The sequence below is a fragment of the Setaria italica genome, chromosome III, assembly GCF_000263155.2.
Source record: "Setaria italica strain Yugu1 chromosome III, Setaria_italica_v2.0, whole genome shotgun sequence".
Lineage (NCBI taxonomy): Eukaryota > Viridiplantae > Streptophyta > Magnoliopsida > Poales > Poaceae > Setaria > Setaria italica.
The window spans coordinates 7,603,487-7,740,640 of NC_028452.1; the positions used below are offsets into that span (position 1 = coordinate 7,603,487).

The window sequence follows — 137,154 nt, forward strand, 5'->3', positions numbered from 1 at the left end:
TCCAGACTTTAAATACTCTGATATTTTATCGAGCACGCAGATCAATCCACCAGAATTCGAAGAATACAGGGACATACACCATAGGAAGTGGAGGGCTGCTGCAAGTCTTCAAGGTGACAAGGTTGTTTAAGAGATAGCTTAGGCTAGACCCTAGCCGCCATGGTCATCCCTACGCGATGAAGTCATGGTGGAGTTCTGGAGCCAAGCCTTGTGATCATCAAGGCTTGTGTACACACGATGGTGATATCAATCTAATTTTGTGCTTACTTTGATCTACTATGATGTGTGTTTATTCTCATATGTTTAGCTAGTATATGTTCTTAGTAGGAATAGATATAATCGTGGTGATTAGTCTATATCTTGCAGATACATCTTAGTAGTGTGTAGGAAGTCGGTGTGATTATCCTTGTGTGGTGACAGCATGTGGGAGGGAAAAACCCGAACGATTGCGTAGTGTTGAGTAGGATCGATGGTGAGTATTGTGGGAGTCATTTGAGGTAAAGCTTTAGGAAACCAGAGGCGTCAACACGCACCTCGCAGTGGTGACCATAAGAAAGTAGGCCGCTTGCGATCCGCCTTTCTGAGAGATGACTCGTGCTACATAGATTGGTTACTACTTTGGCTGGAACTACAACACGAAGACAATAGGCTCATGCTACCTTTGGTTGTATTCCCTTGTATATATGAATGCGATCTATTTACCCTGTCTATAATACTTATCTCACGATTGGGTTTATCTCTATATGCAATTCGTACTTCTTGATAGGATTAGATCCATTTAGCTAGATAGAGAACTCTAGTCAGTTCACTGCCGATCCATGGATTGATAAATCTTAGATGGAATACTCTAAGGGAAAATCTACGATGATCCGTGCGCTTGCGGTTCACAACTTGGCGTGCTAACTGTTGTCAATAGTCTCTCCGCTTCCGGCTGGAACGCAACGTGACGAGGGTGGCGGCGGACACTGATGGACTAGCAGCTCGACGAGTGTCGAGCCGGCCGAAATATTTCAAAAATATCTGATCCAATATTTTACAAATATACCCTAATTTGGATCGCGATTAATCGCGACCCAAACCATGAACATTTTGCAAATATATAATTTATATTTTACAAAACGACTCCTAAATCGGATCACAATCAATAATTGCGATCCAAATTAATGAGCTTTTTGAAAATATTTGATGTGCAGGTTTACAAAAGAACCCCTATTAATCGTGATCCAAATATTCCGGGACTTCGCCGGAGCAACTCACGGGGCCGCGCCGCCGCCGGCGATCTACGATAGCCCCCTGCCGCGGTGCGTCCGCGCGAGTCTCCGTCGAGATTCAATCGCCAAATCCTAGCCGTTCCTCCAGCTGCGCCTGCGCGCGCCCCGCTCACGGCCAAGCTCCTTCGGAGATGCTGCCGGCGCGGTGGTGGCAGCGCCGCCTCGGAAACTGAGTGCCCTGAGATGGTGACTGAGCTTCTGTATTCAGGTCGGCGAGGCGGCGCGGCCTCACGGATGAGATTTCTAAAAAAAGAGCAACTACTGCCGCGCCTACTCACCCCAATGGCCGGCTCCGACGACCGCCTGTGCCAGCTCAAGGCCTTCGATGACACCAATGCCGGCGTCGAGCCGTCGAGGGCCTAGTCGACGCGGGCGTCGCCGCCGTCCCGCCCATCTTCCACCACCCGCCCGACCCCCACGCCGCCCCTGCCCCTGCAATCCCTGTCGTGGACCTCGCTGTCGCTGCGGCTACTACAGCAGGGACCCGGCGAGGCGCGTCAGGTACCGGAGCAACTTCGACCTCTTCCAGACGCCCGCGGCCAGCTGGCGCGACACGCTCTTGTTGGAGATGCCGGCGCGGGAGGAGGACATCCTACCGGCGGCCGGCGTGCAGGGGCGCCGTCACGGAGTACACGAGGCAGGTGCCGTGGCCTGGGCGCCCACCTCCTGGAGCTGCTGTCCGAGGCCCTGGACCTCGATGCGGGGTACCTGGAGCACGACGCCGTCAACCTGGACGGGGACGGCATGGCGCCAGGGCGGTGGCCTGCCTCTTCAGGACGACCGCGCACCGCCGCCTCGACCAGGGCGTACGGGCCCACCGTCACTCCGCTGCCGGAGGTACAGCAGCGTCACGGCGGCGGAGTTCCTCGGCTACTACAACTCTACAAGGACAAGGCCACAAGGGCATCGACGCCGATCTGCGCTGGCCCGCTTCAGGCTGCTCTCATCTGATCCACATCCACGATAGAGGCACGCTGTTCGCGCCACCAAATACAAGTATATCCCTTTCACGCTGTTGAGTATTCTCGCAGACAGGGCTTCCAGACTTCAGAGTATGGCCAATTGGCCATGCATCTTTCAGGACGTAACCACGCATGTAGCCGGTCACCGTTTTTTTCCTCAGTTTACTTGGGCAGGGCGTGCTCTGCTATCTGCGTATCTCTATGCCCATCGTATGTGTACGGGTAGAGATGTGCGGTTTCTCTTGGCGAATATACGTGCGTGGAATTTCTGTCTGTCTGCGGTTCATTTTTCTCTTGTCAGAGAACAAGCAGTAGCTGCAAGCATGCAAAGCTCAATCATATGCGGCCGGCCGTATTCCATGGGCCGAATTTAGGAACAACACATAACGTAGGTGGGCCTGTGGGTTAATAGTTCAAATTCATGGCCCATTCACGAAGATTGGGCTGGTACTAGCATGACACGAAACTGAAGAAATGAGGAAAGGAAAAGATACAAAATGAAAAAAAAAAAACTCACGACATAAACAGAAACGCAGAGAACTGCATGCATGCTTGGTGTTATTAGCAATTCCGGGTATTAATCACCGTGTTGCCTTCAATCAAATGTAAGAGCCTATGGCTTCATTCATTCTCGATCTTTTCTTGTTGCGCCCGATGAGAGCTGCATGCTTTCATTCATTCGCTTATACATTTATAATCCTGTATAAGGAGAAGCAGTCGCATAATCTCGTCTAAATGTTTAGTACTACACCGGACTGTATATTTTTTCTTATACGAACTCTCAATTTAGACATTTGTTCACTTCATCTTGATCGAGTTGAGTACTAGCATTTTCATTTCCTGCTAAAATCGTGTTCAAAAAATCAAAGAAGAAAGGTAAATTCACTAATCGTATGTTCCACGTTCAAGCATCAAAGGGTTGGATGGAGTCATTTCAACAAAATTCATAGGATGAACTTGTAACGGATCGCTTCATTTAAGATTGAACAAACCACCTCATTAATGATTTTCATGTTTCCCATCACTCCCATCTAATCCGGTAAGACGTAGTACGGGTCTGGTTTTAAACTTTTGAGTCATGTTGGAATCAAAATGAAAAGGAGTGTGGTTTCAGTTACAAGCTTTTTCTCTGAATCTGAAAGCAACCATCTCATTACTTCTCGTACTGCCCTTTTCTCCCACCTAAAATCTGTTCATTGCACGGCAACATAACATTTGCAGATATACTGCAACAATAGAAATCCAAGTGCTGGTCATTTATGTACACCAAACAGGGAGGTCAGAGTACTGGCTACTTTTTCTAAAAAAAATGATAAATATCCGGCGTATGTGACCGCACCTAGTTAAGTTTTATGATATTCAATTATCAGCACATCAACTGACCACATAAATAAGTGAAATAAGTGAAATAGGACGTAAACGATCGTAAGAAATCAAAAGTAAAATCTATTATTACTCCTCCATTTATTTTTTTGCAAAGATATTCAGGACGACAATCTTCAACGCCTTACTCGCCAAATAGATGGTCTCTCCTGTTTCCTCACGCTGACCAATATCACAGCTAATATGCTCCCTAAAAAATAGCCTACATAAAAGAAGTGAATCATTTTTAGACCTACATGTGAATCATTTTGTTTCAAAAACAATGTCGTTTGCCTGCATCAGAGTTGCAACCTAACGAAGAGGGTGTTTGGTTCCTTAGGACCTCCTAAAATTCCTGTCACATCGAATGTTTGGATACTAATTAGGAGTATTAAATATAGATTAATTATAAAACTAATTGCACAGATGGAGACTAATTTGCGAGACGAATCTATTAAGCCTAATTAGTCCATGATTTGACAATATGGTGCTACGGTAAACATGTGCTAATGATGGATTAATTAGGCTTAATAGATTCGTATCGTGAATTAACCTTCATCTATGTAATTAGTTTTATAATTAGCTCATATTTAATCCTCCTAATTAACATTTGAATATTCGATGTGACATAAATTTTAGTCCGGACTAAAGAACCAAACACCCCGAAAATCAAATTTTTATATCTTTTAGAGTACCTGGTTACTGCTAACCCCAAACAACCCCCAAAAGCTTCAGAAAAGCACGGCCCCACCAGTCAGCCACTGTCCAAACACACCGGTCACTACAGTACCATTCCGGCCTGCCTCATCGCAAGAGTACAAGCCGGCTTGCGCACTCGTCTCATCCTATCCTACACGAGCACGCAGCTACTTGCTGCCGCACTGTCCCTCGACCGCGGGCCCATCAGTCAGGAGCTGCGCGATCCACTCGTCAGCGGCATCATCGTCATCCTCCTCCTCGTTCCTCGCCGCGGGCTCGGGAAATGGCCACGGCCACGGCCACGGCACCGCCGGGGGCGGCGGCGCGCCCGCCCGCCCGTCCACGGACGCCATCACCGTGGACGCCGGCTTTGACATCGACGGCCCGCAGCTCTCCCAGCTGCCCCCGCCCACCGTGGCGTGCAGCGCGACCGGCAGCGGCGGGGAGGCGGCCCCGGCGGCGAGCTTGATCTCGAGCTCGAGCCACCTCATGACCTCGGCGACGGACTCTTCCGCGATGTCCTCGTGCTCGTCGTAGTCCTCCGCGTACAGGCGCTCCGCCACCTTCCCGACCACCGCCGCAACCTCCGCCGCCTGCATCCCCTCTCCTCTCCGCCACCTCTCGCCCTACGCACCTAGAGCAAGCACTAGTGATCGAGTCGAGTGGGGACAGGGGCACAGGGCCGGGTCTTTGCTTGCGTGGCGGTGTCCGGCGGGGGGCAGGACGCTCGCCTTTTATAATGCCACGCGGGCGACGACGAGGGCCAGCGGCATCGGCACGCCAGTAGGAGCCGTCGGATCACGAACGGGCAATCCCGCGGCCGTCCGATCTCGTTCGGGGAGAGCGACAGGGAGGGCAAGTGACGGTTCTGCCCCTGTCGCAGTAGGCTGTACCTGAGCCTAGGCTCTTTCCCAGGAGTTTTTTTTGGATCGGTGTGCGCTTCGGGAAACTGCGCTTTTTTCCAGGACACCGTGCAGTGCAGAGCTGCAGGAAGCATTGACGATTCGACCTGACCGGACCTGACCTGACCTGACCCGCCCTCAGTGCAGTGTAGTGGTCTGGTTCCGGTTGGGTGGCAGGTGGCACAACGAAATGCACGTACAGCCCTGCTCCGCACTATGATCGTGATTCCTGACGATAGTATGCTACCGGAGGTCTCGCATTTAAAGAAGGGCCCATGCGCGCGGAGAGGGACGGCAATTGCTTCGTCCCTGACAGCCTGCCGGTGCATTCATAGGTCGGCGGGATCACCGGTCAGGAACGGATCCCTCGCATTGATCGACAGGAACGCGCGGGAGGCTTTTGCGTGCGTATCCGCGCGCGCGCGGCAGCATGCATGCATGCATGGTGAAGCGACTCCTACCGCACATCATTGCATAATGCACTCTCACTGTCGTGCATTATTCGCAGTCCACCCACCGGCCACCGCTGCTTCGATATGAATGGATATGGCAGGGCAGCAGCCGGCAAGCCAAAGCAAGCGACCGAAGCGACCCTGTGTTGCGTTGCTGCGCCTGCACAGGCTCTTGCAGCTGCTTGCCGGGCCGGCAGAGGCCATCAGGCTACGCATGACAATTGACTGGGTATCGGGTCGGCTGGGTCAGCTCAGGGTTAGGTCTTGTCCGGAGCACTGCGCGTGCCACGGCCGGCGTGCGTATCCACGGGGTCAGAACTGGGACCCGGCCTGGCCTCAACTGGCTAGGGCTAGGGTCATCACTCATCTTCGGTGCTCTGAGGCTCCGAGCCTCTCTGACCTCGGTCGTTCTCTGACCTCTCACCCTGGTACGTACTGGCCGTGGTGGACTGGTGGTGGCCAGTGGCCACTGGCTAGGAGGACGCGTATCTGGCAGAGAAGATACTAGGGCAATAGGGCCAGGCCGGCCAGCTGATGCCCCGTATCTTCGAGGCTGTCGTGTCATGCTGCCCCGTATCAACTGGGGCCGAGGAGGAACTCACCCGATGCGGGATCCCTTCCCTATTTCCCTGGCGCAGCAGCCCAACACAGGTCGCTCCCAACTTGCGACGACTGCAAAGGAGCTCGCCGACGCATGCAGCGCCCCTGCCACCTTTCCACCCCACCAACGGGTCCGAAGCGGCTGCGGATTTGAGATGGGCCCAATTCAAGCGTTCGCGTTTCTGGTCGGGCCCATCTCGGACTGGTGGCTGGATATTCGCCGTGTGCTACGTACATAATCCACCACACATACACAACGCAATAGCGTCCTCTGATGGTTTCCCTCGCAAAAGATACGGTAACAGCCAACAGGCGATTTAGCTGGCTTCTTCTAAAGTGCGCCCTGTGCTGCATAAAACCGATCGACCCCCAGATCTTCCCATGCTGTTTCTTTTCCCTAAATTGCTGATGGTTCGCAATTGGTACGCGCATTGAACTGGGAGATCTTCTTACAACTCATACCGTCCTTTAAATATCACGACTCAACCGGAAAGTAATTACTTAATGAAACACATATAGAGGATTGGACTGAGGAGAGACAGGCTATCCTTATCCCCTCAACCGATTTTCCCTTTGCTCGAGTGCTCAGCGGCGACTCAGGGCGATTCGCGTTTTCACCGCCGATTCGTCATCATCCTCGCCTCCGCCGCCCTTGTCGGCGCTGGAGGAGGAGAGGGATCGATCGAATCGGCGGTGGATCTACTTTTTTTCTGCTTTTCTCTGTAGTTAGGTAGGGTAGGGTTGGCTGGGTGGCATCAGCTCGATGTCCGTTGGCGCTTTTGTTCCTCTAGGCGGTGGTCGCAGTTGATGCTGCAGGCAAAGCCGGTGCAGGCGTTTACGGTGACAAGGTTGTGTCGTCTTCTTGGGTGCAGTCCATGGAGGGCAGGATGTTCTTGGGCGGTGAGGATTTGTCATCCAAGTTCCTTGTCTCTCCCAGGTGGTGAGGTGGATGACGTTGTCGAGGTTGTCGACGTTCTCTCATCGATCCATCTCGGAGGTTTGTATCATTCTTCTCTTTTGCAAAAAGGAGGAAGGCCTTGCTACCCCCAGGGTTGTGCTCTCTGGGCCATCGACTTCGTCGCCGGTGCCGGTTTTATGCCTTGGCGGGGAGCAAAGGACGACGGCCGATTTGCGCCAGAGGGGGGACGTATTGCGGCTAAAAGTTTGTCTCCTTTGTTTCCTCGACAGTGGCCTCTACTTCTTGGGTTGCGCTCTTCTTCCTCTTCTCGAACGAGGCGGTGGGCGACGAGCAGGTAGGGAGATCTGCAGCTGGCCCTTAACGACCTCGGAGTTGAATTCATTATTTCTTAGGGTCTTGTCTGCAAAATTCTTCGCTAGAAGAGGAGTGCGTCCGAACCTACTTGTAATTTTTTCCTTTTCCAGGGTGTTTTCTGTAAACCCAGAGGGGTAAAAAAAAGGATTAGGCTGAGGAGGCCACGCCACATGGCCTGCGCACTCGCTTCGTAGCGTCGATCAGCCCACCTCTCAGGGTGTTGCTTGGTGGCGTTGTGCTGCCGACAGCCCAACGACACACGTGCTTCCCACCACGAGAGAAGAGGGAGACCAGACAGAGAGAGCGACCGTGGAGGCTATACGTCGCATATGCGACACATAGTAGTACAATTCAACAAAAAGCAACGACACACGTGCTTCCCACCACGAGAGAAGAGGGAGACCAGACAGAGAGAGCGACCGTGGAGGCTATACGTCGCATATGCGACACATAGTAGTACAATTCAACAAAAACAGTGCATGCCAGTGGGGTTCGAACCGTAGACCTGATACTCGGGGACAGTAGGATTCAAACCGTAGACCTGATACTTGGGGACTAAGTGCGTTACCATTGCACCAATCAATCACTTGCAACTATTTGTTGATTACGGGTCTATTTAAATTTCTTCTATAACTATGATTTTGATCTTTTTCTCTATCATTTCTTTACTATATTAAATTCTCGATTGAGTTATTTTAATTCTTCTCCTGCTAACCCTCCTCGCACGTTCTACTTTATGTAGTTTATAATTACTCCTTTTTATTTTTTTAAGTTTCTATATTTTCTTTTCTTTTCTCTTTGTTTTATTTCCTTCTCATTTTTTTTCCTTTTTCAGCAATACAAATTTTTATTTCATTTTGACCCATTTTTATTCGTTTTTCATTTCTCATTTATTTTTATTTTAATAGTATTTCTTATTTTCCCTTTATATTTTTATTTTATATTTTTATACTAATACATTCATCATATGTAATAATTGTTTTTTCATGATGTGGTCCAATTTATACATATAAAATTATTTGTTCGCGTGTTGAGGCCTTTGTTTGCAACGCATGCTCATTTGTTCACAACATTTAATACTTTATTCATTATATACAATTATTTGTTCATACATATAATATTGTTTCTATGGTACCAATATCTATTATTTTATCTACACAACGGTTCATTATCTGCCCACAAATTTATATAATTTATTTAGATATATACTCCTTCGTTCTTGAACATAATGTATTTGTCCATTAAACTGGTTAAGTATGTAGACTCATGGATTAAAATACCGTTATATGTCCATAATATATTTATCTCAAGTATAGTTCATATAATTTGTTCTAGTGTATAAATACTTGTTCTATAAGTTCCTGCAATTTATTCAAGGTATATAAATCTTTTATTCTGTGAATTCATATAACATGCTCGATGTGTACTACTATTTTATTCTATGACTTCGTATAATTTGTTTCAGGTGTATTTATTTTTGTTACGTAAGTTTATATAACTTGTTCGACTAGTATAATATTTTTTCTACTATTTTATCTTACACAATCAAAATTTCAATCTTTTATTTACAATACACTATTATACGTCTATTTTATTTGCATCATGCAATCGTCCCGATGTTTAGTATTTCATTCGCTGTTTATAATCATTTGTTCATCCTATTGTTTTTTCGTATTACAATTATTTGTTCTATTGTTTGTTCGCTGTAATCAAATTTAATATTTCATATTTTAAAAATTCATCCAAACACAATCGAGTGTGATCTCGTTTTAAAGCTCCTACCGTAGAAACACAGTGGTGCAATCGGAATTTAATTTGAATGCTCAATTTATGATTTATGACTTTTTTAATTTCAAAAGTGCATGCATATGGATGATATCATTAATATTATTGTCTTTTGCTTGCATGCATACAGAACCTTTTATTCTTTCGTATGGTTTTCTCCTGCTAGGTGCATGCGTTCCATTCTTTAGATGATAAATAGCGAATTTGTCACCGGTGATAACTAGTCGCACCCGAGAGGACGCCCAAGTCGCCTCCCGTGTGCTAGCGTGTCAGTGAGTCCGTGCTGGATCCTGGGCTGGCCGGGGCCAGAGACGAGCGGGCCCCGCACCACCCGCGCTTTAATCATTTCGTGTTGACCTTTTAATCGCGTCACTTTACTAATTAACCCCTCCAGCACTCGATCAATCAATTAATAAGCAAACCGGGCCATCACTTCCGCGCCAGTACTACAAAGCCCCTACAATTACTGTAGTACAGAGTGCAGACAGCTGTGCGTGAGGGGGCACTGCCCCGCACGTCACGGCGCGCCGGCGACGGCGAGGCGGGATTAGAGAAAACAAACAAATCCCCCGCCTCCTTCCCTCGCTTGCTCGCTAGCTGTCCGTCACATGGCCTGGCCGACGTGCCCTCCCTAATTCCGTCGCCGGCAGGGCGGCAGGGCGCATCTCACGGCTGGATTAATCATGCGCTGCCACCAAAGTGCCGCCTTCTTTAGCGCTTGATGATCACATAACGAGTGAGCGACACGAGTGTTCAAACGGGCTCGCTTTTACCGACACCTCCTCGGCCCTTTCCCTGCCTTTGCCCCCGTGATGAGTATATACAGTTCATCACTGGCTATTCTAATAGGTACTGTAATGGTATACATACATATTGTGAAGTATTCAGACGGTCCCATAAAAAATGATTAGACAGGAAAAATGTATTACTAAAGTTTCAAAATACATGTGGTTCCCACCTACCGTTAAAAAGCCGCGGGAGGTTGGTGCAGCTTCTACTCAATAAAGTAGGGACTTCGAGTAGAGTTATAGGGACTTCGAATTCGAATAGAGTTATTGCTGGAGTTGATCGTTCTTAGAATTAGAACTCAACGTTTCCACAATCGTGATAATAAATAAAGTAAATACTGTCCCTCTGGAATCCCTACAATTTCAGATCCCGCCGGAGCCGGGACGTAAATGGTGCGCGTATCTGGTACCATTGCTACCGCAACTACAGCTCAACAAGTACCGCCCACTTGCAAACTTAAAATAAATTCATTCGAATTATACAGTGTACAATATCAGATCTCCAATTATACACCCACTACTCAATGGCAGAAAAAATATGTTTCAAGAAAAGAAAAAGGAAAGGATGCCTGGGGGAATTTACACCGACGCGACGCACGCATGGATGGGTTCCTACTGGGTACTGACTGCTCGTCTGCTCCAATATAATAATGATAAATAAATTATCGCAGTACGTATATTAAAGCGAAAAAAAACCTTTACTGAAAATTTCTTGCGCTCCGGCCCCTAACGTTTCCCCTGTCCGTACCTAGAAAGTCCACTTCCAGATCTTGACGCGGACTCTGACCTTGCACGAGTGCGCCGCGGTGCTCACCGTCGTCGCGCCCGTCGTCGTCGCGTCGGCGTCGGACGGGGCCGGCGCCGGCGCGAGGGCGACGGTGCTGTTCTTGCTGCCCTTGGCCTTCTTCGGCGCCGGCGGGGGCGGGGGCGGCGGGGTCACCTTGATGCCCTCGCAGTGCACCTGGATGCCGATCTTCTTCGTCTTGATGCTGCCCACCCGGGCGCCGGCGGTCGTGTCGGCGTCCAGGACCACCGAGAACCCGCCCGACTTCTTCACGTCGCCGGCGGCGGTGGGGTCCACGGTCGCCGCGGTGGAGGCGATGGTGGCGGTGAGCACCGTGGTGTTGCCGGCGGCGTGCGTGAACCCGGGCACCGTGCCGCTGCCCAGCGGGAGGGCGTTGGCGGAGGTGGCCGCGGAGAGGGTGAAGTCGCCGTAGACGTAGACGATCTTCTTGTTGGGGTTCCTGGCGGTGACGGTGAGCGTGATGGCGTCGCTGAGCACGGGCGCGGTGGCGGAGGAGGTGAGGTTGAGCGCGGTGAGGCGGACGGAGGAGACGGTGAAGGAAGGGTGCTGCGGGCGGTACAGGAGGTAGAAGGCGCCGCCCGCCGCGGCGGCGACGAGCGCCAGGAGGATCACCACCAGCAGCGCCCAGCAGAAGCAGCAGCAGAAGCTGCACCGGCAGGACCGCCCGCGCCGGCGCTTGGCCGGGGCCTGCGGCCGGTAGATGGGCCGCTGGTACATCTGCGGCTTGGGCGCCGGGAACGACGCCGGCGCGCCGCCGCCGTTGGCAGCCGCGGCCGCCGCCGGGGGCGGGTTGGGCTTGGCGGCGGGGTAGACGCGGTCGGCCATTGGCGCCGCCGTGGCAGACAGCACTGAAGGCGCGGTGGCTGGCTTTGGAAATTGGATCGACGGCCCCGGCTGGTGGTGGTGCTGCTGCGGGCTGCGGCTTGGTGGTGGTCCTGTGGAGTTCTTGAATGGACGCGGCGAGATCTAATAAGGGGGGGAGAGGAGGAGAGAGAAGGAGAGCGACGCGTCACCACCCACCCTTACGCGCGATCGATAGCTCGACCTCACCTAATGATTTACTGTTCCTTTGCTAACTGGCCCCATTGCCCCCTAATCCTTTACTTAATTTGCTGGGTTATTAGTGGGCCAATTACTGGTGACTTTTGCACCTTCTTTTGTGTGTACTCTGCTGCATTGCCTGGGCGAATGTGTTGCCGTGACATTGCACTTCTCTATCTGGCATTGGATTAACTTTTTCTTAAAAAAAAGAAAACACTTCAATATGCAACTTATTTTCTCCACCCTATTAATGCTAGGTGTTTTTAACCCTCCCATTAGGTCAGAATTCAGAAATGAATTGGCACCCAAGAAACTTTGTGTCTCCTGCCTGTAAAAGGTTGTGCAGATAGAAATTGTTGAAAAAAAAATGCATGCAGCAGCAGCTGAAGAACAACGACGTGCAGCATTGCAAATATAGTTTTTAGCACTAGCAAAGCACCCACCGTCTCTACAATTCCTAGTCGTCGTGCAGGGTTCATGTGACCGTTCCCACTTATACCCTACTGACGCAACTTCCTCTGCACCCCATGTGTTCCTCATTTGCAGCTTATTAATCACCAGAGCAGAGTGACTGAGATTAGTTAAATACCCGATGGCCTTTTGACTCCGGCGTCCTGCGCCGCTTTCGGGAAGTTAATTTTGGGCTGTCGTTACGCTCAAGGTTTCTTCTTATCCCTCAGCATCTGGCAGAGACATGTAACAGCAATCAAAACACGCAAATCATTAACCCCGTCTGTTCCATTGTCCCATTAGCTCCAAATCAGGCCATACACTGTCTGTTGGCGCATTAACGATCCTGTTTTCCTCTTCATGTTTACTCTCAACATATACTAGCTTCCAAAATTCATGTACGAGACGGCACGGCAACAGCTGGGCTGGGCGGTTGCAGATTTTGTGGGTGAGGGCTGAGGAGCCTCGCGATTTCCAACCTGTGATTAGCAGGAGTGGAGTATTAGCAGGAGGAGCGTGCATGCTGAGCCGGGCGGGCAGCAAATAATTGGCACGACGGCGCGTCCCCGCTGGCGGTGTCGTGCGGCTCCGGCCACCGCCGCCGCCTCGGCGAGCTCCCCCCGCCTGGAAACAGGCCGAATCCAACCCAACCAACCTTTATCTTGCTTATTTTGCTTTATGATAGTCCTGAAACAATCTGTTACGCTGCTTATTTTGCTTAGAGTGAGGAATAGAGTGGGTTGGCTAAAGTCTTAGTTGTCTGTCCGTTTATCTGTAATGGCTCTGAACATTGCAAACTGGTATCCCCGTAAAACTATGCTTTCTAGTAAAGCCGGACCAGCAATGGTCTCTTATCTAAAAAGAAACAGCTTAGCTATAGCCAGGTCGTAGTGGGCGCCCACCCTGGCAGCGGCCGTGTCCGGCGATAGCATTAGGGAGGGATTGCAACATCACATGATCGATCGATCGAGATCGATAATCTTCCTCTGGCTTCCAAAAGTGGTCAAGTGCCGCCAAGCAGAAGTTAATGATTGGGCTCAAATTCTACTAGCTCGTAGACACACGAAGCTAGGCCATGTTTAGTTACTTCCCAACTTCCAACTTTGACACTATGCAAAAAGAAGATTCCCCATCACATCAAACTTGCGGTACATGCATGGAGTACTAAATGTAGATGAAATTAAAAAGTAATTGCACAGTTTTGTTGTACTTTACGAGACGAATCTTTTGAGCCTAATTAGTCAATATTTGGACAATAATTCACAAATACAAACGAAACGCTACAGTGTGCTACAGTGCTGTAACAGTAATTTGGCACCTCCCAAATTGGCCAACTAAACAAGGCCCTAGTAATTTTTGTGAAATTCACACGAGCTTGGAACGCGCGCAAAATGGTTGCGGGAGGCCCCGTCAAGGCGCCAACTGCCATGCCCTACAGCTCCCGGGCTCCAGGAAGAACATGCTCGACACATGCGTGCCTGCATCATCGTTCATCCTATCGTTTTAGCATATAACCCGTCAGGATCGGATTTCGGAAGCCTTGTTCTGCTTCCGTCCCGGCCCGTCAGCATCGCTCTCGTCGGTGGGTCGGTCAAAACTTATGGGAGAATGCACATGCCATATGGGAGAATGCAGCTGATGACCAAGCCGGCTGCCGGTGACCTTGCTTGCATTGCCTCCGGAGCCCAGTCTGGAGGAACACCGCGCGGGAACCGCGGGCCTGACACTGAAAGGCTTCTGACCACGCGCCGTGAGAAACTGGACGAGGAATGTTGCATGTGCGGCGCATGTGAGGTGAGACGGCAGGGCAGGGCTGGTCATCCGGCGTGCTGCCGGCCGGCACGCGTGGCAATATGCTCAGTTTCACTAGCGGCTCAACAGAGAACGAGGGGGTGACATGGCCTAGTTTACTTGAGCTACACAACCAGCGAGCAGAAGGTATAGCTGTGTTGACTTGGCCCTTGTTTAGTTCACCCTAACTTCCAACTTTGGCACTATGCAAAAAGAAGATTTCCTATCACATCAAACTTGCGATACATGTATGGAGTACTAAATGTAGATGAAATTAAAAACTAATTGCACAGTTTTGTTGTACTTTGCGAGACGAATCTTTTAAGCCTAATTAGTCAATGTTTGGACAATAATTCACAAATACAAACGAAACGCTACAGTATGCTACAGTGCTGTAACAGTAATTTGGCACCTTCAAACTTTGGCAACTAAACAAGACCTTGTATTGTACCGGTACAGGGGTAGAAATCAAATTCGCCTATTAGGCTATTTTAGGGAGCCTGGACAAAAACAGAGGTTGTGTCACTAGTAAGCTTCTCTAATTATCCCCGAATCCAATTGCTGGCTGATCATGTAGCAGTTAAGTTTCGGCTGATAAACAAGCGCGTATCCATGTCCATGTTCGCAACCAAATAAGCTGAGCGCATCAATAATTCTCAGAGAAGAATACAGAATTACAGAGTACGTGTACATGTGCTTGCCGTATACCACTGGTGGCTTCATTCCAATTCCGTCCTTGTCCCTTGCACCTGGAGCCGGAACTGATCATCGAGGCAGAATTTGTTGCCTTGCGATGCACCGCATGTGGTGTTCACTGTAGACATGGTATATCCAATCATCCAAACTCCATGGCCTGCTGTCTGCTGATCCACCTCGACTCGTACACCTGGCCACCTGGGCTGTGTAAGGTTTTCAGACGGTGAACTGCTTATGCAAACATCGACATCACTCTGGACGCTGTGGATTGATTACTCGGGCAGTTAATTTTTCTTTTGACGTAATCAAGTTCCGGGGTTACATCAGTGAACCTTTCTTTTTCTGAACCACAATTTTCTTCAAATATCAATAATCACGATCGTAGCAACAACAACTTGCAATTAGGGGCCTGTTCGCTTCAGCTTATAAGCCGGCTGAAAAGCTGAAACGGCTGATTTGTTGTGAGAGGAAAACACTGTTTGATGGCTGATAAGCCAGCTGAATAAGCTGAAGCGAACAGGCCGTAGACCACCAATTCTCCAGATATTGTAAATATATGTCTTCAAATAAGTATTGCCTGCCCGTGGTTATTGGCATTCATTTGTCAGGCAGTCTTTTTGACCCTCATTATTTGTTTGATTTTGTTGGAACCTGAACACGACTACCAGTTTGGCACCGTTGGTACAGCACAGCACGTATATTCCGATCAAGTACAAATTAGTGAGTCAAAATATAAACCTTCCCCATTGTGGAGGAATAATACGGCATACATGTACCCCACACCCACATGTATTATATACTGGTGCCCTCCAACTAACACCTTGCACCGACACATACGAGCTGACGATGCGCATGAATCGGTTAAGCAGCACTTCATGCGTATTTTTTTTTAAAAAAAAACGAGCAAATAGCTAGCATCAGACGCACACATGCACGGATACTCCTATAGTCCTATATAGTACCAGAGGTTGCTCAATTCAGTCTAATCTATGAGAGTCAGTGTGTCATGGCGTGGAATGCTCCTTACCAGATAAATAATAATGCGCCTAATTGCAGGCGACAGCCAGCAGGGCATCGTGTTACCTAGAGCTGCTAGCTAGGTATACCTCACGAGGTAGCTAAGAGCTTTATTATTAATAATACGTAAAATGGTTACTGACCACTACCACGAAACTAACTAACTAACTAACTGACCAACTTGATGACGCGCCAATCATGCATTGAGCACGATTCTGGTTTCCTCAACATACATATCGTTAGCAAGCGAGGTCGATCAGCGTGAGAAGGACGTGGTACCCGAACTGCGGTGGACGTGCGGAACCCCCTGCGCCACACCGATGTTAGAGTAGGCACACGGTTACGTTACGCGCTTGAGATTTGAGAAAAGGTGTTAGCTAGCCAGCTAGGTGATGGCAAGCTCCGGGTCTGTTCACCCACTAGATGAAAAACGACCTTCGATCGATTTGAGAAGAGGACTTTAATCCCATGTCTAAATTTTATACTCCGTGAAGACACATTTAGTCCCGGTTAAGGGTGATTCTTTAGTCACAGTTGGTGTTACGAACCCGGACTAAAACCTCTGAAGACTTTAGTCCTAGTTGGTAATATCAATCGGGATTATGAGTTACTATCAAGTGATTGTATCCCCTACTCAATCAGATATGCTGCGTAGGAGAGATGGTAAGAAAGTTTCGCGCGATGTTTGAGGAATGGCCGGCCCTACACGGTGTGCGAGCTGCCGCGGATGAGTTGGTTAACTAGGATGGCAGTAGCTCGTAGTAGCCCCCCATGCCTTTGCCTGGAGCTCCGGTCCGACAAGCGATCTCGAATTAAAGGGGCGCGGCGCGGAGCCAAGCCGTGCGTGCGATCGATGGGGGCCGACCGAGACCGTACGCGTCAGGTGGTGATGGGCCGATGAATCCGCGTTCGTTCGTTCGTTTGCCCTGTACGTGCGGCACAGCAGCAGCATGCTAGCAGCAGCGGCGCGGCACCACGGCGGCCGGACACGGACGGGCCCCCGCGCCACGCGCTTGCTTTTGCTCTGCTCCCCTCCGTCTCCGTGCTCCGGCTTCCGGAGCCGTGCGTTGGCGTACCGAACCGGCCGGGCGGCGGTTGGTGTGGGCGCAGGCGCACCGACACCGACAGATCTCACGCGGCGGCAGCCCGCACACGGCTCCTCCTCGTCCTGCTGCCCGTTCACGCGCGCGTTGACTCCGGCAGGGGCGCCCACCCAGGCCCCCAGGGTGCCCGTCCCGTGTGCCGTGCTGTGCAGGCGTGCACAGGGAGTTGAGGTCACGTTTTGTTTTCGTTGGCGTGCAACCATTTCTGGCCCATATTGTCTTTTCCCCAGAGGAACAGGCGTTATTTCAAGTCACGGGCTCACGGCAAAGTGATTTACCTGCTGAGAGCTGCGGGGCGAGTGCAAAAGCGTGAGGCGCCCGATCGTCATTGCATAAAATCCCTGGGGCCTGGACTTGTCTGTTGTCTCACTCCCGCAGCGCGATGCGGCTGCCAGCTTTTGGACCGACCGCGAAGCCGCGCTACTACCTCGTCGGTGGGAACTCTCTACGGCTACGTCCCCCGCACACGCATCGTTTCATCTTGTTCTCTGGAGCAGGGCCAGATGGATACTGGATAACAACCCCGTAGCGACTAGCAAGTGGCAACAATGAGTATTCCAAACTTTGAACCCCATCGTCTCCTCGTAGATCGGAATTAAGCTTTAGTATACTCAAGCTGCAGGCCCAACCGTCAAAGAGAATGACGCACCAGGGTCATCACGTCAAGAAATCGACGCCCGGTTGTTGAGCCGTCCAAGCCGACACGTAACACTAGCCCCTAGGATATGGCAAACGCAGGAGTCCACCAAATTATACTACTGTCTACTGTCCTAGTAGCACACAAAAGCACAGCACCAATAACATTACGGATTTCTCTACATTGTCGACGTGAGAACTTTAGGAATACACAAATGACATAGGTTTCACGTTGACGTGCTTAGAGTAGGCCGTGGGAGAGGAAGAATCAACTTTGTGCTCAGTTGCAGCGATGAGCAATTGTATACAGCGAAGTATAAGCGTGCTGCCATCACCATCAACTCGGATTTTATTTTATTTTCATGTAGTAGTAGACAAATGGATGGTACAACAGGGTATACATCAGGAATCAAGTGATATTAACCGTCTGATCAGTAACGCACATAACGGGAATCACAGAGGCATGGCATGTGTGCTCTTATCTATACATTGACAACACGAAATTGATGTCAGCCTGCAGCCCGCTCCCTCGCTGCGACAGGACGGGGAGAAATGCCGCCCCAGCAATTGGTGTGAAGTACATCACTGAATCTACATCCATCAATCAGGGGGTATACACTCAAAAACACTACGGTGTTGTGTGATGCCTATATATGCTTCTTCAGGAGCTCTCCGGCAAAAAAAGGTTGCTGTTGGATCAAAGCCACTAACGGAACAGCAGAATCCGATTGTTCCAATTAGCAAGCTTTCAGCACCACATATAAGCATCAGTCCTTTCCAAGTTTTAAGGGCCGGAAATCCATGCAGTTCTACTCTTCCTCCTCGACCTCAGGCGGCAATGTTGGGCTTTTTGAGCACAAAGTGGTGTTGTGAAGCTGCTGTATTTTGTCAGTGATGTTACACGAACCTGGAATTGAATAATGAACACCTTTTAACATATGTTGAAATTTCCATGCATGTGCTTGAGGCGAAAGAAATGGCATCAGGTTAATACTTCAATAGCAATCGATACCTTCATGTTTACTAAGGCATTTTGCAGGTACTACAAACAGTAATATTCCATAGAAAAATCAATCCAGCTTTTGACATGCATTTACCCCCAGAGTATCACTAAGATTCCGAGACAGGTGGTTTGTGCAGATATACCTGAACATTTCTTATCCCACACAGCAATGGAGGTGGGTGTGCATGTTGGATCACACATTGCACGGTTGTCTTCATGCTTTACATTCATGGTAAGCATCCATGCGCCAATGGTAACGTCTTCATAATCAAACATCCTTAAGCTGGGATAGCACAAAGGGGATAATGACTTTTTGGAAAATACAAGAAATAAAAAGCAAGGGAAAATGTAATATACAAAAAAAGATGGGACAAATCAATATTCTGTGCACGCCTTATTTTCGTGATCCTACAGTTCATTTGGTGCTCATAACATGAAGCAACTCCCCTACTATTGTGAAGTATGGAAATTCGGGTATACTCTGCATATCTTAAACTTACATGCGCACTAGAATGTTTCACGAGAAAAGACAGATCAATCGAATTATTTCAAGAAGACATGCAAAAAGTAAAAGTCAGGTGTACCTTTGCATTGTCTAAGTGCAGTTCATGCATACAAATCATCGACATGAGTTTCTTGGTTGCATGCAATGTGTGGATAATGATTTTCCATGTTTGGGTTGAAAAGAAAGGCCAACAAAATTATAACTGACAAACCTTTCACTCTTTGCAGTCGCTACAGCTTCAACCACCTCAGAAGAAAGAGCATACAGCGAACCAGATGCGTGCACAAAGTACTCATTACCTAACAACTCCCATGAACTTTCATACCTGCAATTTCAGGCAGAAGCTTTTGCATCAAGAAACAACTATAAAGTTAATTTGGAAAAACTACTGATGAATTGATGTTCTAAGCCAACAGGCAAGGATACTGAACACAAAAGGACTCCAACTGTAGACTAAAACCAGTACAGTACTAAAATCTACAAATTATTAACAGACATGATCACTGAATAGAGTCGTCAAAGACGTCATGGCCAAGATGGTATCCATACATGCCATGGGTATTGGCATAATTTGGCGATAGCGAATTCAGTATTTCATAACAGTTGCATTTACAAAAAGAGATGTATGTCAATTAATTTAGAAGCAACATATGTCCTAGAACTTGAACTGACCGGTTCATTTGTAAAGAGAAGTATCTCAATAAATTTAGAAGAAACATGTCTCATAATTTGAACTGACCATTTCATATTCGGATCATTGACCACTGGTCCCTTCTTCATGCAACCAACGTAAGTCCGGTGCTGAGGTCTTTCTTTTGCAAGAAGAGCAGCAAGTCTATCTGTCTCAGAAGTATGAAAAGGAGTCATGTAATGGATCAAAGAAACAGACAAACAGTAACTGTAGAACATATACACTGACTTCACCTGCGCGCAGATAGATATCATCATCAGCTTTAACATAGAATTCTGCGTCAAACATATGATAAGCTGCTTTGAAAAATGCTAACCTGTCACATGGGTAATCAAAATCAGGATAGATGAAATTAATCACATGTTAGTTTTATGTACAGTTGTACAAATACAATGGTCAAGAGCTTATACAAGCTTACATCTTCTGTGGCGGCTTTGTATCCTCATCAGCATCAATAAACAAGAAGTCATGATGCATGTCTGCCTCTTTCTGAAGATCTTCCATTTTTTGTTTGTCCTTGGGCCGCCCAGTCACAAACCTAAAAGTTAAACCAGTTCCATGTTCCAAACTGCAACATAGCAGAGAAAAGGGGCAAAGTAAGCCCAAACAAGGTTCAACATGTTACTGGCATCTTAAAAGGTTGAAAATTGAAAGAATATTTTTCCTATTAAACCGTTTAGCCAATGAATGGCCTTAACAAGAGAGAGTAGCGGGTCGACATGGTTGGGTTATAGATCTTCGCAGCATTAAATGGACATAAGATGAGTGTCGGAATCTGACTCAGATCTGAGAGTCTGATTTGGCAACGGAAAAAAAGAAAAACCTCCACATGGGCACAAGTCTGGAATCCGACTCGGATTTGGCATCTGATTTAAAAAACTAAATAAAGAGAATTCAGGACATGGATGTCCAGGTAAATTATTTGAGAGGAGGATTGTAGTCACAGTGGGAGCTACATGCATGTGTAACTATATAATCAAATACTCCCTCCTCAAAATGTAAGGCGAAGTTTGACCCAGTCAGTCTCGAAGGCCACACTTTGACCGTTGATATCTCATACATTACAATATTCATGACCATAAAATTGACATAGTATGAAAGTGCTTTCAAATGAATCCAATGATATCGAATTTTATAATCTAGAAATTCAAATACTAAGTTTCAGACAAAGATAAAAAAAATTGAATCTTGGGTTGCCTGTGCACCTTACAAAAGGAGGAGGGAGTATATCATTACAAAGTTGATGTAGAAAACATTACAGATCTTTAATTGTTTTGCACCTCCAATCCTCAATTTCTAGATCACTTTGTAATATCAACTTCAAGATCCGTCGACATGAAAATTTAAATGAAACTAATAGCTGTAAGGAACTCTGCCCCACTTCAACCATATTACAATAATGGGTCACATATGATGAGGTCCAAATAGATTTAGGGGTTCATTTAATTGAGGGCATACTGAGACCTAATTACAACTTTTCTTTTATGAGCAAAAATTTGTACACCAGCGTCTTAATCTGGTTCTGGTAATGTGATACATAGAATACAATAATTTGGTAATGTTCTTTCATAGTAGTTCAAGTACAGTTTATCCATGAGAAATGAATGAACAGTTAATGAAGCTTATCATAGATTCTAATTTTATGTCTCATCCAAGAGGCCTCTCTGCTTGTGCATGGAAAAGCATATACTGTATCATAACACTTCATTATGTATGCATTATTGTGCAAGAAACACAGGATGCATCTGAATGCAACTTGGACAAAACGATAAAAATGTTCATTTTAAACCAAACGGGTACAAAACATAAAACAGAGAACATTATAAAATTTCGAAGAGGCCAATCTATTTGGTTCCGTATCCCCGCCCTACACAAACAGTCTCCTAGTCCACAACAAGCAAAATAACCATGCAACTTGTGTACATTACCAGCTTCATAGCGAATCACCTTGCCTTTTTGTGTCTACATTGCAAAGCCTCAAAACAGTGAATTACATTCGTGCTTACTATGTTGACACTAGACTGTAAAATGTAAACAAGCTGCGTCAAGAAATCGTCTTATAATCGGCATAATAAAGAATGTGAGCCTCCTTTTCTCTTGCCCGATTTCATTCCATTATACACACTGCACCACTTAAAGGTCCAAAGAACTAAAGTAGCTAGTGTATCTTCCCTACAAACAAGCTACCAATCTAATGAAAAAGAAAATTCTCATATGTGATCTGCTTTGAATGAGAAATGATCATTTGCTCAGTGGACCAATAGAGATATCAAATCTACTTCAGTGAGTGAGTCTTGATGTATACTCTCTGCTATGCATCCATGACACTTGGTATGCAACAATCTGCACTCCTCTTCCTTCAGAAACGGCTAACATTTCATTGCAAACTAATTCCAGTTCTAATATGTGAATATTAATTTATTAGTGTGAGCCACATGATGGAAACAAATTTGTATTGCTATCTGAAGTTGTCATGCTGATTTGCTCATTTCTGCTATATTTGATAGGATGCCATAACCGCTTGCAGTGGATGTCATGTTAGCGATCATTCGCGACCCGCAAGAAGTAAGATTATACGAGTGGCCGCCACCGAATTTCCCCAATTAGTAAGACTCAGCGACTTGCCCTGAACTGCTCTATCGAAAAGTACATGTCCTGCGTTTGCAGCAGCTACAATCCTAGAATCATCCGTTTTTCAGGTTCCAGAGAGTGAGCATTCGCAATTGGAACTGAATGCAGTGATCTAGGCTACTAGAAACCTGCAGAGGAGAAATACAAGTAATAGCCCGGAAGCAACGTTTTATCAGATCCCATCGTGGTATCAGCTCGACACGCACACGCAGCTAAAAGCTTCTAGTACAAGCATGGCACGAGCAGCATCGACATAGATCATGAATCTACCCAGATCCAAGCAGCAAGGAATGGAGAAGGTAGCTAGCTTATGGGAGTGTGCGGAACCTTACGATGCCTTCGGGGTTGGGCGGGAACCAGGTGGCCCGCAGCGCGGCGCGGCGTGCGGCGGATCCGTGCTCGGTGTGGACGCCCACGACGGCGAGCACCTTCTCCCTGTCGCCAGCGGAGTAGTTGCGGCCAGACGAGGAGGACGCTAGGAAGGATCGGAGCGAGTCCTCGGCGGGGCCGCAGCGGAAGGCGACGGCGGGAGGCGGCTGCGGCGGGGGCGGGCGGCCACGGCTGGCGGAGACGGCGAAGGCGAAGGAGGCGGCGGCGAGGATGAGGCAGGTCGCGGCGAAGAGGACGAGCAGGCGGTTGGCGGAGCCCGGGGAGGAGGAGGGGAAAGTGGGGGTGTAGGGGCGGCGCGGCTTGGCCTCGTCGTCGGAGCGGCGGTAGGGGAGGAGGTCGTCGTCGTGGTGGCGGTGCTTGGGGTGGTGGAGCGGCATTGCTGCGGTCGCTTCTAGAAGGTTCTAGAAGGAGGGAGACGGAGCGGGGAGGGAGAGGTCGGAAGCAGAGGAGGTTGAGGTTGGTTTGATCTGATCTGACTGTCCGAGCGACATTGCTTTGGGTTTAAGCTTTGCTTAATATGATAGCCACACTTTACTTCTACTGTGCTAAGCCTTTTGACTGAGCAGTGATTTGACCTCATTTGACTGTCTTTGTGTCAAGGTTGCAGCATTAGGCCCATTTCTCATTTGAAACCAATGCAGAACTCCTTTAAAACTCATGATTTCCCCCCCAAAAAAATCACTTTGCAAAAAAGTCACCTACGCATTTAGACCGTACTTTGGTTTGGAAGAGAGGTTGTTTTAATTTTATCACAAGTCAAATGTCTTTATCTTCGATCAGAAAAATATATTTATAATTTATTTTGAAAACTAAATATATTTATAACTACAATATCAAATATCAAACACCAAATGCTCACTAGAAATACATATTAAATGGTGGATATAATGAAACTAATTTGTGTTGTAGAGGCTACTGTAGTTCTCTATAAACTTGATCAAAGGAAAAGAAGTTCAGCAGCAGAGGGAGTAATGTGCTATTCACTGCATCTATATATGTTAAACTACACTTCCTCTTATTATTTAGGTTTGTTCTAAGTTATTTTTTCAATTTGACCATCAACATCTAAATTTTTTAAACTTTTACTAGCAAATATTCATAGATAAACTTATATTTATGATAGTGGGAAGTATGCTAGTCCAAATTAAGTTTTATTTTCATGTAGAGAGTAAGTGTATGAAAGTTTGGATGCTAGAAATGCTTGGAATACAATGACATGTTGATTGATTGCAATATTAACGGTAAAACGATATGCGACTTCACCTGGGAAGGTTCAAATCCTCCTGTCCATATTTTACAAGATACAATCACTCAATCAGAGTATATCCTTAATTGGCGCGAGATTGAAGTCAAGCTCCTTACAAGTTACAACCAGCCTAAACCCTAACTGCTCAATTTGGTGGAAATTCACGTGCAATTTGCATGCAAATATTGACGCTCAAGTTAAAATTTTATAATTTCCTATTCATATTAAAGTTTCAATTTACTCGAGTTATGTATCTAAAATTTGTTGTATTCAATCAGGATGATTCTGGGTTCAAAGTTTCAATTGATGTTCTGAATTCACCCCTCACTCTCTTAGTTTACGAGCACCGATTCCTTATGGTGCAAAACTCCTAAAAGCCAACTAATCCTTTAGTCTAGGGGCGAGGATGTTTTTAGTCAGGCTGAGTGGGTTTTGGGGCGACGGAGAATTTATTAGGCTTACATGCATGTGTTGGATCATGTTTATCTCTAACATTGACCTTAAGCAGCCGGCTCATGTTTAGCTGTAAACCCCAGCAAGTCATCAATAGTTCACTGTGACAAAATACCATTGAAGGTGTATTAATAGATAGTGACATGTGAAAGAATGGCTAACGGTAGTACCATTCATTTATAATGGCTAACGGTAATACGCCACTTGCAGACTCCAGCGTCATGGAAAAGTCATTATTCCCACCATGTATCGGTCTACAATGGGCAAGGAGGCCATAGGACGAAAATAAAGATGCGTCAACTGGAGGAAAAAAAACCGGATACCAGACGACGACAATATTCTTGTGATACCTGTCCTTCCACCGCCTTTACACTCCCTAGCCTCCTGCTTGGATAGGATGTTCTAAGTCCAAGTCTACTTATCTGATTAATGTTGTTGAAGCAATTTTCTCATCAGATTAATCTCATGCAACTGAATATCAGTAGTACTCTCATTCTGCCGTCCGAAATTGAGCTCTGTACCTGATACTATGAGGTTCATTAAGTTTTCTCATAGACGTGTGAGGCATCATGAAGAAAAAATAATAGACAAACAATCATCTTCAACACCATCTCCCTATCTCTCCCGGGAAAGTCGTAGAGATGGACTAGGGGCCGGGGGCGAGGGCGAGGGCGAGGGCGAGGACAAGTTTGTGGGCGAGCGAGAGGGCCCACTTTGAGAACGGTGCAAGAGCTCGGTGCGTCGGCAAAAGTGATTCGTTACAACTGCAGCAGCACGTACTGGTCGATCACTGTAGTACAAGATTGTACATTTGTACTAGAGGGTTGTTTCATCTTATAGTTAGAGATGTATTGAGCTTGAAGATGACCATCGTAATGCTCTTGCCTGGCTCTCTTGCATGCAGGTAGCGGTCCACTAGGCTGACATCTCTCTATATGTCCTGGCACAACTTGGACCATCTGGTTTTCAAAAAAAAAAAGAAAAGAAAATTGAACATCTGAACAGTGTTGAACTTGGCATCGCTCTGAGTTTGCTGACCAGACGCGACAAAGTCGCACATCATCAACCGCGCCGAACGGGCCGGAGATCGGCCAGTAATCTTCGTAGCCCGTATAGCAAGATCACTATCTCGCCATGCTGGCCGTCGGCTAGCAGATATAGCAAGAGGACAGCGCGGGCGCCGGCGGTCAACACGCCACCTCCAGAGCTAAGCTAGCCGGCCTTCTTAGCAGTAGACCGGCCGGCTGCGTGCGCGAACAAGAGCAACGCAATGCAGCGGCGTGCTCACGTCGCTCCACCGAGTTAATTCTCCGGCCTGAAGCTTCCACGTAATAGCTAGCCTGCGCCCTGCGGAGCGGCGCGCGCGGCCTATTTGTAGGCGACTTTTCTGTGCGAGGATCTCTCACCACTAGTCATCTCAGTATCTTTTCCTCGCCGCGCGCAGGGCCAATAGTATAGGTGGATCGATCGATAAGGTACCGGTGGCCGCCCGGCCGGCCGGCGATCGAACTCGCCATGGACGGTTGCGGCAGCTGGCCCGCGTTGCAGGGCGGCGGAATTGGCCATGGCGACGCAGCTAGGTACGAACGACTGGCGAGTACAGTATTGTTTATCTGACTGTCAAGGCCATATATATACACCATGATCACTCTTTTCCGGTGATTCTGCTTCTTCAGTGAGCTCAGCTGCGGATCGAAGCTGCAGGACCTGCCGATCAGCTACCAAGTGGAGGAGCAGCTTCAACAGGCAATGATCGCGCTCCTAGTCGCATCAGCTGATAACTTTCTACTGCATGAAATTAATCGCGCTTGCATGCTGCATGTGTTGCTGCCACGGTGGGTGCGCAGATCTACTTGCTGATGGGCATGGAGGAGCACGGACGACACGCCGAGGCGCCGTCGTCGGCGTTCCGCTCGTTCTCCGGGAGTCCCGACGAGGCCTCGTCGCTCATGCCGGGGAGCAGCACCATCTCTCGCCGCCACACGCCGGAGGTCTCCTCCCTGAAGGACATACCGCTCTCCCCAGTCACCTTCGGCGACCACCACCACTATGGCCACAGCTACGGCAACCTTGACGACACGATCCAGAATATGGAACAATTCAGGTGCCAAGAATCTCATCAGGAACACGCGCAGCGCAAGAACAGCCATTGCGGCGGCGCCGGCGCGTTCATGCCGTACAGCCGCCACCTCACCACGAAGAAGCAGCCCAAGCCGCCGGGCTCCGGCGGGCAGAGGGCGATCAAGGCGTCCATGTCAGCCTTGGCACGGATGCACATGGTCAGGCTTGCCCAATGGCGGCACTGCCGCCAGATGGAGATGGCAGTTGCGCCGCCCGCTCGAAGCAACAACTGCAGCCAGCTGCAGCACGTATTGTCGGAGCGCAAGCGGCGCGAGAAGCTCAACGACAGCTTCAAGGCCCTCACGACAGTGCTGCCCCCTTCACCCAAGGTACTTAAGCACTCAGATCAATTCATCATCTTCCCCGTTCATCAACTAGCTGATCAAACCATTTCTGAAAGAAACGGTTGCATTGTTTTGACATGGCAGAAAGATAAGGCATCAATACTGATCAGAGCAAGGGACTACTTGAACACCCTCAAGTCTAGAGTGTCTGAGCTGGAGGAGAGGAACAGAATGCTAGTAGAATTGCAGCGCCACTGCAACAATGGAGTTGATCGAGACTTTGTTTCCGGTGAAGAGATTGAAGTCAATATTGATAGAGCAACAACAGAGGAAATATCACAAGAACTTCACCTGAAGATAGTGGTAAGGTCAGGGTGCAATTCCATGGATGCTGTAGTTGGTATACTTGAGTGCCTTAAGGAGATAGGGGACGTCAGGATTACAGCCATGGACACGGGCAACAGAGCCAGTGAGCCACCACCTTAACGTTACAAATTAAGGTATAGATATACTTTTCATGCATGATTTATGAATAAAACGGAGCTAAAAATAAACACACCATGCATGATTTATGAGTAAATTATGTTTACGCTAATGTAGTGATAGATTTGACATGCTTTTGAGTTAATTTTGTGCTACTTATATTAAAAACGAATTGAGCATTATTTAACAAGGCATATTATTTCTGAAAGACAATAGATGTGATCTCTCTGATATTAATACTGCAGACTAGCAGATGTGATGATAATTTCCTGAAGGAATCTGTTATCAAGAGTGTCAAGGGTGTGATGCAGTCAAGGATAGAGACATCCTAAGCTTCTTTGATCCTTCGGTTGAAATGGGTATCAGGTTGAATTTTGTGGTTTTTAAGAAGACCAAAATATGGACATGTTCAAGGAGATTGAGTTGCTACCATTGATTCTTGAGCTGAATGTGGAGGTCAATGGAGTAACGAAGAAAAAACTTGTGAGGATCTTCAATTTTGAATGGTATCCTGACGAGACTCTACTGGTAACAGTACAGTCACTTTACATAAGAGACCTGTAAGAAAAAAATATGAACATGCAAAAGAATTATGCATGGATGTAAAGAAAATTGAAAATGACCTTGTTGTCTGTGAAGACTTATGACAACGTTAACGAGTAGATCCCACTGAGCAATCTGAAGAGTTTGAAAATATAAGTACATTACAGCAATGAATGATCACTTGGAAGATTCTATGTTCCTCTCTGACTAGCATGCCATCTTATCCTACATCACTATCGAATATGACGAAGATGCTGAACACTGTGTTCATTCAAATAATAATGGCATTCTAGAAGGTGCATACATAAGACATGAAGAGTATAAACTATTGGGGGTGTGTCATATGGTGAACCATTTAATTCGGATTATTTACCAAATTTTCAATGTTTTTTTTCAGAGCTACATGCGCAATATGAAGCTTTTTTTTAGAAAAAAATGAAGCAACTCACATGTGGACTTTTGAATACCGAGTACAAATAATCTAACTATATTTGAATTAAACAGTAAACCCACTGGAAATTCACACGTGAAACTAGTTTTCTTCATTTCTCAAATAAATTAGGTACAACAACAAATACTTTGCATCATAGAGTACATATTAATAACATGAAAAAAAATATATAGCTCAATAACAAATATATGCTAAAGTCAATGAAAATAAAAAGAAGCAAAATACCTTTTAGAGAAAAAGAAAGAAACTCAGCGTTGGAAATCAGGACGTTTTCCGATCCTATACGTGGTTTCATTTGCATCAGGTAAAAAGAACATTTTCAGTGATGAGGTATGTTATTTTCACCGTTATTTAGGCATACTACTTTCATTGCCGTATACCCGTATCTTGGCATCCAACTATCCAAGTATATGAACCCACATGTCAGCCAATAATTAGAAAACGATTCGGCGTAGGTCAATTTTAACAGGCACTGCACCGATCAACATTAAAGCCGATGATTAATTCAAAGCAAATTTTCCTAGCAGCTTCGCTCAGTTGACATTGGTGGCCTAGATGAATCCATGACTTGTGCCACAAATATGACTGAACCATTCATGGCAATGGCAGTAGCAGCACCAGGGGGTCGTAGCGGTGTATTCATTTCTGATTCTATCGGCCGCACTCATGGCTTACATGCATGTACCTAGCGGCTACAGCAGCCGGTTCATGCTAGACTGTGTAACAGTAGGTCATCAATGGCTCACGGAAACTAGCACCCAGCCGTCTCCTGAGGGAGTTGATAATGACATGTGAATCAGCATCATCAGACGACTAACGGGATCAGCAGATTCCAGGTCCCTTGGAGAAGTCGCTAGGGTATTATCTTCAGTTCAGGCAAGCCATTGCTGTTTGCCTTTGGCCAAGAACTTGATGTCATGTGAATGTGATAGACTGATAGCACTCAAACCAGAAGAACATTCAGGAATACAGTAAAGTACAATATGTTAAGGGTGGAGACATGCCCAAAAGCAATGAATTGGCTACAGAAAACAGCCCGCATTGGCGCTTAATTCTTCGTGGCATCTTCCCCTAAAATGATGTACAACTCTATGGTTCTTCTGTCCAAGAAAGGGAAAAGTTTCGCATGCTATAATACACATTTTCCCTTTCAAGAGTGCGAAACAATAATCCATACAACATCTGATTCGTGAACCGGGGAATCCAAAGATTCTCCTGAGCTGATTAGGGTAAGAACAATAGTGGGGGTAAATGAGCAGGACGATATAGAAGTGATGGATGGTGGGGAACCCATGTTGTAGAATCTACCGTGGGCTAGCTTCCGCAGGTTTCTCCTGTTGGCTCGCACTATCCAACAAATCAACATACCCAACGCCAACGGGTGGGCCAATGCTGCAACGAGCAGTGTTGTGAATTGCAATGGCATCCTTCAGCTTTTGAAACTGCAAATGTAATATGGGGTTAGGTGTAAACATCCACACAAGTAATACAATCAGAATGATTTCCAACTAAACTGTTGCAATGTGGAGAGGGCTTGTTCAGAAATTCGAAATAAAGTGCAGTTCATGTTCTTGCACAGCTTTCGAGATGGAAAAGATCGTAGGGGATTGTATCTACTAAATCACAAAACATGAAAAGTCACATTAACAAAAGCCACCGAAATGTGTGAGGAAACCTCTTATCTCAAACAATATCATGCAGCAACAGGTGAGGTGCTCATACCTTAGCTAAGGAACAGGAGAAAGCCTCCAGTAGCCCATCAGCTCCACGGTAAAAATGGAAGAAAGGAAGGACTTTGACATTCAGTCGTTTGCACATAGGTTTGTTTTCATCAAAATTTACTTTTAGAAACAATATATCAGGATTCTCCAAAGCTGACCGGCAGAGCTGGTTTGATTGCAAGAGCATCAAAATTAGAACAGATTTGATAAAGTATAAAAACTACAAGATGATCAGATGGCATTGTAAATGAATATACACTGTTAGAATAACAAGTAGGTAAAGAAAAAAACATTCAAGAAATTAAAACATCTCCAATATCGATTTACTAAAAGTGCACAAATATATAGCACGATCAAACACTGTAAGTGGCTATCACTTGGTGTATGTTCTTTGCTAACAATGTGGTACTAGCTGATGGGAATCGGACAGGGTTGATAGGAGACTGGAGTTGTGGAGACAAACTTTGGAGCTGAAGGTTTTTAGCCATATAATCAAAGGCATCCTGACAGGGTGGATGGAATGGCATGAAGCCTCTGGCATCCTCTGCGACAAACAAGGTGCAGAAGCTAAAGGGTGAGTTCTAAGACAGCAACCGGACCTGTGATGTGATACGGCGCAAAATGCTGCCCTACCAAACAGTGGCATGTGTATTAGTAGCAGAGATACACATGGGATATACCCAAAGAACAATCTTTGGGAGGGCACTTGGAAATCAGCAATCTGTGTGCCCAAAACACGACCTAAGGTATGGACTATGGATCACCTTTTGCTATTATTGTTACTACTGCACTACTGCTACCTCTTTTTTTATGCACTTCCTGAGGCTCTTGCTGGGTTTCATCTCAAGCCTACATCAACTGACTTGAGAATAAAAGGCTTTGTTGTTGTTGTTGTAAACACTGTCAGTTGTTAGTAATCCTCCAAACTCCAAAGGCATCTAATCAACTCAGAGTTACAGCCATAGACTACAAAAGTACAGAATTCTCGAGTGCAAAGTAGTTAGGTGCTGAAGAGTTGATAGCCAGACCATAGGTCAATGCAGAGGTCAAACCAGTTGCATGGACACAAATCCACAGTACACCTAATTAGGTTAGATGGCCAATGATGATGTGCTGGAAATAGGGGTTGTAGCAAAGACAAAAGGTCTTAAATATCTTTCAGTTCCATTGGATTTTTCAGGCAGCTTCTCAAGTGTTAATTCCTTCATAAAACTTGAGAGAGCATATTAAATGTCCAGTGTTGTCCAAAAAATAAATGGCTCCAATCTCCACGGGATGATGGGACCATGCAAACTTCTGACAATTAGTGCTTTCCTAATCTTATCACACCAAATTAATGCTTTCACATGCTTTAAACGAGCTACATTATTTTAAAAATAATATTTAACTGTGTACTCCCTCCGTTCCTGTTTATAAGGCGTGGTGTGACATGGCACGGTCTCCTAAAATAGACTTTGACCATTTATTTATCTTATATTATATTGTTTATGGTTATAAACTTATAGTCATTGGAGAGTACATTTGATTACAAATCCAACCATGTCAAATTTACATTACAAAATAAAAAAAATGTTGGCTAAATTATTGGTCAAAGATTGGAAACTTTGAATCTTGATATGTGTGTGCGCCTTATAAACAGGAACGGAGGGAGTACATCCTAAATGAGATGAGCAGTGTAACGGCTTAAAGTCAGAATTAACTATGTGAGGAACACATTAGGAATAAGAAATACTTTCAGGCAAGACAAATTAAACATCCAGTAGTTACATTCACGATTAATGACATTACCCTTGGAAAGAGTGCCCGGCATGAACCACACCAGGTTCCGTAGAACTCAACAATAACAAGCCTGTCTCCAGCATCTCTCAGTGCATCTAAGAACTCCACTGTGGAGTGGATGTCAATCATGTTTGGCCCAACATTTTTCTCCCACCATTGTGGTTGCTCACCGGCGCCACTCTCTGGGTCTGCTGCATAAACCTGGAATAGCCAACATGACAAAACCATCAAACACCCTGCAACATAAACCAAGACAACATCCCTCATGGCTAAACACAGCAGGCAAGCCTTTTTTAAGAAATATACAGGTTCAACCAAGCAATAATTGCACAATGCAAATAAAATATAGCACAATTGACAACTTGAAAATCTGAATAATCACACACATCTTGCTGGACTACTTAGACAAACTGTGGCGAGGGAAAAAACAAAAAAGGCATCACATAATGCACTGGTTAAAACCAAAATCAAGCAAGCACCAATTCACCATGGAATTCGCATAGTACAAGGCTTGTAATTAGGCACTGCTACACATTTCCATTTCACATACCATAGCATTAGAAACATAGTAAATTCAGACCTAAACACCAGGCACTCCAAATCCAAAACAAAGACAACGAGCAGGTGTAATTTGACAATTTAGTGAATTTGCCTCATGAACAAGTTCTCAATGAGCACCGAAACCTTGATGGAACAGAACAAGCCGTGAAATTCACCTAGGATTTTGCTCGTTCATTCTAAATGGCACAGAGTCGCATGATGCACCAAAGTCGATGCATGTATACCCTCTAATCCAGAGCCGAAATTCAAAGCACTTCAGCAACCACGAGCCTCGCAACCAACCAATAAATCTAAAACGAAGCAACCGCCCTCCGCATCGTTAGCACAGGAAGTCGCCCCCAACCACAGCGCGAGGAAAAACCCGCCGAGAAACCCTAAGGAGCGCCACAGCTCCACAGGGCCGACGAGCAACCAGGCCAGTTCCTGCTGAAACGAGAGGGGCGCGCACCTTGTGCCGAGCGAGCCGGCGGGGCCGCGGGTGCGGGTGAGCGGCCGCCAGGCGCGCCCGCCGCGGCGAGCCGGGCGACGAGAGCGCCCAGCGAGACGGCGCGGACGAGGAGGCGGACGACGAGGAGGCGGGGGCGGCGGAGGACGGCGGGGTGAGGAAGCGGCGCGGGAGGAGGAGAGCGTCGGCCATCGGGGGGTGGTGCCCCGCTCCGGGCCCCCGCTAGACCGCCGCCGCTCTATGCGCCGGCGCCGGGGGAAATCCGGGTGCGGGGAGGGCGCGGGGAGGCGGTGCCGCGTGAGCGATCACCGGAGAAGCTAGCGGTGAGGCGTCAGCGCTGGCCTGGCCGCTGCTGCGCTCCCCGCTGCTTTGTCGAGGGCGGGCGGGGAGGGTGTGGTGGAGATGGGGCTTGGCTGACGGATGGCGTCGCCGTGGATGGGGATTTTTTTTTCCCCGAATCAAACGGTAGGTACAGACGCAACGCTTACTCACAATGACACGCACGCACTCACTTCTACGAACACAAACAATCCTACGCCTACTACCGCATCGCCTACCGGTTAAATTTTGAAATAAATTCAAAAAAAATACAAGTACCAACGATGATAAGTTGAGAATTTAAACCCTAGTGCTAAGTTGAAAACTTCAACTTTTAAATTTTGATGAGCAGATTGCACTGTAGAAAATCTGTACGTCCGGTTCATGTGGACGTAGATGGAGAGATATGGAAATAATTATTAACTAGTGTTAGGTTGGGCTATTCCATCCTTCATCATGCCACGAAACTTCTTTGCTTAAAATATGCGGTGACCACCTCTGTTATCTAACAATACGGAGCACCACCGTTTGACAATGACAACTAGTAGCAGCTTTGGAGCTGTTGAAACACAAAAGTTGCAAACATTGTACTACTCTTACACAAATTCATCTTCAACGCAAACGGGTTAAGCGAACACGAGCGCGTCTTGCGCCACAAACCCATAGTACTCTGTGGACCGGGTCTCATACAAATTCAGCTTCTTCAGCTTTGAGGAAATGCTGGATTTTTCACTAACAGTGAAGCTTGATGTAATCTTTCTTATTGGTTGTGAGCAACTTATTTGGAGAATGTAGAATGTACAAGCTGGAGAAGAATCTGCGAAGATTCTCATCCGAGCAAGCTATTTCATCACCATTGGACCACAAAATGCTTCCCGTCGTGGCGTCGTCCAGTCCCCAGGCTAGGAAGAAGATCAGAACAAGGATTTCATGGAAACTGCAATAAAACACAATTGCACCAGATTTGGTAAACGAGATAAAGCCTTGAAGGCTTCCTCAAATCAGAATTTCAATAATCAATTGCATGCTTTGCTACTAGAAACTTTCTTATTTTTCATCTGAGTGAAAACCATACTCCGAGGTTAAGTTCACCTTCGATATCCCTGCTGTTTGGAACTGCCTGGTTAAGATATCCATGGATTGATTTTTTTTTTGGTTATGAACAGATATTGACGTGGGAGAAAATGAAGAGGGTGTCACGAACTAGCTTTGAGGTTGCTCCACGTTACTCATGAACAAACAAAACCGTTCCCATGAAAATAAAGAGTAAACATTTTTTTATATAGTTACCATAGATTATAGATTTTGTTACGAGTGAAATGCACCACGGGCCCTTAAACTTGTCGCCCTGTGCCAAATAGGTACATCAACTCTAAAAACACATTTTTTGGATCCCAAACTTGCTAATCGTGCCAAATAGGTTCAAATCTACTCTAAGACGCATCTCTCTCCTCTAATCCCTCTCCTCATCCCTAATAACGCTGACGTGGACCTCCCTTCCTCCCATTCTCTCTCTCTTTCTCTCTCTCCTCCCCACCGGCCTCTGCTCGCTCCCCGCGCGCGGCTACCGATGCTCCCTCTCCCGCGCCGCCGGCCACCCTAGCGCGGCCCCTCCGCGCTGCCCCTCCCCACCGCGGCTCCACCCTGCCGATCCTCACTGCGCCGCCACCTTCCTCCCCATCTGGCGGCGCCGGCGGAGCTCCGCGACAAGCCCTGCTTCGTCCGCCCCTGCGACCTCCCCAACTCCGGCTCCGGCGTGGGGCTTAGCACATGAGAAGCACCGGGCACCAGCGAGCAGATGTAGTTGTCGGAGAGGCAATGGCAGAGGCAACGGGAACGGCTATGGCAATGGCAGTGGCAACGACAACGGCAGGGGGAACCTAAAGCCATGGGAGTGCTCATCCAAGCAACAAGGGCGCCTGCCCCTGCTACAACAACTGGAAGACCAAGGAAGGAGGGCCCAAGTGCCCCTAGATCAGGATGAGATCATTCAGATCCCAGCCGGCATTGCTACTCGCAGCTGGCTGGCTTACTGACCCGCAGCAGGAGCATGAGTATCAGGAAGGAGAGCGAGCAGATGTAGCATCAGGAGCTCATCGGCACCGACCAGGGAGCCATTGGAGTAGGACCCGCGGTGCCGGTTGGCGAGCTTGAAGGCCTGCATCGCGGCGTGGAGGAGGCGGCAACGTCAGAGCCAGGGGTGTCCTTGGTGACGGCTTAGACGCTGCGCGGGGTGTCCCTTGCGTTCAGGCCATGAGCGCCCCTGCCGCCATCCGTCCACCAGCATATGAAGCCCGAGCTGCGGTCCGGCCGGCGCAGGGGACAACGGCAGCCAGCGCAGGTGAGACTGCCTCCTCTTCACCGGCCATCGCGTCCCCTCCTTCGGCGTCGCATCGGACAAGGAGGCCACCGCGTCCCTCGCCGGCGGGGCGAACGAAGCAGGGGCACATCGCCGACCGGCGCCGCCAGATGGGGAGGAAGGTGGCGGCGCGACAAGGACCGGCGGGGTGGAACCGCGGCGGGGAGGGGCATCACGGAGGGGTGGCACTAGGGAGGCCGACGCCACGTGTGGAGGCCTAGGGGCGCTAGAGGGCGACGGCGAAGGGAGCTCCTCTTCGGCCTCGCGCAGGTGGCAGTGGCTAGGGGAGGCAGAGGGAGGGGCAGGGAGAGAGCAGAGGGCAGAGGGCGGTGGGGAGGAGAGAGAGAAAGAGAAAGAGAGAGAGAATGGGAGGGAGGAAGGTCCACGTCAGCGTTATTAGGGATGAGGAGAGGGATTAGAGGAGAGAGATGCATCTTAGAGTAGATTTGGACCTATTTAGCACGATTAGCAAGTTTGGGGACCCAAAAATATGTTTTCAGAGTTGATGTACTTATTTGGCATAGCGCGACAAGTTTAAGGGTCCGTGGTGCATTTCACTCTTTTGTTATTCTATGTGCTACCGACTGCAAGTGTGGCGGCAGGACAGTCGTCAAAATCAAAATGAAGGTAGGCGGCGAATTAAATATCGTTGCCATGTTTCAAGGAAGATTTGTTGCTGAGCTGAATATTGAATACCGTATTCTGCTGTCTGCATCTCGTATTCTGCTGTTCGTACACTCAACTACGATACCCGTGCAATCCCCTCCATTCTGATTCTGAGAACCCATCCTATTCACTACATTCTGTAGAGTTATGCTGCAATGAACACCAGCAGAATGCATCCTACAATGCATTTGTACAGACAAAGAACTCAGCCTTGTGTTAAAGGCAAAGGAACAGAACAAATGAAAAGATTACCACCACGTACCAGCACCATCAACCCCTACCTATCTACTCGCATGTTAACACAACTTGGTGGTCTTGGCAGCTTTTTCAACCACGATCAATCAGCTGCGCTGCGCAAAACCTAGTCGCTCTGTCCATGGGGCAGCAGCTTCAGCGCCTCCATGAACGTATTCTTGAGCCTGCCCAAGTGAGGCTTCACGTTCTGCTTGTCCAGATACACCGTCTTGAGCGCGTTCCATCCCTGCTTGTGGATGGAGTTGGGGTCCTTGAGCACCGGGTCATCCTTGGGGTACTGCTCGCTCAGGCTCGTCTCGTCCAGCTGGATCATGTACTCCAGGTAATGGATCTGCATGTCCGCCGACGGCTCCTTGAACGTGCCGCGCGCGAGCCACTCCAGCCCGCCGTAGGGCACCACCTGGATGAGCACGGCGCCCGCGGGGAGGAACACCATGTTGGTGAGGCCGGCGCCGTGCGCGCCCACCATCACGTCCGCCGAGTTCACCAGCCGCGCGAACTTGGACACGTCCGTGCTCACGTCCGGGTCGCCCACGCGCACGTCGAACCCCAGGCTCATGGCCATGTCCGCCATGGCGCGCTCGTTCAGGAACCGGCGCGAGCTCCGGCGCGAGATGATCAGCAGCCGGGGCCGGCGCCGGATGTCCCACCGGTCGCTGCTGGGCGTGGCCGTCGCGCGCTCCAGCCCGAACGCGCCGCGCAGCATCGCGCGGAACTCCACCATGGAGGAGGATCCCGGCGTCCTGGACGCGTCAATGCCGAGCTCCTTGTGGAACGTCGGCCCGACCACCACGCTCGGGTAGCACCGGACCTCATCATCGTTGTCGATGTCGACGACCTCGTGCTTGCTCAGCTGCTGGAAGATCTGCAGGTACTTGTTGGTCCACCACGACTTGAAGCTGCTCACCAGGAACTGCACCTCCCCGGCGTAGCGGTGCGCGGTGATGAACGCCGGGATGAGCACGTCCGTGTAGTCGTGGAACAGGTTGCCCGTGAAGCCGCCGGTGGAGAGCACGAACGCGGTGGCCGAGCTGTTGATCGTGCATTGCGGCGCGTCGCCGGGGAGGGGCCGGAGCGCCCATTCCTTGACGTGGGAAAGCGCGAACGCGTCGTGCTTCCGGCAGTACGGCTTCACCTTCCACTCCTGCTCCAGCGGGCCGACGTGGATGGTCTGGATGCGCCCCTGCACGCGGACGTCGCCGGCGGCCTCGCAAGTGTCCGAGCGGCGGCTCGACTCGTAGCACACCGGCTTGCTCAGACTGAGATGCTCGTCCCCAGCGGCAAGGGCTGTGCTGCTTACGCTGCCAACGCCGCCCCCGCTGCTGCCTGAGTTATCGGTGGGCTTGGGCTGAGTCTCCTCCTCTGCTGCAGATCAAAAGTCAGCTCGAATTGATCAGATCTGCTTAGTTTTAATAGCTTAGCTGGACACCTACGCATTCTTGTCGCCAAATTTCAATCACAAATTTCAAGCAAGTGCCGATAAATCTTGAGATCAAACTGTATATATAGCAGTAACGGGAAAGGATTTTGCAGCAATCTCACGAGTTAATGAGCAAATTTGCTCGATATTCGGACAGGGTGTTGCCTACTCCAACCTCCGTACATGCTAAATTCAGATAAAAATGCGGAAGAAACAACTAGGAATTACCAGCTGAAGCTGCAGTCTCATCAAGGGTCTCCATCTTGATGCTCTCTTTCCTCATTTCCTGCTGCTCCTCTGCTTTGATGGCCTCCCCTGTTTTGCCTGCGTCGCCCACGAATCACCACCCAAGAAACGAGAATCTGATAAACGCCATGCCAAAATCTCACAAATTAAGGAAACACAAAGGTGATTACCAATCGGGGAGAACCTGACCCTGATGAGGGACAGCAGCAGGAGGGATCCCAGCATGAAGGCTATGAGTGCCACGTTCCCCAGCCTCCTCCCCTCCCCCCTCGACAGGTTCCGGTTGGACTTCATGGCCTCCCTCAGCTCACCCTGCCCTGCCTTCCCCTCTATCTCTGTACCTCTCTCCTGAGCTTTCGTGCCTCGAGGTGCTTGTCTTCACCCGGAAGGTTCTCAAGGTTCTCTGTACCGCCAGCAAATGGAGGAGGTGTGCGGCAGCACTAGCGTTGTTGTTGAACGGGGCAAGCACTAGTTGGTTGTTGTTGACCGGGGCAAAGGGGTTGAAATGGTAGTGTGGTTGACCGGGCGTGGCGACAAGCACCGCTCAACACGGTCGCCAAAAAAATCAGAATGAAAGGCAGCCGGCAAGCTAAAGGTCCCGTTTGGCGTGGTTTCTAGCTCGCGAAAAAAATTCTAGTCGATCCGGAAAAGCAGTTTTTATAGCTATGGCTTATCTTGTAGAAAAATATTTGGCAAAACAGTTTCTTCTAATTTTTTAGAATGTATAGAAGAAGTCAATTGTCCATTGTACCCTTGCATATGTGTATTGCTTGGAGATATGAGCTTTATGTGTTGCCTCTATTAATAAATGTTGTGTGAAATAAAAACATAATAAATATAAAATATAGGTAAGCTAATAATTAGGTGCTCGTTACAAAGTGTTGTTAATAAAATAATACATTCAGGGATACACATAGCATCTAACCATACAGACAACAATACAATATCACGATAATCTAGAAAGAAATATTGCCCTTCAATATCATCACGGAATCTATCCATGCTTGGATCATTAGAATGTCGAGTTGAATTATCTGAAGCACTCCGAGGAGGAGGATGTGCTGCATATCTCTTAGGTATAACAGGCACATAATCAGGATTCCCATCGCACTTCCGAAAATGTTTATCTAGTGCATGATTCTCACAAATATAGTTACGAAGATACATAGTAGCTGCAACAATCATCATTTGCTTTTCCAAAGGGTAACTCGGCATTTTGAGAAGGATTCCCCATTTCATTTTCCACACACCAAAACTACGCTCTACCACATTACGAATACTCGAGTGCAAATGGTTAAAAAGCTCTTGCTCACCACTTGGAGCGGGACCCCTTTGCCAATCAGGTACATGGTATCTTTCACCCTTGTATGGCGCCAAGTATCCAAACCAATTTGGGTATTGACAACATAATATTTCCCTGGACACATGTACAAAGACAAATAAGGAAGTAATTACAAGATGTACTAATGTTTGTACTAATGTTAGCGTTCTACATAGAAATAGGTTAACATACCTACAGAAGGGTGGGGAATGTGTCATGATCATGTTCCAATGCACGAAAGAGCACACTAGTGTCATGCATAGAGCCAGGCTGCCCTATAGAAGCATATGTAAATCGCATATCAAAGTCAACAGTAGCAAGAACATTCTGGGTTCCTTTGCCAGTTCGACCAATGTATCTAATAAGATCATGCTAAGATGGTGCGGCTGAAATGTGAGTACCATCTTATGCTCCAATGCAATCCTTAAAATGTGGCATCATCCTGCGATCTCCAGTAATTCTAGTGTGTATTGTAGATAAATTAGGATCAATTGGCCGTATGTAATCCTCACACATAGCCACCACACAAGTCAGGACCTCATCAAATTTTATGCTTATTGTCTCCCCTGAACGCTTGAATACACCATGTAGACCACTATTAGACCAACCATAACCACACACAACTAGAAAGATGGCAAGTGATTCCATAGAGTTCATATGAGGGATGACTTGAGGCCATAAGTACTCACTAATAGATCATGCGGGCTGTAAAAGAGAGATGCAGTTATCCTAAACATCTTATGACTTTGACCTGGAGTGTTGGAGTGTTCAGTTTTTCCAAAGTCCAACCATATCCACTTTGACCTAGTATAGCAGTTTCATGGTTGTCATGATATGTCATAAAGTATTTCCCTGCAACAACAGCAATTGCAAAAAGGTTGTTCTGCATAGACCGAATCAACTCAATAGTCTTTGAAGCCCACTCATCAACATCAGAAGAACCACTGTGATTTAAACAGGACACATGAATAAGCAACAGCCAATACCATGAATAATAGAAATAACAAGACAACAAACTAGCACAAATTATTGGAACTCATACAAACTAGCACAAATTATTAGAAGTTATACACGAACAAATGTACTACAAAGGTTTATGCAAATTAAAAGGATACAAGGGTTCATGCAAATTCGAACTGTTCTACTTAGGCACATCATTTCCAGTCATCCACTCATACTCCCTCCTTGAAATAGACTCACAAGATGCGGTCGTTCTCTTATTCATCTCCACAATTTTTTCCATCTGTTCCTGAAACCATTGACTAGCAGCGGTCTTTGGTTTCCTTCCCCTTGTGTTCTCAGTCACTCTGCCTCTCTTTCCTCTCACACTTGTATGTGTCACTTCTTCTACCTCACTATCATCATCATCATCGGGTGCATCATCATCATCAACAACAGGGACCGGTGAATCCTCATGAGCTAGGTTTGCTTTAGATGGCCGTACACCACTAGAAGCACACCAATGATCATCACCAATGTTGCGAAGATGAAAAGAGGAGCCATAGCCTTCTCCCGCCTTGCTTGACATGCTTGCCGGCTTCGTGTCGACTCCGGCGTGGTTGTCGGCCTTGTTGCGATGGTGGACGAAGGAGTTTGTTGATGACGGTCATGGAGGCGTCGGCTGGTTGATGCAAGCCCCAGTCTTGTGGGCGTTCGATGGATGAAGGGGCTGGGGCTCCTTGTTCCCTCTCTTGGCGGCACCTCCAGTGGATGGGAAAAGATTTCCTTTTCCTTACGTGAAGGAGCAGGCCTGGTCGATGGATAAAAAGGAAAGATCCCATGGCATGAAGGGGTAGGGCTTTATATAGGCAGGAGCTAGGGCAGGTAACTTCCTCCGGACTCCATCAAGGCGCCTCCAGGAGTTTGTTTGATGTAGCAAAATATCTGCTAGTCAGTTTCATTTGCTTGCCATCCAAGTTGATCGTACGCGTATATGTGTAGCTGCTTGTATTTCTCCCGGCCGTTCGTGGCACGAGCTTTCTAGACTCGTCTATCTGGGCCGTACCAGTCGTCTTGTAGGCCCGGCTCTAGTCTCAATTGTGTACGTAAACGCCTAGGATAATACTGTAGCAATTGTACTGGTTCCATGTGTGTACATGAAACTAACACATACAAAGCTTGTTTTCTCTTTGTTTCTTATCTTATCGCCTAGACTTTGTACAAAATCTCATGAAACAAATGCCCCCCACCAAATAGAGCTCGAATGCGGAGCAAATTCGAACTTGACTTGGTGAAGAAACGATCTCAATGTTCTCCGGCGCATCTACGAAGTGCAACCGGGTGCGATTAAGATTTCTCGAACCATCATGAATAACCATTGTGGATAAATTCAATGTCAAGGTTGTCGTGGCCACCAGGTCATCATCATGAAGAAGGTCGCTAGCTTGCCGGGCTGCCGTGCATGCTGCCCGTAGGTCGTCGTTGCTATGGCTGCCGGTGTGCACCCTCCATGCATGCTGTTGTTGGCTGCCATGCATTTTGTTGCTCTTTGTTGCTGGACATGAAAGCAAAGACACCAAGCAAGATGCATCTACGTGCACCCTAGCCATGCAACTCCATGCAACATAGGATCACCTAAGAAAAATAAAGAATATCACCGTAGGCGTCCGCGGGCATGTCGTCAGTGGCGCTGTGGTTGATGGCGGCGAGGTGCTTGATGACGAAGTGCTCAACGAGGTCACTGGCGGTGTAGTTGCTGCCCCCATCGATTCCTTCTTAGTATAACGTGCGTGTAATCCTTTGCTGAGCGAATAGCTGCAGAGCACCGCGTCGTGGGTCACCCATGAGTTGTCTTCATCTTGGCGCAGTTCTCGTCGTCTTGGTAGCCTCAGTGGTGATGGCACCTCCGGTAGCTCCACTGAAGTTGTCGAGCCATTGCTGCAGTTGCCGCGGATTCGCTAGTGCCGTGTACATCCTAACTATTGCCTACGCATACACTGGAGTATGGCTGCATAGCTATGTCGAGTCGGGCTGCTGTCGAGGTAGCTGGCGCAGATGCGGTCATTGTATTGAGCATGTCATGTTGCGAAGGCTCTGCAAACATTTGCATGCCAACAGAGACCGAGAGGGAAGAAAAGAGGGAAAAATAAACACAGAGGATAAATCAACACGAGACATAATTTAGTGACAAAAGGGTACTTAGCGGACATCCTTGCTAACTCCTGAGTGTGTGCGTTGAAGCCATGTAGCCATCGTAGCATGATCAACAACACATCCTCCGATCGTGGTGTAGGGACCGTACCACTTGGCGGAGAAATCTTTATCAATTCAGCCTCGACCACCTTTCTGCCGTGGTGCCAGCCGACCGAACTGAAGGGGTTTACATCTTGGCTCCATCCCGTGTTGGTGCGTCGCACTGCTCCCATGAAGAGAAGCGAAAGTCCTGCAATGCTTAATAACAATAGGTGCCTTGTTTGCACATGTTAGTATAAAAGAGCAACCAAGGGAAAGAAACAATAAAAACACGTTTTTGTGTTGGGTTTTGGAACAATGTTGGCTTTCCCATTGTTTGTTAGCTATATGAGCAGCTTAGGATGGGACTGCCAAAAGACTGAGCTGTCAGGTACTGTTGAATAACCATAGCGATGGCGGATTAACCTTGCCTCCTTAAGTGTATGTGAGTGTGTACACAACATGCTTCCGCGACTCCATTGGGCGGCAATGGGCATTATCTCCCGAGGCTCCTTCGAATTGAGTAGTAGGATAACGGCTGAGTTGGTATGTGTGGTTTTAGGATAACGGCTAAAGAAATTGTGCCATTACTTTTGCCGAGGATGGTGAACGCCTACCCTCCGCCTTCTTCTTGGGATTGGACTTGCATGATACTTGAATTTGGTCGTCTTCTTTGAGACCTTTTGAACTTGAGTTTGAACTTTTCTTCTTGGGGTTTGGTCATCTTCTTTGGAGACCTCTTGAAACTTGGATCTTGATTCTTCCCAGAACTTGGTGGGTAGCCATTCACCTTTGTGTATCTAGGTGAATCCTCACTGGCATTGTTTTCTTGGACCCTTGTTGTCACCTCCCAGGGATGGCAAGTGGCTGCACACCGAATGGAACTTGTGTTGGACCAGGTAGCCGTTTTCTTGCCCTTCTCCTATAGTCTTCCCTAGGGTGGGTTGTCCAACAACAAAGAGCACGAGGGGCATGGTCGCCTCACTGCTTAGGAGTCATCAAGCAGTCTTCCCACTGCCCCCAATGGAGCACACTTGGCACGCGTCGTGCGCAGTGCATGAACGGGAGTTGGCTGAAAGCTCCACCAGGCAAGTTAATGCTCAAGGCCTTCCAAGCGCAGTTTTGAGGCAACCCTTCCCCTGTACCGCAGCTGAACACTCCATAGGGAAAGCCATTTTTTGTAGGACTCATGTGGTTCAAAAAAAAAGAAATAGGGCAACCAAGTAGTGCAATGGAGAATGCACACTGGCCACATAAGAGGCAAAAGAACGGCCTAAGAAAGAAAAAAAAAGACAAACCTCCACCTGATGGAGGGATGTAAGGAGTGCACCCAGAATGCCATCAATGGTGCAGATGACTGAGGAAGTACATTGTTGCCCCTAGTGTTGAAGGTTATGTTGGAACGTCATCGACGTCGTCGGATATGGTGGGGGAAATGCACTGTTGCCCCTAGTGATGTCGATGTAGAATGTCACACCGGAATGCCATTGGCGGTGAAGTAGGTTGAGTAGGCACACTATTGCCCCTAGTGTTGTTGATGTAGAACGTCACGCCAGAACTCCATCGGTGGTGAAGTAGGTTGAGGAAGCATGCCATTGCCCCCAGTGTTGTTGATGTAGAACATCATGCCGAAACGCCATTGGTGGTGAAGTAGTTTGAGGAGGCACACTATTGCCCCCAGTGTTGTTGATGTAGAATGTCACGCTGGAACGCCATCGGCGGTGAAGTAGTTTGAGGAGGCACATTGTTGCCCCCAATGTTGTTGATGTAGGAGATGACGTTGGGATATCATGGGTGGTGTAGACGACCGAGGAGGTTAGGTGCCATTCCTAGTGTTGTCGATGTAGAGGAAGACGTTGTGATGCCATCGATGGTGTAGACGACCAAGGAGGTGCGGTGTAGCTTCTAGTGTTGAGGAAGACGCCGAGATGTCGTTGGCGGTGCAGACAACCAAGGAGGTGCAGGTGATGCTCCCCATGTTGTTGATGTAGAGGAAGATGCCGAGATGCTGTCAGCGGTGTAGACGACTAGGAAGGTGCATGCTGCTCCTTATGCAACCATTGCTTCATCTCCGTTGTGGTTCGGATTCATCATCGAACTGAAGCGCTTGACTAGCGAGACGCATGTAGCTATTGCGGAAGCGAATGACGTAGTCGTCAATAGCTTCATCACGTCGTTGCTTTACCTGTGATAGCTCGACGATGGAGAAGTCCTTCTTTATGGCAATGAAGTGCTTTCTGAAGATGTCCTTCATGGCTCCCCAACTGCTAATTGATCGGATTGGCAAGCAGCTATACCAATGAAAAGCCGCGATAGTTAGGGATCCTAAGAACTGGCGCAATAGTAGCGATGAGCTATTAGCCGTGTCGCCACATGCTGCCTCGAAGTAGGCTAAGTGCTCCCTTGCATCACTAGTCCCGTCAAACTGACGGAACTTGGGCGGATGCCACCCTGAGGGAAAGGGCACAAGGTCATGCCACGCCTCGTATGGCTTCTCAAGCTCGATCTTCGTTGATCAGGGAGTTTGGTCGTTCATCATCCTTGTGAACTTCCTGTTCACCATGTCTTCAACTAGGTTGTGGTAGTCCTTCAGCGTCGCCGGCAGCGGTGGTGTGTTGGTCGATGGGGAAGTGAAGTTCAACGGGCGAGGACAAGCGCCTGTTGCACCATCGAAGTCTTCAAATTGCGGGTCTTCGGTAGCTCGGTACACACCAGCTGGCGGTGCAGTCTGGACTGACACCGTGACTATCTCAACCAGGCAATCAAACTTGAAGGATAGCGGCTCCATCATTCATCTTTGCTCTTGTACTTGCTCCTCCAGAGTTGTAGGTTGAGGTCTTCTAGGTGACTCGGCGCCGCGTCCGTGGCTAACTTCAGGGCGCCCGTCGACTGTCATGTGTGCTGGTGCGACATTGGCGACGTCGAGATGCTTGTATCCATTGGAAGGGATAGATGCGGCGAGCTCATCGTAGTGTGGTGAGTGGTCGTGTATCTCCAGTGACAAGGAGGAGTCAGAGTCGCTTGCTGTCTCACCATCCTGCGGGTCTCCAACCTTCCCATCTTTTTCAACTACTAGCCCTTGCAGCTTCTGGGTGGCGATGGACTTGAGCTGCATGCTAGCTCCTTCGCGATCCGCCATGTACTAGAGGTCCTCAGGATCTTGGGGAAATCGGGACGTGATGTCGATGTAGCACCGTGGGGATGTATCCAAAGCCAACACCTTGTCACCGTCCAATAGGGACCCCTTCCCGACAGTGATGGGAAGGCAAGGTGCTGAAGTTCTTGCCTCATCTTGTGTCTTGGCTACACCCGAGTCTTCTATCTCCTCGGCACCTTTGAATGACGAGCGCATGTGGCCTAGTCGGGGCATGAATGCTTTCTTGAAGTTTGCCTTTGGGTTTGGCTTGATTTCCTCATCGGAGGGGTAGCTGAAATCGTGAGTCACCTTAGGAGGGACCCACTCTGTCTTAGACTTGTCCCCTGAGCGTGCTACCAAGTTGGTGCACATGACTACGCTCCTCGAGTCTTCTCCCGACTTCTTCTTCTCCCCACGATGAGAAGCTCTGACAGTTTGCTCCACTCTGAGGGGCCCAACAGTAGTAGGTGCTTGCGGCGGCGCCACATCTTGTACAAGGATGGTGTCGGCCATTTCTCGGGGAAGCGCCTCTTTTCCTGGCAGGGACGATGACTGCTTGACTTCCTCCATGGGCATACGTGAGAGAGACTGTTCCCATGAACTTCCTGAGGAAGTCACGCTTGGTGTAGCTCATCCTTCTCCCTCTCCACGCCTAAGGATGATCGATGGGTGTTCCACAAACGGGGGTCGCCTTCCTTGCCTTGGCATCTCCAGTCTTGGTCCGTTGCAGCTTCGGGGTGAGTCAGTTGAGGAGGTAGTTGTACCTCTCATCAGCTTCAAGGTCGGGGGAGATGCGGAACCGGATGCGGTTGTTCTCTTGGTGGAGCTCCCCGTCGGGCTAGATATGAACTTGAGTGTGCCTAAGCACCAAGTCCTCGAGCTCATGGTATAGCGTGTAGCAGTTCCTCTGGCATCTCTCGCACTTACGCTAGTTCTCAGTGGGCGCATGTCGGACCAGTGATGGAGCTTGACGTTCTGGCGCAACCTGTTGTGCTGCCGAAGTAGGTACATTATCTTCACGCTGCCTTTGGTCTTGGACTTCACGTCTTAGGGAGACGATGCTTAGGGAGGCCTCCATCCTTGCGAAGAGTCATGAACTCGCCGTTGTTGCGTCGGGTGAGGACGCGCGGCGTGATCTTCACGTCTTGACTACTGGTTCCAACGTGGAGGCAAGGTTGTTTGCCTCCTTTGGGCGATGTGCAGCGGTGGAGATCGACAATGCGGTGCCAAGGTCTTACGCTCGTGTTGAGGATGATGACTTAGGTCGCGGTGCCAAGGTCATTCCATGCGGCTTCTTGATCGAGCCGCCGAAGATTTCGGCATCTCTTGATCTCGAAGCCTCATCCCGAGTTGGGCCATTTGGTCTTGGAGTCGATGTAGCTCTTGTCGTACAGCTCCATCTTGGGTTGCGCTCTCTTCATTAGGTTGCAAAATAGCAAACCTCTTGGTGGTCATTATAGAGGGATCTTTACTCGCCGTCACGTGGAGGCAGGACACCCATCCGATTGGGAGAATCAGCACGTCGTTGCTGAAAGAGACAGTGGGTCCCGAAAGCTGGGACTGCTTGCTTGAGCGCCTCCTTTTCCAATACTCGCACATGATTGCACGTCGCACCAGGTACTTGATCTTGGCTGGCTCGTGTGCCCACTTGTTGGGGAAGATTTCATATGGCACCTCTAGTATGCTGGGGTAGGTGAACACCTTGTCGAGGAGAACGTCAGTGTCGAGTGACCAGTCCTCTTTTGGGACTGTGCTATGGGCCATACGTGAGGCGACTTGTTGGTGAAGTCATTGCACCTTGCGGTACCTCCTCCAGTAGTTGTGAAGAGGGTGAGGACTAGAGGCATGATGAGCGAAAGACATGTGTCTTTGCAAGTTGCTAGACACAGCCTCCAAAGCTTCTAGTAGCTCAACCTATGTGTGTTCCACGGTTGGGGCAGCCACTTATTTAGCGCATGATGCCGTAGGGGTGCGGATGATCGCGGCTCCCACACTCTTGTTTGTCACCTTGGCGCGCAGTCGTTGCGCAGCCTGGGCATCTCCCTTGAGATCAGCCACCCCAAACTTCTTTAGGAGAGCCCGTGCTTCAAGCATCAAGCTTCGACGCTCTCGCTTGGCCTTGGTGGTAGCTCACTTCTGAGCTTTCTTGGACTGCAGCTTTTGGAACTGCGTCAGGTCCTACGTTGAGTGGACGTAGGTCTTGTTGCCGTGCTTGAAGATGGCCACCGGGAACTAGCCGAAGTTGAGCAGGAGCGGAGCTTGAGTGTTGATGGCGATAGAGGGTCCTCCAACTTGGTTGGCTGTCATCGTAGCAGGAAGCTGCCCGAACTGAATCGCGGGCAGCGCTTGGGTCTTCGTGACCAGTCCTCCAGTTTGCTCGGGGATTGGCACTGGCACGTTCATCCCGAACTGGATCATGCGCACCTCCTGGGTCTTGACAGCTTTAGATGGTCTTCTTGTAAGAATATGGCCTCTTGTCAGGGCTGCTCCATGTCAAAGAACACCATGCAGCATGTTGTATTGATTGGAGAATGGCGAAGATGAATCTGACGACCACAGTGCAGCGGAGATGGAAGGAGAACCATGTCTCACCGGGCGTGCCAATTTATTTGAGGAGAAAAATCACAGGAAGATTTTTCTGCCCTTTGGAATAGTGCGGGCGTGCCAGTGTACTAAGTACACAAAGAAAGATAGGAACAGATACTTTATAAACACAAGTCCCTATGCGCTCCATAGCCTGCTGACAGCGATCTTGTCTTGGGTGATGTGGTCTTCTGGTTCCTAGAGCCTCAGAAAGCTCCTAGTTAATCACCTGCGCAAGTCTCGCTTGCTGGAGCACCTCTGATTCCGCTGCCGTTGTCGTTGTCTTCGGTCTTCGCTTCACGTTCTCCATGCATGTGTGGTGTTGATGTGAGTGTGGCATCGGCGTCATCCATGGCCTCGTCGGTCCATGAGCTAGTGTACAGTAGCTGGGACATCAGCTCCCCCCGCCCGTGTCATCCGTCCACGTCGGCATCGTACGTCGTGTTGTAGTCGTAGTAGTGGTGGGTTGGGTATTCACGGTCGTGTCGTTGAAGCCGAGTAGACATCCTGGCAGAGTTGGTCATCGAGGTCACAATGATCTTCAGGCGATGTCCAGGCGGAGCCGCAAGAAACTATGAAGATGGTCATCTTCCTTCCTTGCCTTCTGATTGGCTCATTGGTGCAGATGCATGCACACACACACATACATGGTTGCATGCCCCAATGAGACATGTCTTCTTGCTTGCATCTCGGTGAACGTCAGTCCTCGTGGCTGCGCATATGAGCACCTTCGGATGTCGGTACGGCGTCGTCTTCGTCTTCCGCGGCATCTTCGTCATCTCCGGGGCACATGGTATGGTGTTGTCTTCTGGCGCCGCCTCTTGCGTCCGGCAACCTTGTATCGCCATGGCCCGGCTCTGTCAGCTTTCGACCATGTGCTGCGTCGCTATCAGCTGTGGATGTCACATCTTCATCTCCAGGATCTGGCTTCTCACATTCCTCCACTGCTCCCCCGGTGCGGCTGGCGTCAGGATGAGCGAGCGGCGGGACAAGCGGACAACCTCACCGTGTGTATGCATCTAATCTGTAACAAAGACAGAGATGGAACCCGGGATCAACCTTCACCGCCGAAGATGAAGAAAGGAGCCATGGCTGAAATGAACCGGGTTTTCGTATCCGGAAAACCCGACTCTGTGTATCCTAGTGATAGTCCCTGGATTAGTAGCTATCATATACAGAACTCATCTTAGCATAATATCACATCCATACCACAAAATAGTACATATTTAATTATTACATCCCATAGTATGAGGGTACGATCTGATACAAGCCCCGAGGGCTAAACAACATGAAGAAAAACTACGCAGCAGAATCTAGCTTCTGGCAACGCCTCCATCTTCACGATCTCCTCCACAGGCTTCCTTGAGCGTAGTACTCAGCCCTCAATCATACCATCCATCAAAGTTGTTGTCAAAGTCGGACTCATAACCTGCAAACTCACGAGCTGTCCCTAAGGAACGGGACAGGTCCACGTCACCATCCATATGCAAGCTTTAAGTAGCCTGTTGCTAAGGGTCAAAAAGTAGTCAAGGAGTAGGCTCGGGTTTCCTATGCAGCAACAAGCTTAAAGATAAACTCCATATCCCTCATCCCCATTCTCTCAACTCATCGGGCCCACCTACCTCGATAGGGTCCCTATCACCAACATCCTATCTCCAACTAGGTTCGAGGCGAATACTCCCTCTCTTCGCCTCTCAACAACAACAGCCGGATCCACGAGGCAGAAGGAGCTACTTCTCCTCTCCCCGACTTCAGTTGCGGCTCACATCACACTCATGTAGCTAAAAGGAAAGGTAGAGAATCCCAAAAAAAATGGAGAGTCATCACGACACAGGGTTGTCCATGACCGAGGACGTGTCTATACATATAGTTTTTAACTCTGCAGAGTATGTAATCCCTGGACCCATCTTGGGGTGAGTGCAGCCGATAGTTAGTCGACTGAACCATACCCTACCGAGCGAAGAACCTAGGAGTTATGATAGGTCCCTCGCAGTGGAACACCCCGGTATTATGAAGCTCTCCCACCGGGGCCAGTCGGGGGCCATAGCTAATTGGGGGAGGCCATAGGTCCACACCTCTCCCCCCTAACACTGTAACTCTTAATCTACAACAAGTATGGTACGCACTTGCTAGTCTCGACCCGAGCCTAAACCCACAATTCGGCGAGTGGTGTGCACGTTTAACATATTCCCATGAAGCATGGCGACCTACTCGGTTTCAGACCGGGGCGAGCTCCTATTCTCCCACAAAAGCGTCTCACCGCAGCGGACGCAAGATCACCCATAACAGGTACCACCTCCAACTCCTATGCTCCTTGACCATGTACTCGCAACAAGTACCAAACAGGGAACATCCGAGAACGAACCCCAAGCCCCCAATCCAACGATTGGGTTGTGTAAAGCTCACCCCCATCAAATATTCCAAAAACTCCTTCTCCTACCAGTTTTATCCCCACTCACGCCAAGAATCCTAGTCACAATATCCCGCACGCATGCAAGCATCGCACATAGAGTATATAAGCAGCATGGTAATAGGATACACAATGAATCAAGGCAAGAAAATAGGCTATGCAGGGTTCATCATCATAATGCGAAGTAATAAAGCGTTAGCATACTAGTAGCAATGCCTAATAGGTGTTCAGATCGAATGGGCGTGAACCTGAATGGTCTTCCTCCTTGTAGTGGTCCTCGTACAGCTCCGGATCCTGGCTCATCTCCGTGTCTTCAACATTTCCTAATTACGCAATTAATATAAATACTGAGGTCCTATTTGCAAAGAAGAACCAAAATAGATCCAAATAATACCCAAACAAGAACAAGAGCTATCCTATCGTGTTCTTCATGATTTTAGAAAAATTATGAAATTGGTTTCATAATTTTTGGAGTTAATAGTTATGCATTTTTGAAGTTTTAAAACAATTTTTAGGATTTTAAATAGTTCTTGAAAATAAGAAAATCAGGGGTGTGACACATGGCATCACCAGGGCATGCCACACATCTTACTGACATCATCAGTGGGCCCTGATGACATCAGCGTTGACCCGATCAAGGGGTTAACGGTCGGTAGTCCTATGTGGCAGCTATAGTTAGCTATAGCGCCGGCTGCGTCAGCGCTTTCGTGGCAGCTATAGGCTGGCTTTAGGTGGCTACAAGCCGGCTATAGGCTGATGTGGCGCGACAGGTGGCGGTCTACATGGCTACCTCCTCTCCGGTCGTTCCTCAGGATCTTCTACGAATTGTGTGGCATCTTCTCTGTGTGGACCGCCTGCGGCTGAAACCTATTGGCTGGCTTCTTACGCTCGCAAGGTGTTTGGCACTAAGCCTCTACGGCTGTTCGCGGCGACGCTCGGCCGGCGATGGCCCCTCCGGCGAGGAAATGGTGGTGGGGCTCGGCTACGTCCTCCCTACGGCCTAAAGGCCTGACCTTTTGGCCCTAACAAGGTTGCACGCGAGCTCGCGGGCCCAAGATTTAGACTTGGCCGCGGCGGCGGCGGCGGTAACCGGCGGTGGACGGCGACGGCCACCTGCATCCCGCGGCTCAAAGGCTGGGTTCTCAGCACGAACGAGCAAAAGCGGGAAGGCGCGCGGGCGCAGGATCGTGTCTCGGCCGCGGCGTGGCGTACGCGTCCGCGGGCGACGTCGCGCGCACGTGCGCGGTGACCACGCCCGCGGCACGCGGCATTCCCCGGTGGCAGCGGCGTCCTACGGCCTCCTACGACCTCGGTGAGGACACAACTCAGACGAGATGAAGCAATGGCGCAAGGGGCGGTGGTGCAGCTTACCAGTGGCGTGGAAGGAAGACGACGTAGCATGGCGGCGACGTCGTGGCGGGGTCCTGGGCGCGGCGCTCCCCCTCCAGTTCGCGGCGGCCTTCTCCTCATGGCTCCCCCCCTCCTTCTCCTTCCCTGGAGCTTTCTCCCTCTCTCTCCCTCCCCGGTTCCAGCTAAGGATAGGGGGAAACCCCAAAGCAACGGCTAGGTTAGGGACAGTCGGGAATGGGGGATTTATAGCCCTGGGGCTAGGGTTTGGCGCGGCTTGGACGGCGAGGATGGAGCGTGGCAGCGTGGAGGAGATCCGAGCGTGGCAGCACAAAAGCTCCCGTGGCCGGTAGCGGAGGTGGAGAACAGGGGCGGACGCTGTCGGGCGTTACGCGTCGCGTGTGTGCGGAGCAAGCGAAGAAGAACAGGTTCGGGGCTGTCAAGTGGGGCCTGCAGGTCAGCGGCAGCAGCGAGCGGATGGGGCAGGCCAGCGAAGCAGGCTGGTTTGGCGCGAGGCGGCCCAGGTGGCCTGGTGGGGTCATGTGGGGTAGGCTAGTGCCTTGGGCCGTGGCAGGGCCTGTGCGGAGCGGGGCAGTGCAGGCCAGTGGGGTGCGAGGCAAGTTGGGCCAGGGGTTTGGTTCCGGCTCATGGTAGGTTAAGTTAGTTTAAGTTCAAATTTGAATTCCAAATTCAAATTTGAACCCACCCAATTTAAAATCCAAATAAAATCCAATTAAACCCCAAATGGCACACTAGCATTTATCCAACCCCTAATTTTCAAGTTAATTCAAATTATTCTTAAGATTTAGGTGAGATCAAAGAAGACACTCTTATTATTGTGGAAAAATTCACACCATTACAATAAAAATTTTAGAATTCAATTTTTCACTCAATACAATGTCGCATAAAAATATGGGATGTTACAATGGCCTTCTCCCGCCTTGCTTGACGTGCTCATCGGCTTCGTGTCGACTTCGGCGTTGTTGTCGGCCTTCCTGCGATGGTGGATGAAGGAGTTTGTCGATGACGGTCACGGAGGCGTCGGCTGGTTGATGCAAGCCCCAGTCTTGTGGGCGTTCGATGGATGAAGGGGCTGCAGCTCCTTGTTCCTCTCCTGGCGGCACCTCCGGTGGATGGAAAAAGATTTCCTTTTTCTTACATGAAGGAGCAGGCCTGGTCGATGGATAAAAAAGAAAGATCCCCTGGCGTGAAGGGGCAGGGCTTTATATAGGTAGGACTAGGGCAGGTAACTGCCTCCGGACTCCACCAGGGCGCCGCCAGGAGTTTGTTTGACGCAGCGAAACATCTACAAGTCAGTTTCATTTGCTTACCATCCAAGTTGATCGTACGCGTATACGTGTAGCTGCTTGTATTTCTCCCGACCGTTTGTGGCACGGGCTTTCCAGACTCGTCTATCTGGGCTGTACCAATCGTCTCGTAGGCCCGGCTCGAGTCTCAATTGTGTACGTAAACGCTTAGGATAATACTGTAGCAATTGTACTAGTTCCATGTGCATACATGAAACTAACGGATACAAAGCTTGCTCTCTTTGTTTCTTATCTTATCGCCTGGACTTTGTACAAAATCTCATCAAACAAGGGGGAATGTAAAATATTTAGAATATCTAAGTTGGAGTTGTTGAAGGTGTATATCTTGTAGTTCTTATTTTGATGTCTAACTTGCGTGTAGATAAACGCGTAGTAACAAACTCAATATCTGTAACCTGGCTGGTTGATAGCTACATATAAATACATGACATAACCTGGTTGATTGATAGCTACATATAAATACATGACACGATCAAGGGTGACAACGCTTGCACAATTTGTACAACGCGAGGGTCGCCACCGGCAAAAGCGGATGGCAGGAAAAGCTTGCCGCCGCCTTCAAGCGTTGCTGCCCTCCCACTCTTCACACAGATCCCGTCACCAGAATTGAACAGCGCCGAAGAAAGGGATCCGGACTTCCAGAGGGGAGATGGATATGAGATCGACTTGGGCTGGCAGGGGCTGGGCTTGGGGAGCCGGGCCCATTCAGAAACAGGTGGAAATAATTAGGCAAATATATAATTAATTGATGGGCTGCTTTGAGATTCGTGCAATTTTCTAAAAAAGCTGTACTGTAGCAGATCTCGAAAGTGAGAACCCAAAGAAACAAAATAGGGAAGGGGAAACAGCCAGCATCCTTCAGGGAAGAAGAGCCAATAAGTGAGAAATTTGTATTTTTGACACTCCAAACACGTAGCTTCACATATTTGACACTTTAAAGATTGGTTTCGCAAATTTAACACCCACAACATTAATACATTGATTTACTTGACTTATAAAAGAAAGATTTTATTTCCTCCTTTTCCATTTGCTGGATTGTGAAAGGACTAAATTAGTCCTTGCTGTACCTTCGACCGTGCAGTAAAATTGCTAGCAGAACTAAGCAAGGTATGATTATTGCGCAGGCCCCGCCCCACCATCACCGGCACCTCCACCCTCGCCGTGATTCTCCGCTGCGGCAAGCTCTGTCGCCTCCACCTTGGTTTCTGGGAGTTTCCGAACACCACCAACCTTGCTTGGGTACATGGATACAAGAGTCCACCAGCTCTGATTTGGGGACAACGACAAAGGTCTTGTTTGTTAAGAGGTGGATATAAACAAGAATCCGCCAAACGCTTTACTTATTTCCACCGATTCTCGTTTATGTGGTAAGCTGCTTCAGAGATTTGAACTATAAGAAGCGAAAAATGAGAAGTGAGAAAATCTTCGCTTAGGGCCAAAGTCAACAAGGTGGCGTTTAATGATATGATGTTCCTGTGTATGATGATCACGAGACTGCGTGTGTTCTTTTTTTAGATAGAGTTCCGAGACTTCATGTTCTTTGTATCTGATGATATATGATTTATGGTTTGCATTGCACTGCACCTGCAGGCTGGCACGAATGCAAGCCCAATGTGCAGGGTCTTCAGAATCGAAACCTTAGCAATAAAGGTTCTTTGCAGAAGTCCAGATGCTGCCCAGTTTGCTCACATGCTTTCCCAGAACCAAGGTTCTACTTGATCAAGAATGGGCGCGCAGTGGCCTTGACGATCGGTGGCGCGCAGCGGATGCGGATGGCGAGCGGGCAGTTGATCGATCGGTGGCGCGTAGCGGATGCGGACAGCGAGCGGGCAGTCCGGGGAGATGCGGAGCGCGAAGTTGGTGCGGACTTCGTTGCCGCGGAGGAGGCAGGTGGCCTCGTCGTAGGCCTTGGTGGCGGCCTCGGCGGTCTCGCGACGATCCGAGCGAGGCAATCGGACAGCAATTGATTTGATCAAAGGGGTAGTAGAGTCCTTTCACAATCCAGTAAATGGAACAGAATGAAATAAAATTATTAAAGAGGTATAATATCAAGTAAATCAATGTGTCAATATTGTGGGTGTCAAATTTACGAAACTAATCGTTGGAGTGTTAAATATGTGAAGCTACGTGTTTGAGTGTCAAAAATACAAATTTCTCTAAGGGAACACGGGGAAGCTGAAAGAGAGGAGCCCCGCGGCCGGCAGTGTTCTTACATAAACCCTACCATCATGGAAAAGAATAGCTACGAATTGGACGAGGGGAGCACAAAGGCGTGGAATCACAAGTAGGGGGAGGGGAACTTGGGCAGACGCCCGAGCTGCGTGAGACGGTGGGAAGGAGAGGAGCACGTGGACGACGACTGTGCGGAGAAAGTTTTTTTTTTTTTTTTTTTTTTTTTTTTTTTTACGCGAGGAGCGCCGCACGCTGCCGATGTCTTGCGGGGTAGTTCGAGGAGTTCGAGAAGCTTCTAGCTAGCACCGAGCCGCGTATGTGCTCACAACCGACAGGAGGCAAAGAGTAAGAAAGAGCCACACGATGAGAATCCAACAGACCACGTGAATTTTGCTAATAACGTGGAAGGCCGCCGAGGGCGCCGCGGTGAGCAGCTTCCGACACAGCCAATTGGTTGATAAATGGTTTGAGGGAACAGCTGCGAATGATTTTGACCTGAATCCTACCTAGTACTACAAGTTAAGCATATTTCTAGGCGTTTGATTTGGAACTATGCTAATCTAAAAGTGCCATTCTAACTTCTAAGGGCTATTTGGGCCATCCTGGCCGCGTGCTATTTTAAGCCTGAACTCAAAGTACCTTTTACGCTTGTGTATGAAATGAGATCAATTCCTGATGCCGCCCATGTTTAGTTAAGTAATGTGTTGAGGTAACGAGGATCATGACCATTTCAATAGCATGGGCAAACCGATCTGCACCGTCACAGCCATGAGATATAATACAAGCAAAAGTTGATCAGACTTTCAGCGAAAGCAACTCACCATATCACGTCCCATCTTCAGCTCTATAGCCATATGGTTACATGCGTCAAACAAAACAAAGGCACAGTGGCACGCCCATAGTGTCGAATAACTTAATTAAAACAAACAGGCCCTGTTTTCTTCATCGATTGTAACCATAAGACATGTGGTGAACTTGCTCACATCCATTCATGTTCCTGGGACACACGGTCCATGAGATACCTTAATTTCCCAAAAAGAACAGAAGCTACATGCAATCAACAAAAGAAACATCTTCAGCTGATATGGCATTTAATATTGTGGCACTTTGCCTGACGATAGGACTGCGTCCATCACCAACAATTGGAGATAGAAACATACAATTTTAGAATCCAGTTTATCTCAGTCTAGAATTAAAATGAACTAAAAAAATCCAGTTGCACATATTTATACTATATCAGCAAGAATATCAGTACAATCTCAAAAGGAAAATAAAAGATAATTGGAGCAGACACATTTTGCAGTTGAATATAGATGATAATAGAAGCAACTTCATGTAACTGAACCTCATCCTGCAACTGCAATGCTAATCGACTGGTCTGGATGTTTTATAAGCATGCTCAAACATGTAACCTTGGAGATTGGAAGTATTTTTGGGTGAGTGGGTTGGGTTGGGGACCAGGGGGTTTTAACTTACATCTTCACCATAGCTAGAGATTGTCTGAACTCACTGGGACTTCGTTGCTGCTGGTTCAACCTCCCTTGCGTCTTATTGGGACTTCGTTGCTGCTTGTTTGGCCTCCCTTGCATCTTGTTGGGACTTCGCTGCTGCTTGTTCAGCCTCCCTTGCGTCTTGTTTAGCCTTCCTTGCTGTTAGTTCCTTAAACCTCTGATTTCACCCAAAATGCTAGAAGTTACAAAACATTTTCCAAATAGAAAAGGAAGAAAATTTGTAGCTGAGTGGGAAATTAGGGAGACAGCCAGTGACAAATTGTGAAGACAGTGAGGATTGAGCTTTTAGCAGCTTCTCAAATAGCAAATACAGAAAGTAATCACTAATTCGAAATTGAACAAATCTTTCGCATACACATGCTTGAATGTTTGAATGAAGAAAAGGGCATTCGTGTTCACGTTAGCAGTGACCAGCAGGACTAAGATCAAGAAAAGGGCATTATTGATCAGTGCTCCTATGGTACGGTTGCTACTTAGCTACCACTTCAATAGCCACTTCAGGGATGTCCAATTCAGTGACTATCAATCATTGGAAATTAAAAGACTACTTCACCAATACTAAACCAGAATCATGGGAATTACAAGATCTAATTACCAGCACCCTAAACATGCCATAGAAAATAAAACTGATTGTGGCTAGCAGTGCACATTTCTGTTTAAGGAACAACGATACTTGTACGGATAATTAGGGATATATACCTGCTTCACAGCCTCGGTGCACTGCACCTCCTCATCATGTGCATCCACGATTCCTGGAACGCCATCCACCCTACCCTCAGCATACGCCTTGCTCAGTCTACGAAAGTAGGACTCCGAGGGAAAGTCACCCTGACGGCTGCGCAGACTATAGAGCTCTTCCTCTGTCCAGTCTCCAAGATTGTTAGGTGCATGGTGGGGACCATTTGGGAATGCTGCATTAACCTTGTCAGAAGCGATGGCATTCTTCTTAAATATTTCATACCTCCTAACCTTCTCTTCCTCACTCTGATAAGTTTTGTCATACTCCTTCATCCAGTCCTCAAATCTTTCCTTCATCGCTTCGTCGTCCACCCTCATGCTCTCCTGCTCCCTGATCTTCACGTTATCCTGATTTATGGCCTCATCATCATCAACCGTATATCTTCTCCGAAGCATCTTATCCAGCACCTCTGGATCAGTCACCTCAGGATTACTTCTTCTCCAGTTCATGTAATCAATGTACTCAAGCCAGGCGAACTTGCCGTCTTCATCCATGAACTTTGCCCTGATGGTTTCATCAAGGATAATGTCCCCTTTCCTGTCGGGCACCTCTGGAGCCAGGAACAGGTACGTGGTGTTTCATGACTAGGTCATATGAAATAGATCAAACAACGAGGAATCTAAATGCAAGTTCAATTCATACCTGATTCATCTTTCTTGAAGTACAGAATTCCGACCAACGTAGCCAAACCACCGGCAACTAATCCACCAATAGCCCCACTGCTAGCCTCGAGATCTCTCTGTATCGGGAGGAGAAACATGAGCCACTGCGATTGAAGAAGAAATTTTCGATCTGAGATCAGGGAGATACGGTGACTCACCAAGGTGTGGAGAGAGCGTGCTAAGCTCCCCGACACCGACCTTAGGGTCTCCCCCTGCGCCTGCTCGCGGCAGATCCCGCGCGGCGATAACCTCCTGATGAGGAGGTAACCGAGGGACCGGAGGGACATGATCTCCCACTTCCTTCGCCGCCCGCGCCTCCACCTTCGCCGAGCCGCCTGCCGCTTCGCCGCGATTGTAGGGTTTGAGGACGGGACTTCTTTTAAAAAAAATTTGATGAAGGAACGGACGGGACCTATGCAGACCCTATATGACAGGAGGCACAGCAGATCATACAGATGCTTGATGGACATGGACTCACCGGTTTGTAGAATGATGCAGCGGTGCAGCCCCTGGGCGAACGCCGGACGGCAACGGGCAACTAGCAGCGGCGGCGCTACTGCGTCCGCATTGCCGGCGTTGGCCTCGCCTCAGTGCATAGATGCCAATTGATGGAATGTGAGGCGTCTCAGATTCTCTTGATGGACCTGACGTGGAAAACGAAAGACAATTTGCTTGCTTAGTGGGCTAATGAAGTAATGATGACAGCTTTGGGCGGCCCTCGAATTCTGGCGGCCCGGCGCTGTCGCGCCGTGTGCTCCGCGTGATGTACGGCGCTGGACCTATGCTGTCGCTCAGGAAGCTAGATAGATATAAAGCCCATCAGACCCAAATACTAAGAGCCCGCACCATCTATCCGGTCCAGTCGCTGTTCGCTTGACTTTTTGAGTGTTTTCTGACTTCAGCCCACGACTGCTTTGCCCACAAACAGCAGCAAAGCAGCAGGCTAGCAAAGTCAGCAGCCAACACGCGAATGTGAACTGCATATAGACGAATTGCGTGTAGCAACAACAGAGGAGCTGGTGGGTATGTTTTTCTTTCCACATATGCGAATGTTATTGCTAAAAAGTTTATGACACGGTATATTTGAAATATCACATTAATATAGTCAATATTTTGAAATACTATATTCAACATTTGTTGAAATTTAGTTCAACAAATCCAATGAACTAGTTCAACATTTTATGTTAAATGTTGAAACCGTATATAAAAAGTGTTGAACTAGTTTGTTGGAAATGTCGATTTTTTTAAAAAGATGGAAGAATAAAATATATTCATATTGGATTTTATTTTGTTGCATAAATTCTAACTAACATCATGGTTCAAACTGATTTCAAAAATAATTTATAGTTTAAATGATAAGTGAATTCAAAGATCAAAGTCCAAGATAGAATTCCTCCGACCAACTCATCCCTGTGACCGGCCAACTTATTTATCTAACTAGCCACATGAGGACAGTTGTCCAGCAGCACCTAGCCGCTACTGCCTACTCCCGTGCCGACTTCAATCGTGTTCGTTAATTTCTATTCGCATGATCTCAGTCAGTGGAAGTCATCTATTAAAAAAAACTTCCGGAAGTCACGTAGGATTACCGATCGCAAGCTCAAAAACAGCCCAACAAATAGCATGTGCATCAGAAACGGCCCATCAACAAAGAGGCAATAGCCCACGTCGCGAACCTTTTTTTCATTTTCCCTGTTGTGTGATATAATATGGGTGTGGTGGGTCCTCATGACAGGCGCAGCCCAATAAAAATCCCATAATCTATCTCACCAAAATCGGGGTCAGTGTATCCCTCAAATCGGACCCACCTGTCATATATTCCTAAGGAGAGGATAGTCTATATTATAAAAATCGAAAACAATTGAAAATCTTTCTTACCAAAATCGGGGCCATAGTACCATTCACATCGGACCCACCTGTCATATATTTGAAGGAGGATAGCGTGCAGACCCATAAAAATTGCAAGTTAGAGCAATCCCAATCCAATGACTAGGATGGTGTCCATAGAATTAAATGAGCTGCCATCTAAGATAAAAGATGATGTGGCAAGGGAGTAAATGAAAGAAAGAGAAGGAATCCAGGTCTTGCATGAGACCTAGTTTCTACACCATCCAAGACATAATGAGAGGGAAAAAATTCCGTGTAGGAGTCCTGTAAAGCTTAGCCTGTGCAACCCTGCCCCCCCTCCCCCCGATGCTAGCCATATGTGTTGATGTTTAGACCCGGCAACCTACCGAGGAGGTGCCCGAGGTAGTGTTTTATGCGTGAGGCTTGCCGAGATTACGAACTCGAAAGTGAACTCGAACACACGATTTAGATAGGTTTGGGTAGATCGCGTAATATCCTATGTCCTGTGTGTTGATTGTGTTGTATTGATTGAACTTGTTTGCAGGGGGTCCCTACCTCGCCTTATATTGCCAAGGCAGGGTTACAGGTCGATTGTTTACAAGAATACTAGTCGGATTTGACTCGTAAGTCCTACTCTGATTGCTATGAGTACTTCTTGTCCTCCATGTAGACCACGCCATCCTGCACCGTAGTCTCCATATCTGACACATCTCGATGTACAGCCCCATATCTAGGATTGTCTAAACTTTCCGATGGGCCATAGATGTATGGATGACAAGCCCCCGAGTACTTTTTAGTCAAATGTAGCAGTTCCGAGTACTTTTTAGGCATCTCCGACTAGTTTGTGGTGCTCTTCGAGGGACCCGTCAGATTGAGCCTTCGAACGTACTCGAGTACTGCCATGTGGCTAGAATGTGCTCAAGCCTCATTTAACTTGGTCTTGAATCTTCAATCTTGAATTTTATATGGAAGTGCGATGAAAATCGCACTCCATATGGAGTAGCCCCCGAGCCTTAGGTTGAATCAAAGAATCAAGCTGAGGGTCAATCTTGCAATTTCACATCTCTTTTCTTTAAAACCCAAAGAAAAAACTTTTTAGCCGATGGGCATGTGGCACACAGCCCTCAAGCCATTATACAACTAGTTTGGGTATAAGGATTAACCACGGGTCGACGTGACCGTTCTCCAACAGTAACCTTATCTCTTTCTAAAAAAATTAGAAACTGTCAAGCAATAAGTGTGGGCTTTTAAAAATAGAATATTCTCGTTAATCTTGCCTCCGTTTTAACTGTGCCGCTGTTATAAATAATGGAGGAAATCATACCTTTCATTTCATGCGAGCCATCTGCTCTTTCAACTTCCACACTGTAGCCATAGCGTCACTGCTTGCCCGATCCTTGAGCTCGAGCGCCACCGTCCCCCACCGCTTAGCCTCCGAGCGCATGCGCAAGAAGACCCTTGTGGCAACACGAATGGGAAAAAGGCGACATCCAGCAAGGTGACGGGGAGCAAGAAGAGGAAGGCAAATAAAAAGAAGGAGATCCAGTTGCCGGCTCCAAAGTACGGCAAGATGGACCAGACAGCCCCGCCAAGTCAAGCTTGCACCTGGAAGAAATCCGTGCTGAAGGAGGCGGACATCCAGGCATTGGCTGATGTCAATCTTCTCCAAGATCAAGAATTCATCAATTGGAGGGCAGCCTGTGGCAACCCATGACCAATGGAGAACTAAACCCATAAGATAGTAATCTTCACGCACTTCATCGAGCGTGGTTTGGCTTTGCCTACGTCTGATTTCTTACGCGAGTTGTTGGAGTACTATAAGTTGGAATTAGTTCATCTCAATCCTAACTCCATTATGCACATAGCTATTTTTGTGCATCTTTGCGAAACGTTCCTTGGAATCCAGCCACACTTATAGCTCTTTCGAAAGTTCTTCAAAGTCAAGCCCCAGGATGGATCATACCAAAGTAGTCGGGGGGGGCAGGCATTCAATTGCGGGAGAAAGTCAAAGGCTTGTACTTGGATTATGAGCTAATTGACTCCCATTCTACATGGAAAGAGAAATGGTGTTATATTGGAATCATGAGCCCAGACTACCCAAGGTGATAGGCCACCGTCCAGTTTGGAACAACCGGTGGTTGGACGAGCCTACCCATGGAGATAGCCTTCAGTTACCCGAGCTTCTGGAGAAAATCATCGTACTCAAGCAGCAGGGCTGACCGGAGTCGGGGTAGCCTTCAGTTTTATGAAGAGGTGAGTCCAACCCCTACAACTGTGCTGCACTTGGGGATATGACTACTCGGGCCCTAATGATCCATCCTGGATGACATCAGACAACTTATCTGTGGATGAAGTTATGGCGTGATTGAGGCGCCTATTTAAGCATGTGAGCGCGATCCCGACTATTGTGCGGGAGTTCTACGCCGCGAACCCACCTAGTAGTGTAAGTACCGTGGCTGCAGCCCCCGAGTACTAATTTTTATACTTGTTTCTTCTCAGACTTATTTTCTTTTGCCGAAAGAAGTTCACTTGTTTTGCTCTACTCCTCCTCCACCCGGATCGGATGGCTCTGACGCCGCTCCATGTGTACATACAACCGCGGATCTATAGAGGGTAGTCGAGGAGGAGGAGTTGGAAGGTTTCTCTTCCTTTAGCAGCCCTGACTTAGAGGCTGCCGAGGAGTTTGTGATCAAGGCCTGGCCATCAAAGAAGAGGTGCACTGTCGCCGTCAAGCGTGTGGTGAAGAAGCCACTTACCGCCAATGACATCCCTCCTCCAGTAATCACACTTGAAGAAGGACAAGATCCTAAGGATCAAGTACTTGTAAGTAGTTTCCTTACCGCCATGTCTACTCGGTATGACATTGGAGGATTGCAGGTAGTCGAGGAGGATACAGAGGTGGAGAAGATGACTACGGAAGTTGTGCAGCAGGAGCTGCTAGTGATTAAGGAGGTCATTGAGCTTCATGATGACGAAGAGCCTCCTGTCGCTAGGGCCAACCCCATCAGTGCACAAACATCCCAGGAGGTGGAGACAATAGCTAAGGCTGGCATGGATCCAACTGTGATCCAACAAGTCGCGCCGAAGAAGCCGTCGCCCGCAGTCAAGCCCATGCGCCTAGCGGGAGAGCCCTCTTTGAAAATAAAGAGGTCCACCAAGTAAGTACTAAAAAGTTATCCGAGTTCTGATTGTGTCTTGATATTGCCTTGCAGTGTGTCTTGACACTTACCTTTTCCAGGAAATCCGCCAGCGTGGACATTGGAGGCCCGAGCCCGAAGCCTGCAACCAATGGTAGCAGCTGCTCAGCCCAAAACCTCATCCCGGTGCCTACAATTCCACCACCGGAAGAGCAGTATGCGCCAAAAGTAGCTCCATGTGTTGTATCCCTTGTTGCTACGCTTATGCATGATGTTATTGCGTCACTGAATGTCGCTATAGTGCCAGCCCCCGAGCTACCGATAGCCGAGCCAATGGCAATGACTACTTCCGGCGTTGTGGCTACATTCATAGCCCCTGAGCCAGAGGTGGAGACCAAGACGGTGGAGGCGACTACCTCTAGAGTCGTGGCTACCCATGTAGCCCCTGAGCTAGAAGTAGAAACTAAAGTCATTGGAGCCCTCCAAGTTTTGACGTCCATCAATGCCTTCTGAGGCAACTAGCCACGCGTTGGTTCCTCTTGGTGCGCTAATCGCCGAAAAGCACGGGGAACCTTGGGTAGCTGGGGGGTGAACCTGGAGGATATCCAGCTCTTCACTGACCCTCTGACCATCTTAGAGATAGAGGCCATAATTAAGGAGATGCACCATCGTGTAGGTGAATACAGAGTGGCAAGTTTCTCCGCTGCGTTTTGTCTTCAACTTGAAATCAGTACTCGTTCCTTGTATGAGTACTTGCTCTGTCTTGCATGATTTGATCAATCGCTCCCGCTGGAAGTCGGAAATGCTCCAAGGCTATGGAGACACTATAATGCGAGCTAAGGCGCTTGAACGCGTGTTGACCAAGGAGAGGTGGTACTCCTCCCAACTACTCATGAAGTACGACGGCCAAGCCGCCGAGTACTGCAAGCTCGTCCAGCAAATCACGGAGGAAAAGGACTGCCTTCGGAAGCGCAACAAGATGTTGAAGCATCAGCTGAAAGGTAACTTGTCATCCCCCTCTGATCTTCGAGTACTAATTGGCACTTGATGATTCTAAATTGCTCCTTGTTTGTTATTGTAGACGTTTAGAAGGTCAAAGAAGATCTCCAAGGTCGAGTGACAGACTGGCAAAAGTTGTACTATAGAGTGACGGAGCAACACGACAAGTTGTCAACTCTGTATGAGAATCTGGAGCACCGCCTGGAGAAGGAGCGGAAGATGCACATTGACGGAGAAGTCGATCTGGTGACTGCCATGATGACCTTCTGAGAGCACGAGGATGAGCTAGAGGTGACCAAGCTTGCTCTGAAGGAGCTGATAGAAGCCGCTCAGCCCATCGTTGATATGGTGGAGCCCCTGACGGAAGGTGTGGAGCCCCGCCCTCTAGCAAAGTACTCAAGGAAGTGCCTGCGAAGATAACCGGCCACGTTCAGAAGATTACAGAGTTCGTCTTGAAGCAGCTGTTGGCAATGGTGAAGTCATTCTACGCGCAAGCTGACTTGGCTCTAATTGCGGAGGGGATTGCACAAGGCTACTCTGATGAGCAGTTTCAACAGTACCTGCAAGAGGTGGCTCCTATTGCCAAGGAGGTAGCCGGTCAGATAGACCTTGAGTAGTTGTATGTAAAGAAGTAGATATCAGGATCAGTGTAATATAAACATGATATGAATGAAATGTAAATTATTTTGAAGGTTTGTCACAAATTTTATTGCTATCGACTTGTGTGTATTCTTTATTTTAGTGCCTCTCCTGAACTACCCTGATATTTGCTCGTACGGTAGTCGTGAGTGTCTGCGCACAAGGCTACTCTTGTGAGCCTCTTCAGATACACAGTGTAGAGTACTACTTCTAGGATGCGACACCTTTTTGTGGAGTGCAGGTACTCGGGTATCTGGGTAGTTGTGCTCTTTAGGCGAGTAAACTCTTTAGGACTTCATCACCTGGAGCCTATCTTTGCAACCTCTCTGGGTTGTTCGGATATTTGTGCTCCCGAAGATCTGAAACTACAGAGTTGTTATTACAAGCTGCGACTAGACAAACTTGTCTAGTTTAAGAGCTTGGGTAGTTATAAATAACTCCCAGATTACTGACAGCTTCTTTTTTGAAAGCTATCGATGGACAGATTTGCCCAAGGAACTGACTAGCTTACATTTTTTGTGTGCAGGCTTGTCTTTGCAAGTCACTGCTGGACAATTTCGTCCAACGAGTTAAATAACTCAAAAATATGTGTGCAGACTTGTTATTACAAGTTCCATGTGGATAATTTTATCCAATGAGTTGAATAACTCAAAAATATCCTTTGCAGGCTTGTGACTACAAGTTGCGAGTTGGTCAATAGTGCCCGAGGGAGCTGAATAGCTCGACGAACTTAGTTTTGCAAGTCGCAATCAGACTGAAATAGATAGTCATTTTACAACAAAAATAAATCTGCTTTATTAAATTGTAATTATATAACTGAGGTCGATGGTCAATTTACATGAATATGCAAACTATGGGTAGAATCAATACAGGTGCTCGATGTTCCACGAGTTGTCAGTTTCTTCACTAGAGAGAGTTTGTAGCCTATATGACCCAGGTCTAGTGGCCTTGGAGACGATGAAAGGACCCTCCCATGGCGAATTCAGCTTGTGCAACCCCTTGGTGTCTTTAATACGCTTGAGGACCATGTCACCTATGTTGAACGAGCGTTCTTTGACGTTGTGATCATGATAGCGGCAAATCCCTTCAAGATACTTTGCAGACTAAACGAGTGCTACACAATGAGCTTCTTCGAGGTCGTCTAAGTCTAGACACCTTGTTTATTCTGCTGTTCCATCCTCGTACTGCTCGACTACTGGAGATCTCCACATGACATTGGTAGGGAGGATGACTTCTGATCCGTAGACCATGAAGTAAGGTGAGTACCATGTAGGCTTGCATGGCTGGGTGCGAAGCCCCCAAAGTACATTGGGTAGCTCTTTGAGCCACTTGCCCCCTTTGGTGTTTCCAATGTCGTGTAGTCTTTTCTTGAGAGCCTCTAGTAACATCTCGTTGGCGCTCAACCTGGCCGTTGCCCCACGGATGAGTGACAGAGACGTACCGGACATCGATCCCGTTGTTCTCACAGTACTCCTAGAACTCGTGATTGTTGAAAATTAAGCCCAGGTTTGTGATGATGTGATTTGGTAAGCTGTAGCGATGGACAATTTCATTGAGAAAATTGAGTACTCTGTCTGCCTTGGGGTAGGTTACCAGCTTCACCTCGATCCACTTGGTGAACTTGTCGATCGCCACGAGTACTCGGTTGAACCCTCCAGGCACTGTAGGTAGTGGGCCAATCATGTCTAGCCCCGAGCATGCGATAGGTCAAGAGGGTGGTATGGTGATCAGATGACAGTTGGGGATCAGTGTGTACAGGCGGTGGTTGTAGGGGGGCCAGATTGAAGACACATTTGAGTATGTGTAGCGGTGTGGGATCGAAACTGAGAAGGAGTATCCTAGATGATGGCTTTGGGGCCATGGTGAGTGTGTTCATGTAGGAAAGGATTGCGCCACACTAATCCATGGCTATGGATATACTCGGAGCCATAGCGAGGAATCTTTGATGAGAGCTGTGGCTAGGCAGCCTGTGGTAGTTCCTGTTGACCACTTCCTAGGGGAGAGTCAATATAAAGGTTGGCTAATTGAAATTGAAGAGTGGCCTCCTGCTAAAAACCTGAAAAAGCTCACTGCCATGCGGTTCTTGTTGTTGCTTATGCCACCGACAGCAAGGGTAGGAAGTTTTGAAAGATAAAAAATAGTCGTGGAAAAAAGTGGGAGGACAGAGGTTTCGCGTATCTCTGGCGAGATGGTGCTAACAAAGATGGTGTTGGTGGGATAACTAGGTACAATGGAGTCTATCTAGGAAACGTATCTGGTGGAAAGCATCTACCCTGTGCAACCTTGGAAACTATAAATCAAGGCCACAAGATGCTAATCCAATGGATAGGGCCAGAGGTAGATTATTTTGAAGTTAAGCCCCCCACCCGTTGGCCACTTTTCTGAATCCCCCCTGAAGCCAGGCGTCCGTTTCCCCCTGCCCTTCTGCCCTTCCATTACGAGTTTGTGTCCCGCCGCCACCACACCCATGCGCCCCTAGCGATTTGCTCGGCGCCAATGTCCCACCGTCACCCGTGGCCCTCCGCCGCCCGTGCTCCGCCACTACCACCGCAGTCTGCACTCCGCAACCATATTGTAGTTGTAGCAGTAGCACGCATGCCACGCACGGACTAGACATCCAACAATGGCCACAGTGGCGATGACCACCATAGCGGCGTGGACCAGGAAGGAGGACAAGGCTTTCGAGAACGCAGTCGCGGCTACCGTGGCGCCTCCCGCCAACAGGCCGCCCGACGAGGGCTGGTTCACGGCGCTCGCAGTGAGCGTGCCAGCGTGAATGGTGGAGGAGGTGTGGCAGCACTACGAGGCGCTTGTGGAGGACGTGGCCGCCATCGAGGTCGACCGCGTCCCGCACCCGTGCTACACCGGCGAGGAGCCATCCACTGTGACGCCCGACAGCGCCGGCGGTGCTTCATCCGCGCCCAAGGATGGCGGCGGCGCAGGAGGAGGCAGGCACCGGCGCGAGGAGCGGAAGAGCGGCATTGACGTGGGGAAGAGCTGCTCCAAGGTAGAGCAGGAGCGGCGCAAGGGCATCTCGTGGACAGAGGAAGAGCACAGGTTAATCCCGAATCTCCTCCTGGAGTTCTTGATTTCAAAGCTTGCATCGTTCATGTCATCCATTGATTCCAATCATAATAAGCACACGCTAATGGTGGTGACGTTCTTGCGTTCATGGCCGCTAATCTAGTGATGGTGCCGTAGGTTGTTCTTGCTGGGTCTAGATAAGTTTGGTAAGGGCGACTGGCGAAGCATCTAGCGCAACTTCGTCATCTCGCAGACGCCAACGCAGGTGGCGAGCAACGCGCAGAAGTACTTCATCCGCCTCAACTCCATGAATCGTAACCGGCGCCGCTCCAGCATCCACGACATCACCAACGTCACCACGGGGGAGGTCGCGGCGGCCGGTGCCCCGATCACCGGTGGGCCCGCCATCGCGAGAACGATGTTGATGGGACCCGCGAGCATGAAGCACCACCACCCAAGCCCGCCGATGAGCATGTACGAGCACGTGCCCATGGGCCACCCCGTCGCTGGGCACATGGTGGCAGGCCACGGGCGGCGGCAGGACACTAGCGACTGGTGAATCGCTAGGGGCGCAAGGGTGTGGCGGCGGCGGGACACGGACTCACGATGGAAGGGTAGAAGGGTAGGGGAAACAGACGCCTGACTTCAGGGAGGATTAAGAAGCGTGGCCAGCAGGTGGGGGGCTTAACTGTAAAATAATTGCACCTCTAACTCTATCCATTGGATTAGCATCTTGTGACCTTGATTCATATTTTCCAAAGTTACATGGGGTAGATGGTTTCCACCAGATACATTCCCAACAAAGATGGTGTTGGTGGGATAACTAGGTACAATGGAGTCTATCCAGTGATAAATCGGGTTCGCTAGTATGTGAAAACAAAATATCCAGTATCAAGTAGCAGCAGTTTATCTGTCTGTATCTATCTGCCTATATTCGCATACTACTATGATTTGTAGTTCCAGCAGTGCTAGTTGCCATGAAGTTTCTGGCCTGAACTGTAAGTTATTTTGTTGCCGTCAAGTTTCTAGCATGAACTGGATGGTTATAGCTTATTTAAATCTCAATGGTTACGGTGGTTATGGTACCTACCTAATGAATGAGTAGTTAACCTTTTGAAGTAGCTTTGTTGGTTAAATTGATTGTGTGCCATCAATTCTTTGCTATGTTTGAATCTTTCCAGATTCTGATAGGTTTTGAAAGTTTCTTGTCAGTTACGCAATAGTCAATGTGCATGTTCGCCTCATCAACTCAACAAGGGGAAAGGTAGCTGGATATTTATATCGACAGATTGCAAATATCCAGGATATGTCCAAAGGCAGGAAGATCGAGTGAGCAGAGAGCTCGCTTGGCTTGCATGAACAGAAGCAATATAGAACCTAAATTCCTTAGCCAACCTTGATATGCAACGATGGCGCCCATAGATCTTCTCTAGATATATCTACTCATAAAAATGAATATTTGCCATATGTGCAGAACTGCAGATGTGTAGGGGTTCTTGATTTGGGGCGAGATTCTTATAGCACTTGATTTCCTGGTATAATTGAATTGAGGCTATTGCATTCTTACCCCTATTTTGAATTGCAATTGTGATTTTAACCTTATTTTTCCTATCTTTGTGATTTTACTCCTACTTATTGAAAATGAAGAGTAAGCTCCACGAGCAACACTTAATGGTACTCCGTATCAAATAAGTTAGAAAACGACAACTTTGCCCATGCGATTCTGCCCCTTTTTAAAAATACTTGAACATATATTTGCGTAAAACACCTTGGTCCGGTCGGCTCTGCCTCCGGCACTGACGGCCGCCGTCGCCGCAAGCCCACCACCGCCCGCCCTAGGTTCTGTTCCAGCCGGAACCGCAAGATTGCTCTGAGCCGCGCGGGCATCGGACCACAACGGCAGAGGAGATTAGAGTACCCCGACGTGGCGGCGGTTCACGGTGAGAGTCCGAGCGCATTATCTATTGGCAATGTTGGCCACAATCATCTTCGGCTGTGATTAACCTTGCTGCTGCTACCCGTTTCAAAATTCCGGAATTTTGAAGGAGGATCGCGCAGCCCAGAGGCTACAGCCCACAGCAGATTCAAGGAGGACCAATCGAGGAGGTAATGACCCTATCACCATTGATCTTGGGATCACGGGAAAGGGCCAGGCTTGGGTGAATGGGCATCTCATTGGGCGCGGACCATCCTTGTGCAACTACGCAGGAGCATACAGTGTCGATCCAACTGTGGAATGGCTACACAAGAGTCGGGTGCTCTTTTGAAGGTGGAAGCTGCAGCCGCCGCATGTTCGACTTGTTTCGGCGCTCAAAGCTCCCATACCTTTATCCCGCACACACTGACAACTGATTCATTAGCACATCTGGTCCATGAGGAGAGGCGACGCCTGCGGCGGTGTCCACGATGCAGCCATCGCGGTGGCCGTCCTCACCGGCCACAAGCACGAGCAGCAGCCGGTGGTGGACGTCTATCATGAGGAGGTGGTGGACCTCGTCACGGTACTGGCAGACCTCCTCACCCATGTAAAATATCTAAGAATGTCTAGAGTTTGAGTTGTTGACCTCACGCATGTAAAATATCTAAGAATGTCTAGAGTTTGAGCTGTTGAAGGTGTATATCTTGTAGTTCTTGTTTTGATCTCTAACTTGCGTGTAGATAAACACATTGTAACAAACTCAATATATCTGTAACCTGGCCGGTTAATGGCTCCATATAAATACATGACGCCGCCCTGACCAAGGGTGACAACGCTTACACAATTTCCACATGGTACCAAGAGCGACCCTCTAAAAATACATCTACATGGGAGACTCTGGCTCATCTTTCGCTAGAGCAGCGCTTCCATCATTGCTCAGCCTTCCAATCACGGAGAAGCTTTCCAAGAACAATATTGTTCTATGGAAGGCACAGGTCCTACCAACCATTCACGGTGCACAGCTTGAAGGGTGCCTCGATGGCAAGGATCCTGCTCCGCCGAAGGAGATCGACACCAAGATCGACGACAAGATTGTCAAGAGTGCCAACCCTGGCTATGTCCGATGGGTGGCACTAGATCAACAAGTGCTGAGCTATCTGCTCACCACTATGACGCGTGAAGTAATGGCGCAAGTCGCTACGGCAACAACCGCGGCGAAATTGTGGTCCGCTGTGGAGGAGATCTATTCATCCCAGTCAAGAGCGCGACCAGTGAACACGCGCATCTTACTGGCAACATTGAAGAAGGGCAACATGCCTACCGCTGAATACATGAGCAAGAAGAAAGCACTTGCCAACAAGATGGCGGATGCATGAAAGCCCCTTAGTGAGGAGGAGCTCATTGGCTATGTGCTGACAGGGCTCGACGCCGACTATATCCCACTACAGATGGCCATCATCGCCAGGTCGACTCCAATCTACTACAGCGAGCTCCTGGCCCAAGTTCTAAGCTTTGAGAACAGCCTTGATCTGATGCACGACGGTGGCTCAAGCTTGTCATATTCCTCGGTGAATTCTGCGACTCGTGGAGGGCATGGGTTCAATCGAGGAGGCCGTGGCCATGGAAGCTCAGGAGGATGTGGTCGTGGAGGACGCAACGGTGTGCCCAATGGGCGCAATGGAGGAGGACAGAAGCCTTGGTGCCAAGTATGCCTCAAAGAAGGCCATAGTGCAGATCGGTGCTGGCACCGCTTTGAGGAAGATTTTGTTCTGGATGAAAGAAACATCAACAAAGTTGTACAATCCTATGGAGTGGACACAAATTGGTAGATCAACACATGCGCAACCGACCACGTGACCGGTGACCTTGACAAGCTAGTCATCCACGACAAATACAACGGCAACGATCAAATTTGCATAGCCAGCGGTGCAGGTATGAGCACTACTCATATTGGTCATGCAATTGTTCGTACCCCTAATCGCAATCTACACCTTAATAATGTTCTTCACATCCCAAAAGCAAAGAAAAATTTAGTTCCTGTTCATTGTCTCGCTTCTAATAACAATGCCTTTCTAGAATTTCATCCGAATTTTTCTCTATCAAGGATCAAGCAACCAAGAGGACTCTTTTGGAAGGAACGTGTAGAGGAGGTCTATACCCCCTTCCTGATATGCAACAAGAAGTTTTGAGCACCGCTACACCATCCTCTACTAGATGGCACAATAGATTAGGGCATCCTGCTTTTCCAATTGTTCATCGAGTCATGAGTGAGAATAATCTTCCTTGTCTTAGAGAAGTCAATAAAAAATCTATGTGCCACGCTTGCCAACAAGCCAAAAGTCATCAACTTCCCTATCCTAAGTCTACAAGTGTGTCCAAATTTCCTTTAGAGTTGGTGTTTTCGGATGTACGGGGGCTTGCTCCTGATTCTATTGGGCAAAACAAATACTATGTGAGTTTTATAGATGATTTCAGCAAGTTCATGTGGATTTATTTGCTTTGCAATCTGAAGTTTTCTCAAATTCCATGAATTTCAGTGCCTTGTTGAGCATCTGATCGATCGAAAGATCATTGCTATGCAGACGGATTGGGGTGGAGAGTATGTCACACTCAATTCGTTTTTCAATAATGTCAGCATTACACACCTTGTATCCTGCCCTCATGAACATCAACAAAATGGGGCTGCTGAATGTAAACATAGGCACATTGCACAGGTAGGTCTCTCTCTACTCTCACATGCTTCTATGCCCCTCAAATTTTGGAATGAAGTTTTCCTTGCCGCTGCCTATCTCATCAATCGCACTCCAAGCAAAGTCATTGACAACACCACACCCTTCTTCTGACAATGTTGGTGATACAGCAGGGACAGATTTTGGTGAAAATCCTAATTTAAATCCTGTTTTGGAAGATGATTTTATGCAGGAAGGAGGGCGCACGGATCCCGGCGTTGATCCACCTGCGGCTCCAACGGCTTGTGCAGGCGCATTCGCCTTGCCCTCTCCCCGCACGAGCAGCGTGAATCCGTGCGTGACACGTGTCCGACAGCGGCAGCTGTGCGCGAGGAGGAATCACCCGACGAACCATCGTGTGCCACGCGCCAGCCCCCAGCAGATTCAACGAGCGAACCCGTGTGCGCCATGCGCTAGCCTCTGATGCACCAACTCCCGGCAGATGACGCCGCCCGAGCGCACTCGCCTGCTTTGCTCCGGGATCCGCTCCTAATTGGATCCGCTGCGGCGCCATCTAGATCCGCTGTGGCACCTGCGGCTGTGCACCCGGTAGCTCCACCTGATGATCAAGGCATTTCTCAAGCTACTGAGCAACCTGAACGCCCAAGGACGTGTGGGTCTCATGGTATTCGAAGACCCAAGCAATATACAAATGGAACTGTAAGGTACGGTGTTATTGTTTTGTCTGAGCCAAATAATTTAGGTGAAGCCTTTGGAAATTCAAATTGGAAGCAATCTATGGATAGTGAATATATGGTGCTCATGAGGAATAAAATATGGCATCTAGTTCCACCTAAAGCTGATCAGAATATTATTGATTGTAAAAGGGTATATAAAATCAAGCAAAAGCCAGATGGTTCGATTGATAGATATAAAGCTCGTCTGGTTGCAAAGGATTTTAAGCAACGGTATGGTATTAACTATGAGGATACCTTTAGTCCTGTAGTGAAGGCCACCACTATTAGACTTGTGTTATCTATTGCAGTATCAAGAGGTTGGAGTCTTCGACAGCTAGATGTTCAGAACGCATTTCTTCATGGTATCCTTGAAGAAGGAGTGTTCATGAGGCAACCACCTGGGAATGAGGACAAAGGTCATCCACAATATGTCTGTAAGCTAGACAAGGCACTTTATGGGCTGAAATAGGCGCCACGAGCTTGGTATTCTCGCTTAAGTGAAAAATTGCAGAGTCTTGGTTTTAAACCATCTCGAGCTGATATTTCTCTTTTCTACTTTAACAAAGGAGAAGTGACAATATTTTACTCATTTATGTGGATGATATCATTGTGGCAAGTTCGTCGCAGGGTGCTATGACAGCATTGCTAAAAGCTCTTAAGAGTGAGTTTGCATTAAAGGATCTTGGGGATCTCCACTATTTCCTAGGCATTGAAGTTAAGAGACTGCAAGATGGTATTCTTTTAACATAGGAGAAGTATACGTTGGATTTTATTAAAGAGAGTTGGGATGACAACTTGCAAACCAGTCAATACTCCGATGGCTGCAAGTGAGAAGCTGTCGGCACGGCACGAATAGGATGAGGGGAGGCAGCGCTAGATGGATGAGGGGAAGCGGCGCCGGTAGGATGACGGCAAGCGGCACCTCTGGGAAAACGGGTAGCTGGATCAGGATGCCCTTCGTCGGATCTATCCGTTCCACCCCCGTTTCACCCATCGGCTGCCAGCTGCCCCAGCTGGTTCATCGAACCGACGCCGCACCGGCACCAGAGTCACGCGAGGAGAGAGGAGCATGAGAGAGAGGAGGCGGATGAGGGAGAGAAGACGGAGCAATAGCGAGCCGGTGCGAGGAATTGATGAGAGTATAGGTAGTGGCAAAAATGTTGTAATTCTAGCAACTCGAGGGGTAACCATATATGTGGAGGCTACGGGGACGGGGAGAAGCCGGGGGAAGCCACTTTTTCTGACTTGTCACCCCAGTTCATTTCGTGCGACGACTTTTCAGTGGCACCTCCACTGAAGCTGTTTCCTTTTTCCTCCCAGTGCATAACCCACTGCAGAAGCCGTGCCGAAGGACCCCTAAATATGGTTGCCATGTTTTCATGGAAGATTTGTTGTTGAGCTGAATATTGAATTGAATACCGGTATTCAACCGGATAGGCACAACCAGGGAGCTATTCTTTTCAAAAAAAAAAACAGAGAGCCTGTAGCCAGCAACTTATCCTATTTGAACCATATAAAATCCACATCACAGGATATACCTACAAAATTCATTATGATATACACTAACACTATTCAAACCCAACAGCTGTCACTTCAATTATTGCGCTCTCGCAAAAGAAATTGGGAAACCGCCAGCCAATTACCAACAAATCGTGTACTATACGAAGAGTTGATTTGATAGATGCAGAAACAGTACCCCGCCGACCCAAAACACACTAGATCTTTTTTTTTAGGGAAAGAAAATGATATACAAGTTAACAATTTGTCTATACTCTACGAGCCCATGGGTCATTGAGTTGCCATCATCAAGCTCGAACTCGGAAGGCACTACGGATAAGTGTCCTTTGTTACTGGTCAGAAACTATTGACAAAGTGGTTTGGCTTAGGTTGTGGCTGATATTGCTCACACGACACGATGTCTGTCTCCGTCTCACATGGAAACACCCGTTTTCTTTTAGAACCCCGTGGATCGCAAGGCAAATCTCCTCCGGTTTGACCATGCAATCCCTTGTTCAGGACGCGTTCTGAATAACCATTCTGCAAGCGCCACATAATTGAGCCCAAATTGACTTCAGATTGATCACTACTAAAATCATAATTTCAGTGACAAATCATCTAGAGACAACAAATATTTGCAATGGAACAACAATTCAAATACACAACGAGCGCCGATTGAAGCACATTTTATTTATGAACAAGTGCGCAAACGGATCAAGAACATCTGCAATAATAATTCCACCGATAACAACCGAAGAAGAAGCAAGAATAGACGCCGGTGAATGGAAGAAGAGCAGCTCACACTGGCTATGGCTAGTAGCTGGACGGCGGCACGGGCGTGTACCACCTCCCGGCCTCCTCGTCGATGCTGTCGGCGGGGCGGTGGAGCAGGGCGTGGAAGAGGACGACGAGGAGGCCGACGAGCAGCGAGATGAGGATGTTTGACGTGGCGCCGGTGAGCAGCAGCAGGACGAGCGTGACCGCGGAGAGGAAGGCGATGACGACGCCGTCCCCGACGGGGCGGCCGCAGATGAGCAGCGCCTGGTCGACGTCGCGGTCGCGGAGGAAGTAGAGGAAGAGCCAGCCGGCGAAGCAGGCGAGGAAGACGAGCAGGGAGACGGGGTACCAGAGCAGGGAGGCGAAGACGACGGCCAGGACGACGAGCGCGTAGTTGGCGGCGAAGTGCGCGAGGTTGGCGCGCGCGCGGCGGTAGGCGTCGGAGAAGCCCCGCGGGACGGAGAGCGCGTGCGGGTCCGCGAGCTCGCGCCAGGGCCGGCGCGTGGCGAGCGCGGACGCGCCGCGGGCCTTGGCGCGGGAGATGAAGTCGAGCGGGTAGGTGGTGGTGGAGGAGGAGCCCCCCGGCGGCGGCGGGGAGGAGGATGTGGGGATGGTGCCGTACTTGGACATGGCTGGCTGGCTAGGTGGGGGCGGATGGTCGTCGGCGCCGGCGAGGAGGTGGGGGAATGGGAATCGGGTGAGCTTGACGTGCAGTGGATGGACTCTGTTGGAAGGGAAGGTAATCCAATTATGGAGAGGCAGAGGTGGGAAGTGCGACTGTGAGTGGGGACCTACACGTGGAGACTGGATATGTACGTGTGGCACAATCCAAACCGTTGATTCTTATTTGTAAGGAGGATTCTGTTGTGGGCTAAGTAGGGAACAAATCATGCCATCAAAGCCCAGTTTTGGCCTTGGCCCGTGAAATGCTTAATTGGGCCGGTAAATCTCGTCATTGCCCTATTTTAGCGGTCTAGGTTCACGCTACGCGCGCGAGGTTGGGCACATCAGTGATGAATGCCTTCGTCCTTTCGATTATGGCCACTTCTGTCGTGCGTGGACATTGGGAACCAGTAGCCAGTCGTCATTATTGGGAATGGACGGATCACAGATATGCAATCAACTCTCGGACTGAGAGCATCGCGCCTCCATTCTACATTTCTACGAGCTCACGAGCTTCTAACGTCAAGCTGAAACTCGAGAGCTCCCTGCAGATGATCGTAAGTGTCCATTTGTCATTCGTTACAAACTAGTATCAGTAAGTAGCTTGCTAGAATGCTCATACAATCTCTCTGTCTTGTCTCACGGGAAATTGCTTGTTTTTTTGACACCCAGTAGATGACAAAGCCAAATTTCTTCCGTTTTGACCATGTAGTTCCATTCTTTTTCAGAACGCGTCCTGGATACAAAATATCATTGTGCAAGTGCCAAATAATTCAGCCCAAATTAACTTCAGCTCGATCACTCCCAAAACCTGGTTTCACTAACATACCATGCATCGATCTAAAGATAATAGATGATGTCTGTATGGTACATGTAAGTATACAAAATTAATACAAAGAACGCAAAATATGAGCACATATACATTTCTGAACAAGTGACAAAACATATCAAGTACTCCCGCAATATCAGCTAGCCAAGAGCCAGGAAGGTCGACGAGGACCGGCTGATCGGGCTTGTTGCCGCACAGTCCAGCCCTCCTCGTCGACGCTGCTGTCCGTTGGGAGGTGCAGCACGGCGTGGCCCACGATGAGCAGGAGCCCAGCGGCCAGGACGATAAGAACGCCCGCCGTGGCGCCGGTGACCACCAGCAGGAAGGGCGTGAACGTCAAGAGCGAGGGGAAGACCTTACCAGGCGAGGCGAGGGAGAGGGGCACGACCGTGGGCAGGTAGATGGGCCGCCAGCAGAGCAGGCAGGCCGAGAAGACGACGAGATAGACGAGGCCGTAGTTGGCGGCGAAGTACGCGTGGTTGGCGCGCGCGGCGGCGAGACCCCCTGGGACGGAGAGCGCGTGCGGGTTACTGTTAGCGTGAGAAGCGTAATGCGCAGAAGGCGTTGAAACTAGTTGATGCGCAGAAGCGTGGGATTGGGTCTACAACGTACAAACTAGTATTAGTAGTAAGGTAGTTAGCCAATGTGCTCATACAATGTCTGACGCATCTCGTGAAAAACTTTCGTTTTCTGGACACCCAGTAGATCACAATTTCACAAAGCCAAAATCTCTTCTGATTTGACCAGGCGGTTCCCTTTTTCAGGACGCGTTCTGAATAACCATATCATTGTGCAAAGTGCCAAATAATTGAGCCTAAATCAACTTCAGGTTGAGGTTGATCACTCCGAAAACATGATTTCACTACGAAATCATCTAAAGGGAATAATTATACAGATAACGCATATTTAAGCACAAACAGATGAAGAACACCCTGAACATCAACTAACCAAGAGACAATAAGAAGGTCGACGATCGAGCAGCGGCTCACGCTAATCTGTGGACGGCGGTTCGGGATTGTCGCCCAGCCCATCCTTCTCGTCGACGCTGTCCGCCGTGGGTAGGTGCAGCGCGGCGTGAGCCACGACGATCAGGAGCCCCACGGGCAGCGAGATTTCTACGATCGCCGCGGTGCCGTCGAGATGCAGTAGCATGAAGTTCGAGAACATGAAAAGCGCGGGGAAGGACTTGCGGCGCCAGACTAGGAGGCAGGAGAGGACGATGAGCTGGTGGAGGGGCTGCCCGAGAGGGAGACCAAGACGACGACGACGACAACGAGCTCGTAGTTGGCGGCGTAGCGCTCGAGGTTGGCGCGCGCGCGGTGGCAGGCGTCGGCGAGGCCCCCCGGGACGGAGAGCGCGCGCGGGTCCGCGAGCTCGCGCCAGGGGCGGAGCACAGCCAGCGCGGGCGCGCCGCCGGGGGCCTCGGCGCTGGAGGTGGAGTCGAGCGTGGTGGATGGCGAGCCCTCGGGCGGCGGGGTGGTGGAGCCGTGGAGGTGGATGGGATAGGGTGTGTTTGGTTGGTTGTATCATTTATTTATGTATGAAGTGATATAAAATAATAATGATCATTTTATTTGGTTGGGTGAATTGGACCAACTCATTTAGGATGAGGTCATCCCACTTAATACATTATTCTACTAATTAGAGCGAACCATACGGTACAAGCAAATTGGTTGAACCACCCCATCCAGGATCATCCATATGTGCACCATGTGATGCATGCAACCAAATACACCTATAGTTCCGTACTTGGACATGGCTGGCTGGACGCGTGCGGTGCGGTGGCCGGCGCCGGCGAGGAGGCGGGCTCCAGCGCTACGCGGTGGCCGGTGGGTGAACTTTGACGCGGTTCCGGTGTTACGGAAGGTTAATGTGCGATGGCTGATAGCGTGTGGAGTGTACGGGGAAGGCGTTGACTGACAGCATCCCGACTGTTGATACATGAATTATCTGGTGGATATCGGGTTCGTTCCAATGGTAACATCCCCGGCGGCGCATAAAATTCTACGTTTGGGCTTGGGCTGGGCATTTCAGGAGGTCGAATTGCCCCCATCTCAATTTTCTGTGCTGGTTGGGTCCGCCTTGACCGCTCTGCCTCCTTTGTTGACTGACATCGACCACAGTCTGAGCCCAACGACACGATCGGCACGGGGGAGTGTTCGACAATGTAAGAACCATCAAGCTGAAACTCATAGGCGGCTCTGCAGATAATGTAGGTGTCCATTTGTAATTGCTTAGAAACTACCACTAGCAAGTTTCTTGTTAGGTAATACTATGCTCATAAAATATCTGCCCCGTCTCACGTCGTTCTCTGCACAGATGACAAGGCAAATTACTTCCGATTTGATCATGAGTTTCTTCAGGACGCATTCTGAATTGCAAGTGCCAAACAATTGAGCCCAAATTGATTTCAGGTTGGTCACTCCCAAAACGTATTTTCACTGCTCCCTCCTCCCAAATTATAAGTTATTTAACTTTTCTAGATTCATAGATATAATTATACATCCAAACATAAGTTATATCTAAGTGCATAGCAAAATTTATGAATTTAAAAAAGTCAAAACGATCTATAATTCATGAGTTTCTATTTATAAGGTGTGATATGACATGGCACAGCCTCCCAAATTAGACTTTGACAATTTATTTATTTATTTTATTTATATTATTTATGGTTATAAGCTTATAATCATTGGAAAGTACATTTTATTACAAATCCAATCATAAAGTTTACATTTCAAAGTAAAAAAACGTTGATTAAATTATTGGTCAAAGATCGTAAAGTTTGAATCTTGATATACATGTGTACCTTATAAACAGAAAAAGAGGGAGTAATAAAGGAATAAGTGTTTGCATGGTATAAATATTACAAAGAACACAAATTAAATGTAAGCACATTTTATTTACTTCCGAGTAAGTGCACAAACAGATGAAGATCGACTATGGATGGTTTAGGAGCACCCCACGCTAGTTTGTTGACTGACGGCGGTGGGCGCGTCGCACGGTGCTATCCCGCGGTGCCAAACAATTGACCCAACCTCCTCGTCGACGGTGCCATCCTCCGCGGGGCAGTAGTGCAGCACGGCGTGGGCGCCGACGAGCAGGAGCCCCACGGGCAGCGCGACGAGCACGCTCGCCGCGGAGCCGGTGACCACCAGCTGGAAGAGCGCGAGAATCAAAAAAAGGGGGAAGGCCTTGCTCGACAGGTAGTTCAAGCAGACGCTGAGGTAGAGGGCGGGCAGGCAGATGGACCGCCACCGCCGCCACTGCCAGAGCAGGGAGACCGAGACGACGGCGAGGAAGGTGAGCTTGTAGTTCGCGGCGAAGCGCGCGAGGTTGGCGCGCGCGCGGCGCCGGGCGTCGGAGCGACCCGCTGGGACGGAGAGCGCGCGCGGGTCCGTGAGCTCGCGCCACGGACGGAGCGCCGCAAACGCCGCAGAGGCGCGGCGGCCGGGGCGCTCGGCGCGGGAGGTGGAGTCGGGCACCGTGCATGAGCCCTCGGGCGGCGCCGGCGGGGTGGAGGAGGCGGCGGGGATAGTTCCGTACTTGGACATGGCTGGCTGCCTGGATGGATGCGCGCGGTGGCCGGCGCCGGCGAGGAGGGCGGCCACGCGAGCGGGGTGATCTTTGACGGAACTTTACAGACTTGCAGTGTGAATGTGTGGTAGCGGGTGAATTGTGAAATACGGGCAGGTGGCATGCTGGCATTGACCGTCGACATCATCCGAGACTGACTATTCGCCGCCCTGATCAACTTGGCATTGGAGTGGTCGTGGCAGCTCAGGACTCCTTCGATTCTCCGTATTAGTTAGTGGTTCTGGCCTTACGAACGAAGTTGATCAGGGCCCTGATCAACTATAGTGACATCTGACATCAACATCCCAAAAAAAAAAACATCTCCAAAGAAATATCGTGACATCAAGCCCAAATATTTGGGCCGGCCCACAAAATCAATGTTAGGCTTGGGCTGGGAATTTAAGTAGTGAGGTGGAGGAATTGGAGCAGCCTCTGAATATAATCTATGTTAGGCTTGGGCTTGGGCGCGCCGTGACAGTCGCCAAGTTAAGTATGTCGTCGTCGTTTCCTTGGCGGCGTACTCCCCGCCTCGAGTCCCCGTCCACCGGCCACCGCCACGGCATCCTTCTCCTCCTTGTCTTCCCTCGCTCCAATGGCATCGTCAAACAGAAGCAGTGGCTCGGCGAGCGACGCGCGGCGTAGTGGGGCTCATGTCCATACAAATGGTGCGTGAGCCAGCATCAGCAACTTCTCATCTGCATTTTTGGAAGTTCATATTTGAGTACAAACCGCTAGCTATTTTTTGTAGGAATGCCAGTGATGCACATTTGTGGAGACTGTTTTGTGTGCCGTGCTAGTAACCTGTTCTATCATGTACGGAGTATATATGTTCTGGCTATACCGTGAATCACCTTTAAGTTCCATATTATATTCAGCCCTACTGTATCTCACCAGTGCTCCTGTGAACTGTACCTGTATATAGTTGCAACGAGAACATTGTTCAATGTCTGAATCTCTTTGTTCCTGTTTCTAATCTTTTCCTTTTGAATCTTTTTTAGGTCTGAGACACCATGCATGCACTGCAGTGGATGCACGTGCGCCGGACAAATCACCAAGCTTAAGGCGCAAACTTATGCCATGAAGGTTACCTTGCTCGTCATTGATATCATGCTGACCAATTCTGAACAAGTTCGTTCGTGTGCTCATTTTCTCTTCAACAAATTAAGATAAATTTTGTTCCATTACGAATTTGATTCCACTATTATTTCCAAACTGAAACTTATATTAATTCATAATTAGCTCCATTGAATAGGGCACGAGGGAGAAAACCTCAAATGTTTTCCCTTGCAAGCAAATAATAATGGAGCTCTTAAGGAAGGTATTTTTTCTTGTTAACATTGCTTAAATCCCTGTGATAAGCGAATTTTGTTACAATACATGAAAACAAAAAGTTTAGTGCACAGTAAAGTATTCAGATAAATTTCTGATTCCGAATCAGACTGGAGTCATTCAGTAAGATTCAAAATTGTTGGATCAGAATACTTATAATTGTCGAATCTACGGACTAGAATTGTAAACTTCAATCTTGATTATAAAATTACAACTGGTGCAAAGCTTCCACGTAACATAGTGCTCCAGACTAACATGCTTAACTTGGTGCAGATAGATTATGTTACTGAACAACAAGTAACCCCACTATCCCACTAAGCGAGACGAGTGTGTTAATTATCTTAGCATCAAGTGCTGGCCAATAATACCGTCCAGTAATACTATTCTTCCAAAAGCTGCAGTGGCTAATGATTTCATCACTTGGTGCCTCACAATAGAATCATATCTAAAGCACCTTTAGGTCTGCATGCAGACCTAACCCAGTTCTTTGACCACTCTGTCTAATCATATCCTTGATATAAAGCAAGAACAGAAGCATGCAAGCTGCAAGGGCCAAATAGAAGAGCGTCAGCCTCAGCCTTAACCTGTGTGTGGCGTAATCATACCGGGCGATAGCTCCTTAAACAAGTGATTGGATTGTGATTAGTCACTTTAGTGCGCATATGGGATCTTGATCTAGGTCTCCAGTTAGGGGTGTTTGGCAGCACTTCACTTCAAATTGTTTTTAGCTCTACTCCACCAACTCCACTCTACCAACTTTAGAAAAATAATGGAGCTGTCTATATGTTTGACAAGAAGCATGGATCCAACTCTAGAAACATGTGATCTTATTGTGAAAAGTCTATTATATCCTTGTGATTGGGACCCGTGTGCTCTTCACTTTATCCATCACCACAGACCCTTCTATTTTACTCACTCTAATTTCTTCACGCAATAAGCAAACCAACACAGAAATTTTTATGGAGTTGGTGAAGTAGGGCTGTTTTTTCGCTGCCAAACACCCCTTTACATGATTGCTTCATAGGATCAAACCTGTGTTAACATACTATAGGGTTTGGGTCATTATTCACCATTTTACACACACACACCTACATGAATGTGGCCGCATCTAAATAGAGATCGAAGCTCCATCCTTACATCGTGTGAGCGCGCGCGCACCCCACACTGTGCTACTGAAATCACATGCTTTTATGCTTGTTGATGAACACCCGTCCAATGTCCAGTAATTTGTCGGTAGGAATAGAAGAAAACAAGTCTCAACGAACCGTCGGGCGTCGGCATCGAACTTTTTTGAGCACGTGCATATCTGTATTTCGGAGTGCTTTGTCACGTGCAGTTGGATACTTGGATAGATCATAGTACACCTCACTGAAGGGTCAACCACGCGTGCGCCGCCTAAAGTTTGGTGCGTGGAATCTGTTGGCAACTAAAGGCCATGCAAATTTCGCTTTCCGCTCGAGTGAGGCCCAAAAATTGATTTTTGTCACGCCGGCGCGCGCGGCGCTAACCAACATAGCTGCCAGCCGAGTGACGATCATGCAACTTAAAGGGTTTGAATTTGATATCAAATTCCTATTTCCTACTGCAACATCAATTTGCCAATTTTTTTTTATTTCAAACCATATTAATATTTTTACGCGTCCTCCTCATATCTATGCGCCATCCACAGATGGGAATTTTTTTTTTGAGATAGTACATTGAAGATGTACATACTCAACACATATCACATTGGTCTCGCCGCATGCACACACACACTCTCCTAGTTAGGCCTGCTAATGGGGCGGGTTGAAATGGGTTTTATGGGGCGGGTTGTGACATGGGGTGTGTTTGAATGGGTTAAAATAGGTTTTAGTATCTAATGGGTTGGGGCGGGTTGGGTACATCAGAAATGCGGGTTGGGGCGGGTTGAAAGTGATTTTTTGTTTGAATTTGTATGGATTTAACTCATAGGTTTAACTTTCACGTTTCGGCTTTTGACGTGGGGCCATGATATAAGTCCAGCCGTACTACTTTGCACAAAATAGCGGACTGTCAAACTAATTCATTTGCAATAAATTTTGGTCAATTTCTCCAAAATTTTAAGGTGTGAACGCGAGATTTTAATTTTAGGGTCCGACTCTTGACGCGGGGCCCACATATAAGTCCAGCCGCACTACTTTGCACAGAGTAGCGGACTATCAAACTAATTCATTTGCAACAAATTTCGATCAATTTCTCCAAAATTTTAAAGTGTGAACATGAGGTTTTAATTTTAGGGTCCGACTCTTGACGCGGGCCCCACATATAAGTCCAGTCGCACTACTTTGCACAGAGTAGCGGACTGTCAAACTAATTCATTTGCAACAAATTTCGATCAATTTCTCCAAAATTTTAAGGTGTGAACGTGAGGTTTTAATTTTAGGGTCCGACTCTTGATGCGGGCCCCACATATAAGTCGAGCCGCACTGCTTTGCACAAAGTAGCGGATTGTCAAACTAATTCATCTGCAACAAATTTCGATCAATTTTTCTAAAATTTTAAAGTGTGAACATGAGGTTTGTATAAATTTATAAGTTCATGTACAAAACCCACGGGTTATATCAATTTATGGGGCGGGTTGGGTTGGGTTTACACAATAGAATTATGAAGTGGGGTGGGTTGGGTGAAGGAGTTAATTTATTGCGGGTTGGGGTGGGTTTGGGGCGGGTTTCAACCCATTAGCAGGCATACTCCTAGTAAGGCCTCATGTAACGTGGGTATGCGCTTTCTCACCGATGCATGTGTGTAATTCTAAAATTGGTGTACACACCGGTGTGACATGCTTGATGCTAGTGATGATCTGCTACACAACCATCGGGCTCCGGGCTAATCATGCATGGATCACACACGGCCCACACGAACAATGCATATGCATGCAATTTCACAAACGCGTGGAACGCATGATTGCAGACAGAAGGAGGAGGTCCCCATGACGCCCCTCTAACGACCTACTGGCGGTAATCATCATCATCGTCGCAACCCTCGATTGACATGCCGGCTGCCTAGACAAACATTTTCAAACAGAGGTGTAATTAACTACTCCTCCGTCTCAAATTATAAGTCGTTTTGACTTTTCTAGATTCATAGGTGTTTGTATGTATCTAAATACAGTGCATGTCTCCTATAAACCTAGAAAAGTCAAAACGACCTATAATTTAAAACGGAGGTACCAGAACTTCAGCTAAGTCACGCCATCTCACATATACTGCACCCACATGCCGCTCTATCTTTTATTTTTACCTATTTGAAACAGGGGGCAAGTCTCTACTGATTTAATACATGAAGAAAATGAACAAAGCAATAAAAAAAATGCAAAAGAGAAGATATTGTATATATATAAGTAAGAAACAAGACTCCAGCTAGTTGCGGATAGCCGGGACGCCACTCTATCGAGGCTCCTTTCATCAATTCATATCAAAACGCTCCTCGTTCCTACAACACTTCATATACACCCCCTAGTCTGGTCACAGACACGCAACGACCATCATTCGGACCCTCTAGCAACCCACAGCGCCGATCGACGATCGGAACCACCACCACCATCTGGCACGCGATGTGGCCCGGTGTCGGTCCTTGGCCGCCGGCGTCCGTCGTCGGCTCCGTCACGGCGGCGCTGCTCGCCGCCGCCGTCATCGCGCGGCACTTCATCCCTCGCCTGTGGTCGTCATCAGGAATAATTAAGCCACGACGGGGGACGGCGAGTGGCGCGGCCGGATCAGCAGCGCGGGTCCCCGCCGGCTCGCTCGGGTGGCCACTCCTCGGCGAGACGCCGGCGTTCATCCTCGCCGCGTACTCCCCGCGCCCGGAGTCCTTCGTGGAGAGGCGCCGGCTCCTGTACGGGAAGGTGTTCACGTCGCACCTGTGGGGCTCGCCGGCGGTGGTGAGCTCGGACCCGGAGGTGAGCCGCGCGGTGCTGCAGGCGGACGCGTCGGCGTTCGTGCCGTGGTACCCGCGGTCGCTCATGGAGCTCATGGGGCAGTCCTCCATCCTGGTGCTCGGCGGCGCGCTCCAGCGCCGCCTGCACGGCCTCGCCGGCGCCTTCCTCAAGTCGCCGCAACTCAAGGCGAGGGTCACCGCCGGCATGCAGCGCCGCGTCGGCCGCGCCATGGACGCCTGGCGGCGGCGCAGCAACGGCGGCGGCGGCGCGCCGACCGTAGTGCGCGTCCAGGACGAGGCCAAGTCGGTACGTGACGCCGCCGCCGCCGCTGTCCCTCTCCTCTATCTATCTCGAACAAGAGCTAGTTGCTCGTGTCCCATACTGCATGCACGTGTGTAGAAGCATCGGAGCTGCTTCGTTTACTTTCCTAGGGTCGCCGGCACACGTGTGCCGGCCGGTTCGTGCACGCGTGCGCTGCGCCCATACATATCGTCGCTAGTACAGGGAGGTCCCGGCTGTGGAAACCATGGGCGCCGTGCTGCGTGTGGATACGCGACAAGCGAGGCGATGCTTCGCAGCTTGGGAGTTAGCATTTGTCCACATGCAAATGGAGAGTCATGGAGACATGGACAGTATTGCTTGCTGCCATCGTCGCAAAGATTATTACCTACTATACAACTTGGAACCACATGCCACATCCTCACACTAACGACATGTTTGGATTGAGGGATAGAGACGCGCGATAGGGATACGGATAGCCGGAGGATAGAGATAGAGTTTGGGCAGTTAGTATGAACAAGAAAAGGAAATTTTTGGGTAACTTGATATACGGATGCAGGTAGAGGCAAAAAAAAAAGATCAATATATAGAAGTGTACATCCTAACTCCTTACTTCTGTTTAATCAATTTAATCACATACTCTAATCACTCTTCCTTTACATCTTTAAATTCATGTAAAAACGAAGGTATATATACATTGTTGTGTATTCCATATGTAGTTTATATATACAGATACCCTGCCTAGGTAGCCTAGTTCGTTTAAAGAATGGTTAGAATCGTATCCTTTTTTACTTGTATCATTTACTCCACTAGTCCATCAACCCATGCTCCTACATGGCCTAATATTTTTAAAAGCTATTATATTTGAAAATTATTTAGAAATTAAACTCCTAACTACTAATCAAAATTATTTACCTACTACTCTCTCATTTTTTCAATACATCAACATAATACTCGTATAGATGTGTACGTATCTTTGTCCAGTTGTGATTGATTTTTAATTAGTAATTACCCTATATACTTTTTCATCCACATTCACACTTTTTTCATTTTGTATCGCACCTCCATACATTACGTTTAGCATAAAAATCAATATTTTTTATTATTTCCTCACATATACATGTATAAATGGTCCACATGGTGACACTCATCATGCGTATATACCTTAACTTAGTATACCTTAACAATGACATAAATAAGTAATTTAGAATCGTATATTAGTTTACTTTTGGACATTTCTCGTGAGAACTAATGTGGAGTCTCCAATGATAAAAATGAGGTCACATTGCTACAAAATTATTACCTTAAGCTACCTCTTATTTGTTAAATATTCGAACATAATACTTATATAAATATATACTTATTATCTTCATTCGATTGGGATAGATTTTAGTTATTAATTACTCATTAACATTTTCATCCACATTTATAATCTTTAAATTTTCACTTTGAATCGCAGGTATACGCTTGAATTTGTTCAATGGGCCCTAAGTTTGAGCTATAATTTAACATAGAAATCTATATTCTCATCACTTACCCTATATCTTTATAAATAGTGACACACATCATGCATATATAACTTAATTACTATATCATATGCCAATAGTGTAAGAAATAGACGATTTAGAATCATATATGATTGTATATTTTTAATTAAGGTAATTTGGATTCAAATGTAGTATAGCATATGTGGGTAATATAGATCCAAATTTAAGGGATTACTTTAAGTTATTTTTTAAGTATTAGTAGTGGGTAATTTAGTTGCAAATTTAGGAGGTTATTTTAAATATTGTTTATAATGGTGTGGGTAATTTTGATGAAGGGGGTTACTTTAGTTTATTTTATATAATGGCAAAGGTGGGTAATTTAGATATAGATTTAGGGGTTACTTTAAGCTATTTTCATAATGGTATAGGTGGGTAATTTTGTATAAAACATGATAGAACCAATGGCTATGATGATCTGAGTCTACCAATTGATGGCCAAATATTTTGCTTTTTTGTAAGAATTTCTAGGATTTCTCTCTTTTTCTAAAGTGTCCACCTAGAATCCTAGGTGGATTCACCTGGAGGCATCAAAAGGAGCCTCCAATTAGTAATAGTAAGATTGATAAAGAGTCCTGAACTCAAGGTTAGTTCACTGCAAGAATATATACTCTCAGACCCCCGTACTCTCAAAATGCATATCTAGCTCCCTAAACTTGGGCTCGAGTGTCATTTAGGTCCATATACTCTCAGAATGCAGATCTAGCCTCCTAAACTTGACTTCGAGTGTCATCTAGGTCCATATACTCTCTAAAAGCATTGACATCTCAACTAAATTGATAAAAACTTAATTTTACATAGATATAATTTAATTATAGTCAAATTTAGCTCAACGTGTGTGGAGAATATTGATGTGGTTGTCGGTGGTTTATACTCGGTAACCTACCGAGGGGTATCCTGAGGTAGTAGATTAGTCGGTGGAGGATCGCCGAACCTAGAACTCAAAGCTAAAAGCAAGGACACAAGATACGGATTTATACAGGTTCAGGCTGCCAAAGTAGCATAATACTTTACGTCCTATTTTAGGTGTTGTTTGGTATCGAGGATTTGGTCCTCTGTTGTGGTTCTGCTGATCTAGGTACCCCTGCCCTCCTTTATATATTCCAGGGGGTAGGATTACTAGTCGGTTATAAGGAGGAGTCCTAGTAGGATTACAGGATACGAGTCCTAGTAGGATTACTAGGAATTCTAGTAGGAATCCGTCTTCTTCCTTTCTTGCGGGTACCGAGGATCTATCTCCAACAGTGGTGAATCCAAAAAGATTGATGATCTTTTTACTTTGAAGGGAATACCTTAACTTTCTAAGTGCGCATTACATGCATACTCTGTTATTCTTGGAAGATTGTTCAAGTTTAAATAACCGTTGCACTTGCTAAACTAAAATCAGGGGTTTATAAGATAAATTACTGATCGAATATTGGGAGAAGCTGACTAGGCAATAAAACAAGTCTGGAAATGTGCCGATGAAAATAATGGCTTGCTTGAAAGATAAAATTTTGATCTTATCATGTTCTATAAATGGGATAACACTGCATTTTAAGAGTTCAGGGACCTATATGACACCCGAAGCTAAGTTTAGAGAGTAAGATATGCATTTTGAGAGTATAGAGACCTAAATGACACTCGAGCTTAAAGGCAGCCATATATTCTTTTTGAGAGTACAGGGACCTAAGTGACACAGCGAGACAAGTTTAAGGACCAGCCACACACTTTACTCTCAAATGGTTTCGAACAATTTGCTAGGAGGTCACAACTTGGGTTCTATGTATACATAGCTCGCTGCATCGTGTTTTTGGGTTATGCCATATTATTATCAAAATTCTATCAATCCTAAAAATGTTTTTTCCTAAGATACTCTGATGATGGCGGTCCTATTTACAATTTAAGGGGCAAACCCATATAAAATTCAACACAAAAATAAGCCACCTGTCTTTACATATTCAGTTGACATCTTATTAAAGGCGAATATATAATTATTATTGGATTTAATTTGTTCTAAAGTGGTTGGTGTGTTGAGTAACAACTTTTAATTCTCTGCCCAAACTTTCTTCTAATTTTATCTATGCCATGTTCTGCAGATTGTGTTTGAAATCCTAGTGAAGGCGCTGATAGGGCTAGATGAAGGACACGAAATGCAGTACCTCAGGCAACAATTCCAGGAGTTCATTGCCGGTTTGATATCACTTCCCATCAAGCTTCCGGGGACTCAGCTCTATAGATCCCTCAAGGTAACACCAAATATCGATCAACCCTATATTATTTCCCGTTTTGTTCAATTCCTTGATGAACTGAAAAACTGCATCAACTATATATATGACAAGCTTCGTATGCGTGTGTGTGGTATTGAAAACTATAAAAAAAGGCTAAGAAGAGGATGACAAAGCTGATACAAAAGATCATCCAAGAGAAGAGGAGAAAAAGGATCATCACCGAAGGCGAGGATCCGCATGGGGCTACTCATCCACGAGACATGATCGACGTGCTGTTGGGCAATGGCAGCGACGAGCTCACCGACGAGCTGATATCCGACAACATGATCGACTTCATGATCCCAGCCGAGGACTCGGTGCCCGTGCTCATCACGCTGGCTGTCAAGTACCTCAGCGAATGCCCACTGGCTCTACAGCAGCTGGAGGTATGATTTAATTAATGTTGTCGAATCAATTGAGACCTGCATATATGCATATAGCTGGTGTAATAATGTAATTTTTTGTTACATGCAGGAGGAGAACATGGAGCTGAAGAGGCGGAAATCTGAAACCCTAGAATGGACAGACTACATGTCGCTCACCTTCACACAGCACGTAATTAAGATTGAAAATCGAAGTTGCTTCCGGCGATCGAGAGATCATCATGAGCATCACAATGATGTGTAGTAAAATACAATGCCGCAGGTGATCACGGAGACGCTGCGGATGGGCAACATCATCAACGGGATCATGCGGAAGGCGGTGCGGGACGTGGAGGTGAGGGGTCACCTCATCCCCAAGGGCTGGCGCGTCCTCGTCTACTTCCGCGCCGTCCACCTCGACGCCGCCGTCCACGGCGACCCGCACGCCTTCAACCCGTGGAGGTGGAAGGAGAGGGCCGACGTGACGACCGGCGGCGGCGGAGGCGGCTTCACCCCCTTCGGCGGCGGGCAGAGGCTCTGCCCGGGGCTGGACCTGGCCAGGCTCGAGGCCTCCATCTTCCTGCACCACCTCGTCACCGACTTCAGGTGGGTGGCGGAGGAGGACGCCGTCGTCAACTTCCCCACCGTGCGGCTCAGGCGAGGGATGCCAATCGCAGTCACGCCCAGAACGTGATGAACACAGTTTTATTTCCCCAGCAGGAATTCAAGCTCCAGTCGTCGTCTGTCCAAATGTTTGACTGGAATAGTTTGAAAGCATAAAAGAAAACTCATGCTCTGTAATGTAAAAGTACTGCTCCACCTGCAACCATTTGTGTACAACTTGAGATGCACGGTTGTACACTCGAGTTGTGCCCGAATCGTTGTACGTTACGCAACTGAAAAGGTGAGGAATACATAGTGTAAATGGAGGACGAATTAGGCATAGCAAAGAAACCAGGATCTGTATGCCAAGTTCTGTCTGCAGAGTACATGTCCCTCCTGCGGTTCCATGCATATGCCTGATGGTTTCAGGGTAATGAACTTAGCAGGGGTACGTTCCCAAACTCCCAAAATGGGGTATGTCCCCAAACTCCCAAAATGCACATTGAAATTCTTGAACTTGCTAATCAGTGCACCACACGTCCAAATCTCCATAACTAACGGTAAACTGCATGCGTGGTGGGTTGACTGGGACACTGATGGAAACTGACGCGTGGATCCACATGTCACTATTTAGGTCCACCTAACATGAGCATAGTTTCTTTTATTGGGAGATAGAGGGTTTTATATTGAGGAAGCTTTATTAAGCGGAGGATGAGAGTTTGACATTTGCAAGTGCTCCTCATAATCGGCGTGCCATGTGATAATGCCGTATTAGTGTCCATCTGAGGTCACTTCAGGTCGAACGGCAGTATTTTATCAGAATACATGATTAAATAGCCACATGGCTGGATTATTATCGAATCATGTGTGTTAGTCTGATAGCAAGAAATATGTAAGACCTGAAATGTGTGCTGGTATTATCTAGTGTGATCAAGGCTGTGGACCTGCGGTGAACACTTGCTAATCAGAAACCCAAACCACCACGGAACACCAATGGCCCCGCGGCAGGCCAAATTTCAGACGCCAGCCAAAATTTCCCAAAACAAATACCTAAACCACCTGCCACTGTTCTATTATCCTCGCCCTCTCGCCCTGCAAGAGCAGACACTTGCCATTCTCTAGCGCCAATTAACCACGCTCGCAGTTAGTACTTGGATTGAATCAATGGCGGTAACGACCGACGACGCGACGGCAACCCGGAGCCTGCTGTCACCGCCGCCGGCAGTGGCGAAGGATCCTACGGACGCCGAGAAGCTCCGATTCATCGAGGAGGTGACCTCCGACGTGGACGCCGTGCAGGAGCGCGTGCTGGCGGAGATCCTCGGCCGCAACGCCGAGACCGAGTACCTGAGCAAGTGCGGCCTCTCCGGCGCCACCGACCGCGCGCCACCTTCCGGGCCAGGGTGCCCATGGTGACGCACGAGGACCTGAAGCCGTACGTCCGGCGCATCGACGACGGCGACCGCTCGCCCATCCTGTCGGTGCAGCCCGTACGTATCCTCGTTCTTCTGCAGCTCCGGCACGTCGGGCGGCGAGTTCAAGCTGATACCCAGCGTGGACGGCGACCTCGATCGCCGCCAGTCGCTGCTCGATCAACCTCGTCACGCCACTGATGAACCTGTGAGTAGTTGACACTACTTGACACTACCACCTCTCTGTCCCTGTAAATCGCTCCTCTGCATCCAATTGATCATCATTCCTGCTGTAGGTATGTGCCTGGGCTTGACAAAGGGAAGCAAGGGTCTCTACATCCTCTTCGTGAGGCAGGAGATGGGCCATGGGAAAATTAAGAGGCTATAAAGGAAGATTTGGGCCACGCCTAGGGCTGTGGCCCTAGGCCCAAATCCGCCCCTGGATTGGGAGGATGACATCTGATAGGACCATCTAAACTCTGTGAGCATTGACGGGTCCGCTATGTATAACTGTATATTTTTGTAGGATTGCTAGATTACTGCAGTTCTTCATTTCTTACCAAATTTCTTGAGAGAATGTGTTGTAAATCTTTCCAGCAGCTAATTTAATACATGTGTTGCTTTGGTACTTTCATTTCATTTAATCTGGAGCAAATTGGCAAGAGTGTTTGCTGCAAACAGAGTGTTGGAGCCTTTAGTGTTCATAGTTTGTTACTTTGTATTGCATGTAGCAAAAGCCACACCATATAAGAGAAAGTATCTGCTTAAAGGGCACTATGCTAACCATTCTCCTGTATGTTATCTGCCTGTTCATCATTGTGGCCATAGTACGTGCTTTTTATGTGTTTATGTCCTCTTTTGTGCCCAAAGTAATTTGCTCTGCATTGAGCTCCTGTCCCTAGAATACCTACCTGTTTCTCTCCTTTTCAGGTGTTCCACCATGTAGCCCTTACCCCCCTTAGGCATCTCTCTTCTTTTCTGTTTTGGTAATTTCATTTCAACCTAATTGAATTTTACTTTTGATCTCCCAGAGGGATGATGGTTTTATACAAGCACATCAAGATAAGCAGGTTTTATACAAGCACATCAAGATAAGCAGGGTTTTAGGATAATTTCACACATCAAGGGGGTTCAGATTTCAGATATATTGATGAGTTTGTTTGAGCAGAGGGAGCCAAGCATGACTCGTGAAATAGACATGAAGTAAAGAACAGTAGACATGCAGATTATGTGGAAGGTTTCAGCAACTAGAAGCTCTTGCTAATGTCTACATGGTAGCTGGTAACTGCTGAACCTGGTTCGCTGCTTCAAGTTTCAATATAAGCATGAGACGAACCTTTATTCTCTACAAAATCTGCTGCTAATGTTTTCTTCCTCATCCATGCTTCTTTCAGACGGGAGCAAACTTTAGGTTGCTTTGGTTTTCATTTTATCGCCTCCAGATTCAGCCACGTGTCTTCTTTGAGCCCTCTTGCCATGTTGACATGCCAGCCTGACACGTGGGCCTGCGCAGTCTTGATGTTCCGATCTTAAGCTGCCGTGCTCATACCTCCTTGTTGTTTTTCCCAGCTTAGAATTGGTGTGAATCCATGCTTCATAGGACTAGTACGATGTATCTGTTATAACTTGCATTCATTTTTAGTTTCGGGCTGAAACTTGTTTCACTGGTTCTGCCCATTTGGCGCGCATGTCAAACAACCAGGGATGGGATGTGTACAAGGGGCTTTATGTGTGCAAAGATGGTCCTTTTGTGCTGGCATTGATGTTTTTTAGCAAAAAAATCTGAGTTACCCCAAGGGAAGCCTTGAATGCTTGTGTTTTATTTTGGTGATTCAACAAAGGAGTGAGGTGTACAGTGTTCAGCCCTGATGCCTTTTTTTTCTTCTATTTCTCTACTGCATTTTCTTATTCAGGACAAGGGCCCTCACTTTTTACGTGTGTGTGTTCTCTAATCCACTAGGAGGAACATTATGTGTTCTTGTTGCTTTTTTAAGAACCTGTAAAATGTCCCTGGTCCATTTGGTGTGATGTATTTCTAAAGTGTTTACTTCATTTTTTTTTTGTAAAGTGTCTTTGTATCTTGAGATACAAAGTTTAATTAGTAATTAAGGCAAATGATTGTTTAGCTATACTCTTCCGTGTTTGGCAGGGAAATGTATTATCAGCTGAGTGCGGAATGTACATTGAACCAACAATTTACTGTCTTAATAAAATGGTCCTTTCAATTCGTTCACTTGAAACTGCAATTGTTGTGTTTATGTGCCCTGTTTTGAGATCTCTAGACTCTTGTTCACTGATTTCAATTGTAGTGTAGAGTACTTAGAAAGTATGCTAGACAATCTGGGTAATTAATGATGTTTTATGAAGAAGCGGTGATGGGTAGTACTCCTCCGTTTCAAATTGTAGATCGTTTTAGTTTTTCTCCGTTTCAAATTGTAGATCGTTTTAGTTTTTCTAGACCTACACTATATCTAAGTGTATAGCTAGGTTCATAGGTATTTTCATATATTATATCTAGATGCATAATAATATCTGTGAATTATAATTTAGAACAGAGTGAGTAGTTATCTTATTATCCCACGGAAAACAAGTGGGCGTCGGAGCGGCGCGTCGAGGCGCAGGAGCGGCCGCAGGAGGACTCGCGCGTGTTCACCGGCACCCAGGGCGGCTGGACGACGGAGCCCGCCATGCCCACGGGGCAGTCGTCGATGGAGGCCCGTGCGGCGCCCGACGACGGTGACGGCGTGAGCAACGACGCTTTCTGGGAGCAGTTCTTCCTCGACGACTCCTCGCACGCGCCGGCCGATCCCACGGCCGGCTACGCGGCGTCGTTGGACGGCGGCGTAGAGGCCCGCCGGTTCGACGACGGCTCCGCGAGAGAGGCGCCGCCGCCGGCGGTGTCATCGGGCGACGATCAACTGCTCAAGCTCACGTTACTCAGGACCGCCTCACCGAGCACACGGCGAGATGACGTGCGCGAACGTGATCGACGACACTAAGACAAATTTCTTGATGGATCTTGCTTGCGCATGTTACTGTTCGTCGTCAATTCGGCCTAGTTTCCCATTCTTCTGGGACTAATGTTTCTTCTCCAGTGAATAGTTGAGCCGTTGTCCGTTGAGGTAGTAGGATCTTCCTAACGTGTTGCATAAAATAAATTTCTTCTGCTGATCGTTTTACATGCTTGCCACTGCAAACAAATCGTGATGGAAGTAACTTAGCAAAGAGAACATATAGCATGAACCTTAGACTGCATATGGACAAGAGCAGGACGATGGTAAGAACAGAATTAGGTGAACGGTCACTTTGGCATTTGATACGATGTCAGTACCTATCAAGAACAGAGGACATCACTAGGCAAACAGCTAGTCACTTCCACTTGTCCATCAAGAACAGAAAATACTAGAACCTATCGCCAATGCAACAACAGAGTTTTTCATTCCATCCACATCGACAACAGATCCTTGGCAAACAAACAACTTAACGAGGCAAATATGTACAAGAACGACTGTGCATCTACAAGTTAGTACAGAGTTACAGTGTTTGAACAAAAAAGTTAACGTAATATCATCAATATCACAGCAGCTGTCTTGCAAACAAAGAACGGAAAGAAAATACAAATCTACGTGCAAACCAAGAGAAGGATTCTTATGCCATCTAAAAGTTTGTCTTTGAGTAGCTGTGAAGAAGAGAATCACGCACGCGGCAGACTCGAAATCTTAATCTACAATCTGAGCTCGAGATCGAGCGGTGGCGCCACAACGCCGGCGTGGCCTCCTCCCCCAGCGATATCTTGGATGAAGCCGTCGTCCAAGAAGTCATCTTCATCCTCGGCCCACGCGTCTTCGCCGTCATCCTCCATGGCCGCGGTGTCTCCTTCCTCAACGTCAGAAAAGATGTTGATGAACTCGTCAAACAGCTCCCGGTCTTCCTCGGCCCACGCCTGCACACCCTCCATGGGCACTGCGCTCTTGGTGGAGTCGAAGCGCGGGTAGTAGTCAAACTCGTCGGGCCGCTCCATGAGGCGCGACCAGAAGAGGTCCAGCTCCACGATCTCTGCTGCTTCGTCTTCTTCTTCTTGATGATGTTGCTGCTGCTGATCCTCCATCGGTGACGACTCTGCGGGCTCGATCAAGTCCTGGATCAGCTCTAGGAACTCCTCCGCGGTGTCGGAGGCCAAGGCGGCGGCGCGCATGCGCATGGCCTTGGTTTGAGTAGAGAAGCCGTCCACGAGAAGTTCTTCCGCCATGGCTTCGCTAGCTCGATCGGTTAGGGCGCACGCGGCCTTGGTTAGTTGCGATCGACCAGATCGGATGGATTGCTACGTACGCGGCCTCCTAAATTTATAGGTTATAGCTAGGGTGCCCCGTTCCCATCGGAAATTCGGAATTGGCAACCTTACGAACCGACTCGCACCCACCAACTCGACCGAGTCCGATCGGAGTAGTCCGACTCCGACTCTGTCTGTAGTGCAAGCCCCTGTGATTGGGGCACAACAGCGGGGCCGTCGATGGAGCCATGGAGGTCGTCGGTGCGGTGATGGCCGGCGACGGGAGCTTTCACGGTCAACGGCAACAAGACGGCTTCTGCCTTCTTGGAGCACTTCCTCCTACTAGACGACTAGCTAGCACCGTGGGGAAACAAATATGCCAGTCGCTGCTCGATCAGCCTCGTCACGCCACTGATGAACCTGTGAGTAGTTGACACTACTTGACACTACCACCTCTCTGTCCCTGTAAATCGCTCCTCTGCATCCAATTGATCATCATTCCTGCTGTAGGTATGTGCCTGGGCTTGACAAAGGGAAGCAAGGGTCTCTACATCCTCTTCGTGAGGCAGGAGACGAAGACGCCGGCCGGCCTGCGCGTGCAGTCCATCCTGACGAGCTACTACAAGAGCGACCATTTCATCAAGAACCTGCCCTCGGACCCCTGCAACGACTACACGAGCCCGGCGACGGCCGTCCTCTGCGAGGACGCGTTCCAGAGCATGTACGCACACACGGTGTGCGGGCTGTGCCAGCGCCGCGACGTGGTCCGCGTCGGCGCCGTGTTCACCTCCACCCTCGTCCGCGCCGTCCGCTTCCTCCAGCTCAACTGGGACTGGGAGCGGCTGGCCGCCTACATCGACGCCGGCGTGCTCACCCCCCTCGTCAGTCGTCACCGACCCGGCAGTGCGGGAGGCGGTCGCTGGCATCCTCCGGCGCCGGACCCCGAGCTCGCCCGGCTCATCCGCGACGAGTGCTCCAGCTCCAGGGGCGGCGGCGACGACGACGACGACGGCTGCGCTGGCATCATCACACGCGTCTGGCCCAACACCAAGTACCTGGATGTCATAGTCACCGGCGCGATGACGCAGTACATCCCGGCCCTCAAGCACTACAGCGGCGGCCTCCCGATGGTCTGCACCAAGTACGCGTCCACCGAGGGCAACTACGGCGTCAACCTCCGGCCGATGTGCGACCCGTCCGAGGTATCCTACACCGCCATACCCATCCTGGCCTACCTGGAGTTCCTCCCCGTGGAAGACGGCGACGGCGACAAGCAGGCCACCGCGAACCGGCTCGTGGAGCTCGCCCGCGTGGAGGCCGGCCGCGAGTACGAGGTGGTGGTCACCACCCACGCCGGGCTGAGCCGGTACCGGCCGCGTCGGCGACGTGCTCCGGGTGACGGGGTTCCTCAACGCGTCGCCGCGGTTCCGGTTCGTGCGCCGCAGCGGCGAGCTGCTGTCCGTCCACGTCGACAAGACCGACGAGGCAGAGCTGCAGGGCGCGGTGGAGCGCGCGTCGTCAGCGCTGCTCCGCCCGCGCGGCGCCGCCGTGGCGGATTACACCAGCCGGGCGTGCACCGAGAGCTTCCCGGGGCACTACGTCGTCTACTGGGAGCTGCTGCTGACGACGACCAGGAGGGCCGGCGCCATGGTGGGCAAGGAGACGCTCGAAGAGAGTGCTGCCTCGAGATGGAGGAGGCGCTCAACATGTCCGCGTCGTGGACGGCTCGGTCGGGCCGCTCGAGATCCGCGTCGTCCGGACGGGCACCTTCGAGGAGCTCATGGAGCAGGCGACCGCCCACGGCGCGTCCATCCGCCAGTACAAGGTCCCCCGGTGTGCGACCCATGCACCACACGTCATCGAGCTGCTCGACTCGCGGGTCGTGCCGAGCCACTTCAGCCCCGCCCTGCCACGCTGGACTCCAGATCTGTCATTCAGCTCGGCCGCAGAGAAATGAAATTTTGTTCATATTAAGATCGACCCGATGCTGTCGCATGCCGCACTACGTCTACATGTGCATCTTCAAGTTCTTTGTAGATGGCTACTAGAGGCACCATCCCTCTCTGTTCACTACCCTTCATAGTATCATAGATGAATCCGGTCCGCTCCTGAGCAAACCTCCCTCGCCAGACGCCATGCATGCATACAAGCCATATCCATGCTGACGTAAGCGTCGTCTTCATCCTCCAGAAGTGTGGAACAGGGAAATGGGTCATGGAGCAGGTACCAGCTTCTTATCCTCTTGCTCGCCTACCCTGGGCACCAATATATTATACCTCCCTGGAAAACTCCCATGACCAGTTTTCAACGCCTATGCAAGTTAACTTCCACGTAGCATTAGCAGCTTGTGCATCCTTGTTTTGATTCACCAAATTGGGCATGGAACCAAACTGAATAGTTCACCTTTTTAGAACATCACCACTCTTCTTCAAGTAATTGTACAAAGTAGAAGGAAAAATAGGAACGAAAGCACGGTCATGCAGATAAAGTACAGATCAGATGGCTGACATAAAATTGATCCACTCACTCAGATATTCACAAACAGACTTGCACAGGGAAAGGGAGCTCAATTACAAAGAAAAAAACAAGTAAAGAGTAACAGAATAGTACTCAGCTGCATACACATGAAGCTAAACTGCAGAAAAGCAACAATTGCAGAACGGGAGCTTAATTACACTGTAAAAGCAGTGACGAGTGACAGAATAGCACTCACTGCATACACATGAAGCTAAAGGGCAGAAATGCAACAGTATGCAGAAAGGGAGATCAATTACACTGTAAAACCAGCAAAGAGACCAATTACACTGTAAAACGAGTAAAGACTAACAGAATAATACTCATGCATACACATGAAGCTAAACTGCAGAAAAGCAACAATTGCTGAAACTAGAGTTATCTGATACGAAATTAATCACGTGATAGATTCATACAGTATAGATTACCACATTAGCACTCACTGCATACACATGAAGCTAAAGGGCAGAAATGCAACAGTATGCAGAAAGGGAGATCAATTACACTGTAAAACCAGCAAAGAGACCAATTACACTGTAAAACGAGTAAAGACTAACAGAATAATACTCATGCATACACATGAAGCTAAACTGCAGAAAAGCAACAATTGCTGAAACTAGAGTTATCTGATACGAAATTAATCACGTGATAGATTCATACAGTATAGATTACCACATTATCCAATTTAACGAGGAGCCAAAGCTCTCAAACAAACACAGGCCAAGACATATTGTAAGATAACTGAGGTCTATAGAATCAAGGTACCGCTACAAGGGTCCAAATTCCCAAACATGGAAAAGCAACAGGACAAGACAAAGAGACAACTTAGTTTATACAACTTAGGTGCCTACCTTCTGGGTTAAATATTAACTTGAAACTATATGCATGATAACTAATCAAATTTACAACTTACAACAAAACAATTTTAGCAATCTATGGACAAGCTCGTGCAACACCCAACCACTGCAACGTACATTTGTTACAACCATGCTAGGCAGCTAGGGCAACTATTGAAGGAACAGAGGCAGGCTTCTGCATCTATCAGACTGGTTAATTATAGGTGCTAAATTAGAACTATTGTCGCCCTTCAAAATTCCAAATCTATTCAATAGTCCATATAATAAACTCTACAGAGAGTGCCAGTCAAGCATGGCGGACCTTATGACACTGTTCTTCCATAGCAAATGGAAGCTAAGTACAGATTTTTCGCCCATTTATCCTGCAAACATATCAATTAGTACGTGCAAATGGCAAATGGATGGTCCATCTGAAGTTAGAGGAAAGGGACAAAAGTATCAAGTCACCTTCACATGTTGACTGGGGAAAGCAGATGTTCTTAGGGTTTCCTGTGTTTCATCAGCAGGCTTTCTCTTGGGGATGCTCAAGATAAATGCTGCCTGGTCCCATGTTGCAGCTGTCGAGGTGATGCGAAATCCATTATCCCAACGCCGATGGATACCCTCACTTGGATACAAGAAATCAAGCTCCACAACCTACATCAGAAAATGTAAAAAATAAGCAACAAAGGAAAACATGTAGCTTTTAGCATATGCTCTATTGAAGGGTTTAGGAGTGGACTGAAAATCACACTAGCAGCTGTTAAACTTTGCCTTCAGTAACTGTTTTTGGTATTTTCTTGTTGCTGTAGTCTTAGACATATGGTTCTGTGGAAGTCTCAAGTTTTTCACGATCAGTAACAGGCCCTGTGTGCCTGGTTTACTGACATATTACCATTTCTGAACTTAGATAGCTTGGTATCTGGATATGCGAACCAAACTCTGTAATTTCGTTACTATTCAGTAATGAAATTCAGGCATTGCCCTTGGTGGAAAAAAAAAGCATATGCTCTATTGAACTCTCAATGTTCTTATTGAGATTCAGCAATGACAAAGCATGTCAATTGTCAACGTGATTCAACTTTTCGAGAATAGTAGACCAATTGAACAGAATGCAACCTTAAAACATACAGGATGTGACCATGGTAACATACCTGAGCTGTAAAGCCAGCATTACGTGACATGACCACTGCCCACCGGCTTCCTGCAGTGGCCATAGAAGTAACATAGAAACCCTCCCTCCATTTTTTGTTTATCCACTTGAAGGGAAATGAATCGCTTACTTTGTAGGATTGCTGGGCATATTGTGTTCCTGGAGAGGTCAAAGTCAAAACCAATATAGAGAGTGTATACAAGTGTAATATCGTAAACTGTAAGAATCTCCAACTAAAAGCTTGCAACTGCAGCTAGACAAAAAAAAAAAGGACCAAACTAGACCGGTTTATCTCGCTACACATAACTTCTGGAAACGAAAAGGCAGGATTTTCCATGGACAATCTGTCAGTGCCATACCGTACCAATGTTACACAATGTTATAATGTATATGGATTTATTCCTGTAAAAGTAAGTTGGAATCCATACGGAGTAATCCAGAAGGTCCAAGGTTCCAGAGAACGTTACCACGACATGCTATCATATTCCTGGTTCTAAGCATGCATACAAGAGTGTTGTTTTTTTTAGCCCAAGCACCAATTGTATTACCTCTTGACATGACCCACACAATGTTATAATGTATATGGATTTATTCCTGTAAAAGTAAGTTGGAATCCATACTGAGTAATCCAGGAGGTCCAAGGTTCCAGAGAACAGTACAACGACATGCTATCATATTCCTGGTTCTAAGCATGCATGCAAGCGAGTGTTGTTGTTGTTTTTAGCCCAAGCACCAATTGTATTACCTCTTGACATGACCACTAGTGAACTCCCATTGTTTGCACCTGCTAGTGCAGTTATATAGAAGTTTTTCTCCCACTGCTCCATTATCCATTCCTGAAAACAACACAGACAAGAAAATCAGAGTAAATTTCAATAGGGCAAAGTACATGTTAACATAATATCAATAGGCTACAAATCCTACAACACAAAATAAGAGAGTTATGGTGATATGAACTTGGATTTTGGGTGTAAATATCCTTCAGATGAGACAGTGATGGCTTTGTGGTAGAAAGCGATATTGAAAGAGAGCGCTAGAGGAAGAAGGGAACTCAGGAAGGGGAGGCGCTAGGCTGATAGAATACGACATGGGAGCTTTACTTTGACTATTCATTGCTTGCCCTCAAGCAAATGCTCATGGTCTCTATAAATAGTCCCTAACAAACATGGTTAACAAACCAATCTAATCTATACTTCTTTATCCCCAAGGATCCTAGCTAACAAACTAACAGATGAGATCACGCGACAACTAAATTAAATGGCAACTGAACAGAGAATAAGAAGGAAGCCAGATGCCTGGACACGATCAGCTTCCGTGGGACATGCTGTTCAGCCCTTTCTCCTTGGCAGTGCACCGTCGCGCAGGCCCAAAGCCCATAACATATGAGAATGCTGGAATACAAAAGGAACGGACCAGCATCTAGCTTACCTTGTGAAGAAAATATGGAGAAAGTTCATAAACTTGAGAAGTAAATCCAGTGCCAGCATCCATTATCAAAGCCCACAGATTTGAACAAGAGGCGACTGAGCTTATGAACAAGCCATCCTCGTTCCCTTTTGAAATATGCTGTGCTAACCTACTGTCTGCAACATTATAGTGATACCTGCAGATGAACCATGGTTAGAGTGAAGCATTTTCTTTCCAACTAAAGCATACACTTATGCTTATGCGGAACGTAATTGTTCCCGGATGACATTTCCGTGACGAGGAATATGGCACCGTTTCATGCTCCCGGCTGCTAAGATCCATACCTCTGTTTCATAGGCCGCCTGGCATTGTAAACACTAATCCATTGGGTCGCAGGCATCCCCATCCTAATCTTCTTCTTAGGTTGCTCATCATCATCTTCCTCCATCATAAGGCGGCCTCTCTTCTGACCTACCTGATATATAAGCTGGTAGAAATACACAACTTAGTTTATTAGCATCCATACAGACGTGATCATGTGTAGAAGAGTACAACTCCCAAATAAGCAGTGGCACCCAAGCCCACCGTACGAATGCAATGGCTGGGAACAATCTTTAGCTAACAAAAAGCCACAAGGTTGGAAAGGATAGTACCTTCTGAGCACCATCTGTATTGATTGGCCTTATGTCTGGGTTTGGACCAACAATGCCATCAAAAAGAGAAATGCACTTCGCGTAATTTGGTTCTTCATCAAACTTTAAGTTCACGACATACTCGATAAATTGTCGGAAAGGTTGCGGGCAGAAGCAACATAAAGATTCTGAGGAAGTTGCCATCTTTTTCTTGCAAACAAGGAAACCTTTATTCTCCCCCTAAAATCAATTTGTAGAAAACTCTAGTAAGAAGGGGGGGGGGGGGGGTATGCAGCACGGAAATCAGTAAAAGAAAATTTCAAACTCCAAACTTTACCTGATATCCTTGCCAAGGTAGGCGCCCACGCAGAAGAAAAACAAGTGTGTATGCAAGGGATTCAAGGTCATCCCGCCTGCTTCCAGTTCTTCCCAAATGGGCATGCACACTAGCATAACGCACAGTTCCCCTGTTGAGTTAAAAAAATTCAAGTATGAAAACAAAATGTCAGCTTAGAAATAAAAAAAGAATAAAGCCATTACGAGTTAGAACCTAACAAAGTATTGCTCTTGCAAACCTAAAGACGTCGGGCCTCTGATCATATTCAACATGCTCTCCTGTGCTAGTGTCTTTCCATCTAGTAGCTGTGATGAAAATCAATAAATCAATGCTAAGTCAAATGGAATAACATATATATTTGAAGGCCCAATGGCCTAATATGACACTAAATTTTTTCTCTGAGTTGGAATATCAAATGAAATCACCTAAACCAAGGTCAACAAGAAAAAGTTTCTTCTCTTCTAGGGTGCCTGGAGGTCCGAGCAAAAAGTTTTCAGGTTTTACATCTCCATGGACATACCTACCATAAAAAAAAAGATATTTTAGCTATAATTTTATACACAGCATGCAACATATATTAGTTGACTTTGGTAAGAAGAGCATATTAGATACCCTTTTGAATGCATCTTCTCCAATATGGAAATTGCTTCTATGGCAATGCAAGCAACCATTTCAACAGACATACTGCAACCAAAACAAATTTGAATCAATTAATAAGCTAAGAAGAGTGGAAAACACTAAATAGAACAAATGGAACAGCATTAGGTACTTACGAGTGGGAGTTATTATTCCAAACATCCCAGAGGCTTGGTCCCAACATGTCCATAATCTGCATAGAGGTAGCAGTGAACAGGCTTTTCTTGGTAATGAAGTGCCCAAACAATTTTATTCAATACTCAATACTCTACATACAAGCAGTGGGGGACCTAGTAGTCAATACATATTTTGGTGAATGGAGTCAGATAGTGCGCAGTATGCTAGGTGGTGTCAAGTACAGTCACCAGCTAATTAGAATGTGGATATAATTAGAAAAATAATTATGAGTTCTCTAAGCAATCTTAACCTAAAAACTGTAGTGAAAACTAAGTTATGAATTGGTTTTCATTAACCTGTTATTCTGTTTTTGAGCCATTGTGCTAAAGGGCAGCTTTTCTGTCCATAGGCCCACAAGTGCCCAAAAAGGGAAAAAAGAAGTCACTAATTTTGCCCTTTGTATACCTATCTCCTGGACATAGCAAAGTGATCTCATCAATCACGAGGTAAGTACCTTCCGTGGAGGAAAAATTGGATGTTCAAGTTTTTAACTGATCAAGAAGCCAATTCGATATACTAGTAATTATTCCTTACCTACACCCAATAATGTCATTAATGCCAGTACCAGTTTTAGTTATAGTGCGTATTTTAGTAAACTGAGGCAGGAGCTAGAAAAGGATTAATTGGATTAAGCATAAACAAATGGAAAATTTTGAAACAAAATGGGTTATACATCATAAATGTGCTAAAAAATGGGGGGGAAATTTCTAGTTTAGCAAGTGTGCTTGGGCATGCACTATATATATACAATGGTAGTATGCTATGAAATATGAAGGCAAAGACTACACGCTTATTACCATGATATAATACTCTCCCTGCTTCCCTTTGTAGTGTACTCTTGGCACGCCATGAATTCCACTAAGAGTGCTGCAGGATGGATGTTTAATATAAATACAAAGGTAACATGTAAATTTCATGCCAAAGAGAAAAATGTAGGCTATGGTGCAACAAAATTGTCACTTACTTGTACACTTGCCACTCGTAAGGAGCACCGTAGTTGCAACCTTTGCTGGTTCGATGTTCAAATTTTATTGCAACCTGGTATGAAGGAAAGCATGAATACCAATGCAACTATGATAGTATCAATCTTCAAATACAAAGAAAATTTCAGAAAAGGAGTACAGACCTCCAAAGCATTTGCACCAGGTGTCCTTTCACTGACACTAGGAGAGGAAATACGGCGACCGACATATACTTGCCCAAATCCTCCCTTTCCAAGTTTTCTGTCAAGTCTGTAGGTAGGTGAATTACCAATTTGAACCTGTTCAAGCACACCAGAAAATTATATAAGTCATACTCATACCACCAGTAGTCCAATACAACATCCTATCTTGAAAGCTGATAATTATTGCAAGGGCTCAAATGAAACTTATACACCACTACACATGAGAAGTGAACAAAGACCCGTCAATATCTACTACAGGTATAGGCCATTTTACGTGCAGATTAAAAAACAAAGATCTGCCATGTCGAGAGTGTAAGGTTCTCGTGATGATAAAATCTATCCTTTTTCCACACGTAGGTATTTTATTCTTATTAGGACTTAATCAACACACAAGAAATGCAGTTACAACAAATGAGACAAACAACCAAACAGGGCATGTCACACACATGAGCAGCCAGTAAGGGAAATCAAATGCAAAAAAAACAGTAGTAATAATAAACATGCAATAATCTTCAACAGCTGGATTAATCAACTCTCATCCCCAGTTGGAAGAAACAAATAAAAGATTTTAAGTTCTAGGAACTCAGACTGATAAAAAAAATACTTGCTATAATGTTGTATCAGTCATAATTTCCTGAAGTTATAACAGAAGTACTGTGCTAACAACCTTACATGGCGATCATCCTATTTAATAACTTCCATAATTTCCATCAAGAGAACAGAGACGGATGTGGATAGAGCAACTTCAAAGTTGTTAAGCATCTATTTCTCTAGGCTCTATCATATTACAAGCTAACACATGTTTTACATTTTCATTAGATGAAATTTATCCTTTCCAGGATGCTACAGACAATGAATGAGATGGAAAACACATTTTTTTTCAGCATGCAGGAGTTCATGTGTTCCTTCCTCTTTCTGAAAACACTATAAGATGTGCTATTATTCTTATTGAAAACACGGTTATCTGGAGCTTTGAAAAAACCTACCATGCAGGGATGCCAACCTAAACATAACCACGGCTCTAGATAATCTTTTTTATTACAACATCATAACTGCAGTTTCCCGGCCCTACAAACAGCATGGTTGGTGCATCATATTCTGATGGAGCCTCGCTGGATACCAAAAACCACCCTTACAATATTACAATCAGCAATGACATACTTCCTTGCATCAATTGGCTACCTCCATAGATCACCAACATTATACTTTGCATGGCTACTACTTAGAGAAAACAAAAGCGGAATTTCCTTTTGCTCGCCCGCTTCACCAGATATGGAAAGACTAAAAAAAAAAACAACACCTACTCCACGCATGTCATCCCTGGCATGGCATCATATTTCCAAAAATGGCATGCTCATTTAACATCCACACTAGAGCAGTAACGCCTGCGCCAATGCCGGCCGAAACATAAGAAGAACCCGAATTAATCTGTACTGGTGCCCTTAACATGGCAACTAAACTGGGCAACTCCATCAACAACCCAAACGCGGCCTATCCATGCCAGCATGCCACACAGCTCGAGTTCACGCGCTCAATGCCCAATCCGCCGGCAACCGACCACCGCCAGCGTCTAATCGTTGGTCCCACACTCCAAAGCGCCGCCCGATTCGCGACAGTCGGGAGCGAACGAAAGAGATGAGAGAGATCCTGACCGTCTCGGGGAGCGGCGTGGCGCCGCCGTCGTCGCCCGGGGCGGCGCCGGCCCTGTCGACGCTCCGGACGACACTGTCTCCGTCGTCCATCCCCGCGCGGAGGGCAGCCCTCCCTCTCCTGGTCCCTACTCCAGCGGCGAGGGGGGTTGTTCCTCCTTCAGGCAACCGCTGCTTTTCGCTCCGGCGGGTGCTCCCCCGCAGGGAACCGGGACTCCGAGCAGTAAGGGCTAGGGTTCGAGGTTGGTTGCGCGAGGTTGAGGAGGAGGCGGCGGCGGAGGCGGTGGACTCTGGACTGGTCGGCGACGGGGAGGAAACGACTAGATGAGAGAGAACCAAATGGAAAGGCAAAAGCAGAGGAGACGAGAGGGGCTGGAAGATTCTGGACGGAGATCTCTCTCGGCTCCTAGCGCAGATGATTCCTTCCTCCCCTCGTCGACGGCGTAGAGCTATGGTTCTGCCTCTGTGCGAGGAATACGTACTTTACGGGTTACGCCTTTGGTAGTCATCATCATGTTGGACAGTTGGTTACCGATGTAACTTCGCATTCGCAATGATTCCGGTGTAACTTCACATCCATCCAGGGACTCCTACGATACCTGCAAATTGGTTACCGATCTTTGAAAAAGAATACGTCATGTCACTAAATTTTTAGAACGGATCATCCAAAGCCATGTGTGTGCTGCAAACAAGAAAAAAACCTGTACCATAGTCGACTAAGAACTTGTTAAGGTAAAATAATTCGAATCTCAAAATAGGATAGATGAGATAATATTGAACTAGTTGGCTAATCTACCGCACTATATCTTAAGAAAATACGGCACTCCTTACAATTTTTATCTTAGCTATAGTAACAGTGCACGAGAAGTAGGTGAAACAAGAGGGAGGGAAACATATCTAATGTCCAATATTAAAAGTGTTCGCTTCTAATTATTGCCACTATTCATGCTGTGGGCTGTAGCTGTACAACCCAGCCGTTTGACTGCAGCTCAACAACAAGTAGCGGCAGTAGCTTTTACCACCACCATCAGAAGACCGAGCGTAGCTCGAGTGGCTGCTGGTGAGGATGTTCGCCCAGCCAACCCGGGTTCGATCCCTAGGATCGAACTTAGGTGCTTCACCGAGGTTTTTAGTCTTAGGTTTGCTAGGACACACACGTGCGCATAAGTGATGCTGCACGTCCTCGAGCACTGGAGGTCTAGACCTCCCAATATCTTCCATAAGCATGTGTATGGATGCGCATGCGTGTGCGCGCGTGTGGTGTGAGTGTGGAGTGCGTTGGTTGTGTGCGTCCTTGTTGTACCCTCTTAGAAAAAAACTTTTACCACCGTCAGGCTAGCTGCAACAAATGGTGGCTGCACTACAGCTGCTTGCTCATGGCTGGTTGTAGTTGTTGCAAAGGCTGTTGCAACTGCAGCTACACCTAAGGTGTAGCCAGCACTACCGAACAGTGTGGTATCTTCTCGTATCACTTTCTGCACATGTATTTTTACTCCTCCGTGCCACAACTGTAAGTGAAACACACTCAAAATATCATATATGTGCACGGTTCCCAATATTTATATTAGAAATTATGGCGTTTCAACATCACAAGCCTATGTTCTAGCGTCTCTGCATTGTTGCCGCTGTAATACTTACTTCCATTCTAAACTTATCTAAAATTATTATTTCTCAAATTCCCGCGGCAATCCGCGTGAAGAATTCAGCTAGTAATAATGATTTAATGGGCCTAATTTAACTGCTAGGGATGGGCTCAAATGGGCCTTGTGGATTTCCAGAGACCCCTGGACTTTTCGGTTCAACTTCTCGTCCTCTCCTTCCCCGTGGTGGGTCTACTGTCTGTCTGTCTCCTGTCTCCCTCCCTCGCCGCCGCCGCCGCCGCCGCCCCTCGCCGCCGTCCCCAGGTTGCTCTCGTCATGGCCGACGCCACCGCCGCCCTCGAAGGTTCCACTGGATCCAACCTCGCTCCTTTCTTCTCCCTCTATTTCTGCTTCTTTTCCCTTGCTCTCAGTTTGCTTGCGTTTGATTGAATTATATCGATTCCACTGCCTCGCCAGCTCGGAGCAAGGTGCAAGCTTTCCTAGAGGCTGCGCGCGCCGGCGACCTCGATTCCCTCAAGAGTACGTGCCTATGGTTCCATCAATCATCAGCCGTTACTACCGTCTCGCTTCCACTGTCATCTTCTCACCAGAGGGAGCCTAACTACTTGCAGACCTCGTCGCGGCGCTCGACGAGGAGGGCACAGGCGCCGCCGCGGTCGCCGCCGCCGTGCGGGACGCCAACAAGCGCACCGCGCTCCATTTCGCCGCGCGCGAGGGCCGCACCGACGTCTGCCAATTCCTCATCGACCAGCTCGGCCTCCCCGTCGACCCCAAGGATGATGATGGTAATGCATCCTTTGCTTTCCATCTTTATGTACCCAGTACCCCAATGCAAACACCACACTGTATCTGTAATTCTGTATGTATGCCATCTCATCTGTACCCGCTCCCTCCTGGCTAGGCGAAACTCCACTCATCCATGCTGCACGTCAGGGCCATCTGCACACTGCCAAGTATCTCCTTGACCATGGAGCCGATCCTTCGGTGGCCTCGAGCCTAGGAGCCACAGCGCTACATCATGCTGCAGGAATAGGTAGTATGCGCCCTCCTGGTGCAGCATATTTTTTTTTTCTGTTTTGCAATACCAATCAATCATCAAATCATGTATATTTCCATTGAGCAGGAAACACGGAGCTCATAAAGCTTCTTCTCTCCAAGGGAGTTGATATTGAATCAGAAAGCGATGCCGGTACTCCCCTTGTATGGGCCGCTGGTCATGGACAACTAGATGCAGTCAAACTTCTGCTTCAACATAATGCTAAGGTACTGATTTTTCATTCTTCTTTGTCACCATCTTGACTTCATAGCGAATTTAGCAACAAGCATAAGGTTCAGATGCTACTATTTTGCCTTACTATATATCTCCACAATCATTTTTTTACTGCAATCCTATTGCCTTCACTTGAACTGATTAACACAAAAACCTTTAGCAATAGTTTCACCTTTTTTTCCCTTTAGAGCTATAGAGGAGATCCTAATAAATGTATAAATATGAAATAGAGCTCAGGGTCTACAAGAACAGAAAAACAAAAGCTGGTGTGTGAGGCCAACAGATCTCATGGGACTATAATACAAAAGCTGAAGATGATCTATTAATTTATTTGTTGCCAAGACAGTAAATGAGGCGAAAAATTCTTTCAAAACTTTTACTTCACCATACCCATACCTGCCAGTTGGGATATCTTTCATCTGAACGTGATTCCAGGCACTATGTGAAAGATGCATATGTTTTTACTGGATCCAGATGTGCCAATCTGGAAGGCCAAGAAATATTTTCTGATTTGCTATCTATGACTTAAAGTTAGTTAGGCTTCCTGTTGTTAATTATTGTGCTAATGCTTTGCCTTTCTATGCAGCCAAATACCGAAAACGCTGATGGTGTCACAGCACTATTATCTGCTGTTGCTGCAGGTTCCCTTCCATGCTTGGAGGTTCTTATCGAGGTGCACAGTCTAATTTGATGACTGATTGACTGAAACACTTGTTCTTTCTTCCCCTAGTGTGTATCCTTGCTTCGTGTTCTGGGCTATGTCATTGGGATTCGTAGGAGCACACACATAAATAGAATTAAGCACATTTCTTGTGCTCCTATTTTTCAATCTTTCGTTGTATTATGTAATTTAAACTATAATGCTTGTTTGCCAGCATAAGAGAGTTTCAACAAAAAGATGCGAAATGTTTCTAGTCTTCACTTTGTTGACTAAGCTGTTTCAATTCGTTGACTGATGCACACTAGACATATTAATATTGCTCTATGTACTTAGTTACTGTTAGTAACAATGCCCTTGTATCAACTATGCTTTCTACCTCCGAAACTAACCGATAATATGCAATGTAGGCAGGTGCAAACCCAAATATCAAGGCTGGTGGAGCAACCCCATTGCATATTGCTGCAGATAGTAGAAATATAGAAGTAATCAACTGCTTACTTAAAGCTGGAGGTGACCCAAATACCTGCGATGATGTAAGTTGTACTCCATCTTAATAAAACTAGTATTATATTGAAATTTCAATATCCAGGTTCATGCTATGTGTTGGCCTGTTTTAAAGAGCCATAAGATGCAGCCAATCTTTTGGTCTTTGTATTGTATCCGACCATGCCATCAAACACCAGATAACTTGACGGTGCAGCTGTTATATTATTTATATACTGTATATACTGTCTTATTACAAACTACAGAGTGTATTAGTGGTAGCTTTGGTTTGAGCAACTGCCTTTCTGTGGCTTCTGTAAGCACTTCCATTACCTGGTGCGCTGAAAGATAATTCTTTGTTGGGTGTCAATGCAGCTTAAATCATACTTACGTGTTGTTAAATAGTACGTGGTTCATTATTTGTTCTGTCGTACAGACAAGTGAAGCTGACATTTGATTGCCATGTGATTTCCTTCTTCAGGATGGACTAAAGCCAATACAGGTCGCTGCTTGGAGTAACAATCGTGAAGTCGTGGAACTTCTTTTACCATTAACATCCCCAATTCCTGGTGTTTCAAACTGGAATGTAGATGGAATTATCGAATACATGGCTAAAGAGTCAGAGGAAAAGGTGCCACTTGAATCACCATTTTAGCTATTTTGCATCCTCATAGGTTCCAGAAACCTCTTACAAACCTTGCAAGTTCCGCGCATATGCTAATTGTTGAACAAATGTTGCAGTCTCAATTGAAGGAAGCAACATCTAAGAGATCAGGCAGACCGCAGCCTGTCGAGGTATGTCATGCACTCATGCTCATACATACTTTTGGTGTCAATCAAGGCTTTCATTTGTCTTAAATGACCGTCACGTATTAGGAAAGATAACCAGGGCTTTTACCATCTTAATTCTTAAATGAAGGTAGACTTGATCTGGCAGTTGAGTGCTAAAATTTGAAATCTTACAGTAGTTAATGTGCTGTGCAGGTGTCATCAGAAGCAAAAAAGAGATCCTTGGAAGCTAAATCGAGAGGTGATGATGCCTTCAGAAGAAAGGACTACCTTGTTGCTGTGGATGCTTACACGCAGGTGACTAAAATCGAATGATTTTTCCACATAGAAAGAGCACAGCAAAATCAAACTCTGGAACTGGGCTTCTAACTGTACCTGTACCTGAGATTCTACTGTTATTCTTCGTCCTCTTAACATTGGCACGGAATTGCATTTCAGGCTACAGAGCTGGACCCAAATGATGCGACAGTGCTCTCAAACAGAAGCCTCTGCTGGTTGCGGGCAGGGCAAGCTGAGCGTGCTCTGGAGGATGCAAAAGCATGCCGAGCATTGAGGCCAGATTGGGCGAAAGCTTGCTACAGGGAAGGTGCGGCCCATCGCCTGTTACAGGTATGTGAGATTGAGAGATATGATTGGGAATTCACCCACAGCCTGTTTGTCTTTAGACTGACTAATTTATTCGTTGTGTGTGGTGCCCTGGCAGAGGTTTGAGGAAGCCGCAAATGCCTTCTATGAGGGCGTGCAACTTGAGCCAGAGAACAAAGAGCTGGTCAGCGCGTTCAGGTATATAAGCAGACCCGGTTTTGTTTCGTTAGCATGGCCAGTATGGACATGGCCTTGGTCATGGCCATGCTATGCTATGGTTTGTTCTTGCAGTCATTGATGTTTCTAATGTCAATGAAACAAACAACAAACAGGGAGGCCATCGAAGCCGGGAGGAAGTTCCACGGGGTGGACACGCCGAATCCAGCACAATGAGACCGAATATCTGGTGAATTGGTTGAAGCTGTACTGTTTGCCTTCGATTAGAGATATGATGAGGAACCAGTCTAGTTGGATGGGCAGGAATGTTTAGTTGGATTGGGATTTCATGAGATGATGAGGAACTAAAGTTCGAACCGGCAGAAAATTTGAAAGTTTGCCAAGTTTTGTGAGTTATATGTGGTGGTTTTTGCCATGTTTAGCTTGGCACGGATCTGGGGATGCTCTGCTCGTTAGATTGAGATGATGGATGGAAAAAGACATAGACATCTCGGCATTTCGCTGATGTGAACCTTTGTTATTTTCCCCCCTTGCGAAGACGAACCTTTGGTTTTCTGCCAACAGAAGTCACCGTTGAACATATAGCAACCGAAGTCACCGTTGAAAATATAGCAGCATGTCACGGACGATTCAGGAAGCTATATCAATAAAGCTTAGCATTTGCATTGCTGTGAACCCTATTCTTTTGCCCGAGCGATATTGAAAGGCCCAAAACCCACCACAGGTCAGGTTAGTGAAAAAACAGAAAGAAAAGGCCCAAAACCAAGCCCATCTGGTGGCTGGCCACTTCTTCCTTGCTTGCGCCGGCAGCACGGCACGCCTGGATCCGTCCATATTCCGTCGCCTCCGATACCCGGCCGGTCGGGAGCACGCCGCGCCGCCTCTCGCTCTCTGTCTCTCCTCCGCCCGTCTCGCCGGTAAGCACCCCAAGCTGGCCCTGTAGTAATCGAATCGATTATCTTCCCCCTCCCCCTCCGAGGATTGGATTAGGGCATGAAAATCCTCTCTATTCTCTTCGACTGCTGTTGGCTAGCGCCTGGATTCGCAACTGGGTGGATGGATTGATGGTGATTAGTGGGGACGAACACCTAACCTATCCCGGATCTTCCTTGCTCCGATTCTTCATCCATCTATCCAGTTTTGTTTGTCATGAGTTTGGTGGGGTTTGCTTTGGTGCGCCTGCACGAGGGTTGTTCGGTGCTCAATTTCTTACTTCTCCTTAAAAAATTCACCATTGGCTAGCATTTTGCTTCCTCAAGCTAGCAAGCGCATTTGTTCCTCTTATCCTCGTCGCTTTACTTGCCACATCTTTCGCTCTGAAACAAAAGGAAAACGCTGATAGACCACGGATTCATGGTGACTGCAAACCATACCATTGTGCGTTTACTGTGCTTCTATGTTCTTGCTAACGGAGTATTTAGTGAAGAATTCCTTTTAAATGATCCTTTTACTTGCATCTTGCTCGCGATTGTCAACAAACTTGCAAGGCAATGCCAACAATATGCTATTGGTGCAGGACATCTCTCCACGATGGGTGACTACACAATCCAGATCAGCACCAAGCTCATTGATCAGCTTGCTCGCGATGATGAGAAGGTCAAACGCAAAGCCAGGAAGCCCAAGCCCAAGAAGAAGGCCACTGTGGAACGGCATGAAGAACCCCAGGACAGCGCACCAAAGGAATTCCCAAGCGAACCCAAGACTAGCAGCCCTGCTCCTGCTCCTGGGTGGCCTCTGCAGCCTCCCCCTATGTTTCTGCCAGTGACCCCTGCTCCCCCACCGCCCCCAGCCACAATGCCAGAGGTGGAAGCCATCCGTTCCATTCTTAAAGAAAGTGAGGCAGTTCTGGAGAAGCTGGACAAGCAGGAGGCTGGGGCACGCCAAGAGCTCAGCAAGAGAGCAAAGGAGCTGCACGACAAGGAGTTCAAGCTGCCGTACCAGAACCCCATGCCCTGCACTGAGGAGAGAGCAGGCTGCCTCGAGTGTTACAAGAGCAATGCGAAGGACCCGCTCAAGTGTGCTGAAGCTGTCAGGAGATTTGAGGCATGCGCTCGCATGGCCGTGAAGAATGCCCCCACCAAAGCCGATTAGTAAGTAGCCCATGAAGTTTCGTGAGTTGGGGTGACCTGATACACTGTTCTGCCTTGTTTTTTACGATTTTGAGGTGATCCAATAACCTGGATTTTTCATGGGAACCAAAAAACATCTTTGTAGATTTCTAATTGCACTGCACTGGGCTAGGTGAGGCTGCATAGCCTAAGTTTAGAGCTTCCGTATTACATATGTTTGTCACAATCGGAATATCAATTGGTGGTGCGAAGTTTTTTTTGTCTGAATGAGATTTTATGAGTAAGATCGGTATGCATTGGCTGAAGTACTTATTGTTGCATTGTATATGGTAACATGATTGATTTATTGTCCTAGACATACGCTTTGGCCTGTGCCTCTGTTTAGCTCTTTTCAATGTTAAGTGACACATTTTAGCAGCATCATACCCCAAGTATCACTGCCTTATCATATTCACTCAGCTGTTGGGATGTAGCATTATACCCCAAGTAGATCTCCTTGCTGGTTACTTACAACCTTTTTGGTCAAAATTGCACCCTGAACCCATGAAAGAAATCCTACCCAGCGCTGCTGATAGTAGTGCCAGCGCCAACGGTAAGGCACAGATGCTCCTCCAAAATTCCATCGCAAGTGAAGTGTATCTATATGGTTACTTTGATCTGGATAGCTTCTTGTTGCTGCTTGTTTCAGATAATTTTGTCAGTGATTGCAAAGTATGGGGGTATGTTGTCTTCTCTTGTTATAGGGATGGTCTGTCTTCTCTAAAAATCTGCTGGATGACTAGAGTTTGATTGGCGCCAAACAGCCAAAAAACATCTGCTTACTATCTTTATGAGTTGTGGCGGCATTCTATTATGTGCTGCTACCCTACCTCCCCATTGCATTCCGTCTGTCCAATTATCTTTCTTACCTTCCATTTTCCTATTTTTTTTCTTTTGCCCATTTAGTTTGTTGTTGGGTCTGCACCAAGGTGGTAAGTGGTAACTAAAAGCAACTCATGTAAAAACTAATAATAATCTCTGAAGAGTTGCACATTTAGTTTGATTTTACTTCTGGCAAAAGAATCTGATATATGCTTTTACAACTGTGGCTTACTGATGGAATGATACAACTAGCTAGGTGCAACTCACCTTCTTGACGCTGATGACTTTGCTTGCTCTTATGTCCTTGAGTTTCACTCCCACGACTATGTGAGGAGGGGAGGTTTATAATTAAATTTAATTAGTTTCCAGAAATCAATGTAGATCATGTGTAGGATAAGAGTGCATGGTATATATCATTTTTTTTTCAACTGCTCTCTTTCATTTTTCTGCTGTATTTACAAACTCGACCATGCATATGATTGTTTGCCCTTACTGTTCTGTGGCATGCATGATCTAACTGGTAGCTGCAGTTATACATTCCATGGTCTAAATGAATTGGCCCTCAAACAGGAGAATATGCACAGCACAGCGTTGTTCTTTGCTGCTAGTATTCACCCTACTGTTGGGTTGCTGTATCCCCAAGTAATGCTGGGATGCAACTCAACAGCATCAGGAACAAAACAAATACATTCTGTCACCAACGAATTAAGGACAGATGAAGAAGGGTGTTAGATTGCTACTCCAGGACAGATGAGAGCCTGGGAGTAGCTAAATAGAAAGGATAATAAGATTGCTGGTTGTTGGTGGTGTTTGTTGATGCATCTCATCGATCGACCACCAGCTCAGCTCGCCGGCGGGGCAGCTGCTCAGTTCCTTGCACTCCAGCTTGGCCTTGACTGCCGACAGCCCCTCCATCATGTGGTGCAGCCCCGCCCTTGGCCTTGGCGCCTATCGACGGGCTCTCGTCATCGTCTTCGCTTGCCGGCGCCGGCGCCCCGTCGTCGTCTGCTGCCGTGCGGCGGCGCATCAGCTTCCGGCGCAGACGCCTCCTCTGCCGCGGCAGCCAGCGAGCGCTCCATTGCGGCCGCCAGGAGCGCTAGCAGCAGCGTTGGCCATCGTCGATCGACCAGTGTCTGTTGCTTCCTTGCTCGATCACGGGAACAAGTGACGTGGTTGCGATGACATATGTGTATTACACTATTACTATAGCAATGCTGGCAAGGTTTTATTATATATATTATATATAATAGAGGTGATGAGCACCTAAAAAACAGATGGAGCAGAACTGCTATGCTAGCGCCTAGTACTAGGCACTGTACAGAGCGTTCCTGTCCGAGTGTCTCGACAAGCAAATACTACCAGCTTTATTTCTTTTCTTTTTTAGAGGAGCAAATGTCCTACTACTACCCAAGCCCAACACCACTATCTCAGCCCATCTTAAAAATTGACTTCAACCTGGACCTGGGAGCCAACACCGGCCCAACCATCTCATTCCCCCCCAAAGCCTCCGGCAATCGTCGCCGCCTAGGGTTTAGGCTTCCGGCCGCCGCAGCCTCCACGCAGCGAGCGAAAGGGGGATCGCCGGAAGGGAGCCGCGGAGATGAGCGGGAGCGCGTTCAACGCGTTCAAGTCGCGGGTGCCGGTGGCGTGGAGCCCGCGGCTGTACATCACGCTGGTGCGGGGGCTCCCCGGGACGCGGCGCCTCCACCGCCGCACGCTTGAGGCCATGCGCCTCCGCCGCTGCCACCGCACCGTCGAGCACCGCACCACGCCGTCGCTCCTCGGGATGCTCACGCAGGTCAAGCGCCTCGTCGTCGTCGAGACGGAGGAGATGTACAACGCGCGGAGGCAGGCGGAGGAGGAGCGGCGCGCGCCCAGGCCGCCGCTTGTCATCTCCCACCACCCGCCGGCTCCGACTCCGAAGCCGGCAGCAGCCGCGGCTGAGGGTGCCGCTGCCACTGCGCAGTAGCCTCTGGTAAGCTTCTGGAGCCCAGATTGTTCCCAGAGTGCTCTGTTTTTCTGTTGTGTTGCATGCCCTTGAAGTGTTTGATCCAATGTCTCAAGATAGAGTTGTCAGTACATCAAGTTTATCTGCGTTCTGTTCCAATGAAATTTAAATGTCTTAGCATGAAGAACAATTGAAGAGTTTGCAGTGGCTATTAATTTGCCACTCCATTTCTGTATCAAGAGTGCTTATGTCAGACGTTAAACCAATTGTTGTACTGTTTTTCCCATGATAGGTTGCTGTAATTGTTGTGTTACACCATCATGTAAAGTGACCATATGGATTATGGAAGGCACAATTCTATAATGGCATATCCGTTTATGACAAATTGTGGGTTTAGCCCTTCTGAATCAGGGGCAGTGCATGAAAAGCAAGCATAAAATATTTCTGTGCTACTTTTTTTCATGCACTCCTTGGTTGACGAGTTATGTTGCATGAAATTATTGCATATCAAGTCTGTGACTTCTAATGGTAGAAAAAGGAGAAGGGCAATTAACCTTGATGTTATACCACATGACCTCAATGTGCCCAGGCTAGCTAGACCAGATAATCTAGTGCCAAATATTCTTCTCGTGGTTGTGCATGTGATTGGCAAGATTTTCTACATGTTTGCTCTGAGAGATTTGAGTGAATAGATATATCACTTCTTGTTTTTATAACAGCCAAGGTGTTAGTGGATGAATCATCCTTTGAATTTTCAGTACATATAAAAGAGAAATTCTTTATTGTATCTTAACCTGTTCCATTAACTCACATTGTATGATTTACCCTCAGTTCATAAAGAAATTAAATTGAGGTGGTGTCACTGTGATGTTATTCTTCTCATGCGACACGAGTCTCACCAAATAGCCTTTCATTTTTCTTCCAAAAATACGATAAGGAATAAAATGGTCTTTTCACGCCCCACATGATGGTTAAACTTGGGGCTTGTTTAATCTCCCCTCCCCACCGAACCGAACGAGCCATACCACAGCTACAGTTTATTCTTGAGCAATTCTTATTCCCCCTGTAGCACCGCTTACAAGGCAAGCAAGGGTGAATACTTGTGTAACAACGATTTGTTTCGCACTAATAAAATCAGGAAATCAGAAAAAGTACTAAATAAGACAGTTGCAAACATGCAAAGAAGAGCCGAGTCTTTCATAAGCTATTGTGGGCATTCATAGTCTCATAGAAGTGCCTCACTTGTGGAGATCTTCAGGAAATAAAACAGATGTCTATTCAATCGTAAATGGGAACGCAATACTCATCTTTATTGAGACTCCTATGGGGATTGCCTAGAGGGGACCTGTTTGGAACTAATTATGTATGTAGGGGAGCATGAATTATTTTGCGGTCTGGTTATGTAATTCAACTCCTAAAATTTGAGGGGAGTTTGGCAAACTTATAATCTGATAAGGACCATGAGTAATAATGTTGTTTTGCCATGCTACTCAATTCCTAATATTTACCTTTGGTTTTCTTGTAGGGCATCAGAAGCCTTTCATGACAGTCCAGCAACATAATAATTTATGTGCCTTTTATCAACAGATGCTTTCATTGGATCCTCCTGCTCAACAAGCTCTAGCAACCCATGCTATATGCAACACACACTGCAGCATGCTACTGTTTTCATTGGTCCTGTATTTTAGATTGTTATGGGCTGATGCCATTGTCTTTCTATACTTGTGGTCAATCAAGCTCAGTGCAATTACTAAAATTCCTGAAAATGCTCTTTAAGATGTGTCATATTGGTTCCATGCCTAATTCAGCCTAAGGGATGTCAGCCTTTAAATTTACGGTATCGTGATTGTTCCAACTTCCAACCTTAGCAAAGGGGGTTGCTAGCTTCAGTTATAATTGCCAAATTTGCTTCAGTTCTGAAGTAAAACTGTCTTGTATACTCTGGTGATTTTGGTGCTGTGCCTTCTAACTCTGATTTTGCGCTGAAAATGATTATTAGTCGATATAATAGTTATTATATTCGGTTCCTATACTTGTTTTCTCTTTCTTGCATTCTAATGATTACTTGTGAACATGATATCAGCATTTTTGGGACTGCAAACACCTATTGTTCAACCTCCCTTTCTCCATCCACTGCAATGACGTCAATTACTTCTTGGTGCTCCGGTTTTATTGTTTGCCTATTCCTGGTCAAAATATTTGCGATTTATTATTTTTAAACATATATTGTTAATGGAACGTCAAAGTTCACTGTAAGTTTAGCGCACTGGCAAGCGTAAACCCTCTCCATTGACAACGTTTCTTTTATACATCTTTGTAGCTTTCTCGTGGCATTTCTCTTCCAGTTATTGGTCTTCCCAACTGGTTTACAGAGCAAGTCAGCGTGTAGTCCAGGACTAGTAATTTTGAGCACGACAACAGGGTACGAATGGAAAAAAAAAACAGATGCTGCCTCGATCACCGGGAGAAGTGATGTGTTTACGATGATATGTATGTATACATATAGCAATGTTGCCAAGGTTTTATTATATATATCATATATAGAGGTGACGAGCACATAAAAAACAGACGGTGCAGAGCTGTTATGCTATCTTTAGTAGGAACACTAATGCATTGTAAGCAGCTAGTGCCATATGCCGGCGTCCCCTCTTCTCTCAATGTGTGTAATTTAATCTAAAAACGCAATAGCAATTCGCTCCTGTGTTTGTTGCTTGCTGATGGCGATTTTTTTTTCCAGAATTCTTTAGAGGAAAGACAAGGAAAGAATTGCATTTCGCAAACAAATCATGCGTGCTTATACCTTTTGTCATCATCATTGATAAAGTGAAATGTACTGCACATGAAGAAAGAGACAAACATTTCCCGTCGTATGTCGTCTCTCAAAACGAAAGGTAGAGATAAAGAGATGGTGCTCCTGCTCCAAAAGCCATATGTCTTGGCTTGCTCTTATCTTCACACAAGCTACCATTTAGCTTTCGGTCATATCATCACCTAGATATTTGTTTAGTGGTGAAGAAGAATCTCGTCATCTTGAGGATTCGTCATAGGAGAAAAGTAGTGGACGATCATCTACGTCTCTGCCACGTCTACACAGCATGTATCTATGAGCCAGATTTAAAAGAGAACACAAATAGTAAAAGTGTCAATAAATTTGCCATCAAAAGTACCTAAGGACAACATACACACACGACTGTTTTCTCAGGTACGGACCGGTGTATATGAGTATATCTATAAAGCAACTAAATGTCAAACTTTGACAGTGAAGTCAAAGTTATTAAATATTTGTAAATTAAATGAGATAGTGCTTTAGGAGAAACAGATGATTCATGAGAAATTAAGTAGCTGCCTAAGATGGTTGTGGTTGGGTGGACATTGAATTAAGTTGATTATGACAAATGCGCGAGAGCATGCATGACCTAACTAATAAGACGGATGGATCAAGTGGCCTCATAACTCTCGTGTCATATAACATTTGGGTACGGTATAGCCTTCGTAAAAGAGTGACGTTTTGGGCATTCACTCTATCTCAAAAACGCAACTTCTACTAGCTAACTTGTACTATATAGAGTATATCTACAATGGAAGTAACTTTGGAGATAAAATATAGATACAAATTCTGAAATGTTCGATCTCAATATACACAAACTCACGGAAGGAGCAAGACACTCCAAGGATGGATCACATACACACAACGTGTTGCTCACTATATGCTCCTATAAATCCTCCTTGTTACAAGAGAAATTATAGAAGCTTGGACTTGCAGAAGGCAAGTAGTTAGGTAGCTGAAGAAAGAAACAGTCGCTCCTTTTATTTGCAAGGGGTGCAGCAAAAATAAAAAGAAAAACACAAGACCTTTACATGCCCACCTCACAAACTTATTGGGGCCTTGCACAAGCTTTGTGGAGCACACACGACATTCTGGTATTTTACATGTAAATCAATCAACATATAGACCAGCGGGTGGAGTATATACTTAAGGACAGCGAGAGTCATGAATGCAAATGCAAAGAAAGAAATGAAGAAGAAAAAAAGAAGATAACAGAAACAGAATCATAAGATTGCGTAGCTACATATAGCAGTGACCTGCAGTAAGTATCTGCAGGAATGGAGGTGTCAATCAGCAAGTAGCTAGCTATGGCAGGTTAGCAGCAGCTAGTCGGCGGTGGTGATGTGCACTCCGATGACGATGACGAAGATGGCGATGAGCGCGAAGTAGATGATGGAGTGGACGAGGATGGACACGGCGCTGGTCTGCAGGTTGCCGAAGTCGACGAAGTGGCAGCGGCCGGGGAGCTGGAACAGCAGCCCCGGCGAGAGGAGCACGAACAGCACCACCGCGATCACCACCGGGCCCCAGTCAGACATCCTGACGCCTCCTTCTTCTTCCTTTGCTTGCTTGCTTGCTTGCTTCTTCTTCTTCTTTTTTGCTGACGATGCCTCTCTGCTTTCACTTGTCTTTCTTGCTTCAACTTGTTGGACGATCCAACCCGATGGACGAAGGATATATCGATCACTACTAGCTAGTATTAGCAGCTAGCGTTGTTGCAGAACGAAGCAGCTAGCTAGCAGGTGATGGAATGAGGGCTCTTGTAGTAGCTGCGCTTGCCTTCAGGCTGGCTGTCAGCAGACTATTAGTTAGGAGGCTTAGAGCTATGCCTATGCTTCTTGAGTTGTGGGGTGCAGGGGAAGGTGAGGTTGAGCTGATCATGTGGCTTGATTTCGCCTGGTGCTCGCTCTCTCGACGACGCTAGCTCTGGCTGTGGCCGGTGGCGTTTCGCTATCCGTGGCCGTTCCCACATGACAATGGCATGTCCCTCGCGCCTCTTCTCTCCATTCCAATTTCACCACCATATACTATAATTTCAGTACTACTCTATCTTTAAGAGGTGCTTGGATACATCAACAGTAACAGAAGATGCATGAAGCCCTTTTGCAATGTATAAGTATATATAATATAATCCCACTTGGATACCGCCATTGGTCGCCAACGTGCTAATTAATTAAGCTGGCCAAGATTTTGCTGATCACCATATTAGGTCACCCGACCGATAATTAATCCCCAAATCTATCGATCGAGCGCGTTTGATGTCGTTTCGCTTTCTGTCAAGGCAAAAATAGTTAGATAAAGCTATAGTGTGCTGATGGAAGACAAAAGGCGATGCAATAATATGATTCCAGGAATATGTGGGTGGGTCTTCTCTGAATTTGGACTCGTTTTATTTTATTGATTGGTGCCTGAATATGCATGCTATGCTGCTGCCACTCAAAAGGCAGCAGCAGCGGATATATAGACAGATAAGACTGAGCAAACACTATTCATTGGTTCAGTTCTATCCTTCCCCTGCTGTCTGTCAGTAGTTCATCCTTACGACTCGTTATCGAAAAAAGAAAAGTAGTTTCTTACGAGTAACGACTGTTTATTTTCTCAGCGTGTAAGACGGGTCCAATTCCAATCAAACAAACCAACCAAATCAAATAATCGTCGGAGTGCATGCAGTGATCGATTCTAAAATCTCAATGGTCAACAAGAGCTAGCTAGCTCGCGTCAACCAGCTAATAATGATGCTGTACATTAAATTGAGCACAGACAGCGTGGAGTTGTCACTGATCATCAGTTCAGTAAATGCATGTAATGAAGTCTGTTCATAAGAGATGGATCAAATAAAGTTGCGATGGAGAGGGGCTGCTCCTGTCAGCGTCGATTATATTGATAAAGCTAGCTAGCTGCCGCTACGAGCGATCCATTTCCAGTAGTTCTCAACTCATGGCTGGAAATGTAATTGGAATTTGAATTGGGTGGACGGCCACACGTACGTTTGTGCTGTGTTCATAATGTTCTCTCGTTTGTTCTCTCTTCTTGCGTCTTCACATCCACTCCACCCCAAATATCCGTATCATATATGGCGGCGACGTGCCTTCCGTCGATAGCCGCAGATGAATAAACAAGGGTTCATTTCCATTAGATGATCTGATGACGAAGAAGCTATATGTGTGGTTCGCGATGCATATCATGCATGTAACTAAACTCTGACAGATTGGACAGGAAAAATTAACTGAAACAGCATTCACATCGATCATACATGTATACAAGTCTACATATAGCAAGTAACTGAACCTAAAAAATGGCCAGGAACGACTAAATTAAAGCAGCATCACCAATTGCCCTTTCAAAAAAAGCGACACCAACGTATATACCCATACTGTACGCACACAAAGGCCTTATGAGTAATCTCAGATGACCTTGAAAACAAAGCAGCAATTTGAATTGACCTTGATTAAAGGCCAGCATATATCTATGCCCATACATACATATACACCGCACGAATCATCGGAGGAACGACGACGATGCACCTAGCTCGATCGATCATCTGATGGATCGATCGATGACGGATGATCATCAGAGATGGATACCGTAGCTTGCATGCCTGGGTAACTAGCTGCCGAGCTGGATCTGGACGCCGATGGCGATGAGGAAGATGGCGTCCAGGGCGAAGAAGAGGATGGTGTGGACGATGATGGAGGCGACGCTGGTCTGGAAGTTGCCCAGGGCGAAGAGGCGCGACTTGGCGGGCATCTGGAAGATGAGCCCCGGCGACAGCAGGATGAAGAGCACCAACGAGATGAACACCGGCGCCCAGTCCTGCATCTTCTTCCTCCTCCTCTTCAATAATTCTGCTCTGGCCTTCTCCAACCAGCTTACCCCTTCCCTCTCTCTCTCGCGGCAGATAGACGACGTCAGGCCCGGCGTCTATGGCTGGCTCGCTTTACAGAGAATTGTGTGATCATGGAGAGGTAACCAGCAATATAGCTTTTTCTTGCGATATATGACTGTGACGTTACAGGTAGATGCATCGCCCGACGACTGGAACGGGAATGAACCTTCTTGTTGGTGGTGGACATCCGCCGTGGGCCATTGCACGCTAGGCTAAGTGTGGTTGTTGGTAAAGCAGGAGCAGCGCATTTTGATTTGTTTTTGGAATTCAAAAGGGGGGAAAAAGACAGTCAACAACGAAAGGGAGGATTAATGTCTTATTACATAATCATAAACACTAAATAGCGCGATTTCCACATCAATAGTAGTAGGGAGGATTAACGGCAGCCGAAAGCGCGCAGGGGGTGGTGCAGTAGCCGGGCAACGGGTAGAGGCCGCACATGGCGGGCAGGCTCTGCGCGGCCTGCGCCACCGCCATGGGCGCCTGGGCTGCCGGCAGGAGCTGCTGCCACTGCCGCATCAGCGCCGGCGGCGGCGGCGGATCGTACAAGGCGCCGGCGCCGGCGCCGGTGCCGGCACCGCCTTGCAGCTGCTGCGCGACGGACTGCGCCACGCCGCACATGGCCTGGCACCGGGACATCGGGTCCATCAGGCTCAGCTGCTGGCAGCACCGCTGCCGGAGCGGCTGGCAGACGGCGCTCGGCTGCCACATCGTCTGCTCCCGCCGGAGGTAGTACGGCGCCGCCGCCGGGCTGCACTGCGGCTGACGCAGGAGCTCGGCGCAGTGGTACACCCCGCCGGCGCCGTACATGCCCGACTGCAGCCAGTCCCAGCTGACCTGCTGCGCAGAGGAGGCGGCGGCTGCGAGAGCAAGGACAGCGAGCACCACGAACATCTTCATGCTGCTTTCCCTGCTGCCCAAGTATTAATGGAGTATATGGATCGATGAAACAGGGACGACGATGGATCTGATGATAGATCATGAGTGCTTTGCATATGTGAGGGCAATTTATAGCCGGCTGCCTGTGATCGATCCGATCCATCCATGGCTTGCGTTCTCCAGCATTTGCTTTATTTGATTCTGCAACTGATGATTTTGGAGTGTTGCATTGCATTTGCATTACGTGCAAATGCAGACATGTCTTGTTACTTGGATTTGGGTATCCACATCATCCAAGCTCCTTTACAGCACACATATGTTGCATGGATTCGCTTTACATGTCAAGGATTTGTTCAGGGTTTTCATACGCTTGTGAAGCTAACTTTGTAGTGTTGTGGATGTTGTTGAGATAAATCCATAGCTTGTTATTGGCTTCAAAGTAGCGTCGATTCACTTTGCACGCCCAAGATTATTGTCCTCTACATATCCTGCTCACATACACATATGAGGCAAAGCAGAACCGGCTATAAAGACAGATCAACATGACTCACCGATTCATGTAAGCTTCCTGTAGTGCTTACTGCCTTGTTGGATCGAAACTAGTCTATAATATCGTCCCAGTTCATTAGATAACTCCCAAGAGCGCAGCTTTACATGACTTCATCACTTTGCACCTATAACATTGTAGAGTAGTTTCATGAGTTTGTAAAAATAGATTGTCTGGGGAAGACAACCAGTACCATACACACGGCACAAGAATGACATCCTCTCGGTGTATATGAACAGAATCGGAGATTGACCTATCCTGACAATGCCAACTTTGCAAGGACCCAGGAGAAAATATTGCTTTGGATGGTCAGCAGCATTTGCACGAAACGGCAACGTGTGCAACAACGGAACATCGATTTACCATCAAGCATACACTGAAGCATCAGAACATACAAGGCTACACGGTAACATTCGTGAACAAAAGCATTTCCCTACAACAGGGCAAGGAAAACTAGCACATTTATTCCAGCCAAAAAGCAACAGTATGCCTCAGATTTGTGACCTTAGCTTTAACTCGAAATAAACTCTATAACTTGTGGGAGATAGCACGATAAGTTCACAGTATCATGATATTCTCAAGTCAACCCAAGTGGGGGAAACGCCGACTTCCATCCGAGGTAAGACAAGTAAAGCTTAGACCACTGGAAGCTCCCCGCACTCACTGATGACTACTTTCTTCTTCGGACGGTCACCTCTGTCAGTCTCCGACGACTCGATCAGCCTTACGATGTCCATGCCTTCAAGAACCTGGCCAAACACGACATGCCTCCCATCCAACCAAGGTGTCTGCATCCAAGGCACCAGTCGTACCAGTTCCGGGTTATCTTTGGCACTAGTACATAAGTAAATCGACAAAGTAGCAGAAGCGGCAAAAACAAAAGTCATTTCTCTGGTATGCACAAGATTTACCTTGACAGTGCAGATGAAAAACTGGCTGCCGTTGGTGTTTGGTCCAGCGTTAGCCATACTGACCACTCCAGGTCCAGTGTGAACCACTAAAACATGAGAACAGCATGCCATAAGTTTTAGCAGGCGACTAAAAAACACATACCATATCAAGACCATTTCAGATGAAGAGCATACATTTGAAGTTCTCATCTTTGAAGGTGCGCCCGTATATGCTTTTCCCACCAGTACCCTGCAAATGTAGCTTATATTCAATCACATGTGAATAGTTGAAAGCTTCATCTTCCAATTTAGTTTCTCTAGGTTCAACTGTTCAAACACAAAATTATTGCTTTTGTGCAGTGTCTAAAAACCAATATGTGAGGCTGCACACAAAGAATTGGGTGGCCCAACCTTATACTGTGTAACTGCCAGTTAAGGCCACATAAAGTAAACTTGGAAATTGTGTGCATCAGTATGGACAACGGGAATTTGGTGACAATCACTTATAATTTCATGAATTAAGAGATCACTCATTAAAAAAATGAAAATGCATGTAGGATAATGGACTTAATGTACTATGACAATATTTTAGCAGCATTACAAAGGTTGCTGTATAACATGAAGCTAGCAGATTATCTAGAAACTTGTGTAGGACAACTCCTCTTTCTATTCACCAACTAAATGTCTGGCATAAAGTACTCTGAACAACCACAAAGTAAGAAAATATTTAGCAGTGTCAATCAACAAGATTAAACAAGTGCATTTGCAGAATTAAAAATAAGTAAAAAGAACCATTCAATCTTTTGATAGAACACATCAGCACAGCAGCATGAAAATCTTCTTTAATTTCTCTAAACTGAATGTGCATGATAGCATAAATATCCAAGTGCAAACCAGAGTTTAGTGAGATAGTAGGTGAACACATACATTGCCCTTGTCAAAATCTCCCCCCTGAATCATGAAGTCCTTGATGACACGGTGGAAACTAGATCCCTTGTATCCAAACCCTTTCTCTCCTGCAAACAGAAAACCTTGTTATGTTTCTCTTCTGGGCAAGACAATATTCGAAATGGAGAAGATTGCATGACAAGAAGGTAGTCCAGTTATCCCTCATACCAGTGCAAAGAGCACGGAAGTTCTCTGCTGTTTGGGGAACATCATCCCCAAACAAGCCGATGACAATCCTCCCAACATTCTTCCCCACAGGATTCCCAATGCTTATGTCAAAGTAGACCTTGTTTGTGACTTTGGACTGAATATCTGCTTCCTGCAGAGGGCGGAAGAACCAAATCAGTACCATGAAATACATCCAATCCATCCTATTGCGCCTTACAAACTGAGACAGCAGAATAGGTACACATGAACCAAATGTGACCGCAAAGCTACCCTGTTTAGTTCCCCCCAAACTCCCAACTTTGACACTATGCAAAAAGAAGATTCCCCATCACATCAAATTTGCGGTACATGCATGGAGTACTAAATGTAGACGAAATCAAAAACTAATTGCACAGTTTTGTTGTTTTGTTGTACTTTGCGAGACAAATCTTTTGAGCCTAGTCAATATTTGGACAATAATTCACAAATACAAACGAAACGCTACAGTGTGCTACAGTGCTAGCACAGTGATTTTGGAAACCCAAAATCAGGCAACTAAACAAGGCTAGCCCACCGTGTCAACTAATACAGTAGCACATCTGCTTCTTCGTGCAAGTAATGGCTAGAGTGGTAATCATGCATACAACTATTAGATTCAATCAATTTATCAGAGTGAACAAGACACCTAAATCATCAATGATGAACTTCAATTTGCACTTCTATCCCATGATTATGAAACTAATAAAGACAAATAAAATCTAATAAAACAAATGGCCAGGATTGCAGTTTAGCTTCCTTAAACGATAATCTCCCTGGTACAATGGGGACACCACTTGAGAGATGCAAACTTTACCGCAGGCCCAGTAGCCATACGTTACCAGGTATAGTTTTTTTTTAAGAAAAGGAGGAAATCAGCAGCGGTAAAGATGGCACCTTGGGTTCAGCGCTGGCGGATGTGACGAAGCGCGCGCGGCTGTGGGAAGGGGAAGGCGCGAGGCCCCCGGAGAAGGAGACGGCCTGTGAGGGGAGGCGGGCAGCGCGGAGGGACAGGGGCGGCGAGGAGGCCTTGGAGGCGAGGAGGGCCCGCTGCCCGGATGCCGCAGCCGCCGTCGCAGGTCGCGAGATGGCCTGAAAACAACAAAAGAGGGTCCAGGGATTGAGAGCTTGGAAGAGGTGGCGTAGAGATAAGGAGGAGAAGCTGGGAGCTTACGAGGGAGGCGAAGGAAGTAGCAGCCGCCGCCATTGAGGGGGTTGGAGAGGGGAAGGAGATGGTTGCTGGAGAATGGAGACTCCACTCCGCCGGGGGATAGAGTAGATAACAAAGTGATACGCAAAATTCTCTTTACAGATGAGCCCCCAGATATTATGGTGAAAATTACGTCGAGGTCCTTAGGTAACACCTGAATGCGCACACCACTCCACGGCCAGTTCGGCAGACTTTTTTGCTGGTAACGGCACAACCTTGCAATTTCTTTTGCTATCCCGTGAGTAGTGTTGGCAACATTTGAGACATTATGTAGGGTCCAAAATTACCATTTTAACGTTTCTCTTTTTTTAAAATTCGACATTTTCTTCTACTGTTAGAGATAGGTTAGTTAGGATAGGAATGGGGCTAGAGCTTCAATTGTCAGTTGTCACCGGCAAGTTTGGAAGGGAGGGCATGTCGATGAGGAGATCACACGGTTCATTTTAGGAAAATAGAGTTTCCTTGGATGGTATAATTCAGATTTTCATTTTCAACTAAGAATTAAACTTTCAAGTTCATTTTTTTTGTTCTTAGTTCATGATTTTTCAAGTACTCCGATCATATTATAATTATTTAGTTTTGAAAATCAATATTTAAAGTTTATATAAATTAGCAGATGTTAATAGAGTCGTATAAAAATTGTAACTCATCACCCTTTCTATTTAATATAATACTTTTTCTAAATTTTTGCTAGGCAAAGTTAACAAAGTTTTATTTGTGAAAAAGGAAGAAAAATGTTGGCTAGGCCAACACTCCAATTCCGAGTCAGCATTTACGGTCATCAGTGAGTCACCAGGGTGAGCAGCTGTTTGCACAGGTCCTAGGGTTAGAGACTCCAAACCTTCCACCCCATCCCATGGCGACGACGCGGCGATCTCTCCTCGTCCTCCTTGTCGTCGCCGTGCTCGCCACCACTGCAGCCGCTGCCGTAGGGGATGCGCCGTTCGTGGTGGCATGCAAGAAGGTGGCTCTCTCCCGCCCCGGCCCCGGCGTCAAGCGCCTCGTCATCACCCTCGGCCTCTACAACCAGGGCGCCGCGTCAGTCCTCGTCTCCTTTTGCCAGATCTCTCTCACAGGTTCCCTGGAAGCATGCAAGGCCAACAAGGACGCCTCGATTTGTTATCTAACGATTAACATTGGCTACCGGTGTTAACACCGTGTCAGCACTTAGCAACTACCACTTCATTGAACTGGATATTTCATCCTTAAACTTGCGCAAGCTTGTGTCATCCCGATTCCTATACTCTGAAAATGCATTTTTATGTCCTAAACTAAGTTTTAGGTCTCAAAGGTGGTCCAAATGGGTCTGGACCCGCACCCACACGTGGACGTGGCGTGGTGACATGGCTGGACCGTCCATAGGGTCCACATGCACACTAGAGACCAGACTTCAGGCCGATGCCGCGCATGAAGTCCGGCTCGATAGCAGCAGCACCAATGCCGGCGTCGACACCGTTTGGGACAACACTGTCAGCTCGACGCTGAGGTACCTCCACGTTGAGATTCAGCACGTACGGCTGCTGCTGTTCAGCGTCCCAGTTCTTGTCCTCAGCCTTGGAAGCGGCCGTCTCGTATGTGATGAACATAAGGACCTCGACGAGTGACTCTAATAAACATCACGGATAACGGGGTTGAAGATGGCCATGAAGAGCATGGTGCCGACGGCATCATCGCCGGGCAGTGGTGCGAGCGCGCGAGTTGATGAAGACCGCGAGCCGCGCATTGGCGTCTTCTGCCATTTGCGCCCATACGCATGTTGTTTCTCCCGTTGTGCTCAACAAGTTGTTAGTCGTGGCTTTGGTGGCGCATGGACAACGCACGCCAGGTGCTCGATCTTATGCTTAAGCCAGTGCCTCACCTTCGCAGCGTCCATGGTCGTCTCCATCCCTGCCTCCTCGGCCTCGCCGTCTCTGTCAATGCGGCTCTGGCCATGGCACCTCCTTCGCACGCGCGACGGCGGCAGCTTGATATGGGCACATGTAGTGACAGGACCGGGGAGTAGCTCGACGTAGAGGACGGAGAAGCCGAGGCAGGCGACCATGAGCTCGTCATGCATGCGGCATGCCAAGTTGCCACAACCACGAAGATGGCGCGGCCTACAGCACCGCCGCTCTCCCCAGCTCGCGAGATTGCCACCTGCCGCTCTTCCTCCTCCGCTCGCTGGCGAGGACTAAGAGATGATGCTCGCCCTTTCCACGTCGACTCCATGTTGGCATGAGGCGCACAGCATGGGAACCCGATTGGACCATGGTGAGACCCAAACAGAGTTTAGGAATACAAAAGTGCATTTCAAGAGTATAGGGACCGGAATGACACAACCGCGTAAGTTTAAGGACTGCTCGTGAACTTTACTCTTTAAGAGTTAATTCTAGATTGCTTCTTAAAAGAAAAGACTCCCTTGACGGCATCTCCAATAGTATAGGTATTGTAGCACCTGCAGTTGACCACATTGTTTGGAGTGCAGATTCTGTGTTAATTTCGACTGATTAGGGGGCATTGTTGATCATGAACATGGCTACAAGTTTACAGCTTGGAGAATCCAGCAAACACCCACCACTCTTGTACTGAGTTATCGACGCCTGTAGTTTAAATTGTGTCTGAGTGAAAGTGCAACTAAATTCTCACTTCAAATAAATTAAACGTGTACTTGGAGAGTAGCTATGTTTTTTCTAGAGGGTCTTCACTTGTGAAATGCTATCCATTTCATTAGCGGTATGGATGCTATGTTACTGTCCTAATCTAGTATACACTAGCTGAACATGTACTTTGGTATCGGTCTACTGTTTTTCTTACCGTACTGGAATCTGGAGCCAAAATTGCATCGAAACATTCACCTTGGCTACTGAATCACAGAGCGACATTTGCATCGTTCTCTCCCTTTTGTTATTTCAGCAGGAGAACCAAGCAATTCATCACGATATTCTGCATTGGTGTCACTACTGATTTATTTAAATTATAATTTTGCAGGACTGCGTATGATGTTAGCCTGAATGATGGTTCTTGGCCACGGGAAGCATTTGAGATTGTCTCTGGAAGCACCTCAAAGATAGTCGAAAAGCTTGATCCGTGAGTAATTGGTTCCTAATGCATTTTGCTGCCATTGCCATGCCTACATTTTTCCTTGCCACTTAAGCTTTTGTTTTTCCAGCGGTGCCACTGCTTCCCACAACTTTGTTCTGGAGACAAAAGTACAGGGCAGGTTTCAGGGTTCTCCTGCGATTATTAAGTACCGTGTTCTCACAAACGACGCACTTCAGGTGTGTTTCTTTTACGTAGTTAGTTTTTTTATGCATATGATATCTGTGAATAATAGTTGTTTCATATTTAACTAGAGCACCTAGATGAATACTAAGAGAATTGGTTATGGTAAATCAGATATTAGTACGATTTGGTTACTGAACTTAATAAAACTTGCCATTTCAAACAATTAATACATCAGTGCTGACTGCTGACTGGTAATCAGCACACAACGAGTAAATGGTGCTTTTGCTTTAGGACTGCAGTGTTATCCTGTCATTTCATAGATCAGCAAGGGGCTATCCAATGGGCCAAATAGCTAATTACTTCTTACTATGCCTAAAGACATTGTGAACTGTGTTCTTGTGGTGATTTTCTGTCCCTCGAGTTAACTAACTTGTTTTCTGTTCTGAAGGAGGCCTATTCGACGCCCATCTTCCCACTTGACATCCTTGCTGAGACACCCCCACAGCGGAAGTTTGAATCGGTTAGTAACGCGTATTACAGTACTCAGTTTACTTCTATACAGAATCTTTCTCTGATTCAGATGTTTAATTCCTGTACCTTTGGTGCTGTCACTCAACTTTCTGGACTTGTGCCATTTGCATCTGGACCTTTCAGGCTAAGGTATTATGGTTATCCTCTATTTTCGATCACCTTAATATTGCACCAAAGTACCACAAACTCATGGGCTATTTCACACTGTTGGTTTGCAGAGACTTGTTGGAAAATACGGGTCGCTGGTGTCAGTTGTTTCCTTTGTTGGTATGTTTGTGTACCTGGTCACCAGCCTTTCAAAATCGAGTGCTGCAAAAGGAAGCAAGGAAGCGCTGAATAGATATTTGACAGCAATTGGTTTGCATCCAAGAATCTTCACAAATTTTGAGTTACCTCAATGCGCTAGTGTGATGAAGTAGCGAGTACTAAAATGTCGTTGATTTTGGCCCTTTTGTAGTTGAACATCTCAGGTGAAATCTGAGCTGCCTGTCTTTAACAAGAGTAGATGTTATAATACTCTGAACCAGCACTCATAGCTTTTGTTTACTTTTTATATTGCTTTATGGGATGACTAATTCCTGAATCCTGATATGTTTGCTATGTATTACTGACATTGGACGTGAGATGTTGATAGTAAGGTCAACTGGACTTGCAGGGAGTTGGTCAGTTGCTGGTGCCTGGTGACTTGATCGTTGCCTCTCTTGCTGTCTGTCACGTAGAGCTTAGGTCAGCGCCTCAGCTCAATCCTCTCCTGCCCAAGCAAGCTGCAATCATCTACTTACCACCAAATGGATCAATCTGAAGGGCAGGTCCAACAAACGAGTAATTTCAAAATGCCACCTCTCTTCTCAAATTATAACATTGCTTAAAAGCGTACCGTGACCATCGAACCTTTCCAAAACTCGGTCCAACAACAGAGCATGAAGAGCAGAACAATGTATTTAACTATGTATGTACATACATGAAGGACACAGCACGGCCCTCCTTATCATTCATTATCCGTTGCTCAAAATCAACGTCAGGACCAGTACACGAAGATGCTACTACGTATCATGTCCCGGCCAATTCAATTCAATCAAATTTACACCATCCACAAATCATAGTGGTACATAAGGGAAAAAAAGGTTGCATTCAACTGTGAATATCATTCCATCCTGTTCAAGATCCGTGACTATGTACGAATGGATGCTTGCGGCACCGTAGGCAATCCCAGTTCATCCTCCTGCATCAAATCAAAAAAGAAAAACAAGCAAACCGTAAGTACAGGTCCACCATGGAGACACTTTATGCCGCTGCAGGCAACCAAACTAGGCGCCAGCTTGAATGGTGCACCACTGGAGACCCAGATGCCAGTTCAGTATCTAGATGTCTGGGTAGTTATTTCAGGCATCTAAATTGAGTTGCATGCATCTACAACAGAAATAGGTGTTCCAAACACAGCGGATCAGATACACCTGTAGTTGTTCCCATGCTCCCTTCCTATGTAAGTTGGTAACCTTCAAATGCAATTCAGGTGCCCATTTTCTCCTAGCCAACAATATGACATCTTCTATATGCTCGTCACATTTTCTTATCTGTTGTTCATTGGATAAAGTATAGTGTGCTCAATTTTCTGGACCCATGATTGCGTGAACCAACTAAATATACAGTTTCTCACTAATTAGTGGTTAGTGCACATGACAAGTTAAAGAAAACCAAATAATTACTATGGCGAGCATGGAAAAGCAACACCAATATCCAAGTATGCAAAAATCTAAGATCAATCGCACAATTTTCACTACCTGCTGCTGGTGTGGTGGGGCTGCTGCATGGCCAGTTGGTGCAGCAGGTAAGTTGAGTTCAGATTCTTGATCTGGTTGAAGGTAAGATGGGACTGACTCTGATTCAAAGTCCATGTCAGCTTCCAGAGCATCAAGTTCTGCATTGTTCAAGAAACAATTATGAGAATGGCAGACAGAGAGTTAACATTTTCTTCCACCTTTCCAGCAAGGTATGCAGTTTGTAAATCTACACAGCCTTGCAAATTATCTAAGAAAAATCAAACTGCCAATATGAGCCTTACCCCCCATAAGTTCTTCCTCATCGATGTCATCAGGGACATTGTAGCTTCTACCAAGAGTTTCTTGTATTTCATTGCTAACGTCCATAAGATCCATCATCTCATCTTGCATGCTCTGTAGATTACAGAAGAGTACATATTCAGATGCAAAAGCAAATAGGAATATAAGCAACAAAGTGAATATGTGCATAAGGTGTTAATATTGGAAGCATGAGGAACCCGGTAAGATGGAAGAATGCTACTTACATCTATATCTTCGAGCTTCACAGTTTTCATCATTCCTTTCAGCTCTTTGTTGGCAGCCTTCATTGCAGTCATCTGTTCAGTGAAAAACACTTGGATGTTAGTCCAGGAATCTAGATGGAAGCTACCAACACAAATCAAGGTTCTTAGCATCAAGAGTTATACAGTTTGTTGAGCATCTTTAAGTCCCTCTGATGCAAAAGCAACTTGGTCAAGGTTGTATGTTTGGTTGTACAGCATATCACGCTGTCCTTCGTACCTGTAAGGAAAGCAACATACAGAGGGTGAGGGTAGGAAGTAGGAACTATAAGATAATTGGCGAATGGATGCAACAAATATTCTCCAAAATTTGTGAAGACTAAAAGTCAATTAAAGACTAAAAGAGTCTCGACATATTTCTGGAGGTAGAATAGCAATTCCATTTTCGCACTGCCTACAAGAAATTCTTGCTCCTCACTTTGGATGACCAACCACCTCCAAAGCACAATTTGGGTGGCCAATTTGTATGATGTTATATTTGTAAATAGGACCCCTAATGTATGTATGGATCTAGTAAGATATCGCAGGTACTATGTGTATTGAACGCAATGCAGCAGTGAACACATGGTGGAAAGTCATAATGTTAATTCGGCATAATCCCAAGCAGTTAACTAATAAAGATTATACGCAAACAGCATTGTAGGTAGGCTGACGTGAGGCTAGGTCAGAGTACTATCAATTTGGCATGAGCGAAGTAATTGCCGGATTGGTTTGTCTATAAAAAGTAAAAGTAATTAATGGACCGGCGGGGGCAAGAGAAAGAGATTTGAGTTTCTCACATCCTGCGCTGCTTGAGGACCCTCATGGCGCGTGCCTTGACGGCCTCCTGCGCGGGACCCGGGCGCGTCTTCTTGATCTGCTCCTTGTAGCGCGCGAGCTCGGCATCGAGCTTCTTGATCTTCTCATCGACGGTGTCCCCGCGCTTGGTGATCTGGTTGGGCGGAGCAAGACTACAGATTAGCCCTGCCTAACGAAGGAGAAACAAAGAACGCAATTAAGGAGGGGATTTGATTACGTACTCGGTCGGTTGCGTCCTGGATGGTGGGCGGCGGGTCCTTGTTCTTCTTGGCGCCGAAGATCTTCTTCATCGAATCCGGTGGAATCCAAGCGAGTCGACGGGATTGTTCGAAAAAAAAGGTGAGTCGAAGGGGGTTGGGGATTGTGGGATTGCGATTGCTGGGCGACGCGGGGTTGGGGTCGATCCTATCAAGGAACGTTGAAATCGACCGAGGGAGGGGAAATTTCCGTCTTGTTCTCAGGCGGTTATCTAGTTAGTTGTGTGGAAGCTTCCTCTCCCTCTCTTCTTACGGCTCGGTCGGTCTCCTCCTCGTCCTCGGGCACCACACGGTTTCCTTGGATGGAATTGGCTGGCCCAATAGCCCAAGCGGTTGCAGTTTCCTCCTCCCTTGAAACTTGAATTATCAGTGGCCCAACTCATTACAAAGTCCTCTTCGTTGTCTTTGTTTCATACAAATATATGTGTTATATTAAATTATTAATCATCTCAAGAAAAAGCATCTAGTACTAACAGAAAAGTTGTAGTGGGATGTAAATTCGCATGCCTCCATACGATTAAGACCGAGAATTAGGTTGCAAGTAGGTTGTAAAGTTTCTCTTCTAAATAAGTAACACTTTAGTTCATTTATTTATCCTCCTAAATTAATTACATGGAATGTAATTTTAGTTTATTTTACCAAGTTTTTGGCTCAACCTAATGACCCAAAATATTATAGCTTGCATCCCTCCTCAGAATGTATAATCCAGTAGGATCCGGATGCATTGTTGACTCGACTACCGTAGAGTTGGGAGCCAAAACCAACACTGGTCACTAAGATTGTGGGACATGATCGAGGAGAACAATTTTATGTTAATTTATTGTTCAGCAGCCAGGAAGAGTAATTAATCAATCATGGCGCCTCTA

At 47.2% G+C, this 137,154-nt stretch overlaps 20 protein-coding genes and 2 pseudogenes across 24 annotated transcripts; 9 read left to right on the top strand and 13 right to left on the bottom strand.

Annotated features, from left to right (window-relative positions):
• The first annotated feature begins 1,204 nt into the window (after positions 1 to 1,204).
• Positions 1,205 to 2,238, top strand: LOC105913948. The gene is given in 3 exon segments (XM_022825202.1): positions 1,205 to 1,613; positions 1,616 to 1,642; positions 1,645 to 2,238. Coding segments are annotated over 3 exon segments (780 nt in total). The 5' UTR covers positions 1,205 to 1,454.
• Positions 2,239 to 10,537: 8,299 nt separating this feature from the next.
• LOC101761712 (NDR1/HIN1-like protein 6) lies at positions 10,538 to 11,853 on the bottom strand. Its single transcript, XM_004960864.2, has one exon. It carries the CDS (start codon positions 11,722 to 11,724, stop codon positions 10,843 to 10,845), a length of 882 nt encoding a protein of 293 aa, XP_004960921.1. The 5' UTR covers positions 11,725 to 11,853; the 3' UTR covers positions 10,538 to 10,842.
• Positions 11,854 to 17,959: 6,106 nt separating this feature from the next.
• LOC101762129 (probable beta-1,3-galactosyltransferase 12) lies at positions 17,960 to 23,341 on the bottom strand. The gene is made up of 7 exons (XM_004960865.2): positions 22,791 to 23,341; positions 20,251 to 20,400; positions 20,066 to 20,148; positions 19,881 to 19,980; positions 19,353 to 19,466; positions 18,780 to 18,919; positions 17,960 to 18,540 (listed from the first exon to the last, which is right to left on the bottom strand). Exons 1-7 carry the CDS (start codon positions 23,228 to 23,230, stop codon positions 18,443 to 18,445), a joined length of 1,125 nt encoding a protein of 374 aa, XP_004960922.1. The 5' UTR covers positions 23,231 to 23,341; the 3' UTR covers positions 17,960 to 18,442.
• Positions 23,342 to 26,417: 3,076 nt separating this feature from the next.
• Positions 26,418 to 28,178, top strand: LOC101759857. The gene is made up of 3 exons (XM_022825203.1): positions 26,418 to 27,002; positions 27,102 to 27,457; positions 27,686 to 28,178. Exons 1-2 carry the CDS (start codon positions 26,418 to 26,420, stop codon positions 27,441 to 27,443), a joined length of 927 nt encoding a protein of 308 aa, XP_022680938.1. The 3' UTR covers positions 27,444 to 27,457; positions 27,686 to 28,178.
• A 1,187-nt stretch (positions 28,179 to 29,365) lies between these two features.
• On the bottom strand, positions 29,366 to 33,360 carry LOC101762539 (thioredoxin-like 2, chloroplastic). 2 transcript variants are annotated; one of them, XM_004960866.3, is made up of 4 exons: positions 32,944 to 33,350; positions 31,944 to 32,135; positions 30,157 to 30,321; positions 29,366 to 29,876 (listed from the first exon to the last, which is right to left on the bottom strand). In XM_004960866.3, exons 1-4 carry the CDS (start codon positions 33,130 to 33,132, stop codon positions 29,739 to 29,741), a joined length of 684 nt encoding a protein of 227 aa, XP_004960923.1. In that variant the 5' UTR covers positions 33,133 to 33,350; the 3' UTR covers positions 29,366 to 29,738. The 2 variants fall into 2 exon arrangements, with proteins under 2 accessions (XP_004960923.1, XP_022681166.1); XM_022825431.1 differs by lacking the exon at positions 29,366 to 29,876 and adding an exon at positions 29,883 to 30,047 and having other exon boundaries at positions 32,944 to 33,360.
• Positions 33,361 to 36,274: 2,914 nt separating this feature from the next.
• Positions 36,275 to 38,632, bottom strand: LOC101762945. Of its 4 annotated transcripts, none has more exons than XM_004960868.3 (3): positions 38,375 to 38,632; positions 38,187 to 38,282; positions 36,275 to 37,900 (listed from the first exon to the last, which is right to left on the bottom strand). In XM_004960868.3, exons 1-3 carry the CDS (start codon positions 38,496 to 38,498, stop codon positions 36,645 to 36,647), a joined length of 1,476 nt encoding a protein of 491 aa, XP_004960925.1. In that variant the 5' UTR covers positions 38,499 to 38,632; the 3' UTR covers positions 36,275 to 36,644. The 4 variants fall into 4 exon arrangements, with proteins under 4 accessions (XP_004960925.1, XP_004960924.1, XP_022680623.1 ...); XM_004960867.3 differs by having other exon boundaries at positions 36,275 to 37,903; XM_022824888.1 differs by having other exon boundaries at positions 38,394 to 38,532.
• A 10,969-nt stretch (positions 38,633 to 49,601) lies between these two features.
• On the bottom strand, positions 49,602 to 52,714 carry LOC111256724 (stress response protein NST1-like). The gene is made up of 4 exons (XM_022825204.1): positions 52,627 to 52,714; positions 52,197 to 52,550; positions 51,074 to 51,148; positions 49,602 to 49,865 (listed from the first exon to the last, which is right to left on the bottom strand). Exons 1-4 carry the CDS (start codon positions 52,712 to 52,714, stop codon positions 49,798 to 49,800), a joined length of 585 nt encoding a protein of 194 aa, XP_022680939.1. The 3' UTR covers positions 49,602 to 49,797.
• A 4,174-nt stretch (positions 52,715 to 56,888) lies between these two features.
• LOC101763618 lies at positions 56,889 to 59,179 on the bottom strand. Its single transcript, XM_022825481.1, has 5 exons — positions 59,063 to 59,179; positions 58,743 to 58,960; positions 58,565 to 58,661; positions 57,883 to 58,472; positions 56,889 to 57,340 (listed from the first exon to the last, which is right to left on the bottom strand). Exons 2-5 carry the CDS (start codon positions 58,869 to 58,871, stop codon positions 57,221 to 57,223), a joined length of 936 nt encoding a protein of 311 aa, XP_022681216.1. The 5' UTR covers positions 58,872 to 58,960; positions 59,063 to 59,179; the 3' UTR covers positions 56,889 to 57,220.
• An 8,651-nt stretch (positions 59,180 to 67,830) lies between these two features.
• LOC101760673 lies at positions 67,831 to 68,790 on the top strand (annotated as a pseudogene).
• Positions 68,791 to 75,609: 6,819 nt separating this feature from the next.
• LOC101764021 (PRA1 family protein F2) lies at positions 75,610 to 76,575 on the bottom strand. The gene has a single exon (XM_004960870.3). It carries the CDS (start codon positions 76,457 to 76,459, stop codon positions 75,866 to 75,868), a length of 594 nt encoding a protein of 197 aa, XP_004960927.1. The 5' UTR covers positions 76,460 to 76,575; the 3' UTR covers positions 75,610 to 75,865.
• Positions 76,576 to 78,109: 1,534 nt separating this feature from the next.
• On the bottom strand, positions 78,110 to 79,078 carry LOC101761076. Its single transcript, XM_022825585.1, has 2 exons — positions 79,051 to 79,078; positions 78,110 to 78,807 (listed from the first exon to the last, which is right to left on the bottom strand). Exons 1-2 carry the CDS (start codon positions 79,076 to 79,078, stop codon positions 78,521 to 78,523), a joined length of 315 nt encoding a protein of 104 aa, XP_022681320.1. The 3' UTR covers positions 78,110 to 78,520.
• Positions 79,079 to 80,269: 1,191 nt separating this feature from the next.
• On the bottom strand, positions 80,270 to 80,872 carry LOC101764432 (PRA1 family protein F2). The gene has a single exon (XM_004960871.3). It carries the CDS (start codon positions 80,870 to 80,872, stop codon positions 80,270 to 80,272), a length of 603 nt encoding a protein of 200 aa, XP_004960928.1.
• Positions 80,873 to 85,575: 4,703 nt separating this feature from the next.
• Positions 85,576 to 91,566, top strand: LOC101764830 (cytochrome P450 90D2). Its single transcript, XM_004960872.2, has 5 exons — positions 85,576 to 86,424; positions 90,020 to 90,169; positions 90,304 to 90,576; positions 90,665 to 90,745; positions 90,836 to 91,566. Exons 1-5 carry the CDS (start codon positions 85,795 to 85,797, stop codon positions 91,244 to 91,246), a joined length of 1,545 nt encoding a protein of 514 aa, XP_004960929.1. The 5' UTR covers positions 85,576 to 85,794; the 3' UTR covers positions 91,247 to 91,566.
• A 983-nt stretch (positions 91,567 to 92,549) lies between these two features.
• LOC101761465 lies at positions 92,550 to 100,040 on the top strand (annotated as a pseudogene).
• A 39-nt stretch (positions 100,041 to 100,079) lies between these two features.
• Positions 100,080 to 107,721, bottom strand: LOC101765228 (casein kinase 1-like protein HD16). The gene is made up of 16 exons (XM_004960873.4): positions 107,347 to 107,721; positions 105,656 to 105,790; positions 105,494 to 105,567; positions 105,327 to 105,396; positions 104,490 to 104,545; positions 104,329 to 104,400; positions 104,142 to 104,236; positions 103,955 to 104,021; positions 103,717 to 103,846; positions 103,401 to 103,619; positions 103,092 to 103,234; positions 102,769 to 102,943; positions 102,086 to 102,176; positions 101,342 to 101,499; positions 100,656 to 100,844; positions 100,080 to 100,570 (listed from the first exon to the last, which is right to left on the bottom strand). The coding sequence occupies exons 1-16, from the start codon at positions 107,434 to 107,436 to the stop codon at positions 100,511 to 100,513; spliced, it is 1,824 nt and encodes a 607-aa protein (XP_004960930.1). The 5' UTR covers positions 107,437 to 107,721; the 3' UTR covers positions 100,080 to 100,510.
• Positions 107,722 to 109,134: 1,413 nt separating this feature from the next.
• Positions 109,135 to 113,342, top strand: LOC101765636 (ankyrin-3). The gene is made up of 13 exons (XM_004960874.3): positions 109,135 to 109,287; positions 109,401 to 109,463; positions 109,556 to 109,729; positions 109,846 to 109,977; positions 110,068 to 110,207; positions 110,801 to 110,887; positions 111,283 to 111,408; positions 111,840 to 111,989; positions 112,100 to 112,153; positions 112,343 to 112,444; positions 112,586 to 112,756; positions 112,851 to 112,930; positions 113,065 to 113,342. Exons 1-13 carry the CDS (start codon positions 109,260 to 109,262, stop codon positions 113,123 to 113,125), a joined length of 1,368 nt encoding a protein of 455 aa, XP_004960931.1. The 5' UTR covers positions 109,135 to 109,259; the 3' UTR covers positions 113,126 to 113,342.
• Positions 113,343 to 113,669: 327 nt separating this feature from the next.
• On the top strand, positions 113,670 to 115,283 carry LOC101766052 (HMG box-containing protein 4). Its single transcript, XM_004960875.3, has 2 exons — positions 113,670 to 113,826; positions 114,426 to 115,283. The coding sequence occupies exon 2, from the start codon at positions 114,440 to 114,442 to the stop codon at positions 114,998 to 115,000; it is 561 nt and encodes a 186-aa protein (XP_004960932.1). The 5' UTR covers positions 113,670 to 113,826; positions 114,426 to 114,439; the 3' UTR covers positions 115,001 to 115,283.
• A 2,024-nt stretch (positions 115,284 to 117,307) lies between these two features.
• LOC101767686 lies at positions 117,308 to 119,806 on the top strand. The gene is made up of 2 exons (XM_004960879.3): positions 117,308 to 117,814; positions 119,313 to 119,806. Exon 1 carries the CDS (start codon positions 117,440 to 117,442, stop codon positions 117,806 to 117,808), a length of 369 nt encoding a protein of 122 aa, XP_004960936.1. The 5' UTR covers positions 117,308 to 117,439; the 3' UTR covers positions 117,809 to 117,814; positions 119,313 to 119,806.
• Positions 119,807 to 124,766: 4,960 nt separating this feature from the next.
• On the bottom strand, positions 124,767 to 125,465 carry LOC101766457 (zein-beta). The gene has a single exon (XM_022824753.1). The coding sequence runs from the start codon at positions 125,398 to 125,400 to the stop codon at positions 124,858 to 124,860; it is 543 nt and encodes a 180-aa protein (XP_022680488.1). The 5' UTR covers positions 125,401 to 125,465; the 3' UTR covers positions 124,767 to 124,857.
• A 798-nt stretch (positions 125,466 to 126,263) lies between these two features.
• Positions 126,264 to 129,272, bottom strand: LOC101768090 (photosynthetic NDH subunit of lumenal location 5, chloroplastic). Its single transcript, XM_004960881.4, has 7 exons — positions 129,122 to 129,272; positions 128,845 to 129,039; positions 127,933 to 128,083; positions 127,744 to 127,832; positions 127,012 to 127,066; positions 126,838 to 126,923; positions 126,264 to 126,714 (listed from the first exon to the last, which is right to left on the bottom strand). Exons 1-7 carry the CDS (start codon positions 129,152 to 129,154, stop codon positions 126,562 to 126,564), a joined length of 762 nt encoding a protein of 253 aa, XP_004960938.1. The 5' UTR covers positions 129,155 to 129,272; the 3' UTR covers positions 126,264 to 126,561.
• Positions 129,273 to 130,013: 741 nt separating this feature from the next.
• Positions 130,014 to 133,311, top strand: LOC101761860. Its single transcript, XM_004963473.1, has 6 exons — positions 130,014 to 130,195; positions 132,125 to 132,223; positions 132,306 to 132,414; positions 132,810 to 132,881; positions 133,016 to 133,021; positions 133,111 to 133,311. The coding sequence occupies exons 1-6, from the start codon at positions 130,014 to 130,016 to the stop codon at positions 133,309 to 133,311; spliced, it is 669 nt and encodes a 222-aa protein (XP_004963530.1).
• Positions 133,312 to 133,813: 502 nt separating this feature from the next.
• On the bottom strand, positions 133,814 to 136,535 carry LOC101768757 (vacuolar protein sorting-associated protein 60.1). Its single transcript, XM_004960883.4, has 7 exons — positions 136,253 to 136,535; positions 136,013 to 136,164; positions 135,360 to 135,453; positions 135,198 to 135,269; positions 134,955 to 135,066; positions 134,674 to 134,810; positions 133,814 to 134,114 (listed from the first exon to the last, which is right to left on the bottom strand). The coding sequence occupies exons 1-7, from the start codon at positions 136,319 to 136,321 to the stop codon at positions 134,064 to 134,066; spliced, it is 687 nt and encodes a 228-aa protein (XP_004960940.1). The 5' UTR covers positions 136,322 to 136,535; the 3' UTR covers positions 133,814 to 134,063.
• Between the last annotated feature and the right edge of the window lie 619 nt (positions 136,536 to 137,154).

Coding starts and splice junctions, on each gene's coding strand:
- LOC101762539 (XM_004960866.3), bottom strand. CDS start 33,132: ATGGCCGACGCTCTCCTCCTCCCGCGCCGCTTCCTCACCCCGCCGTCC. Junction 30,322..31,943: donor GCCGGGCACTCTTTCCAAGG/GTAATGTCATTA, acceptor CAATCAAACCAG/CTCTGCCGGTCAGCTTTGGA. Junction 29,877..30,156: donor TCTCCTGTTCCTTAGCTAAG/GTATGAGCACCT, acceptor TTACATTTGCAG/TTTCAAAAGCTGAAGGATGC.
- LOC101766457 (XM_022824753.1), bottom strand. CDS start 125,400: ATGAAGATGTTCGTGGTGCTCGCTGTCCTTGCTCTCGCAGCCGCCGCC.
- LOC101761860 (XM_004963473.1), top strand. CDS start 130,014: ATGGCGACGACGCGGCGATCTCTCCTCGTCCTCCTTGTCGTCGCCGTG. Junction 132,224..132,305: donor ATAGTCGAAAAGCTTGATCC/GTGAGTAATTGG, acceptor TTGTTTTTCCAG/CGGTGCCACTGCTTCCCACA. Junction 132,415..132,809: donor TCACAAACGACGCACTTCAG/GTGTGTTTCTTT, acceptor TCTGTTCTGAAG/GAGGCCTATTCGACGCCCAT.
- LOC101768090 (XM_004960881.4), bottom strand. CDS start 129,154: ATGGCGGCGGCTGCTACTTCCTTCGCCTCCCTC. Junction 127,067..127,743: donor GAGATTTTGACAAGGGCAAT/GTATGTGTTCAC, acceptor CTACATTTGCAG/GGTACTGGTGGGAAAAGCAT. Junction 126,715..126,837: donor TTTTCATCTGCACTGTCAAG/GTAAATCTTGTG, acceptor CCTTGGATGCAG/ACACCTTGGTTGGATGGGAG.
- LOC101764021 (XM_004960870.3), bottom strand. CDS start 76,459: ATGTCCAAGTACGGCACCATCCCCACATCCTCCTCCCCGCCGCCGCCG.
- LOC101761712 (XM_004960864.2), bottom strand. CDS start 11,724: ATGGCCGACCGCGTCTACCCCGCCGCCAAGCCCAACCCGCCCCCGGCG.
- LOC101762945 (XM_004960867.3), bottom strand. CDS start 38,498: ATGAAGTCCAACCGGAACCTGTCGAGGGGGGAGGGGAGGAGGCTGGGG. Junction 38,283..38,374: donor GGTCAGGTTCTCCCCGATTG/GTAATCACCTTT, acceptor TGGGCGACGCAG/GCAAAACAGGGGAGGCCATC. Junction 37,904..38,186: donor TGAGACTGCAGCTTCAGCTG/GTAATTCCTAGT, acceptor TTTGATCTGCAG/CAGAGGAGGAGACTCAGCCC.
- LOC101765636 (XM_004960874.3), top strand. CDS start 109,260: ATGGCCGACGCCACCGCCGCCCTCGAAG. Junction 110,208..110,800: donor TGCTTCAACATAATGCTAAG/GTACTGATTTTT, acceptor CTTTCTATGCAG/CCAAATACCGAAAACGCTGA. Junction 112,931..113,064: donor GAGCTGGTCAGCGCGTTCAG/GTATATAAGCAG, acceptor AACAACAAACAG/GGAGGCCATCGAAGCCGGGA.
- LOC101763618 (XM_022825481.1), bottom strand. CDS start 58,871: ATGTCCCTCCGGTCCCTCGGTTACCTCCTCATCAGGAGGTTATCGCCG. Junction 58,473..58,564: donor CTTCAAGAAAGATGAATCAG/GTATGAATTGAA, acceptor TCCTGGCTCCAG/AGGTGCCCGACAGGAAAGGG. Junction 57,341..57,882: donor GCACCGAGGCTGTGAAGCAG/GTATATATCCCT, acceptor GGGTGAAATCAG/AGGTTTAAGGAACTAACAGC.
- LOC101766052 (XM_004960875.3), top strand. CDS start 114,440: ATGGGTGACTACACAATCCAGATCAGCACCAAGCTCATTGATCAGCTT.
- LOC101759857 (XM_022825203.1), top strand. CDS start 26,418: ATGGAGGAGCACGGACGACACGCCGAGGCGCCGTCGTCGGCGTTCCGC. Junction 27,003..27,101: donor TGCTGCCCCCTTCACCCAAG/GTACTTAAGCAC, acceptor TTGACATGGCAG/AAAGATAAGGCATCAATACT.
- LOC111256724 (XM_022825204.1), bottom strand. CDS start 52,714: ATGACCCCACCAGGCCACCTGGGCCGCCTCGCGCCAAACCAGCCTGCT. Junction 52,551..52,626: donor CTCGCTGCTGCCGCTGACCT/GCAGGCCCCACT, acceptor AACGCCCGACAG/CGTCCGCCCCTGTTCTCCAC. Junction 49,866..51,073: donor CAAGGAGGAAGACCATTCAG/GTTCACGCCCAT, acceptor CCCGTTCCTTAG/GGACAGCTCGTGAGTTTGCA.
- LOC101768757 (XM_004960883.4), bottom strand. CDS start 136,321: ATGAAGAAGATCTTCGGCGCCAAGAAGAACAAGGACCCGCCGCCCACC. Junction 136,165..136,252: donor TCCAGGACGCAACCGACCGA/GTACGTAATCAA, acceptor CCGCCCAACCAG/ATCACCAAGCGCGGGGACAC. Junction 135,067..135,197: donor TGAAGCTCGAAGATATAGAT/GTAAGTAGCATT, acceptor TGTAATCTACAG/AGCATGCAAGATGAGATGAT.
- LOC101767686 (XM_004960879.3), top strand. CDS start 117,440: ATGAGCGGGAGCGCGTTCAACGCGTTCAAGTCGCGGGTGCCGGTGGCG.
- LOC101762129 (XM_004960865.2), bottom strand. CDS start 23,230: ATGCCGCTCCACCACCCCAAGCACCGCCACCACGACGACGACCTCCTC. Junction 20,401..22,790: donor AACCCCGAAGGCATCGTAAG/GTTCCGCACACT, acceptor GCTATGTTGCAG/TTTGGAACATGGAACTGGTT. Junction 19,467..19,880: donor AATGATCCGAATATGAAATG/GTCAGTTCAAAT, acceptor CTGAAATTGCAG/GTATGAAAGTTCATGGGAGT.
- LOC101764830 (XM_004960872.2), top strand. CDS start 85,795: ATGTGGCCCGGTGTCGGTCCTTGGCCGCCGGCGTCCGTCGTCGGCTCC. Junction 86,425..90,019: donor TCCAGGACGAGGCCAAGTCG/GTACGTGACGCC, acceptor CATGTTCTGCAG/ATTGTGTTTGAAATCCTAGT. Junction 90,170..90,303: donor AGCTCTATAGATCCCTCAAG/GTAACACCAAAT, acceptor CTATAAAAAAAG/GCTAAGAAGAGGATGACAAA.
- LOC101764432 (XM_004960871.3), bottom strand. CDS start 80,872: ATGTCCAAGTACGGAACTATCCCCGCCGCCTCCTCCACCCCGCCGGCG.
- LOC101761076 (XM_022825585.1), bottom strand. CDS start 79,078: ATGTCCAAGTACGGAACTATAGGTGTAT. Junction 78,808..79,050: donor GTACGGAACTATAGGTGTAT/TTGGTTGCATGC, acceptor TCCACCTCCACG/GCTCCACCACCCCGCCGCCC.
- LOC101765228 (XM_004960873.4), bottom strand. CDS start 107,436: ATGGACGACGGAGACAGTGTCGTCCGGAGCGTCGACAGGGCCGGCGCC. Junction 104,237..104,328: donor GAGAAGATGCATTCAAAAGG/GTATCTAATATG, acceptor TTTTTATGGTAG/GTATGTCCATGGAGATGTAA. Junction 103,847..103,954: donor CAGAGGCCCGACGTCTTTAG/GTTTGCAAGAGC, acceptor TTAACTCAACAG/GGGAACTGTGCGTTATGCTA.